Genomic DNA, 116277 nt, shown 5'->3' on the forward strand with positions numbered 1-116277 from the left:
TCTCCTGACCTCATGATCTGCCCACCTCGGCCTCCCAAAGTGCTGGGATTACGGGCGTGAGCCACCATGCCTGGCCTCACAGAGTGACAAGGTCTCACTCTGTTCCTGAGGCTTGAGTGCAATGGGACAATCATAGCTCACTGTAACCTTGAACTCCTGGGTTTAAGCATTCCTCCTACCTCAGCCTCTTAAGTAGCGAAGACGACAGGTGCAAGCCACCACACCTGGCTCATTTTTTATTTTTTGTAGAGAAGGCGTCTCACTATGTTGCCTAGGCTGGTCTTGAACTCCTGATCTCTAGTGATCCCCCTGCCTCTCATCCCCCTTCAGCCTCCCAAAGTACTGGGATTACAGGGATTTTTTTTTTAAGAAGTCAAAACATGTTTATCCCCAAAGATGCCTGGAATTTTCCATATGAACAGCATAGGCATCATTAACGAAGATGAAAACTTGTTAGAAAAGAGTGAGTTTTTCTGTTTAGCAACTTTGGAATGTGACATTTTGCAAGTTCTACATATTCCCTTCTAGGATTAATTAGCCATTATTTAAAGTTTTCTTGCTGTCCACAGTATTCCTTGGTAATGCCAAAAAACTTTTATGTCTTTTCTTGAGCGGTGACAAAACTTAGACTTGAACCTAAATTCAGAAATCAAGCCTTTTAAGTTTAAGCTCAGTTACAATTATGTTGCATTGTTTTCTTTCATTAGCCATTTTTTTAAAGAGTAGTGTTGGGTAATAACCATAAACGATAGTGCTTTTTTGAATAAGCATACTGGGACTTTAAAGATCTAAATTAAATCTTGTCTTTCTAAGTTATTTTAGGAGGCTATATGCTAATTTCACTTATGAGGTCATTCCAAAATTTCTGGAACCTTCTTTTCATGGAGTTGTCTTCAAAATCAGTATGCCATCCACACAGGAAAATCTTGGTATTTATAGTCGCAGTACTTGCCTTTTTTCAGCTCAGGAGTTTTCTGTCATTTCCTACATGAAGCCCTCACCTTCAGCCTATGTAGTGCTTACCATTTCCATTCTATCTCTCCTTCCCCTGCCTGTAACCCTCATCTGAGAAACTCCAAACTACACAGATAAACGAAGAGAGAGAGGGGGCAGGAGGCTCCACTGCTGCTGCATGGTATGAGATGCCCCTGAAAGAGCAGCTATGTAGGTCAAGGTGGCAAGAAGTGTGCAATAGTCTGCTCCAGCTCACTGGAAATAAAATATAGCCTGGACATTTAAATTGTAATATATCAGGATGTATCTGGTTTCATAATTTTGTTTGCTCCCGGACAAATGAATTCTACCTAGAAATCAAGTGGGATAATTTTCTGCAAATATGCCTTAGCTGTAGTTTGGATGGAGTCAGAGGCTGAGGCTATGAGAAGGTGCCTATAATAAGAGGGAGTTAGTGGCTGACAATTTGCTTGGTGGTTGTGTGCAAGATGAGCAAGAGGGGAAAGACCAGTGTATGAAGGAGACTAAAGAAAATCCTAACGGGACAATTTAATATTTGGAAATTGTGAACCTTGACTCTGGTCGAACTCCAAACCAATCCACCTCCTCTCATTTCCCCATCATGCCTTTATCTCCTTGTTCTGATTACCCTTCTCATTCATTCTTCTGAGATGGCTTACCCGATTCTCAGAGTTCACCCTGCATCCTTGTTAAAAATCTTTTAAAAATTCTTTTGTCATCATTATAACTTTGTATCTATTTCACCATCTCTCACAGGTTGGAAAGTATTGTTTCTAACCTTAAAAAAGCTATGTGATGGGGCATAATAGTTCACGCCTGTGATAGCAGTACTTAGGGAGGCCGAGGTGGGAGGATCACTTGAGCCCAGGAGTTTGAGACAACCCTGGGCAACATAGTGAGACCCCCATCTCTATAAAAGGGAAAAAAATGAGCCAGCTTTGTGCACACCTCTAGTGCCCCCACGAGGACAGGGGGCGACTGAGGTGAGAGGATTGCTTGAGCCTGGGAGGTCGAGGCTGCCGTGAGCCATATTTGCGCCACTGCACTCCAGCCTGGGTGACAGAGCAAGATTGTCTAAAAAAAAAAAGCTACTGGTTTTCATTATTGTCAGTTTTCCAGACCCCTATTTTAGCAGTATTTTCTTAAAGTTCAGGGGCAAGGCAAATGCAGTATTCTGTTTTGTTTTGTTGTCCAGAATGGGAATGAAAATTATCATCTATAGGGTAGGTGGTAATGAGATGGAAGAGATATTTTGATCTTTTGTTTTGTTGTCCAGACCTGAAACCAGAAACTGTGTGTGTGTGTGTTAAAAAAAAAGAAGTGTACCCTATCAAAATTTTAAATGTACAGTACACTATTGTTTATTAGCTACACTTCATTGTAGAGCAGATCTCTAGAACTTTTTCATCTTATATGACTGAAACTGAGTACCCATTGAACAATGCCCCATTTCTAACCCCTCCAGCCCCTGGCAACCACCATTTAACTGTAAAGTTAAGTTTACATTTTACAAACTGTAAGTTTGACTACTTTAGATAATTCATATAAGTGGAATCATGCAGTATTTGTCCTTTCATGACTGGTTTGGTTTATTTCACTTGGCCTTTTTTTTTTTTTTTTTTTTTTTTTTGAGACGAGGTCTCACTGTGTCACCCAGGTTGGAGTGCTGTGGCAAGGTCATAGCTCACTGCAGCTTGAACTCCTGGGCTCAAGTAATCCTCCCTCCTCAGCTTCTTGAGTAGCTGGAATCATAGCTGCATGTCTCTATGCCTGGCTTAAAAAAGTTTTGTTTTGTTTTGGTTTTGGTACAGACTGGGTCTTGTTTTGTTGCCCAGGCTGGTCTCAAACTCCTGGCTTCAAGTGATCCTCCTGCCTTGGCCTCCTGAGGTTCTGGGGTTATAAGTGTGAGCCACCCTGTCTAGCTGACTTACCCTAATTCTTAAGGATCATTCACATTGTAGCCTATGACAGAATTTCCTTCTTTTTTAAGGCCGCATTGTTCCATTGTATTTATATCCCACATTGTCTTTATTCAACCATTGATGGACATTTAGGTTGTTTGCAATTCTTGGCTATTGTGAATAATGCTACTATGAACATGGGAGAGCAAATATCCCTTTGGGATCCTGTTTTCAATTCTTTTGGATAAATACCCAGAAGTGGGGATTGCTGCATCATATGGTAGCTCTATTTTTTTTTTTTTTTTTTTTTTTTTTTTTTTTTTTTTTTTTTTGTTTTGGGTCTCACTCTGTCGCCCAGGCTGGAGTGCAGTGGCGCAATCTCGGCTCACTGCAAGCTCCGCCTCCCGGGTTCACGCCATTCTCCTGCCTCAGCCTCTCCGAGTAGCTGGGACTACAGGCACCCGCCACCATGCCTGGCTAATTTTTTGTATTTTCAGTAGAGACGGGGTTTCACCGTGGTCTCGATCTCCTGACCTCGTGATCCTCCCGCCTTGGCCTCCCAAAGTGCTGGGATTACAAGCGTGAGCTACCGCGCCCGGCCTGGTAGCTCTATTTTCAATTCTTTGAGGAGCCTTCATATTGTTTTCCGCAGCTGCTTGACCATTTTACATTCCCACCTTTAGCATTCAAGGGTTCCAGTTTCTCCACATCCTTGCCAACACTCGTTATTTCTTGTTTTTGTAACTGATATTACTGATTTTATTGAAAAGATTACAGAAAATTTTGAGTTATAAGTAGATGATTTTAAAGTAGAGTATAAAGCTTAGAAAATTGTGAGGAATTGAATGTGAGGCTTCAGATGGACTATAATTACATGTATGCACTGCCCCAATTTTTTTTATACAAATTATAGAAATATCTGCATTGCTTCAAAATTTATATAACTATAGGTTTGAAATATGTCATGCACTTTATACAAAATTTTATCTATTATGATAATGGTTGTACAACATCATGACTGTACTTAGTGCCAGTGAATGATACACTTAAAAATGGTTAAAATCTTAAATCTTATTTACATTTTACCACAATTTTTAAAAATGCTCCCAAAATTGTGTCTATTAAAAGTCTCTGGCCAGGCGTGGTGGCTCACCTGAGGTCAGGAGTTTGAGACCAGCCTGGCCAACATGGTGAAACCCCGTCTCTACTAAAAATACAAAAATTAGCCGGGCGTGGTGGTGGGTGCCTGTAGTCCCAGCTACTCAGGAGGCTGAGACAGGAGAATTGCTTGAACCTGGAAGGTGGAGGTTGCAGTGAGCCGAGATCATGCCACTGCACTCCAGCCTGGGGGACAGAGTGAGACTGCATCTCCAAAAAAAAAAAAGTCTCTGGTAAACACCTTGTCCCTTCAAATCCTAAAAACCACCATTTGCATAATTGCTGAGTGTAAGTGAAAGAATAGGATTTATTATGTAGTATGAAGTTCATCTCTATGAACTTCATTTCTGACCATTTCCTGGTGCCAGTCAATAGACGTGGCAGTTGTTACTGAGCATTCTTGAACCTCCTTTTAGATAACGGAAGTCAGGGACAGTCACGTAGTCTTCTACTGCCTCTGCTCAGCTGAGAACATTGTAATATGTTTTCTTCCCCATGCAAACCACCAAACGGTGTGTGTGTGTATGTACAAGTGCATATACATATATTTAATCCTGATTAACAAGACACTGAAGAAAGCAAGCAGCTGTGTTCTGTATTACTTTAAGCATTTAGTACAGGAAAAGAGGCATTTCTGCAGGTAAATAGTTTTATAAATATAACTCATCCTGTTTCACTGCTGTAGCTACATATGTAGGAGTAAACCTACAGGAGGTCAAGCAGCATGTAACTAGGAAACTCCTATATTTAGTTTAGAAAAATTAGTCATGATACTTCGCAGAGACTTCTGGAAGAAAATGAATTAGCATTATATTCGAAAGGAATTTAGGATGGGGGAATGAATAGGTCTTCGCATCAACATATGTGCTGTGATTGAAAGGCAAATAAAAACTAGTCAGGGCTTGGTGACTCTTCTTCCCTAATAAGGGCAATGTTCATGATATTTTAATTGAAAAATGTTAAGAAAAAAGTTACAAAGAATATCCCAATTTTAAAAAGTTGTATATACATATGTGTTCCAAAATGTAAACAGTAGTAACTTTTGGGTGATGTGATTATATATTTTGTACTTTTTCTACATCTTCTCTAATTACATATAATATTTAGCTTTTTTTTTTTTTTTTTTTTTTTTTTTTGAGACAGGGTCTCACTCTGTTGTCTAGGCTGGAGAGCAGAGGTGCAAATAGGGCTCACTGCAGGCCAGACCTCCCTGGGCTCAGGTGATCCTCCCACTTCACCCTGCTGAGTAGCTGGGACTACAGGCACACATCACCATGCCTAGTTAATTTTTGTATTTTTTGGTAGAGAGGGAGTTTCACCATGTTGCCCAGGCTGGTCTTGAACTCCTGGGCTCAAGGGATCTGCCCACCTCAGCCTTCCAAAATGCGGGGATTGCAAGTTTGAAACACTGTGCCTGGCCTTAGCACTTTTCTTATAAGAAAATAAAAATTTTATATATATATATATATATATAGCAAATGAAATGTTATTCCCTTTGCAGGGGTGGGAGGTGTACTTGAAATGTTTTCTTTTTTTTTTTTGAGACAAAGTTTCACTCTTGTCACCCAGGTTTGAGTGCAATGTTGCCATCTCAACTCATTGCAACCTCTGCCTCCCAGGTTCAAGTAAGTCTCCTCCCTCAGCCTCCCAAGTAGCTGGGATTACAGGTGCCTGCCACCATGCCTGGCTAATTTTTGTATTTTTAGTAGAGACGGGGTTTCCCCATGTTGGCCAGGCTGGTCTCGAACTCCTGACCTCAGGTGACCCAACCGCCTCAGCCTTCCAAAGTGTTGGGATTACAGGTGTGAGCCACTGCACCTGGCCAAAATGTTTGTTGTTTACATCAAATTTTCTTTTCTTTTTCTTTTTTTTGAGATGTAGTTTTACTCTCGTTGCCCAGGCTGGAGTGCAATGGCGTGGTCTTGGCTCACTGCAACCTCCGTCTCTTGAGTTCAAGAGATTCTCCTGCCTCAGTCTCCTGAGTAGCTGGGATTACAGGGGCCCGCCACCACACCCGACTAGTCTTTGTATTTTTAGTAGAGATGGGGTTTTATCATGTTGGCAAGGCTGGTCTCAAACTCCTGACCTCAGGTGATCTGCCTGCCTTGGCATCCCAAAGTGCTGGGATTACAGGTGTGAGCCACTGCGCCCGGCCCAAATTTCCTTCCCATGGATGAATGGTGATGATAACAACCATCCACAGCCTAGGAAAAAAGTCATAATTTAAGTATTCTAGCCTAGAAATACAAGCTGTCAAACTAGTGGGCAAGCTAAGAGGCTTAGAGTTACTGATGCAATTATTATATAAAAAGAATATGCAGCAGTCAGAGAAAATCTTTAGCCAAGTGAATAGATAGTACAACTATACTGCACACACATTCTAGAAGAGAAGAACATGGAGAAGAACCAGAGATCATACTTTCTATATGTAAAATCAAGTAGATCGTAGGCTTAGAAGTTTCATTTATATCAGCAACTAATTTATGTGTGTCTGTATTATTCAACGTAGGATCATTATAGATATGAGGCATTTTAACACTGCAGATGATTTTTCAGTATGATCTGAGGTGGTATAGTCATATATGCACTTGATCTTGCTTCTTTTCTCATAGCTAAAATAAACTCTAGGGTTGGGCATTAAAAACTATGGTTTTAAGCATTTAAGCAGTAAGAAGTTTCTATTATATTTAGAAATAAATTTCACAAAATAACAATGTAACTGGTGTGGTTATTAATTATTAACTAAGAACAAAGCCAATTTTATGTGTGTACCTGAGTAAATTTATAAAGCAAACTCCTTAGCAAAATATTGTCAAGCTCCCTGTATTCAAACTAAGTCAAAATACTAAAAGTCTCTGTATCTTGGAGACCAACTGAAATATGTTCATTTTTACAACCAGCTCCCAAAAACGTGTCATAATTAAGAATTGAAAATGATTGCTACTGTGTGAACATATCTAATTACTGGGAATTTACTCTGATCAGCTTTGGTTCTGAAGTTGCTATGTCTCTGGATTTAGTAATTTTGCATTAATTCACTGTACTACAATGAATGGGTCTGCGATGATTCAGGTACAAGATTGAGACAGTGGATAGGTAGGTATTCAGAATTTTTTTTTTTTTTGGAGACAGAGTCTTGCTCTGTCGCCCAGGTTGGAGTGCAGTGGTGCAATCTTGGCTCACTGCACCTCCGCCTCCCAGATTCCAGTGATTCTCCTGCCTCAGCCTCCTGAGTAGCTGGGATTACAGGTGTGCACCACCACACCTGGCTAATTTCTGTATTTTTAGTAGAGACAGGGTTTCATCATGTTGGCCAGGCTGGTCTCAAACTCCTGACCTTGTGATCCGCCCACTTTAGCCTCCCAAGTTGCTGGGATTACAGGCATGAGGCACCGTGCCCAGACCAGAATACATGTTTTAAATGTGCCTTTAAGTAACATATAATATAGTTTTAAAAAACAAGGGTGACAATTATTATGGACTAAACAGTCATTATGCTGATGTATAAATTTCAAGACTGAAAAACCACTAGTAAATTATTTCAAAGCTTTACAAAAGACAGTGAATTTTATTCTGTGTCATCTCACAATGCAACTTAATCTTTCTTCTTAGAACCATAATAAATACAAATAACCATACTCAAAGATCTAGCACATCCTTATTCATATGTTTTATAGCGTAGTAACCGGAAAGGAAAGTACTGGCTTTTAAGTAATCCTATAAAACAATTTCAGTTGATAAAACACCTGCCTACTTATTGGCAAAACTACCAGTTCTTATGAAGGGTATTTTAATGCTCAGCTGCACTATTGAGGTGTGAATGCAGCTAAGTTTGCACTTGTTAGTCTATAAGATGGTCCAAGCATCTACAAATTGCCTTGAAAATAGGAATGGTATCTTCTGGATCAAATGAAAACTTTACATTTTGTGAAAATGAGGATCAAAAGGCTGTCAGTATGATTTATTAGAAGGGTTTTGGGCCAGGCGCGGTGGTTCATGCCTGTAATCTCAGCATTTTGGGAGGCTGAGGCTGGAGGACCGCCTGAGCCCAGTTCGAAACCAGCCTGGGCAACATAGGGAGACCCTGTCTCTACAAAACAAAAAATTAGCTGGGCATGGTGGTATGCACCTGTGGTCCCAGCTACTCAGGAGGTTGAGGTAGGATTGCTTGAGCCCAGGAGGTTGAGACTACAGTGAGCCATGATCACACCACTGCACTCCAGTCTGGGCGACAAAGCGTGAGACCCTGCCTCAAAAAAACAAAACAAAACAAAACAACAACAACAACAACAACAAAAACAGATTCCGAACTCCTAAGCAACACATATGGTTATTGTCTTTAAAAATTAATGCATGTGGCCGGGTGTAGTGGCTCACGCCTGTAATCCCAGCACTTTGGGAGGTGGAGGCAGGTGGATCACCTGAGATCGGGAGTTCAAGACCAGCCTGACCAACATGGAGAAAGCCTGTCTCTACTAAAAATAGAAACTTAGCCGGGCATGGTGGCACATGCCTATAATCCCAGCTACTCAGGAGGCTGAGGCAGGAGAATTGCTTGAACCTAGGAGGTGGAGATTGCAGTGAGCTGAGATCGCGCTATTGCACTCCAGCTGTGTCCACAATTGGTGGGTTCTTGGTCTCACTGACTTCAAGAATGAAGCCGCAGACCCTCGCGATGAGTGTTACAGTTCTTAAAGATGGTTTGTCCAGAGTTTGTTCCTTCTGATGTTCGGACGTGTTCAGAGTTTCTTCCTTCTGTTGGGTTCATGGTCTCGCAGGCTTCAAGAGTAAAGCTGCAGACCTTCCGCAGACCTTCATGGTGAGTGTTACACAGCTCTCAAGGCGGTGCCTCTGGAGCTGTTAATTCCTCCTGGTGAGGTCGTGGTCTCACTAGCCTCAGGAGAGAACTGCAGACCTTTGTGGTGAGTGTTACAGCTCATAAAGGCAGTGTGGACCCAAGGAGTGCGCAGCAGCAAGATTTATTGCAAAGAGCAAAAGAACAAAGCTTCCACAGCCTGGAAGAGAACCTCAGCGGGTTGCCACTGCTGGCTCTGGCAGCCTGCTTTTATTCCCTTATCTGGCCCCACCCACATCCTGATTGGTCCATTTTATAGAGAGCTGATTGGTCCATTTTGACAGGGTCTGTTTTGATTGGTCTGTTTTACAGAGAGCTGATTGATGCATTTACAATCCCTGAGCTAGACACAAAAGTTCTCCAAGTTCCCACTAGATTAGCTAGACACAGAGCACTGATTGGTGTGTTTACAAACCTTGAGCTAGACACAGGGTGCTGATTGGTGTGTTTACAAACCTTGAGCTAGGGTCAGAGTGCTGATTGGTGTATTTACAATTCCTTAGCTAGACATAAAGGTTCTCCAAGTCCCCACCAGATTAGCTAGACACAAAGCACTGATTGGTGCATTTACAAACCTTGAGCTAGCCACAGAATGCTGATTGGTATATTTACAATCCTTTAGCTAGACATAAAGGTTCTTCAAGTCCCCACTAGATTAGCTAGACACAAAGCACTGATTGGTGCATTTACAAACCTTAAGCTAGACACAGGGGGCTGATTGGTGTGTATACAATCCTCCAGCTAGACATAAAAGTTTTCCAAGTACCCACTAGACTCAGGAGCCCAGCTGCCTTCACCTAGTGGATCTGCCTGCCAGTCCCACGCCCTGTGCCTGCACTCCTCAGCTCCTGGGTAGTGGATGGACCAGGCGCCGCGGAGCAGGGGGCAGTGCTCGTCGGGGTTGCTCGGGCCTCGCAGCAGCCCACTGCGTTGGGGGAGGCTCGGGCATGGCAGGCTACAGGTCTCGAGCTCTGCCCCGCGGGGAGGCAGCTGAGGCCCAGCGGGAATTCGAGCTCAGTATTGGCGGTCAGCACTGCTGGGGGACCTCCGCAGCTGCTGGTCTGGGTGCCAAGCCCCTCACTGCCTGGGCCCAGCGGCGCCCAGCCGGCCGCTTGGAGTGTGGGGCCCGCGGAGCCCGCGCCCACCCGGAACTCGCGCTGGCCCGCGAGCGCCGCACGCAGCCCCGGTTCCTGCCTGCTACTCTCGGTCCACACCTCCCCGCAAGCTGAGGGAGGTGGCTCCAGCCTCAGCCAGCCCAGAGAGGGGCTCCCACAGTGCAGCTGTGGGCTCACTCTGTCACCCAGGCTGGAGTGCAGTGGTACGATCTCGGCTCACTGTAACCTCTGCCTCCTGGGTTCAAGCGATTCTCCTGCCTCAGCCTCCTGAGTAGCTGAGATTACAGGCACGTGCCACCACACCCAGCTAATATTTATATTTTTAATAGAGACGGGGTTTCACCATGCTGGCCAGGCTGGTCTCAATCTCCTGACCTCAGGTAATCTGCCCGCCTTGGCCTCCCAAAGTGCTGGGATTACAGGTGTGAGCCACTGTGCCCGGCTTATTTTTCTTTATGTTTTTGCTTCGTAAGAGGTTCTGTTAAGCAGTGATTCCCAACTCTCACTGACATTAGAATTGCTGGCGAAGCTTTAAAAATAAAATGCCCCACAGAGATTCTGATTTAATTGGCTTGGAGTAGAATTCAGGCACTGATATCTTTAAAAACTCCCCAGTGTTGAGAAACAAATTTAGAGAGTTGAGAAGTAGGTATGTTAAATTACAGAATCTTACTGAGTTTTGGTAGTCTGATAATACAATTTGCTTTGCTTTTCTTAAATTTGCATTGAGATGGGATTTGAAGCATATTGTGCTCTTTTGAATGCTGAAGTTGCATTGTAGAAGTTTAGAAGCTCTGGCTATGGGTTACCTAAGTTGATGTTTTGAGGAGGCATACTAATGTTATATACTTGGCTGACTTTTTTTTTTTTGAGACAGAATCTCGCTCTTTTGCCCAGGCTGGAGTGCAGTGGCACTATCTCGGCTCACTGCAAGCTCCGCCTCCCGGGTTCACGCCATTTTCCTGCCTCAGCCTCCCCGGTAGCTGAGACTACAGGCGCCCGCCACCGTGCCCGGCTAATTTTTTGTATTTTTAGTAGAGACGGGGTTTCACCGTGTTAGCCAGGATGGTCTCGATCTCCTGACCTCGTGATCCGCCCACCTCGGCCTCCCAAAGTGCTGGGATTACAGGCGTGAGCCACCGCGCCCGGCCACTTGGCTGACTTTTAAGGTTGTGTTGTAGCATGAGGAACACAAATAAAACAATTCTAAATTAAAAAAAAAAGTTTGAAGTGCCTGTGGGACATCCAGTTAAAGAAGTCTAGATGGTAGGTAGTAGATATCAAGATCTGAGAGAGATCCAGGGTAAAGATACAAATTTATGAGTTGTCACCATAGATTGGTCATTAAAGCCATGGGCTTGGTTGATATGTGAGAAGAAAAAGAAACAGAGAAGAACCTTGAGGAACACAAATATTTAAGAAATGGGCATAAAAAGAGGAGATTATATTGCAGGAAGGCAACATGGTATAGACCAACTAGGAGGAGAGGTGAGAAATCACAGTGGCTCAGGAAAAAGTGGCGGCAGCAGATATTTATTTATTTATTTATTTAGAGACAAGATCTCTCTCTGTCACCCAGGCTGGAACACAATGTCTCAATCATGGCTCACTGCAGCCTCGTCCTCCTGGGCTAAGTGATCTTCCCACCTCAGCCTCTTGAGTAGTTGGGACTACAGGTGCATGCCACCACACCCAGCTATTTTTTTTTTTTTTTTTTTGAGATGGATTTTTCACTCTTGTTGCCCAGGCTGGAGTGCAATGGTGCAATCTCAGCTCACTGCAACCTCCGCCTCCCGGGTTCAAGTGATCCTCCTGCCTCAGCCTCCCAAGTAGCTGGCATGCACCACCACACCCGGATAATTTTGTATTTCTAGTAGAGATGGAGTTTCTCCATGTTGGTCAGGCTGGTCTCGAACTCCCGTCCTCAGGTGATCCGCTTGCCTTGGCCTCCCAAAGTGCTGGGATTACAGGCATGAGCCACCACGCCTGGCCTTATTTTTTTTCTTTTTGATAGCGATGGAGTCTCCCTATATTGCCCAGGCTGGTCTTGAACTCCTGGGCTCAAATGGTCTTCCCACTTGGGCCTCTCATGGTGTTGGGATTACAGGCGTGAGCCACCACACCCAGCAAAGAGATATTTAGATTTAGTGATGGAGCAGATGTGAGGGAGGAGGGAGAAAAAGAAATCAAGGATGACTCATGTTTTTCTGACCTAAACATTTTGGTGGTTGGAGGTATGATTTCCTGAACTCAATTTCCTGATCATTTCCTAAACATGAAAGAAAAGCAGGAGATAAAGTTGGAATTTAGCATGTTAATTTAGATGCCTTTGAGACATCCAAGTAGGTATTTGTTTCATTGGGTAGATATTTATTGATTACCTATTCTAAGTCAGGCACTGTGTTTCAAACTGGATATTCATCTGGCAGGTACTTGGGTCTGTAACTGTCTGGCTTGAGGTCTCAGCTGCAAGTGTACATTTGAGTTGTCAGCATTCAAATAGCATTTGAAGCTATACGAATAGATGACATCACATAGGAAGAGTGAGTAGAGTAAGAAGAGGGCTTAGGATCCAACCTGGGGAACCCCAACATTGATGAGTAAAGGAGATTGAGAGTGATCAGAGGTAGGAGGAAACCAGGTTACTATGGTATCCAGACCATGAGAGGAGAGAATTTTGAGGAAGACTGTGTAGTCAACAGGGCCAAATAATGTCAAGAAATCAAGTATAAAAAGGATTGAAAACTTTCCATTGGATTTAGTGGCAAGGAAGTCATTAGTTATCTCAATGAAGATGAATTTCTGAAATTGGAATTGCTGGGTCAAAAGATGTTTAACAAATATTGCCAAATTGCTCTCCAAAAAAAGTTTATAACAATTTATACTCCTTCCAACGGCATATGAGGGTATGTGTTTCCTCATACCCTCACTAATGAATATTATAAGTCTTAATCTTTGCCCAACGGATTGAGAGAAATAATGTCTCATTGTTATCTGAATGTATGTTTCTTTTTTTCTTTTTTTTTTTTTTGAGATGGGGTTTTGCTCTTGTCGCCCAGGCTGGAGTGCAATGGCGCACTCTTGGCTCACTACAACCTCTGCCTCCCGCCTTCAAGCAATTCTCCTGCCTCAGCCTCCCAATTGTGCCCGGCTAATTTTGTATTTTTAGTAGAGGCGGGGTTTCTCCATGTTGATCAGGCTGGTCTCAAACTCCTGACCTCACGTGATCCACCTGCCTCGACCTCCCAAACTGCTGGGATTACAGGCATGAGCCACGGCGCCCAGCCTGAATGTCCATTTCCTTGATGATTTGTGAGGCAGCATATATTTTTGTCTGTTTATTGGCCATTTGTTTTTCTTCTAGGAATTATCAGGTCATTTTCCATTTGTCCATTTTTTAACCAGAGCATTTTATCTTTTTCTGACTGATGTTTAAGAGCTCTTCAGATTATTAAGGTTAGTGAGCCTCTGCATATGACACATGTATCTTTCTACATTTTTAAAATTGTTCTTTTAATTATTCTTATGGCTTGAGGCGAACTCTGAGGTTATCTACCTCCCGCAGTGTTGCCAGGTGGACCCTGTGTACCGCATGCATTGCTGTAGATGCTTGCTCACTGAAGAGGAATTCCTGTTCATTGGTGTTTTAGGAACCTGTTACATTCAAGGATGTGGCCATGGACTTCACCAGGGAGGAAGGGGGCAACTAGACTATGCACAAAGGGCCTTGTACAGAGAAGTGATGCTGGAGATCCATGGCAACCTGGTCGTAGTGGGTGAGGACAACTACTCTTTGGAGAATTCTGTTTTCCTTGGTTGTAAAAAGCTGTGGACTCTTAAAGTGTTTAACAAAGCTAGGGCTTGAGATTCAAATATCAGAATTTCCAAATCGTGACTGAAGAAATAAAATGCTTCTATCTAAGTAAAAACTCAAGTTTCAGGGCCAGACGTGGTGGCTCACTCCTGTAATCCCAGCACTTTAGGAGGCCAGGGCAGAAGGATTTCTTGAGCCTAGAAGCCTAGACGCTGTCTCTACAAAAAAATTAAAAATTAGCTGAGCGTGTTGGCACATACCTGTAGTCTCAGCTACTTGGGAAGCTGTGGAGGGAGGATTGCTTGAGCCCAGGAGTTTGAGGTTTCAGTAAGCTATGATTGTGCCACTGCACTGGACCTGGGTGACAGAGCAAGACCCCCACCACCCCCTGAAAAAAAACCCTCCAAGTTTCTATATCCCTATTTGTTTTCTTTTCTTCTTTTTCTTTCCTTCCTTTCTTTCTTTTTCTCTTTCTTCTTTCTGTTCTTTCTTCCTTCTTTCCTGAAATAAATATCCTTGTACTTTTATTTTTGAGTATTTGTTCCAGTATCTCTATAGGATAAATCTCTAGAAGAGGAATTGATGGATCAGAGATTTATATATTTACTCTACTATAAATTTGCCCCCTGAGAAGTTTGAATTAATTTCTATTCTTGTCATGGGAGTTCCCGTTCTCCACACTCTCACAACTCCTAATCTTTTTACTCTTCACCTACCTGAAGAGTGGGGAAAATACTATCTTACTATCTTTTGATTTGCCCCCTTTCTCTCCCAACTTGTTCTCCCTCATCTTCTCTTTCTCACAATAAAGTGGAAACTGCATCCTTCAAGTTGCCTAGGCCAAAAACCTTGGAGCCACCCCATTTTTCTTTCTCTCTCACCCCCAGATCAATCCATCAGCAAATCTGTCAGCTCTACTATCAAAGTATATTCAGAATCCAACCACTCGTCACCACTTCCACTCGTTACCCTAATTAACCCACCGTGCCTGTCTTCCCCTCCCTTTCTCTCATTTTGAAGAGCCTCCTACGTGGCCTTCCTTACTCTCCACATCCCAGCCTGTTTTACATGTGGCAGTCACTGTGATTGTGTAAAACACTCAGTCAAATCAAAACCTTCTCAAATCAATGTTCTTCAGTTGGCGAATACAAACTAGAGCATATCCATGCCTTGGAATTCTACACAGCATAAAAAGAACGAACTATTGATTCACACAACAATTTGGGTAGATTTGAAGGGAATTATGCTAAGTAAAGAAAGGTAATCTCAAAAAGTTACATACTGTGTGATTTCATTTTTATAACATTCCTGAAATGACAAAATTATCAAGATGCAGAACAGATTATTGGTTGCCAGGGACTGGAGAGAGGAAGTGGGAAGTGAGATGGGTCTGGCTATAAAAAGGGTAGCACAAAGAATCCTTACAATAGAATAGTTCTTTATTTTGTTACACAGTTCTGCACAGGTAATAAAATTGAACAGAACTAGATACACACACAAATTAGTGCATATAAAACTGGAGACATTTATAAAGACACACGCACACGTATGTTTATTGCGGCACTATTCACAATAGCAAAGACTTGGAACCAACCGAAATGTCCAACAATGATAGACCGGATTAAGAAAATGTGGCACATATACACCATGGAATACTATGCAGCCATAAAAAAGGATGAGTTCATGTCCTTTGTAGGGACATGGATGAAGCTGGAAACCATCATCCTCAGCAAACTATCGCAAGGACAAAAAACCAAACACCACATGTTCTCACTCATAGGTGGGAATTGAACAATGAGAACACATGGACACAGGAAGGGGAACATCACACACCGGGGCCTGTTGTGGAATGGGGGGAGGGATAGCATTAGGAGATGTACCTAATGTTAAATGACGAGTTAATGGGTGCAGCATACCAACATGGCACATGTATACATATGTAAGTAACCTGCACGTTGTGCACATGTACCCTAAAACTTAAAGTATATATAAAAAAAAAAAAAACTGGCGATATTTGAATGAGGTCTGAATTGGTAACATCATCTTACATGTAAACCAAATTATAAAAATTAGATTTAAAAATATATTTATTCTATAGAAATCTTAGAAAATACAGATGCTTAAAAATAAAATGTAGGATGGAATTTCACTAAATGTATTCTCTTAAAAAATGAAATATTGGCTGGGCGTGGTGGCTTATGCCGGTAATCCCAGCACTTTGTGAGGCCAAGGCGGGCAGATCACCTGAGGTCAGAAGTTTGAGGCCAGCCTGGCCAGCATGGTGAAACCCCGTCTCTACTACAAATACAAAAATTATCCGGGCATGGTGGTGCATTCCTGTAGTCCCAGCTACTCGGGAGGCTGAGGCAGGAGAATTGCTTGAACCCAGGAGGCAGAGGTTGCAGTGAGCAGAGATCATGCCAATGCACTCCAGCCTGGGCAACAAGAGTGAAACTCCATCTCAAAAAAAAGGAATATTATTCAGCCCTAAAAAGAAATGAGCTATCAAGCCATGAAAAGACATGGAGGAACTTTAAATGCATATTACTAAGTGAAAGAAGCCAAACTAAAAGGCTACATGTACCGTATGATTCCAGGTATATGACAGTCTGGAAAAGGCAAAACTATGGAGAAAGTAAAAATATCAGTGGTTTCCAGTGTTCAGTGGGGAGGGAGGATGAGTAAGCAAAGCACAGAAGATTGTTAGGGCAGGAAAATATTCTTTATGATACTAAGATGGTGGAGACATGTCATTCATTATATATTTGTCAAAGCCCACAGAATGTGCAACACCAAGAATGAAGCTTAGTGTTAACTATGGATGTTGAGTGATGTGTGGGTGTAGGTTCAGCAGTTGTAACAAATGTACCATTCTGGTACAGGAAGTTGACAGTGAGGGAGGTATGCATGTATGGGGGCAGCGTGTATATGGGAACCCTACTTTCTTTTTTGAGATGCAGTTTCGCTCTTGTCACCTAGACTGGAGTGCAATGGTGTGATCTTGGCTCACTGCAACCACCACCTCCCAGGTTCAAGCGATTCTCCTGCCTCAGCCTCCCAAGTAGCTGGGATTACAGGCACGCGCCACCACGCCCAGCTAACTGTTTTGTATTTTTAGTAGAGACGGGGTTTCACCATGTTGGCCAGACTGGTTTTGAACTCCTGACCTCAAGTGATCCGCCTGCCTCAGCCTCCCAAAGTGCTGGGATTATAGGTGTGAGCCACCGCGCCCAGCCAAGATTACCTCTTTATCTTTAAAGAGGTTTTGCAAAATCCTCAGAGGCAGAAAAATGTCCTGCCATTTCACTAAATGTATCTAAGCATGAGTTTTTTATGGTTTTCCTAATCAGGACACATTATGCTTCTTTCTTGGTGCTATTTTCTATTTTATTAATTTTTAAAATCTTTACTAAATCCTTCTACTTATTTTAGGGTGTTTTTGTTTGTTTTGGGGTATTTTTGTTTGTTTAGTTTTTAGAGAGACAGGCTCTTTCCCTGTCACCCAGGCAGGACTGCGGTGGCATGATCATAGCTCACTGTAACCTTGAACTACTGGGCTCAAGGGATCCTCCCATCTCAGCCTACCAAGTGGCTAGGACTGCAGGCACACAGCACCACTCCTGGCTAATTTTTAAATTTTTTTGTTGGGGATAGGGTCTTGCTATGTTGTCTAGGCTGGTCTTGATCTCCTGGCCTCAAGTGATCCTCACATCTTCGCCTCCCAGAGCTCTGGGATTACAGGTGTAAGTCACTGCACCTGGCCTTCTTCTATAAACTTCTTTTAAGTTTATAATTATTTTTCTAGTTTCTTGAGTTAGAGCTTATTTATTCTTATTTTCTAATAAATGCATTTCACTGAATTAAATTTTCCCTGAATACTTTGGCAGCGTCCTGTCTGGAACACAGTTTGGCAACATGTATCAAAAGCCTTTAAAATGTTTCTGCCATTTGACTTCGAAATTTTACATCTAAGAACTACATTAAGGAAATAATCAGATGAATTATGTATAAAAGCTATATATTACCATGTTATTTTTGGTATTTTTTTAAAAAGGAAAAATTTTACATTACAATAACAGAAATGTTTTTCTGTAAATTATAATATTTATATATGATTCATTGTTCTCCAGCAAGAAAAATTATATTTTTGGATTATTTTTAATGACTTAGGTAAATGTACATAAGTTATAGCAGGATGTTAAAGATACATATATATAAGAAGAAACTGGAAAGACACTAATATATTAATAGTATCAATGAGTGGTTTTTATTTTCTACTTTATGCTTTTCAGGATTTTGCAAGCCATCTCGAATGTTTCCCAATACTATTGCTTGGCAAATAGCAAAAGTAAGTGTAACTGGTTTATTGTGGAGTGTCACCTCAATGGGGCATATAAGATTATGAAATGGTTTTTTTTTTTTTCCCAATCACTGCTTTCAACCATATTCTATTGAATTCCTCAAATAAATTAATGTATGAATATTGAATGGGAAAGAAAAACCTAGAAGGAGGGCTTTAAAAAAGAGAAGTTTTCCCCTTCACCAGCTCCCAGAGGAAGAATACAAACAGAGTAAAAGATTACAAACTGTTGAAAATATTTGCAATTCATATTACAGACAAAGGGATCCATTGCCTTATTTATTGAGAGCTCTTAGAAATCAAGAAGAAAAAGCATGGAAAATATGAAGAGACTTGTCAGAGAGAAATAAAAATGACCCTTAAATTTTTGGAAAGGTGTTCTACCTTTCTCATTATATGAGAAATGAAAATCAAAACCATACTGAGACGCCATTTCCTACCTATCAGGTTAGCAAAAAATTGAAAAGTTTTTTTTTTGTCTGTTTGTTTTGTTTGTTTGTTTTTCGAGATGGAGTCTCGCTGTTACCCAGGCTTGAGTGCAGTGGCACGATTTCGGCTCATTGCAACCTCAGCCTCCTGGGTTCAAGCGATTCTCCTGCCTCGGCCTCCTGAGTAGCTGGGACTACAGGTGCATGCCACCATACCTGGCAAATTTTTTGTATTTTTAATAGAGACAGTGTTTCACTATGTTAGCCAGGATGCTCTCCATCTCCTGATCATGATCCGCCTGCCTCAGCCTCCCAAAGTGCTGGGATTACAGAAATTGAAAAGTTTTAAAACCCATTGTTAGTGAGGCTCTGGAAAAACAGGCATTCTCAGACTGCTGTGGGCAGGCACAAATAATTCCTTTGGAGAGCAATTTGACGGAATCTACCAAAACTGTAGATACACTTGCCTTCCAAGCCAAATACCCCATTTCTGAGAGTTTATCCCACGGATGCACTTGCACGTGTGCTTTGAAAACATTCGTCGGCATTGTCTCCATTAGTAAAAACTGGAAAATAACACAAATGTATGTCAATAGAGGACTGGCTTAGTAAACTAGATATCCACATAGTGGAATAGTATGCAGCTCCAATGAAGAGTAAGCAAAATTTCCTCATTGAAATGGAAATATCTCCAAGATATGTTATTCAATGAAAAATGCAAGATAAAGAACAATGTATGTATGTATGTATATGTATATAAATATATTAAGTATGTACACAGAGTATTTTGTGTAAGGGAGAATGAAAATTATATCCGTATTTGCTTATATTTGCATAATGTCACACTGGAAGCCTAAACAGGAACTAATAAAGTCATTTAATAATCAAAACTATATTTAAAAGTTGTCTGGGGAAGGAAGGGTAAGAGTGAGGCTTTTCTGTACTTTTTTCTTTTTCACTTTTAAATACAGTTTTTGTTGTTGAATAACTGGAACACATTACCCATTTTTTAAATATAAACAACAGGAATGTATTTCTCACAGTTCCGGAGGCTAGAAGGTAGGGATCAGAATCTTGCCAGAGTCAGGTTCTGCTGAGGGCTCTCTTCTGGTCACAGATTGTAGCCTCCCATAGCAGAGAAGGCTACAAGGACCCTGGTTTTTGTTGTTGTTGTTGTTGTTTGTTTTTTGAGACGGAGTCTTACTCTGTCGCCCAGGCTGGAGTGCAGTGGCGTGATCTTGGCTCACTGCAACCTCCACCTCCCAGGCTCAAGTTACTGTCCGGCCTCAGCCTCCCAAGTAGCTGGGATTACAGGTGTGCGCCACCATGCCCAGCTAATTTTTGTATTCTTAGTAGAGACAAGCTTTCACCGTGTTGGCCAGGCTGGTCTTGAACTCCTGACCTCAGGTGATCCACCCACCTTGGCTTCCCAAAGTGCTGGGATTATAGATGTGAGCCACCATGGCTGGACCCTGTTTTTTAAATTGTGCTAAATGAGAGCCAGTGGGTTTTCGTATTTATTGATATTAAAATATTGTTTTTCCATATTAACTTTTTTTTTTCTGAGATGGAGTCTTGCTCTGTCGCCCAGGCTGGAGTGCAGTGGCACTGATCTCGGCTCACTGCAACCTCCGCCTCCCGGGTTCAATGATTCTCCTGCCTCAGGCTCCCAAGTTACTGGGACTACAGGCACGTGCTACCATGCCTGGCTAATGTTTTGTATTTTTAGTAGAGATGGGGTTTCGCTGTGTTAGCTAGGATGGTCTCGGTCTTCTGACCTCATGATCCGCCTGCCTCGGCCTCCCAAAATGCGTTATTAACTATTTATTTGATTATTTTTAATAAAATACTTTATTTGTAAGTTTTACACCTATAGATTTGTCTGTTTTTGTTTTTTCTTTCTTAAATTTGTGTTTGCTATTTTAGTCAGGATTTGGTATTATGGTTATTTGGTCTCCAAAATGGAGTATAATCCACCTAAATCAACTAGAAAAAGAAAAGCAAAAATAAAGTAAGCAGAATGAAAGACATAATAAAGTTTAGCCAGGTACAGTGGCTCACACCTGTAATCCCAGCACTTTGGGAGGCCGAGGTGGGCAGATCACCTGAGGTCAGGAGTTCCAGACCAGCCTGGCCAACATGGTGAAACCCCATCTCTACCGAAAATACAAAAATTAGCCAGGTGTGGTGACACATGCCTGTAATCCCAGCTACTAGGGAGGCTGAGGCAAGAGAATCACTTGAACCCCAGAGGCAGAGGTTGCAGTGAGCCGAGATCGTGCCACTGCACTCCAGGTTGGGTGACAGAACGAGACTCCATCTCAAAAAAAAAAAAAAAAACAAAAACAAAAAAACAAAAAAACACCAGAGACCTGAATGTAAAACATAAAATTATTATAAAACTCTTAGAAAAAAATAGAAAATCTTTAAGAGCTTTAATTAAGCAAAGAACTTTTTTTTTTTTTTTTGAGAGCATCTCACTATGTTGCCCAAGCTCCCTTCAAACTCCTGGGTTCATGCAATCCTCCCACCTCAGCCTCCTGAGAAGCTGGGACTACAAGTGTGTGCCAAAGAGCTGTAACATACAATACCAAAAGCACAATCTGTGAAACAAAAAATTGATAAATTGGATTTCATCAAAATTTAAAGCATTTTATCAGTGAAGGACATTGTTAAGAGAATAAAAAGACAATTGAGAGGAAAACATTTGTATGACACATCATACAAAGCCATATGATATGGTTTGGATTTCTGTCTCTGCCCAAATCTCATGTCAAATTGTAATCCCCGGTGTTGGAGGAGGGGCTTGGTGGGAGGTGATTGGATCATAGGGGCAGATTTCCCCTTGCTGTTCTCATGATAGTAAGTGAATTATCACAAGATCTGGTTGTTGAAAAGTGTATAGCACCTCCCCTTTCACTCTCTTCCTCCTGCTCATAAGAGGTGCCTGCTTCCCCTTTGCCTTCTGCCATGATTGTAAATTTCCTGAGGCCTCCCCAGTCTTGCTTCCTGTACAGCCTGTGGAACGTGAGCCAATTAAACCTCTTTTCTTTCTTCCTTTTTTTTTTTTGAGATGGAATCTCACTCTGTCGCCCAGGCTGGAGTGCAGTGGCGTGATCTCGGCTCACTGAAACCTCCACCTCCCAGGTTCAAGCGATTCTCCTGCCTCAACCTCCTGAGTAGCTGGGATTACAGGCATGCACAACCACGCCTAGCTCATTTTTGTATTTTTAGTAGAGACGGGGTTTCACCATGTTGGTCAGGCTGGTCTTGAACTCCTGATCTTGTGATCCGCCCGCCCAGCCTCCCTTTCTTTATAAATTACCCAATTTACGGTATTTCTTTACAGCAGTGCAAGAACAGATTAATATACCGTATATTTAGAATATATCTTTTTAAAAACCCTGTCAGGCTGGGCTTAGTGACTCATGACTATAATCCCAGTGCCTTAGGAGAACACAGGGAGAGGATTGCTTGAGACCAGGAGTTTGAGGCTGCAGTGAGCTATGATCATGCCACTGCACTCCAGCTTGGGAGACAGTGCCAGTATCTGTTTTCTGAAAAATTAATAAATAACCTTGCAAAACTTGACAATAAGGAAACACATGATCCAATTTTTAAAAGAAAGAAACAATATGAATGGATGTTCACCAGAGAATATATACAGATAGCAAATAAACATCTCAAAAGATGCTCAACATCATTAGTTATTAGAGAAATGCAAATTTAAAACAAAATGAAACATTATTGCACATGTACTTGATATTTATTGCTGTGTAACAAATTACCCCAAAACTTAGTGGCTAAAACAACATGATGTTTATCTCAGTTTCTGTGGGTCAGGGATCCAGGAAGAGCTTAATTGGGTCCTCTGCCCAAGAGTCCCTCACAAGGCTTCAATCAAGTTATTGGTTGGGGCTGTGAACGCCAACGAAGGCTGGGAGGTTGGAGGGAAAGGATCTTCTTCCAAGCGTGATTATTCACAGGATTCGGTTACTTGAGGGCTGTTGGACTGAGGGCCTCAGTTCCTTACTGAGGAACAGTGGAGTTCCTCCACTGTTGGCTGGAGATGGCCTTCAGTCCCTTGCCAGGGGTGACCCTTCCCATCAGATCAAGCACGCGAGAAGAGCCAGAAAGAGAAGTCCAGCAAGACAGAAGCCACAGTCTTTTGTAATGTGATGCCAGAAGCAACACCTCATCACTGTTGCCATATTAATTTCCATTTGAGAAAGTGAAAGGGAAATTAATATTGTTAGTATTTCTTATTCTGTTCATTAGAACCAAGGCATTAGGTTCGGCCCAAACTCAAGACGAGGAAATTATCCAAGAGTACAATTACCTGGAGGCATGAATACCATGGGAGCCATGTCAGAAGCCTCCTACCATGTGCCCTTTTGAGATTAGCTAAAATTTGAAAATACTGACAATACTAAGTGTTAGCAAGGGTTCAAAGCAACAGGAATTCTCATACATTGCTGGTGGGAATGCAAAATGTCACAGCCACTCTAGAAAACAGTTTGGCACTTTCTTAAAAAATTGAACATATATCATGTTACCCAGCAATCTTACTTCTAGGTATTCATTCTAGAGAATGGAAAATGAGAACACATGGACACAGGGTCACACATCATTGGGGCCTGTCAAGGGGTGGGGGGCAAGGGGAGAGAGAGCATTAAGACAAATAACTAATGCATGCCGAGCTTAAAACCTAGATGATGGGTTGATAGGTGCAGCAAACCACCATGGCAAATGTATACCTATGTAACAAACCTGCATGTTCTGCACATGTATCCCAGAACTTACAGTAAAATAAAATAAAAATAAAAATAAGAACTTACATCCAACAAAAAACTGTATACAAATATTTCTAGCAGCATTATTCATAACCATCCAATGCTGGAACCAACTCAAATGTCCTTCAGTGAGTGAATGAATAAAAAAATTGTGGTATATCCATTAAAGTTACTACCCAGCAGTGAAAAGGACTTAATTATTAATAAATGCAACAACATGGATAAATCTAAAATGCTAAGTGAAAGAACCCAATCTCCAAACTCATCTCACACATATAATGTGTGATTCCATTTATATTGTTACTGGCAGAGGGTGTCCAAGTTGTTGGTGTCTTTAACAAAGAATTGGACAAAACACACAAACAAAGCAAGGAAAGAATGAAGCAACAAAAGCAGAAATGTATTGAAAATGAAAGGACACTCCACAGTGTGGGAATGGCCCGAGCATAGGGGCTCAAGGGCCCCATTAAGAATTTGGGGGAGTTTACCCATTTACAATTGCTACAAAGAGAATAAAATACCTAGGAATCCAACTTACAAGGGAAGTGAAGGACCTCTTCAAGGAGAACTACAAACCACTGCTCAACGAAATAAAAGAGGACACAAACAAATGGAAGAACATTCCATGCTCATGGATAGGAAGAATCAATATTGTGAAAATGGCCATACTGTCCAAGGTAATTTATAGATTCAATGCCATCCCCATCAAGCTACCAATCACTTTCCTCGCAGAATTGGAAAAAAAACTACTTTAAAATTCATATGGAACCAAAAAAAGAGCCTGCATAGCCAAGACAATCCTAAGCAAAAAGAACAAAGCTGGAAGCATCATGCTACCTGACTTCAGACTATACAACAAGGCTACAGTAACCAAAACATCATGGTACCGGTACCAAAAAAACAGATATATAGACCAATAGAACAGAACAGAGGCCTCAAAAATAACACCACACATCTACAACCATCTGATCTTTGACAAACCTGACAAAAACAAGAAATAGGGAAAGGATTCCCTATTCGACAAATGGTGCTTGGAAAACTGGCTAGCCATATGTAGAAAGATGAAACTGGATCCCTTCCTTACACTTCATACAAAAATTAATTCAAGATGGATTAAAGAGTTAAATGTAACACCTAAAACCATAAAAACCCTAGAAGAAAACACAGGCAATACCATTCAGGACATAGGCATGGGCAAAGACTTCATGACTAAAACACCAAAAGCAATGGCAACAAAAGCCAAAATAGACAAATGGGATCTAATTAAACTAAAGAGCTTTTGCACAGCAAAAGAAACCTACCATCAGAGTGAACATGCCACCTACAGAATGGGAGAAAATTTTTGCAATCTACCCATCTGACAAAGGGCTAATATCCAGAATCTAAAAAGAACTTAAATTTACAAGAAAAAAACAACCCCATCAAAAAGTGGGCAAAGGATATGAACAGATACTTCTCAAAAGAAGACATTTATGCAGCCAACATACACATGAAAAAATGCTCATCATCACTGGTCATCAGAGAAATGCAAATCAAAACCACAATGAGATACCATCTCATGCCAGTTAGAATGGCGATCCACTAAAAAGTCAGGAAACAACAGATGCTGGAGAGGATGTGGAGAAATAGGAACGCTTTTACACTGTTGGTGGGAGCGTAAACTAGTTCAACCATTGTGGAAGACAGTGTGGTGATTCCTCAAAGATCTAGAACTAGAAATACCATTTGACTCAGTGATCTCATTTCTGGGTATATACCCAAAGGATTATAAATAATGCTACTATAAAGACACAGGCACATGTATGTTTATTGCGATACTATTCACAATAGCAAAGACTTGGAACCAACCCAAATGTCCATCGATGATAGACTGGATTAAGAAAATGTGGCACACATACACCATAGATTACTGTGCAGCCATAAAAAAGGATGAGTTCATGTCCTTTGCAGGCACATGGATGAAGCTGGAAACCATCATTCTGAGCAAACTATCACAAGGACAGAAAACGAAACACCGCATGTTCTCACTCATAGGTGGGAATTGAACAATGAGATCACTTGGACACAGGGCAGGGAACATCACACACCGGGGCCTGTTTGGGTGTGGGGGGCTGGGGGAGGGATAGCATTAGGAGAAATATCTAATGTAAACGACAAGTTGATGGGTGCAGCAAACCAACATGGCACATGTATACATATGTAACAAACCTGCATGTTGTATACATGTACCCTAGAACTTAAAGTATAATAATTTAAAAAAAAACAATTTTAGGGAGTTTAGATACCCTCTAGAGGATTCCATTGGTTACTTGGTGTATGTTTGTAAGGAATCAAGGAAGGGAATTGAAGACACTGATCTCATGGCTGGGCAGGGTGGCTCACACCTATAATTCCAGCACTTTGGGAGGCCGAGGCGGACGGATCACCTGAGGTCAGTTCAAGACCAGCCTGGCCAACATGGTGAAACCCTGTCTCTACTAAAAATACAAAAAATTACCCGGGCATGGTGGCAGGCGCCTGTAATCCCAACTACTCGGAGGCCGAGGCAGGAGAATTGCTTGAACCCGGGAGGCTGCAGTGAGCCGAGATCGTGTCATTGCACTCCAGCCTGGGTGACAGAGTGAGACTCTGTTTCAAAAAAAAAAAAAAAAAAAAAAGAAGAGAAAAGAAAGGAAAAGAATGATCTCTTATAAAACATCCTGGAGCCATAATGAGACCAAACAAAAACAAAATCAAAACCTCAGGGAGAGTTGGTTTCATAACATGACTCACCCAGTGGTAGGAGATTTTGCCAAGAATGCAAGTGACCATGGAGATAAGGCCATAGTGCTACTTTTCCTGGGTAATGATGTTCTGTGCAATTGTGTGAAATCTTGTCTTATTTGAGATGTGTGAAACTTTCCACTTTAACATCTTTTACAAGGTATATTCGTTTCTCAAATTGTGGTTTACAGACCACCTGTATCAGAAGTACTCAAAGTGTGTACTAAAGTGTAAATAGGTCTTCTTTAGTATTTCGTACATAAAAACTTTAGTGTACGTAATTATCTGGGGGTACTTGAAAAATGCAGATTCCTGAGCCTCATCCCATATCTGCTTAATCAGTCAGTGGGTATAGAGACCAAGGGTTTGCGTTTCTAAAAGCTCCTCCCCCAGAGCCGGGCGCGGTGGCTCATACTTATAATCTCAGCAATTTGGGAGGCTGTGACGGGAGGATTGCTTAAGGCCAGGAGTTTGAGACAAGCCTGAGCAACAGAGTGTGACCCCTGTGTTAGTCCGTTCTCACGCTGCTATAACGAACTGCCCGAGACTGGGTAATTTAGAAATGAAAGAGGTTTAATTGACTCACAGTTCCGCATTGCTGGGTAGTCCTCACGAAACTTACAACCATGGTGAAAGGCAAAGGAGAAGCAGACACCTTCTTCACAGCGTGGCAGAACGGAGTGAATGCAAACAGGAGAAATGCCAGACACTTATAAAGCCATCATATCTCGTGAGACTCACTCACTATCACGAGAATAGCATGAGGGAAACCGCCCCCATGATCCAATTACCGCCATCTGGTCCTGCCCTTGACACATGGAGATTATAGGGATTACAATTCAAGGTGAGATTTGGGTGCGGACACAGAGCCACGCCATATCAACCCCTGTCCAAAGAAAAAAAAAAAGGTTTTTAAGCTCTTTTTCCCATTGCAGGTGATTTTTATGCATGCAAAAGCTGGAGAATTATTCTATGAGATGTTTGGATGAGGTCAAGAAAAACAAAATCTTAGGTGGCACTTTTGCTAGTGTCCTGAATCTACTGGATATTGAAATTTTTACCAATAAATTGATAGAAATCAGGAAGTAAAATTCAGGAGGCTTGAACTGCACAACTAGCCCAAGGGAATATTAACAAATGGCTGACAGCACCCAGGATGAGATAGGTGATGGCCACAAATGAAAACTAATGGAGTCAAGCAGCCACAATTCAGCTTCAAATAGCATCAACTTAATAAGGAGAATCTGGTATGAGTCTATTATATCTGAAAAATAAGAAATGGATTGAGAAGTTCAAATATTAGAGTGGGTGACAGAGCGAGACTCCGTCTCAAAAAATAAAATAAAATAAAATAAAATAAATAAATAAAAATAAAAAAATAGAGTGGGATAATAGTTAAATTATCCTTAGTGCAATGATGATTATATTAGAAACACCAGGATAGGCCAGGTGTGGTGGCTGACGCCTGTAATCCCAGCACTTTAGGAGGCCAAGGTGTGCGGATTACCTGAGGTCAGGAGTTTGAGACCAGCCTGGCCAAGACAGCTAAAAATACAAAAATTAGCCGGGTGTGGTGGTGCGCGCATCCAGCTACTCAGGAGTCTGAGGCGGGAGAATTGCTTGAACCTGGGAGGCAGAGGTTTCAGTGAGCCAAGATCACGCCACTGCACTCACTCCAGGCTGTGACAGAGTGAGACTCCATTTGGGGAAAAAAAAAAAAAAAAGAAAGAAAGAAACACCAGAATACATTCAACCTGTCACTGAAATAATTCACACTGACTCTGGCATCAGCCTTTTTACTGCAAATCGTCCTATTGAATGGCATAAACATGCAATTTATACCTTAATCTGAATCTATGTCAGTGGTTCCCAAATGCAGCTGGGCTTCAGAATCCACTCTACAGCTTGTTAACAATATAGTTATCTTGGGTTCCACCCGAGGAGGCTGTGATTCAGCATTTCTGAGGAGGCCTGAGTAAGCATGTAAGTTCCTGGTTTGGGAACTGCTGCTTTATACACCTTACTAAATAGACCTTGCTTCCTAGAGGCTGGCTTGTTCAGAATCTTGGTCAGGGAGGTAAAGATGGGGCCTCAAACATCTCGTGAAATTACTGATGCTTAACAGTTTCCTGGGTAGTCATTAAGAGAAGTAAAGGAACCAGATAAGAAAGGGGGCTTCCACTTGTGCTAATGGCCAGGCAATGACAAGCTGAGCTGTTAAAGCAGCCTCTCATCACCCTGCCTTGGGGTGATGAAAGGTTCCACAAGTCCTGTTTAAAGAATATAAAAATAATTTTGCACCTGTCAGCAATTCCTCACTGAAAAATGTTTCTGGTATTGGAACATTTTGCTCTATTAAGTAAGAAGCTGTTGGTCCTGGAATAATAAGCCCCTGGCCGGGCGTGGTGGCTCATGCCTGTAATACCAGCACTTTGGGAGGCCAAGGCGGGTGGATCACCTGAGGTCAGGAGTTCGAGATCAGCCTGGCCAACATGGTGAAACCCCGTCTCTACTAAAAATACAAAAATTAGCCAGGCGTGGTGGTGGGTACCTGTAACTCCAGCTACTCGGGAGGCTGAGGCAGGAGAATCGCTTGAACCCAGGAGGGGGAGGTTGCAGTGAGCTGAGAAGGCATCATTGCACTCCAGCCTGGGTGACAGAGGGAAACTCCATCTCAAAATATAAATAAATATATAAGCCCCTAATTTCTGACATGGTACCATAGGAATGAATGAACTAGTAGCATCAAGCACCCACTCCCAGCTTCTGTATGGAAACCTTAAGGTGGGACTCTGATACTTTTGCAAAGACATTCAGTAAAGTTCAATAAGGAGCAGGTGTCTGCTTCTGAAAACAGGTTGGGGAGCAACAAAGAGACCAAAAAGATTGAGCAGTTGTCAGGAGCAGGGCTACACTGTGTCTATCTGTTTTGATAACACTTTAAGACATTCTATGCCTTGGCTTCCCTTAAACTAGCAAACAACTAAGAGGTGGGAGCCCTTCAGCGAACAAGCCATGGTCAGGAGCAGTCTTCTCATCAAGTGTTTTGCTAGCACACTTGCCTAGGACTAAGGGAGGGAAATTTAGAGGTGGATATAGAGGGGTCACTTTTTTGGAGGGTCTGCTGCATCCCAACAAATAAGCCTTCATTTAAAGAATGTACTATTGAGCAACTATTGATCAGTCCATATGGGTAGGTAGAAGAGATAAACACTTTTTCTTCTCTTACACAGCCAACACAACAACACTCCTGACACAAGATGTGGAGGGATTTTCCTCCATTGGACACTCTCCACTGGAAAACTTCCCATTGAACACTCACTGGGTGTCTTACAATTTAACTCAATTCTAATACTATCTACCTGGAGTTAGCATCAGATCCCACAGGTTAAGGGCTCAGTCCAACACTGCCCCCAACTTCAGGTACCAGTTGAAGGCAGTAGGTCGTACCTGTGCTTCTGACCAACTGGCTATACATCAGGATCCCACGATCCCCACCTCTGGTTTGATTAATTTGCTAGAGTGGCTCACAGAACTCAGGGAAACACTTTACTTATATTTATCCATTTATTCTGAAGGATTTCACAAAGGATACAGATGAACAGCTAGATGGAAGAGAGGCATAGGGCAAGATGCACATGAAGGTGATGGGAGGGTGGCACATCTGAGAGGGCATGGAAGCTCCACACTTCCTGAGTATGTGGAAGGGGCACGGAGCTTCCAAGCCCTCTCCAGGTGTCCGCCCTCCCATCACCTCCACGTGTTCAGCAATCCAGAAACTCCATGAACCTTGTCCTTTGGGTTTTTATGGAGGCTTTATTATGTAGGCATGACCATTGGTCCATCACTGGCCATGGGTGATCAACTCAGCCTTCAACCTGTCTCCCCTTTTTGGAGGTCCAGGGGTGGGACTGAAAGTTCCAACCTTCATGGTTAATTCCCTAACAACTAGCCCCCATCCCAAGGCTGTCCAGGAGCCCACTAAGAGGCACCTCATTAGAACAAAAGATGCTCCTACCACCCAGGAAATTCCAAGGGATTTAAGACCTCTGGGTCAGACACTAAGATTCTCCTAGTCCCTCAATCTACAATAGCATTAGGAGCTCATCTCAGAACTGGAGGCAGAGACCAAATATATAGTTTTTGTTATATCACAATATCACAGTAGGTTATGCAGGATTCGAATGAACCATTCTCTTTTCCTTCCTCTGATTCCTCCAGCTGACCAGGGCCATCTGGAACACCAAAATATACTTGGCAAATTCACCCAGAAGCAGCTCAAGCAATGTCTTTATGAAGCCTTTCTCCCAACTTAAAATGTCCTCTTAAATAGGAAATCATCACTTTTGTTATTTTTAAAAAATCTTGGGTATGTTAAACTATGTAAAATTAATGCCTAAGCCCTGGAGGGCTAAGCTTCACTTAAGGATTTGTTTCTCTCCCCTCCCACGGTCCCTGTTCCCTGAATCTTAGAAATGTCATCCTTAAGTGACTAAGATTTTACTTTTGATCTATTTCTCATCTGCCCTTTGCCTGCACACTGATCTTCAGCATTGGAAATGAACAACATCTCTCAGGCTGGGGTCATCCGCTTCCAAAACACTTTAAGGGTGTAGCTCCCGGTAATCCTTACTGAGCTTTTTGTATTTTAGTCCCTTCACCATCCAGAATTTTGATTTCAAGTTCCTTCATCCAAACATGAAGAAGTACCCTGGTTTATTTCAAAGACTCTCAGTGGACACAATAATAAATAAGCACTAAATACATTTTTATAGTATAAGTAGAGGAAAATGGTACATAGAAGATAGTTGTGGTGGTACCAGATAGCTGGTACTCTCTCCCAGTCTCTAGTTCACGCTTTCCACCAGTTCTGAATATAATTTTTTTAGCACCTCTATACATGTGTGATGCAGAACCAAGCTTCGGTTGATTTATTCATATTGTTCTAGTTAAATGAATTGTAACCTTCCAAACTGAAAGTCCTTGGAGTCAATTACTCACTTGCTCTTAACATTTCCAGAGCTACTCAATAAATTACATACAATTTTATCTGTCAACTAAAAAAATTTCCAGAGCTTCACTTACCAATTCAAATTGACCTAAAACCAACCATGAATTGTCCTCAACAATCTAATTGGATGGATATATTTAGTAAATATTCCTTCATTGAAAGCCATTCGCACATTTAAGAAACACTCACTGAGTGCCCATCCTGTGCCAGGCAATCTGTTGCATAAAGCATAAAGCCTGGCCTGTTGGTTCCTTCGCCATGTGCTCGTCTGTGTGGACCGGAAATGCCTGTCCTCTGTGTGATTTAGCCAAGGTTGGCAAGTACCACATCTGCCACTCAGAACATTCTGAAATTTTAATAAGAATTTTTGAGACCCTGTCTCAAAAACCAACAAATAAATAAATAAAACTCATGTTTATTGTTTCTGTGCTATTCAGAACTCTTGGAATAAAGCTGGCCTTTTCATCTTGGTAACATTCTCTCCTAAAACCTATGGTGTCCACTTAAATGAATACTATATTTTCTTTTTTTTTTTTTTTGAGACGGAGTCTTGCTCTGTCGCCAGGCCAGAGTGTGGTGGCACGATTTCGGCTCCTTGCAACCTCTGCCTCCTGGATTCAAGCGATTCTCTTGCCTCAGCCTCCCAAGTACTGGGACTACAGGCATGCACCACCACACCCAGCTAATTTTTGTATTTTTAGTACAGACAGGGTTTCATCATGTTAGTCAGGATGGTCTCGATCTCTTGACCTGCCCACCTCGGCCTCCCAAAGTGCTGGGATTACAGGCATGAGCCACCACACCTGGCCTATTTTGTTTATTCTATACCTGGTATAAACCTTAAGTGTCTCCTTATTCACCACTTTAAGTCGTAAGCCTCTGCCTAATTTTCTAGGCCATTCATACTTGATCCTGTTACTGAATGCCCTTCCATTAACTCTGAGCTCCAATTTCTCATAGAAGATGAATGGAGGGAATTATGGTCTAAGTGATTTCACCAATATCCTCAATCATAATAATTCTTTTTTTCTTTTTCTTTTTTTTTGAGACAAGGTCTTGCTCTGTCACGCAGCCTGAAATGCAGTGGCGTGATCACAGCTCACTGCAGCCTCTGATTCCTGGGCTCAAGCAATCCTCCCGCCTCAGCCTCCTGAATATCTGGGACTACGGACAAGTGCCACCATGCCCAGCTACTTTAAAAATTATTTTGTAGAGACAAGATCTCACTATGTTGCCTCGGCTGGTCTCAAACTCCCAGCCTCAAGCAATCCTCTCACCTTGGCCTCCCAAAGTGCTGGTGTTACAGGCATGAGTCACTGAGCCTGGCCTCTCACCTTAGAGAGTACTCAAACCACCCAAGAATTCCACATTTCATTAATTAGCCTGCTGCCTGCTTTCCAAGACAATTTGAAAGGCCAGGCCTTGGTATCTGACGTTTCAGAGTCTAGATTCAAGTCATCTCTCTGCCCGCTTAGTAGCTGGATAACCTCAGACAAGTTATTTAACTTCTCTCTGCCTCACTTCTTTTCTTTCTTTCTCTTTTTTTTTTTTGAGATGGAGTCTTGCTCTGTTGCCCAGGCTGGAGTGCAGTGGCGTGATCTCGGCTCACTGCAACCTCTGCCTCCCAGGTTCAAGTGATTCTCCTGCCTCAGCCTCCTGAGTAGCTGGGATTACAGGTGCACACCACCACACCGGCTAATTTTTTTGTTTTAGTAGAGACGGGGTTTCACCATGTTGGCCAGGCTGATCACAAACTCCTGACCCACCCATGTTGGCCTCCCAAAGTGCTGGAATTATGGGCATGAGCCACCGCGCCCGGCCCCCTCACTTCTTTATCTGAAGAATGAGCTCAAAATGTTTAATTTACATGTTGTGAGGATCAAATGAGTTGACACCAACACAGGTCTTAGAATGTTACCTGATGCCTAAGAAGCACTCAATCAGGCCAGGCGCAGTGGCTCGTGCCTGTAATCCCACCACTTCGGGAGGCGGAGGTGGGCAGATCACCTAAGGTCAGGAGTTCCAGACCAGCCTAGCCAACATGGTGAAACCTCATCTATACTAAAAATACAAAAATTAGCCGGGTGTGGTGGGTGCCTGTAATCCCAGCTACTTGGGAGGCTGAGGCAGGAGAATTGCTTGAACCTGGGAGGCGGAGGTTGCAGTGAGCCGATATCATGCCACTGCACTCCAGCCTGGGTGACAGAGGGAGACTCCATCTCAAAAAAGAAAAAAGAAAGCACTCAATCAGTCGTTGTTAGCAACTATGACTATTTTCTCCCCCTTTCTGTAAACCAGCTGCAGCTTACCCCACTCTTTTCATAACTTTGCCTCATATTTTATTGAGAGAATAAGAAAACCACAAAGGAAAGCCAGGAAGCTCCCTTCTTCCTCCCACCACATCTACCTGTGTGCCTGCATCTGGACTAATATTGTTTCTTTCCTCTGCCCATTAAAAATGTCCTTGCAGGCCAGGTGCGGTGGCTCACACCTGTAATCCCAGCACTTTGGGAGGTCGAGGTGGGCAGATCACTTGAGGTCAGGAGTTCGAGACTAGCCTGGCCAACATGGGGAAACCCCGTCTCTACTAAAAATACAAAAATTAGCTGGGTGTGGTGGCATGTGTCTGTAGTCCCAGTTACTTGGGAGGCTGAGGCAGGAGAATTGCTTGAACCCGGGAGGCAGAGGTTTCAGTGAGCCAAGATTGCACCACTGCACTCCAGCCTGGGCGACACAGCGAGACTCCGTCTCAGAAAAAAAAAAAGAAAAATAAGCCCTTGCTGACTCAACCTGTGCTCGGGATCCCACCCTGTTTACCTTGAAGGATTTCTTCAACTTCACCTTCTTTCCAGTATTGTTGATATCCCCCTCTGACAGCATGCAGACATCTTTTAAAACAAGAGGGAAAAACCAGACCCTTCCTCAACCCTGTACCCCTCGGCAGCCTTTGAAAGATGGGATGGGGCCGGGCACAGTGGCTCACGTCTATAATCCCAGCACTTTGGGAGGCCTAGGAGGGCGGATCATGAGGTCAGGAAATGGAGACCATCCTGGCTAACACGGTGAAACCCCATCTCTACTAAAAATACAAAAAATTAGCCGGGTGTGGTGGTGGGCACCTGTATCCCAGCTGCTCAGGAGGCTGAGGTAGGAGAACGGTGTGAACCTGGGAGGCAGAGCTTGCAGTGAGCCGAGATCGCGCCACTGCACTCCAGCCTGGGTGACAGAGCAAGACTCCGTCACAAAAAAAAAAAAAAAAAAAAGAAACAAAAAAAGAAAGATGGGATGGGAGAGCAGAATAGAGTCTCCACATTTCCCTCATGGGGCTGCTAAAAGGAATATTATCTGATAAACGATGTCAAGTCCCAAACATAGCACCTACCTTGGAGCAAGCACATAAATATTAGCCATCCTTCTCGTCGCTGTTGCTATTATTATTGTAAGTGTTCATTTCAGTGCTTGCTGCCACAGAGTGGAATCTCTTACAAAGATATTTTAGGCACCAATTAGGGTTCCAAATTTAAGAGACAATTCACAGAACTCACTTGAAGTAAGGAAGGGATTGTGAATATTGCCTGTTCCCACTTGATCAGCCAGACGCTGTCCTCCTCTGCCTGCCAGCTGGCAAGTTTTAATTTTCTTGCTCTTTTAGTTTTTTTTTTCATTAATATGTCTGCATATAAAAGTGAGGCAAGAGACTGGCAGGACTTGTTTTCTGGTCACAACCCTGCTGACCAAAACAGGATCTGGCTGACAGGATAAAGTGAAGACACCACTGCAACCAGCAGATGGAGACAAAAGCCATCCCTAGCTGTCATCGTTACTCATTAGCATAAGACATTCCCACCAGTGCCATGACAGTTTACAAATGCTATGGCAATGACCCAAAAGTTACTACCCATTTCCTAGAAAGTTCTAAATAACCCACCCCTCAATTTGCATTAACCCACCCCTGAATTTGTATGTGATTGAAAGTAGGTATAAGTAGGTACAAATAGAATTGCCAGAAGTCCACAGGTTGCTGGTTCTGGGTGCACTGCTTGTGAGTTAGCCTTGCTCCCTGTGATGGTTAATATTAAGTGTCAGCTTGATTGGATTGAAGGATGCAAAGTATTGTTTCTGGGTGTATCTGGGTGTTTCTAGTGTTGCAGTAGAGATTAACATTTGAGTCAGTGGACTGGCAGAGGAAGACCCACCCTCAGGAAGACCCACCCACATTGGGGGTCTTGGCACCATCCAATCGGCTGCCAGTGAGGCTAGAAAAGAGCAGGCAGAAGAAAATGGAAGAAGCTGACTTGCTGAGTTTTCTGGCCTTCATCTTTCTCCCATGCTGGATGCTTCCTGCCCTCGAACATCAGACTCCAAGTTCTTCAGCTTTTGGACTCCTGGACTTACACCAGTGGTTTGCCAGGGGCATTTAGGCCTTCAGCCACAGACCGAAGGCTGCACTGTCGGCTTCCCTACTTTTGAGGTTTTGGGACTTGGACTGAGCCACTACTGGCTTCCTTGCTCCTCAACTTGCAGATGGCCTATTGTGGGACTTCATTTTGTGGGACTTCACTTTGTGATCATGTGAGGCAATTGTCCTTAATAAAGTCCCTTTCATATATACATCTACGCTATTAGTTCTGTCCCTCTAGAGAACCCTGACTAATACACTCCTTGAGGAGCAGAACTGTTCAATAAAGGATTGCTGTGTAACACCACCCGCTGGCCCTTGAATTCTTTCCTAGGCAAAGTCAAGAACTCACCTGGGCTAAGTCCCAATTTTGGGGCCCCTCTGTCCTGCACGAAAGGGCCACATGTTTCAAACATTTCAAAAACACATTATTCTTCGATTGTTTTAGAATGTGTGGTGTGGTCAAAGACAGGCAGTTATCAGAAAATATGTTCTCATTTTATATCTCTTTTATTTCCCTGTTTCATAATGTAAAAGTGAATACTTAAAAAAGGATATGTAGTCCTGTAACTCCTACCCCTTACCAAAAATAGCCCAGCCTCACATAAGTTTAGTGTCAGCAGATGACTATGCTCCTGCTATCTCCTGCTGCATGACCAAGCGTCCTCTTGCTCACTCTTGGCTGCTGCTGGATAATGTCAGTCTCTGCCTTCAGTTCCATGTGCTTTTGTGGGGCCCACTAACGTTTCAAACACCCGTCTCATTCAAGATTTCCTCAAGGCACACACAGGTTGCATTGTGATGCCAACCACGTCCTTTGTGTTGTAATACTGGTGTTTCTCGAAGGCAGCAAATAGCAAGCATAAAACGTGGTCTTTATCAGCCTGCACCCTCTTTCCCTCTTCTTTCTTTTTCTTCTCATATGCAATATTATACTGATGGTTAGCAACAGGTTTATAACCAGCTGTGACAACCTTGTCCGGTTTCTGTAGGGTTTTGGCAGGTTTGGCAGATTCCTGTGTTTGCATTCTCTTCATTCTCATGTAGTTTTAATTTGCAGCTGGTTGGCATTCCCCTCGCTCTACCACTGTTCCTTCCGGTGAGAGCTGACTCGGTGCACGCTTAGTCAACACTGTGAGCATCTGCCCTCTGAGCCCGTGCACAAGAAACTGAGGCACCCTGTGTGCTGATGGGTGGGTTATCCACCAATATTGTGAATGTTTTTAAGTTCCTCATTCAAAGTAAATGACAGCTCAGACTTTCTCTGATTCTTGGCAGTCTGCAGCTTCCCTACTTCACTACTTCCAGAAGCTTCGGACCACTCTTATGACAGGTATTTGGGAAACTCCACTAGCCACAACAGCTGTTCTGTTGGATTGCTTCCAAGTTGAGTTGCATGCTCTGGGTCTTGGGTCCGCTGCCTCCAGGCGCCATGTACGCCTGAGCTGAAGGTGCAAAGGGTAGTTGAGTTAGGGTTGAAGCAGAAGCAAGACACAAAAACCCGCGTGTTTCAGCTGCCATGAAAGTGTAAACCACATGCTGACTTCAGAAATGTTAAAAACTAGAGTCTTAGAATCTAGAGGATACTGTACAACAATCGTCAGTTAATTCATGAGGAAAAATTGGAAGCATGTTTAAAAATGGGGAGGTTAATAAAGAAGTATGGTACCTCTTTAAAATGAAGCACTGCACGAATTAAAAAGGATACAGTAGCTCGTATCTAAGAACATGAACAATTCTCTAAGACATAGACATCTCTTTCAGGCTTTTACTCAATTGTGCCTTTTGCAGAGTGGCCGCCCTGGACCACCCTGTTTCTCCCTATCCTTCCCCGGTGTTTTCTCCTGAGTACCAGTCAACACAAATATACTAGATACCCCACTGGGTGACTCACGCCTGTAACCCCAGGCTTTGGAAGGCCAAGTAGGGAGGATTACTGGAGCCCTGAGTTCAAGACTGCAGTGAGCCACGATTGGGCCACTGCACTCCAGCCTGGGTGACAGAGCTAGACCTGTCTAAAAAATAATAATAAAATAATTTTAAATCTATATACATATTTGCACACACACACTAGATACTATTCATATTTATTTATTCATTTATTATTCTGTCTTTCCCACTAGTAAGCAGCATGAGGGTAGTTTGTGGCAGTTATTCACAAGGTGTTTAATAATTTTGTTTTTTGAATGCGCAAAAGGTCTTATTTTATGGATTTGTTTGCTGTGAATAAATCTAGCAGAGGAGGTGCTCCTGGGGAAGGAGGATTGGGCCAGGGGCCTCCTGGGCCCTGCAAGGTCCTCCTGCTACTTCGTCTGGCCTGGTACCCCACTCCTCTGGTGCTCCATGCCCTAATGACATGGTGAGAATGGCCTCACACAAAGTGAGAGGCGCAGAGGTCCTGGGGACAGGGATTCATCCTCCCACCTGGCCTGGGCCGTCATCAGACCGGGCGTTAAGGGGAGGTGGACAGTTGCCGAGCCCTGGGTACCTTGGCTTGACCCCAACTGTGGGCAGGGACCCAGGAGAAGATGAGAAATTTCTTTCTTTTTTATTCTTTTTTTTTTTTTTTTTTTTAAGAGACAGGGTCTTGCTTTGTTGCCCAGGCTGGCCTTGAACTCCTGGACTCAAGTGATCCTCCTGCCTCGACCTCTGGAATGGCTGAGACTACAGTCAAGAGCCATCATGCTCAGCAGAAATTATGTGCTAAAATAACCTCTCAGGTGCCCTCTCATGCCTCAGGCAAAGAGAGCAAACCCTGTGCAGGATGAGCATAATCTGACGAGATGAAGCTGGGGAGGGGAGGCCCTCCCATCAGGCTGGGGCTCCCCAGAGCAGGCCGGAAGCTGTGCAGGACGAGGGCTCTCAGTGAGAGAGGTCACCGCCAAGCAAAGCCTCTCCTTGAAAGTCAGAACAGACCTTGTGCTGCCACCTTGAGGGACTGTCTTGATTGGGTTACATTAGAGCCATCCTGAGAATTCAGACACCTTGATTTGATCATGGGGGTTTCCCAACCCTCTTAAAGCAGGGGTCACCAACCCCAGGGCAGCAGACCGGTACTGAACCATGGCCCGTTAGGAAACAGCCCCGCGGCAGGAGGTGAGCTGTGGGCGAGCATTACCGCTTGAGCTCCGCCTCCTGTCAGATTACCCGTGGCATTAGATTCTCATAGGAGTAGAAACCCTATTGTGAACTGCACGTGGGAGGGATCTATGTTGCTCGCTCCTTATGAGAATCTAATGCCCGATGATCTGAGGTGGAACAGTTTCATCCCAAAACTATCCCTCCTGCCATCCGTGGAAAAATTGTCTTCCACGAAACTGATCCCTGCTGCCAAAAAGGTTGGGGACCACTGTCTTAAAGCATGCCCATAAGGGTGGGTAGCTCAATGGACTATTTCATCTGATGAACGATTTTTCCTTAATTCTCCAGTTTAGAGTAGGTTAGGGTGAAAAACAGCTTGCTTCAACTCCCCTAGAAAAACTTCAAGATGCAGGTTAGGCCTTCTGAGGAGTTACTAGACATGTTAATCCTAGCACCTGACCAACCACTTCCACCATGCACTGAAATTGCTCTCACCACCCTGTGGCTAAATGCAAAAAAAAAAGAAAAAAAAAAAAAGTCCTTATTTTACTTCTCTGATTGCTCCCTTTATCATCTTTTTCTTTCTTTCTTTTTATACAGATGGGGACTTGCTCTGTCACCCGGGCTGGAGTGCAGTGCCATGATCATAGCTCAGTGTAACCTCGAACTCCTGGGCTCAAACAATCCTCCCACCTCAGCTTCCCTAGTCACTAGGATTACAGGAGACTCCACCAAGCCCCAATAATTTAAAAAAAATGTTTTTATTTTTAGAAATGGGGATCTCACCATGTTGCCCAGGCTGGTCTTGAACTCCTGGCTTAAAGTGATCCTCCAGCCTCTGCATCCCAAGTAGCTGGGATGACAGGTATGAGCCACCATGCCCACCTTGCTCCCTTTTTTCCCCCAATTTTTATTTTATTGTGGCAAATAAAACATAAAATTAGAGAGGCACAGTGGCTCATGCCTGCAATTCCAGAATTTTGGGAGGCCAAATGAGGCGAATCGCTTGAGCCCAGGAGTTTGAGGCCAGCTGGGAGGCCAAGTCAGGCAGATCTCTTGAGCCCAGGAGTTCGAGGCCAGCCTAGGCAGCATGGTGAAACTCTTGTTTCTACAAAAAATACAAAAACTGGCTGGGTGTGGTGGCTCACACCTGTAATCCTAGCTCTTTGGGAGGCCAAGACAGGTGGATCACTTGAGGCCAGGAATTTGAGACTAGCTTGGCCAACATGGCGAAACCCCCTCTCTACTGAAAATACAAAAAAATTAGCTGGGTATGGTGGCTCACGCCTGTAATCCCAGCTACTTGAGAAGCTGAGGTGGAAGAATTGCTTGAACCCTGGCGGTGGAGATTGCAGTGAGTGGATATTGCACCACTGCACTCCAGCCTGGGTGATACAGCAAGATCCTATCTCAAAAAAAAAAAAAAAAAAAAATTAGCCACGCATGGTGGCACACGCCTATAATCCCAGCTATTCAGGAGGCTGAGGTGGGAGATCTCGTGAGCCTGGGAAGTTGAGGCTACAGTGAGCTGTGATCACGCCACTGCACTCCAGCCTGGGCAACAGAGTGAGACCCTGTCTCAGAAAAAAAAAATGCTTACAGTCTTCATTATTTTTAACAGTCCAGTTCAGTGCTATTAAATACATTCGTAATGTGCAACCATCACTATCATTCATCTCTTCATCTGGTAAAACCGAGGCTCTCTACAGAACCCCATTATCCCTGGTTTCACTCTCTGAGGTTTCAGTTACTCCCATCAACTGGGGCCTTAAAATAGGTGAGTACAGTACGATAAGATTTTTTGAAGAGAGAGACCACAATAACACAACTTTCATTACAATATATTATTATAATTGTTCTATTTTATTACTAATTAGTTATTAGTCTGTTATGATGACTAATTTATGTTCTTTTTTTTCTTCAACTTTTATTTTAAGTTAAGGGATACAGGTGCAGCATGTGCAGGTTTGCTACATAGTTAAACGTGTGCCATGGTGGTTTTCTGCACAGATCATCTCATCACCTAGGTATTAAGCTTAGCATCCATTAGCTTTTCTTCCTGATGCTCTCTCTCCCCCAAATCCCCACCAACACTGCCCAACAGGCTCCAGTGTGCGTTGTTCCCTTCCCTGTGTCCATGTGTTCTCATCATTCAGCTCCCACTTGTAAGTGAGAACATTCGGTATTTGGTTTTCTGTTCCTGAGTTAGTCTGCTGAAGATAATGGCTTCCAACTCCATCCATGTCCCTGCAAAGGATATGATCTCGTTCCTTTTTATGGCTGCATAGTATTTCATGGTGTATATGTAACATATTTTCTTTATCCAATCTATCATTGATGGGCATTTTGGTTGATTCCATGTCTTCACTATTGTGAATAGTGCTGCAGTGAACATATGTGTGCATGTATCTTTATAATAGAATGATTTATGTTCCTTCGAGTATATACTCAGTATATATAAGGGAGAATATCTTCTCCCATTCTGTGGGCCACCTTTTTATTGTGTTTATATAGTCCTTTAATGCACATAATTTTTAAATTTTCATGAAGTGCAATTTGTCTATTTTTTCTTTTGTTGCCTGCCAAATCCAATGTCATGAAGCTTTTGCTCTATTTTTTCTTCTGAGAGTTTTACAGTTTTTAGGTCTTAAATTTAGGTGTTTGATCCATTTCGAGTTAATTTTTATGTATAGTTTTAGATATGGGTTTTACTTCATTTTTTTTTTTTTTTTTTTTGCATTTGGATATCCACTTTCCCCTACACCACACACAAGAGTTTGCATTTACTCTATTTTTTTTTTTTTTTTTTTTTGAGACGGAGTCTCGCTCTGTCACCCAGGCTGGAGTGCAGTGGCGCGATCTCGGCTCACTGCAAGCTCCGCCTCCCGGGTTCACGCCATTCTCCTGCCTCAGCCTCTCCGAGTAGCTGGGACTACAGGCGCCCGCCACCACGCCCGGCTAATTTTTTGTATTTTTAGTAGAGACGGGGTTTCACCGTGGTCTCGATCTCCTGACCTCGTGATCCGCCAGCCTCGACCTCCCAAAGTGCTGGGATTACAAGCGTGAGCCACCGCGCCAGGCCTAAGAGTTTGCATTTACTCAAGTCACTTACCTAGTGAATAAAGGAGCCAGGATTCAAACTCAAATAGTCTGTTTCAGCATGCTGGTTCTTGACCTCTATCTGTATAGCCTTAATGAGCCAAGGGTAAAAATATTCAGAGGACTAGGGGACAACTTTTTTTAATCTAGTAGTTGGAAAGTTTTCCAAAGGAAAGCACAAAAGTCATGAAGCAAAACTTGGGCAAACTTAATTACATAAAAAATGAAAATGTCAGCATTACTGAAGACTCTATAAACCAAGCTAAAAGACAAATGACAGCCTGCAATTATTTTCAATTGCAATATCTAAAACAGAGAAGGAGTCAATATCTAGATGATATATAAAGATTGTGACAGTAACAAAAGAAGAAAATTACATTTTAAATGAGCAAAGATAACGAATAGGCAATTCAGAGACTACTTGATCAATAAGCATGAAAAGGTGTCTAGGGAAATTAAATCAAAACAAGAAAAGCAAATTAAAATGAAATTTTTTTTCACCCATCAAATTATTGAAATTGACAAAGTTTGTTACTATTCAATGTCTATGTGATGGTTAGCTTTTTTTGTTTGTTCGTTTTTCGTTTTTTTTTTTTTCCTTGAGACGGAATCTTGCTCTGTCTCCTAGGCTGGAGTGCAGTGGCATGATCTTGGCTCACTGCAGCCTCTGCCTGCTGGGTTCCAGCGATTCTCCTGCCTCACTCTCCTGGGTAGCTGAGATTACAGGCACATGCCATCATGCCTGGCTAATTGTTGTAGTTTTAGTAGAGACAGGGTTTCACCATGTAGGCCAGGCTGGTCTCGAACTCCTGACCTCAGGTGATCTGCCCACCTCGGCCTCCCAAAGTGCTGGGATTACAGGCGTGAGCCACCGTGCCCAGCCAGGACTGAATTATTAATAAACTATATTATTCAGCATTCTGCAGAGAAACATAACCAATAGGCGATTGTATCTATGTATCTTGACATAACTCTGTTGATAAATAAGAAATTACTATCAGGAACTTATTATACATATATAATTGCTTGGGTCATGGGATTATGGAGGCTGGCAAAGTCCCAGATCTGCAGGGTGAGCCACCAGTCTGGAGAAACGGAAGAGCTGATGTTCCAGTTCCAGTTCATGGTCACTCATCACTCTGCTGGAGAATTCTCTTTTACTACATGGGGATGGGGTGCAGTTGGCATCTTTTGTTCTATTCAGGCCTTCAACTAATTGAATGAGGCCCACCCACATTATGAAAGGCAATCTGCTTTATTCCAAGTCTACCAACTTAAATGTTAATCTCATCGAAAAATACCCTCACAGAAACACCATGAATAATGTTGGACCAACTATCTGGGCACCCCATGACCCAGTCAAGTTGACACATAAAACTAACCATCATGGCCGGGCACAGTGGCTCATGCCTGCAATCCCAGGTCGAGGCAGGCAGATCACGAGGTCAGGAGTTCGAGACCATCCTGGCTAACACGGTGAAACCCCGTCTCTACTAAAAATACAAAAAATTAGCCAAGTGTGGTGGCAGGCACCTGTAGTCCCAGCTACTCGGGAGGCTGAGGCAGGAGAATGGCGTGAACCCGGGAGGCGGAGGCTGCAGTGAGCCAAGATCATGCCACTGCACTCCAGCCTAGGAGACAGAGCAAGACTCCATCTCAAAAAAAAAAAAATCAGTCCTGGAAGAAGTGGCAAATGTTAAAAATAAAAATATTTCAAGAAAGGGGGCACAGCCACACATACATACAGCAGAGTAATGCTTGGCTGCGCGCAGTGACTCATGCCTCTAATCCCAGCACTTTGGGAGGCCAAGGCGGACGGATGGCTTGAGCCCAGGAGTTCAAGACCAGCTTGGGCAATACGGTGAAACCCTGTCTTTATAAAAAATATAAAAATTAGCTGGGTGTGGTGGTGCACACGTGAAATCCCAGCTACTCAGGAGGCTGAGGTTGGAGGATGACTTGAGCCTGGGAGGTCGAGGCTGCGGTGAGCCATCATCATACCACTAGACCCCAGCCTGGGCAACAGAGCAAGACTTGTCTCAAAAACAAACAAACAAAAACAAACACCAAAAAGCATAATAATACTCAGTATAGGATACACTGATGAAGTAGAGGCTGTGGTCCAAGGTGAGAGGCTTAGTAATGCTATAGCCTTTCTCTTCTGCCCTAAATCATACAAATGAAAGAAAAATATGTTTATAAACCCTTTATTTTGGTGGGAACCAAAGAATGGCTTTCCTCAGTAGGCCAGAAACTAGTAGGACACCCCGAAAGCCAGAACTAGATTGGCTAACAGGATATGTCAGTCCAAAGATGAGTATACAAGAATCCCAAACATTTGAGGAGTTCTAAAATCATGAAAAAGAGAGGCACAATGGAGACAAAAGAAGCCCCAACAAAACAGAGTAAACAGAGCAATCAGAATAGGACTATAGGATGGTATGGTGGCTCACACCTGTCATCTCAGCATGAGGCAGGAGGATCTCTTGAGCCCAGGAGTTTGAGACCAGCCTGGGCAACATAGTGAGACCCCATCTCTATAAAATAAAATACAATTTAAAAAGAATAAGACTTTAGAAACATTAGCATCCCCAGAGATGAAAGACGATATCACATCATAGACAATAGTTAGCTAAAGAGCTTGGGAGTTAAAAACAGTCTGAAATAGGCCGGGCACGGTGGCTTAAGCCTGTAATCCCAGCATTTTGGGAGGCCAGGGCGGATGAATCACTTGAGATCAGGAGTTCAAGACCAGCCTGGCTTAAAATGGTGAAACCTCATCTCTACTAAAAATACAAAAAATTAGCTGGGCATGGTAGCAGGCACCTGTAATCCCAGCTACTTGAGAGGCTGAGGCAGGAGAATCACTTGAACCTGGGAGGCAGAAGTTTCAGTGAGTCGAGATCTCGCCATTGCACTCCAGCATGGGTGACAGAGTGAGGCTCCATGTTGAAAAAAAAAAAGAACACACACAAAAAAAACTTAGTCTGAAATAAAATCTTCAAGAACCACACAGCAGCAGAGAGGCAGGTTAAGTCTACAACTTGGTGGTCTTCCCCTTCTAGGAGGTCACCAGGTAGATGCTGAACTTAGTGTGGACGCCCAGTTAGCACAGTGCACTACAGCCTAGAACTCCTGGGCTCAAGCAACGCTCCCACCTCAGCCTCCTGAGTAGCTGGGACCACAGGCATGTGCCACAGTGCCTGGCCTTTGTTTCTGAATTTATAAGATGAAGAAAGTTGTAGTCAAGGATATCAAAGGTCTCTTCCAACTCAAAATGTCCTAGAATTTTAGACTCGCTTTTAGTGGACTCTGAGTCACAAGGCAATCAAGCAAAGAAGGAAAGCAGAACACTGAACCCATCAAACAACCCTCACTTCTCAATGGAGAGCCACGCAAAGGAAATTGCCCTGCCTCATTCCTGCCCGAGTTCTACTTCATCTCACTTCTTCGCCTTCCATGGCTCGGCCTCCAGCTCCCTCCCTTCCCTCTGTCCTGTCTCTTGTCCCTGTGACTTCTCTGTCTCTTCTCCTGTGCCTGCCTCAGCCACCAGCCACTCAAACCCTCTTCCTACTTCATGCCCAGACCATCTTCCTCCTCTGGCCAGTTTCTCTCCTTCCCAACTCTCTGCCTGGACCACCTCTACCCTCGCCTATCCCCTGCTCCTCCCACCACCTGCTTTCCTCCACTCCCTCTCTCTTCCATTTGCTGCCCCTTCCAACTTGCTCCCCTCTCCTCCCACACCCCTCCCTTTACCCCTGCCCCACTTCCTCACCCTACTTCTTCCACCTGCTGCATGAGCCTTGGGCCCAGATAGACCTCCTCTGCTCCTGCTAGGACATCTGCCCCAACCAGCCCTCACCAGGCCTGATGATTCCCACACTCCACTGGGTAGGCCCTGTGTCCCTACCAGTGAGAACCTGGCTTGTCCCAGAGCTCCTGGGAATGTGATACCCAGTATCCTGGTGACCCAGTGAACATGGAGGACACTGGATGATGACCTGCAGACATACAGCGTGGAGGGGCATCTTCCTCAGATAAGGGCCTCTTTTCCAAGACTAGGTTCTCAGCCACCACCACGTCTTGGTTATCTTGCTGCCTGAGGTTAGCATGTGCCTCCATTCCCATTCCTTACATCAAATTTAAGTGGAGATCTTATTATTTGTACATTAGAGATTCTATAGGGATTAAAGTGCAGGGAAAATTGCAAGTGGACTCTGAATTCTGATTATTCCTATTGATTTCAACACTTAGGTCATGGGTACTCTGATAACACACACAGACACAGACCATCTTGCACAAATGGTTCACTGTTGCTGTCAGTGAAACAACCAAGTTTCCGTCTAGGTCCTGGGGCTTGCTTCACAGAAAGCCAATGACTAAGACAATGAGTACTGACAGGAAAGAAAGCTTTAGGCTTTAACTGGGTGCTGCAGCCAAGAAGATGGGAGCTCAATCTCCAATCCATCTCCTTGACTGGTTAAAATTAGGGGTTTATATAGCAGGGAAGAAATACAACAATTTGTTGGAAAACAGGAACTAGAGAGGGGTAAGGAAACAAAACCAGGGGTCTGGCATCTCATTATTTGGATGAGGCAATCTGGTGAGTTTCAGTTCTTTGATACTTTCCAAGAGGCCTGAGGGGCCTTTCTGGAGGAAGGAACTCAGATAAAACAAATACAAATTTCAAGCTTTCAGACCAGAAGGGTCAATTTCTATGTTTATCCAAGGTCAATTTCTATGGTTTTGTTTGTTTGTTTTTTTGTTTTGTTTTGTTTTGAGGCAGAGTCTTGCTCTGTTGCCCAGGTTGGAGTGCAGTGGTGCGATCTTGGCTCACTGTAACCTCCACTTCCCGGGTTCAAGCGATTCTCCTGCCTTGGCCTCCCAAGTAGCTGGGACTACAGGTGCATGCCACCATGCCCAGCTAGTTTTTTGTATTTTTGGTAGAGATGGGGTTTCACTGTGTTAGCCAGGATGGCCTCGATCTCCTAACCTTGTGATCCGCCTGCCTTGGCCTCCCAAAGTGCTGGGATTACAAGCATGAGCCACTGCACCTGGCACAATTTCTATGTTTATCTCAAAGAATTGTCTATAGGACTGTGGGATTGGTTTCATTACCATTACCCAATACAGAGGGACCAGCCTGGAAATATCAGGCAGCTGTAGCCTGATGGTGTGAATGGAATACTCCTAAGAAGTTCTGTTTTCCCTGCCCTTTTATATAATCCAGACAACTTGATTTGGATCGCTTGATTTACTTCTATGTCATATTTATCCAATGAAGTCCATTTGGCCATAGAACACATTTAATCTTGGGATGAGGAAAGTTTTTTATTTTAACCCTTAGGAGCAGAGGACTGAGCTTATATTCCCCAATTCACGACCTACTTTTATCGTTGGGCTGGGTAAGGCCCCTCTTTTGTTTTATTTATTTACTCACTTTCATACCCATTCCTCAATTCTACCACCTTCATTTAAAAAAACTCTCAAAATATTTTGATATGAATTTGTATCTATTCTTGTAAAATGTGTGGTGTTATTTTGTGGCTATATCTTTAGTTTTTGCACATATTATGCTCTAGATTTCATTTTTTCTATCTTGTCACCCAGCACTCTATTTTTAAGATCTGTTGATGTGTGCATATGTCATCTGTGCTTCTAACTTCTGCACTGCATCCTTAGGGTGTCTCCTCCACATTGTCCTCGTTCATCTCCCCAGTGGTGGACACAACCTGGGTTGCCGCCAACTCTGACCATGATGGACAGTTCTGAACTGTATACATGCCCACTTTTGATACATGTGAGATTTCTCTGGGGTAGGTACCCAGCACTGGGACCACTGGATTGGAGGGCTGAGTTAGAGAAGAAGGCAGGGGCCTACCCTTAGAAAGACCATCACTTGACTTTCTTGAGTAATATCCAGGTACTGATAGGGACAGGAAGCAGAGAAATTCTAGGCAGAAAAGGGTCCCTAGAGAAAACCCTATCCTCAAACTGAGAAGCCTAAACCACGGCCCAAAGTGAGAACTTATATCCTAGTTTTCCAGCTCAAAAGTTGCCTTTTCCTAAACCACCATGGCCCCGCCCTGCTCCATCCTGTGCACATAAAAACTCCAGACTCAGCCAGTATATGGGACTATGGCTGGATGTTAGAGAGAAGCAGTTTGACTTCAGAGGGACAGCTTGATGGTATAATTTCATAGAAGATTCTGGCTGGAGACAGCTGGACTCCAGGGGAAGATTACCAATCCCCCATCCCCTTTTCAGCTTCTGTTCCCACTGAGAGCCACTTTCATTGGCAATAAAATCCCCCACATTGACCATCCTTCAATTCCTTCATGAGACCTTATTTTTCCTGGACACTGGACAAGAGCTTGGGAGCCACAAATGCAGATACAAAAGGCTGCCATACTGGCCCTTTGCTCTCACTGGTGGAGGGCAGGGCAGCCACCCCATGTGACAAGGCAAAGGGCCCGCTGAGCTGTTAACACTTAAGCCATCCACCGACAGCAGAGCTAAAAGAGCACTATAACACACCCTCTGGGGCTTCAGGGGTCACAGGCAGCCCCACCTGGATGCTGCCATGGGGCCTGAATGGAGTTTGCTCCTGCCAGTGCCAGAGTGGCCGGCCAGTTTCAGCCACTCTAGTCCACTCATGCACTCCAGTTCCCACCTGGTTCACTTCTACACTCCCTCCTGTGAGGAGTTGAGAGTGGCAGGCTGAGTAAACAAGGCATCCCTGTCACGAGTCCCACAAAGGGGACAGGGAAATATCCTGCTTCTGTACCATCTCATTTGTATCCCAGGAATAATCCAAGAAAATCTATTCTGCCCACCAAGGCTTTCCCACTTTGAGAATCCACCTCTTGCAGGAAGAGGGAATGTTTCCAGTGTTTCCATCCAGGCTATGATCAATTGACCCCTGCCCTGGAATTTATAAGGTAACGGGGTTTGGAAGGTGATGGTGGTCTAGATCCTACACAACTGTAGACATCTGATTTTCAGGTGATATATGTTGTAGGTGATTAGCGACTATCCGGGCTGGTGGCACAGATGGTAAGAAGAATTTACCAAGCAGTTGTAGGTAAAGAAGGGCAGATTTATTAGAGAAAGTATGAAAATATGTTGCAAGGGTACAATGGGCAGGTCAGCCAGAAAGGAGCTGACTGCAAAGAGACAAAGGCTTAGTGGGGATTTTATAGGATGGTGCTGTGTGCTGAAGAAGGCTTTGTAGAGTATTGATAATGCCCTGGTTACAGAAAGCTCACATGCAGGTGTCTGGTGATAAGTTGGGTGCAGGAAGATTGTGAGTTATTTGCGCTGGACCGTGAAGAAAGGCAGATGTATAGCTATCTGCTTTTTATTTTCGCCTTCCCTCTGTCCTGCCAGCCTGATTCATTTTCCCTAATTAGGAATCCACAATATATTTTTAAATTTTTTTGTAGAGATAGGATCTCACTGTGTCACCCAGGTTCATCTTGAACTCCTATCCTCAAGCAATCCTCCTGCCTCAGCCTCCCAAATTGCTGGGATTACAGATGTGAGCCACCATGCCCAGCCTCAGATGACATTTTAAAAACAGACACAACTGAAGTATAATTTACATGAAATAGAATGCACCCATTTAAAGGGTACAGTTTGATATATTTTGATAAATGTATACACTTAATGGAGCCACCATTCAGATACAGAACATTTTCATCATCCCCCCAAACTTCTTTGTGATCCTTTGTAGTCAATATCTCCACCCACCCCAAATCCTCAGGCAACACTAATTATATTTTGCCCTTGTAGATTAGTCTTGTGTGTTCTAGAATGTCATTTAACAGTATTTACCTTTTGTGCTTGATATCTTTCATTCAGTATTGTTTTTGCAATACATTTATTTTGTTGCCTGCAGTGCAGTGGATTGGTTCCCGGACAGCCACAGATAACAAAATGCTTGGATGCTCAAGTCCTTTAAATAAAATGACATAGTATTACATGTAACCTACACACATCCTCCTGTATACTTTAAATCATCACTTGATTATTTATAATACCTAACATAATGTAAATTCTATGTAAATAGTTGTTATACTGTATTATTTTTGTCTTCTTTTGTTTTTTTTTTTTGAGACTGAGTCTCCTCTGTTACCCAGGCTGGAGTGCAGTGGCGCGATCTCGTCTCACTGCAACCTCTGCCTCCCAGGTTCAAGAGATTCTCCTGCCTCAGCCTCCCGATTCCAGGAATGGACCACCATGCCCAGCTAATTTTTGTATTTTTAGTAGAGACAGGGTTTCGCCATATTGGCCAGGCTGGTCTTGAACTGCTGACCTCAAGTGATCTGCCCACCTGGGCCTCCCAAAGTGCTGGGATTACAGGCATGAGCCAACCCACCTACACTTATTTGTATTATATTTATTGTACTTTTATTTTTTAAAACATTTTTGATCCGTGGTTGATTGAATCTGCAGATGCAGAACCTGTGGGTATGGAGGACTGACTGTATTATCAGCAATTCATTCTCCCTAGTGCTGAGTATTATCGCATTATTGTAATACACCACAGATTGTTTTTTCACTGCACCTATTGCTAGACGTGACAGTTTTCAAAATGTGGCTTCTCAACTCCAAATCTACCCTTCATTGCCTGTTCTGCATAGCGGCATAGCCCCATTAACCATGTCTCCTTTGCAGTGAGAACAGTGTTGAGTTTTGTCAGTAGATGGCGCTGGTAGGACAGTGCTGGAGGGAGAAACTTCTGGAGCCAGTGTGCTCCTGTTTTGCTTCTCTTTCTCCTCTAGTGCGCTGCTGCGAGGGGCAAATGCATGGGGACATCCATTAAGGTTCTGCTCTGGCTGTGCGTCCCCAGCACGTTCATGCCTCTGAGCTCACAGCCCCAGGCCTAGCCCCAGGCCCACCTCCCATAGCCCTCCCCACATGGACCCTACCCATCTCAGGCCTTGTACGGAGGTGAGCGGCCCTGGCCCTCTGACTCCCTGTGTGCCAGCTGCCAGCATGGCCTACCTGCTCCCTGCAGGATTTCCATGCCTCCCAGGACTTGGATGACTCTGCCTGCGAGTGGGTTCCTGACTCTGACTCTCCCTGTGCATACGCCTGCCAACCTTGCCTGCGTGTACCTGGGGGTGTTGCCTTGCTTACCTGAGACTCTAGACCAGGTTTGGGCTGGGAAACCCAGCACACTTCTTCACATCACATTCATTACACGTTTTCCAACAAGGTTCGAATCCCAGCTTTAAGGAGAGGGCCCTCTTCCAATTTGTTCCTTTCTTGGGCACTCTCCTTCAGCCTTAGGATAGTCTTTAGAGTTCCGTTTACACCTTCAGAATTACTCCTCTGCTAGAATTAATCTTTTTTTAAAAAAAATAAATTTTATTATATATATTTAAGGTACACAACATGATCTTATATAAGATGCATATATATAGTAACATGGTTACTATAGTGGAACAAATTAACATATCCATCATCTCACATAGTTACTCATTTTCTCCCCTGTGGCAAGAACAGCTATAATCTACTCATTTAGCAAAAATCCTGAATAAAATACACTATTATTAACTGGAGTCCTTATGTTGTACATTAGGTCTTTCCATTTGTTCATCCTACCTATCTGCTGCGTTGTATCCTTTGACCTACATTCCCCATTTCCTTCCCCACCACACCGACCTTGGTAACCACGGTTTTATTCTCTATCTCTGTATATTTGACTTTTTTTTAGATCCCACATATAAGTAAGATCATATATTTTTCTTTCCGTGTCTGGCTTATTTAGCATAATGTCCTTCAACTTCTTTCACGTTGTGGCAAATAGCAGGATCTCCTCCTTTTTAAAGGCTGAATAATATTCCATTATACATATATATAACTTATATATGTTTATCCATTCATCATTGTTTCTATATCTTACCTGTAAGATATAGAACATTATCTTATAGGTAAAATAATGTGAATAATGCTGAAATAAACATGGGAGTGCAGATACCTTTATGAGGTGGTGATTTTACTTCCTTTGGGTTTATATGCAGAAGAGGGATTGCTGGGTCATATGGTTTTTTTGTTTGTTTGTTTGTTTTGTTTTGTTTTTGAGACGGAGTCTCGCTCTGTCGCCCAGGCTGGAGTGCACCCGGCCATCTGTCTTTTTTTAAATCTTAGCCACCCTACTGGATGTGAAGTAATATCTCACTATGGCTTTGATTTGCGTTTAAAGTGCAACAATGAATATCATTTCATGTACTTATTAGCCATATGTATACCTGCTTTGGAAAAATGTCAGTTCAGGTCCTTTGCCCATTTTTAACTTTTCTGTATATTTATGATTGAGATGTCAGAGTTCTTTATGGCAATGAGGGGGAATCCATTTCTTTGACTTTGGCTTCTGGAGACTGTTCACATTCTTTGGCTCATTCTCCCCTTCATTCATCTTCAAAGTCCCTAACACCACATCTCTCTGACTATTGTGCAATCAGAATGGTCTGACTCCCTCTGACCGCAGACGAGAAAGATTTCCTTTTTAAAAAAAAAAAAATTTTTTTTGAGACAGAGTCTCACTCTGTCCACCCAGGCGGTAGTGCAGTGGCACCATCATAGCTCACTGCAGCCTCAAACTCCTGGGCTCCAGTGGCTCACTTCAGCCTCCTGAGTAGCTGGGATTACAGGCGCTCACCAGCACACCCAGCTAATTTTTAAACTTTTTTAGAGACAGGGTCTTGCTATGTTGCCCAGGCTGGTCTCAAACTCTTGGCCTCAAGCGATGCTCTCACCTTGGCCTCCCAAAGTATTGGGATTACAGGTATGAGTGACCGTGCCTGGCCCAGACTTCCCACTGGTAAGGACCCATGTGATTAGACTGGGCCCAGATAATTATCCCAGATAATCCAGGATAATCTCCCTATCTCCAAGTCCTCAAAATACTCATATCTGCAAAGTCCCTTTTGCCATGTCAATTAACATCATCACAGATTTGAGGATTATAGTGTATCTTCACAGGGCCATTATTCTGCCTACCATACCACCACCACCACAGATGATGCTTCAATGCAAATTCTTATATGTATCTCTTTAATGGATCTATATACAAATGTACTGATCATAAGGTCTGCATAATAATTGGACCAGGTAGTGTCAGATTGTTCCCCAAAATGGCTACACCACCCTTATTCCAACATTAGAATCTGAAATTGCTGTATCTTCATGTCCTTGCCATCATTTGGTATTATCCAGCTTTCTCATTTTTGCCGGTCTCTTGTAGGTATAAATTGATCTCGTTGTTGCCTTAATTTGCATATTAATTATTAATATTAAAAGTTCTTCCTTGCTCTTAATTCACGAAATTACTTATCTTACTTTTTTAAATTAACTTTACATTTTACCTTTCAATTTTGAATCTGTCAAGCCATTTAGGGCTTCTGTTTATATCTTGGTTTAGGTAGGGATACTTTCTTTGTCCAGATAGTGACACAGTTTTTTTCCAGTTGTAGTTATGGGATCTTGCTATGTTCCGCAAACTAATTTGGAACTACTGGTCTCAAAGGATCTTTTTGCCTCAGCCTCCCAAAGTGTTGGGATTACAGGTGTCAGCCACTGTGCCCAGCCAAATTTTCCTAACATATTTATACAATCCATTTCCCCCTGTTGTTTTAATGTGCTCCCTTTATCATATATTAATTTTCCAGATATTCATGTTTCAATCTTTGGGCACCCTTTTTTACACAGAAGTTAATATAGCCATTCATGGGCTTGTATTACTGCACATAAATTGTAAGGTAAGTTTACTTCTTAAAATACCAACTGAAGGCCAGGTGCGGTGGCTCACGCCTGTAATCGCAGCAGGTTGGGAGGCCAAAGCAGGTGGATCACCTGCGGTCAGGAGTTCAAGACCAGCCTGGCCAATATGGTGAAATCCCATTTCTACTAAAAATACAAAAATTAGCAGAGCGTGGTGGCGTGCACCTGTAGTCCCAGCTACTCAGGAGGCTGAGGCAGAAGAATTGCTTGAACCCAGGAGGTGGAGGCTGCAGTGAGCTGAGATCGCGCCACTGCACTCCAGCCTGGGCAACAGAGTGAGACTCCATCTCAAAACGAATAAACAAAAACCAACTGAAATTTTGATTCAGATCACATCGAATGAGCTGGGCGCAGTAGCTCATGCCTGTAATCCCAGCTACTCGAAAGGCTGAGGTGGGAGGATCACTTGAGCCAAGGAGTTCAAAGCTGCAGTGAGCAATGACTGTGCCTCTGTACTCCATCTCAGGTGACACAGTGAGACCCTGTCTCCTAAATAATAATATATATGTATATATATAGAATTTATGGATTTGTGGAGAGCTACTATCTTTAAACTATCTCATCGAAGAACGATGAATTCCATTTATTCAGATTATCTTTTTTTTTTTTTTTGAGACAGAGTCTTGCTCTGTCAGAGTGCAGTGGCGTGATCTCGGCTCACTGCAACCTCTGCCTCCCAGGTTCAAGCAATTCTCTGCCTCAGCCTCCAAAGTAGTTGGGATTATAGGTGCCTGGTACCACGCAAGGCTAATTTTTGTATTTTTAGTAGAGACAGGTTTCACCATCTTGGCCAGGCTAGTCTTGAACTCTTGACCTCATGATCCACCCACCTCGGCCTCCCAAAGTGCTGGGATTACAGGCATGAGCCACCATGCCTGGCCGAGATTATCTAACTCTATTATAATTTGAAAGTTATCTCCATAGAGGCATTACATATTCTTAAATAGTCCCTAGATGTTTAATGACTTTTATTGCTATTGTGGATAATAACTCATACTTATTTTTCATTGGTTTTGGCTGTTATAGAAGAATGCAATTGATTTTTGTAGGGTTATCTCATATCCAGCAACCTTGCTGAATGCTCTTATTAGTCCTAATAATTGATACTGGGGTTTTTTGGTAGCTTAACAATCAGATGTTATTGCTTTATTCATGTGTTTTTGCAAGGCACCGTGGTATGGACTAGAAAAGTTGGAATGACACATGAAAGACAATAGGAAAGTCATTGTGAGGCAGGATGCTTTACTACATTTTTTAAAGAGACAACAAATGACTTGCTCTGTCACTCAGCTGGAGTGCAGTGGCACAATCATAGCTCACTGAACCCTTGAACTCCTGGGCTCAAGCAATCCTCCTGCCTCAGCCTCCCAAGTAGCTAAGACTACTGGCATGTGCCACCATGTCTGGCCAATTTTTAAATTTTTGGTAGAGATGAGTTCTCACTACGTTGCCCTTGCCAATTTTGAACTACTGGCCTCAAGTGATCCTCTTGCCTCAGCCTCCCAAAGTGCTGGGATTACATATGTAAGCCACAGTACCTGGCCTATATTTTACTAATATTTTAAAACCTATTACTTTGCTCACTTTTCCTTCTTGCATTTCAGCCTTTCCATCCAGGATCATTTCCCTTAATAACAAACATGTAGGATTGATTGCGTTCCAGGTGTTGTTCTTAGATATGTTTGTTCTATCTGAAGAACATCCTTTAGAATTTCTTTGGATCTCAGTTTTTGTTGTCTGCTTTTTGTTTTTTAGGGGGTGGGTGGGGGAGGGTGGAGTTGTTATTGGAAGGAATTGCTGGATAGAAGCATAGAAGTTCTTAAACTCATGAGAGTATAAGCCATGTCTCAGGGAGAGAGCAGCAGTGGGAAAGAGGGAAAAGACAGAATCCTGGGAGGCCCCAGAGCTCACATATTGATCTTATGATCCTTCCTTCAAGAGACGGTGCTCACGGAAACTGCCAGGCCAAGGGCCAGAGCCAATGCAGTGGAGGTAACCTGGAGGGCTCTTGGGAGGAGGGTGCCAGCCTTGTGCCAGCAAGCACATGCCATGACGATGCTACACTTCTTCTATCCATCTTCTGTACCCCCCAAACCCAACCCTAGGAGGACAATGGATCTGCCCAGAAATGACTAAATATTAACATACCGTTCTGCTCCACCATGAGACAGGGAAAGGAATGGGTGCTCCAGGCATCCAGGACTGATGGAGGGTGCAGCACATAGAAGTCAACCGCTATGTTTACTGCTGGTATCAGGTGTGGCTGCAATAAGCAAAGCCAAATGCCTGAGCAGAGCTGCTGGACCCAAAAGCTCAGAAAGAAAGGAAGAGTGGGTCGACAGCTGTGGCCTTAGCTCCATCTTACCTTCCTCTGTCATTGGCTATCCCTTGTGGAGTCTGTGGAAATAGAAGGCTTTGAGGGCCTGGAAGCAGAGGGCCTGGGAGACAGAGCCAGGAAGCTGCCTGGACCTGTCAGATTTCATGGCTCAAGAACATTGCTGTGACCATAGAGTTCCCAAACAGGAGTCAAGGGCCCAGGCCATATCTTTCATGCTTTTTTCTGAAATGTACTGCTCTCTCCTGCCTCTTAACCAAGGCATCCTCCTCCTCCTCCTCCTCTTTTTAGCCACCTGGAACCCTGTTTTCTTCCTCCTAGAATGAAGAACCATCTATAGAAAGCAACACATGAAACCATTTTCAAACTGACTTTAATCATGTTTTGCTGCCCAAATACTGTACATGCAGAAGCCATGTGAAGAATTTTCTCCTCAAGGGAATTGGCAAGAACGTACGAAACAGCCGGCAGTCCCTCCCAGCTGTGCACCTGCCACCCGGGAACCACAACAAGTTAGGAAAGATGCTGCACATAGAAAATGTATAGAGCACAGATATAAAAGGCTAATTGCTTCTTATCTAAACAGTGTGCTTGTCAGTCCCTATCAGCTGTCTCTCTCTTTGCAGGATGCATTTGGAAAGTCTAAAAAAAGGGGTTCTTGCCTTCTGTGAGTTTACATGCTAAAGGAGTTGGTTGAGTTATCAGGCCCACTCTTCCTAAGGAAGCAGCTGCCCCACCTTCTGAGATGATGTCTGGTTAAAGACATTCTGGAGGGAGGAGTGGTCTTAAGAAGCAAACTACTTTGAAGGGAGATAAGTTCCCTCTCTCCTCCATCAGAGAACATTTCCTTTAGAATTCTCAGATCTTCAACTCTCCCACTGATGTCATCCCAGAAGCAGAAATGAGGAAAGACCCAGCCTCATCTGCTGGTGGGGACACTGACCTACTCAGGATGTAGCTGAGGTTGTGACATCACATCAGCACCTTGAAAATTGTCCATTGTAGACGACCCTTAATTATGTCTCATCATTACACAAGAATAAAAGAGGGAGGACAAACCACGAAGAGAGGAAAGCAGAGTCTGTTAGGATTCCCAGAGTTCTTGTCTGAGGCAGCATCGGGGCGTGGACCAGATGAGGGCCTGCACCCAGCCTGGGCATCAGAGGCTGGAGGAAACCAGCCCTCGGAGACAGGAACCAGGTGCACCAGGCTCGCAACCCTCATGTGCTCCGGATCAGAGACTTTTAATCAAAACCGGGAGGGAACCATGGGGAGAGCAACTAATGCTCCGATTTTGCAGATGAGGAAGTTGAGGCCCAGAAAAGTGAGGAGCCCAAGGTCACAGTTTCTGGCAAAACTGCACAGAACAGCCTTTGATTCCCTGTAGCCAGCTGTCCCTGTCCAGATCACTGGCTAATGGGGTGGATGCTCAGTTGCCCCCGGAATTCCCAAGCCCCATTCTGTTAGCCAAGCTGACTGGAACCCAGGCTCAGGGACCCTTCCTGGCATCATTGTGAACTCCTTGGGAGGCCCAAGGCCCTGTCCTTACTGGCCAAGTTTCCAGCCAGAGCCCTGGAAGGGTTTCCCAAAGCAGAAACACTCATGCTTTTCAACAAGCACCTGCCCCAAGCCAGTCTAGGCCCCTGAGAGAATGCAACTTTCTCTCACTGATGTGGCTTCCCTCACAGGCACAGCCATGCTGGGCCCACACAAGCCCAAGCTCAGGGTTCAGGGGGAGGGGAGGGAGGGAAAGTTGCTTTGCTACATGGAAAGATTAAGCCCTTTATCAGAGAACAAGGTCCCACCATCGGGCATGCCAACATCTGAGCCACGTTTGTGCAACTCAGCTATCAGAGTTGGTGCCCAAGGAGGCCAAGTTGCTCTCTTTGGCATCACTGACATTGCTCTGAGATGCTCAGGCACGCTTTTAAAAGAACCCTTTCCCAGCCAGACCAGGCCAGTCCAGCCCCCATCAGGCCTCACCTGATTGTGTGGGCTTCCCCTGCTCTTCAATCATGCTTGTTTTGTTTTGCCCCAACCTCTTCTGACATGAATGAAAAGGTTGAGGGAGAAGGCAGGGGGGATGTGTCCACATTTTCATCTCCTCCCTGACTACTCAGTGAAAGACAGTCCGGTAGAAGCAGCAGCATTTTAAAGAATCTCTTTACGTGTCAGGATACTGGAGAAGAAAACTCTGAGGAGTGGAAGAGAAAGGTAGGAGGAGGCAGGGAAGCAGGGCTCTTCTTTTCCATCTCCCTGCAGCCACTGCAGAAGCACTGCCGGACAACCTTCTGGCCCTGAATGATGTGCCATCTCTCCAGCCAGGTGGAGGGCAACTCATCTACAACATCAAGCAAAGGCAGCAATTTCTTGCAGAGTTTGCACAGTGCTAGAGGCAACCAGAGAGACACAAAAGAGGAGCATCACTAAAGCCCCATTGCTTTCTGGGCTGAGGAAGATGGGGAATATGAGGTATTAGGAGGGCTGGAACCCCAGGGGAAGAGGAGCTCAGCATCTCCTGGGCAGCAGGGCATGGAAGAGGGGCCCTGGTTGCATGTCAGGGCTCCTGGTAACGTAGGCTAAGATTGTGCTACATTTCATTTCCAAAGAAGTCCCCTTGGAGGTCTTTATTGTCTTTAAAAATGGAGGCTTCTGCTCTCCTCAAGGCTGGCAGTAACGAAGAGACCAGGCATGCTTCCTTGGTGGGTGACATGACCATGGGAGGACTGGCTTGACCTCAGTGTTCTAACCGGCAGTGATTCCACAGGGGATGAGCTCTATGGGTGACCTTTCTTGGAGCTCCTGGGTTCTGCCTCAGCCCCCATGAAATGCTGGCATTGCCTGGGACTTGCTGCATCCCAAGAGCCTCCTAAGTGTTCCTTTCCTAGTAGAATTGGGTGGTAGAAGAAACCAGATGGGGAGTCATTTTGGAGATGGTTCTTCCCTGAAGGATCAAGTTCCCCTTGTCAAACCAAGACTTGGCTCCATTTACTGGAGTCTTTTTCATACCAAAGACCCATTGCAGGGAAAAGGAGTCTACGAAGAAAGTGGGACAGAATGAACAGAGCAGAAATACAAAGACAGACGCTCTGAGTCATCCATCACTGTCCCTGCCCACAACCCAACATCACTGCAGGGCCACTCCTGTCTCTGCCATATGCACGGTGAACCTCGCCTGACCAGAGGAGGTGGAATGACAAAGAGCTCCATTCCTATAACCACTGCAGGGTTTCATCTGGGGGAGGGGGCATTTGGAGCCAGGACACTGAACATGGCAGTGAGTTGGCCCCAGGGTGGGAGACTTCTGGAGGGATCATGTTCCTTCCTTCCCCACCACTCCTCCTCAAACAGCAGATGCTCCCCCACCCCAGCAAACAACCAGGAGTTACACTTGTGCATCCCCCTCTTCTGGGACAGGCTAGCTCCAGAGTGGCTTTTCAGACAAGCCCCTGTATGCAGGATGCTGAGAAACAGACCCTTAAGTGCAGCCATACTGCATCACACAGATGTGTCAGCCTCATACAACTTTACCCTCATGGGGTAAAATCCAGGTGGGGATGAGTAACTTATTTGGTGCAAAGGGTTAAAAGAATAATTCCCCAAGGTCAATTTGGGGAGGAAATTACCTTCTTTTAGAGAGATGGAATAGTGGAGCTGGCAGCCGGGGATTGTAGATAGGTCAGTCCAAGTTACCAGCACATCAGACCCCTCCTCCAGCTAGAACCTCCCCCGTGCTAACCCTTCCCCAGAGGCAAGGGGCACCAGGGCCTGGAACCCCCCAGTGGCAGGCCTCTCTGCAGGCAGCTCCCCACCAGAGGAATGAGGGTATGGGTAGCCCCCATTTCCTGGGGTGACTGCTGGTCTGGGTATCACCACTCAGTGCTACATCTGCAAACATCTGTACTATCCTGTGGGTCACTAACAACCTTATCATCCCAAAGGTGTAGAGTATTTTCACACCACCCCGACAGTGACTGCTCTAGGGGTGAATATATCAAAAACAGGAGATTAAAATACCCTTTTGCAAGGGAGTTTCCTTCTTGATCCCCCACTAGGGTCGAGGAGGACAGAGCCCTTTGTCCATTTCTAAGAACTTGACGAATGCAATGGGCCTGGGGAGAGCATTTCCGCCTAAAGAGAAAACTCAGCCCAGTGGCCTCCTCCCCATCTCTATGCACCCAATGGTCCCTTTCTCTGATAATATAAGAATAGAGGCTCAGGCAGAGACAGGAGCCTGGGAGCTAACTCCGTTCATTTCCTTCCTGCCCTTACCCACTTCTTGTCCTGTGGGCAGGCCAGGTGGGGTTCTGGCTTCTTCCCCTATCTTTCTTGGGAGGTGTTATAGGACTCTGGCTTCAACGTAACGCAGAACCATGCCAGCCAAGGAGGCCCTTTGGGCTGAGATGACCTATCCTCAAGGCACCACTGCCTCCATGCCCCTCCGGCTTTGGTTATGAATGGAGGCCCCAAGTCATTCAGACCCCAAGACCTTTCTACTGCTACCCCAGGTAGCGCACCCCTGCCTCAGGTGCTGGGGCCACAGCCATTTCAGCACCCAGGCATCATGCCTGGGGAGAGGTGGAAAGAGCGCCTTCCCCGCACCTCCACTGTCCTGCTGCTTGCTTCCCTACCAGATACAAACCCAAGGGCTGCTCTGTCCATCTCCTGAGCAACCTCTTGCCTTTCACCCTAGAGCTGAGGAGGGACAGGGACAGGTCTGGGCATTCCTGAGTCAGACTTCAGGATTCCCACGGGGCAGATTTCACAGGGTCTAGTTCAGGAACTGGTCCCCACCAACAGGGCCCAGTTGTCAAATCAAGTCAGGGTTTGAGTGGCTGTGAGAAGCTCCAACCAGACACGGGTGAGAAAGCAAGCAGAGGCAGGTGGGTGCCTGGAGCAGATGGCTCTGCAGAGGGCAGCAGTGGGGCACAGGAAAGCAGGAAAGCCCGGGGAGGGGGGGGGTAAGTATTGCTTAGACAGAGCTGGTGATGGTGGCAGACGAGAGTCCGGAGCCAGGCTGCTGGAGCCCAGCTAAGTCTGAGCTCCCAGACAGGGACCCTGGTCTGGAAATGCACAAAAACTGGAGCCCCAAATGAACAACTTCATGCAGCGAATCCCCAAATGTCAGATGGGATCCTCAACAGTGGCAGGGAACAAGTCAGCCTCAGCCCTCCTTATTCCAGCAAACAGCCCTACCCACAGCACTTCCTTACCCACCACCAGGTGGTAAGTCATGCCCACCAGGAATGAGCCCCGAGGGGGTCAGGGCCACCCTCAGGGCCTCAGGAGGACTGTCTGCTTTAGCAGATAACATGCCCTCTGTGGCTGCCTGCCCAGGCCCACTGGCAGAGCTCCTTCGGCATGGCGGAGTGGGGAGGCTTGAGACAGGAGATGAAGAAAAAATGCTAAGGGGGCACCTGGCCAGGAACCCTGGAATCAAGACCTCGTGCTTCACTGGAAGAAGGAGGAGGTTCCAGCCTCACAGAGAAAGTCATTTCTAAGCCCTCAGCCCCCTGGGTACCCTCTGCCTCCCCGGGGCCCTGGTCAGGGAGCTAGGTGGGCATGCGACATGCTGCAGAACGCATTCAGTGGCAAGAAGAGCTGCCGGAGCAGCTCCGGTGGGGTGGGGTTCCCAGAGGGCCCTCAGTGTGGCCAGCTGCAGCAGATGCTACATTTCTCAGAAAACAGCGGCAGAGCCAGGAGAGTCAAGAGTGGAACAAAAGACAAGACAGAAAACAAAGCAGAGACCACCAGGAGCAGGCACAGGTGAAGAACACACAGGCTCTGCCCCAGGCCAGGACCAGGAGCCGGCACAGGTGAAGAACACACAGGCTCTGCCCCAGGCCAGGACCAGGAGCCGGCACAGGTGAAGAACACACAGGCTCTGCCCCAGGCCAGGACCAGGCAGCACCGACCAGTGGCCGCGTGCCCCACATCCACCCCTGGAGACTCCTCAGGATGAGTCGTGTCCACACAACACTCCTTTGGGTTTCTTTTCAACAAGATACAAAGAGACATGGAGACATTTCAGCCCATATCATCACCAGGAGTGACTATACCCAGACAAATGAACAGATAGAACGTGGTCACGTACACACACACACACACGCACACACGCACGCACATACACACACACACACACTACAGTCTCCACTGCCAGCTGGGATGAGCCCAGTAGCCAACAGGCATGCAGCAAGACAAGGGGTCCAGAAAGACACGAAGACTATGTACAGGGGAGGACATGGGGCCAGCAGGCACCCCTCCCCCCACCACCATCCTGGCCTCTTCCTGACATCCTTAAGAGCATGAGGGGCTGGTGGCACTCTCCAGGGAAGACTGGGACAGGCGCCTGGTGAGGGATCCGAGTGTGGAGTCTGCCACTGAGGAGGTGGGGAAGAGTTTGTACCAGCCGGTGACCGTGGCGCTGAGGTCCAGCTCGTCCAGCATGATCTGGGCCATGCCCATGAAGCACTTGTGGTCCATGCGGCCATAGTCTCCCCAGACGATCACCTGCCAGGAAGAAGAGAGGGAGGGAGTGAGCCACCTCCCTGACTCCAGGACTGTGCAGCAGGCCCAGGAACCTACAAGTTTCAGCAGGGCACAGATGGAGCAGAGGGAGCCAGAACTCAGACTGATTTCACACAATAATTTACTGAGCACTTGAGGTGTGTTAGATACGATCCTATGGATTTTACCTAGATTCTTTCTTTCAATTGTTATAACAAGCCACACAGGTAGGGGCACTCTGCATCATTATTTCCACGGAGGAAACTGTAGCTCAGGAAGGTTAATCAGCTAACCTAAAGTTGCACAGTAACTTGTGGCAGAGCTTGGATTAGGACCTGGGTGTGTGACTCCAGAGCCTCCCAGCACTTCAGATAACAGCCTTCCCCAGGAAGGGGCAAACTGAGAGTTCAGTACTTGACCATAGCTCTAGCTGTGCTGCTGGCTTGCCATGGGACTTGTGTAAGCTCCGTGCCCTCACTGGACCTCAGTGTTTCCAGCCACACCACTGGGAGATTTTTTGAGATGGAGTCTCACTCTGTTGCCCAGGCTGGAGTGCAGTGGTGCAATCTCAGCTCACTGCAAGCTCCACCTCCCGGGTTCACGCCATTCTCCTGCCTCAGCCTCCCGAGTAGCTGGGACTACAGGTGCCTGCCACCACGCCCGGCTAATTTTTTGTACTTTTAGTAGAGATGCGGTTTCACCATGTTAGCCAGGATGGTCTCGATCTCCTGACCTCGTGATCCACCCACCTTGGCCTCCCAAAGTGCTGGGATTACAGGCATGAGCCACCGCGCCCGGCCGTTTTTCCTTTTCTAAGCAAACACCAAAGATTATTCTTCCCACTCCCCAAAGCCTAGGGTTCCGCAGTTCTTTTTTTATTTTTAATTTTTAAGAGACAGGATCTTGCTCTGTCACCCAGGATGGAGTGCATCGGCATAATCATAGCTCACTGCAGCCTTGACCTCCCGGGCTCAAACAATCCTCCTGCCTCAGCACCTCGAGTAGCTGGGATTACTGGCATGTGCCACCATGACCAGCTAATTTTTTTTTTTCATTTTTTAGAGATGGGATCTTGCTATGTTGCCAGGCTGGTCTCAAACTCTTGGACTCAAGTGATCCTCCTGCCTCAGCCTCCCGAGTCTCTGGGATTATGGGTGTGAGCCACCATGTCTGGCTCTGCAGTTTAAATTTGCAACTCCAAGGCCCCTTGCCACAGAACCATCTCAGCCCAGAGGAACAGCCCTAGATGAGAAGTTGGATGGCCCAGACAGCCCCTGGCTCTAGCCTCTTCTCTCTCACCTTCATGGCCTCAGGCAAGATCAACAGCCACCACCATGACTGTTAATACTTAGTGAGTATCTGTTTATGTGGCAGGCCCTATGTAAGGCTCCCTACATGCAATCCTCTGTTTAATCGTCACATCTACCCGTGGCTAATGAGTGCCGAGCTGGAATCTGAACCTAGGACTGAGCCCAGAGACTGATCCACCACTGTGCTTTATCCCCACATGACCTCAGGTTCTTCATCTATGAAATGAGTGTGAAGATCCCTCCCTCCCAGGACTGTTGAGAAGGGCTAACAATACCAAGTGTGCAGAAGGCCTTTGTTGCTCTCAAGTAACTGGGATGACAGTCACCTGGTCTGGGCTCACCCCAAGCAAGTGACTTCATCTGTAAGAGACTCTGTTTCCGTAAAGTGAAGAGAATCACACCTACTCCACAGGATCATCTGCAGGATGAAATGAGGCCGTGTTTGGAAAGCACCTAACACAAGCCTTGGCACTGAACTGATGTGCAATGAACATTAGCACTAGGGGAAGGAGGAGGCAGTGGTCACATGTGTCCTGGTTCTACCTACCAGCTGTGCAACCTGGGGAGCAATTTGGTTACGCCCAAAACCTTGGTTTCCTTATGAATCAACTGGGGACAATAATACCTCACAGGGTTGTGAAAGTAAATGAGTAACGCAAATTAATGCACCTACCACAGCACCTGGCACAGGATGAATCATAAATGAAAAACTTTAAATTACAACTTCCAGTCTGTGAGTCCACCCTGCCCTACTCGCCCTGTGACACCCACCTGCAGCACCTTGCCCTGCGGTCCCTCGTCAAAGAGCAGAGCCTGCTGGTACAGGGGATCACAGGTCTTCTTGGTCATCTTTGTCTTCTTCTTGGCCAAGCAGGCCCCATTCTCCAGCAGGTAAACCTTGATATAGGTGGCTAAGGGAGGAGAGAATGTATGACAGGGAGGGGTCCAGGACAGACAGCTACGGCCTGCCCATCCCCTAACTGCCAGGTGATCTTGGAGGTGAGCAGGATGTGTGGAATAAGCCAGCCAGTGGACAGCAGGCCGAAGAGGTGACTCAAGTACTGACTCCTCCATCCTCCCTTACTCCCCGCCTTAGTCACTGGCCTTCCAGGCAAGCTGTGACTCCACTGTAAGGAATCCCGATTTAGGCCATCGGGAGCTGAGGACCTGCTAGACCCAGAGCTCGGCTCTATGCCCCTCCCTGTCAGGACCCCATTTCCAAAATCCCTCACCTGGGAGGGATTTGGAGCCTGGTTTGGGGGTCAGGCCCCGAGCTTCAATCACTTCCACCTCCAGCTGGCCGCTCCGGTCCATGATGGCAATGTGCACGTCTCCTGAAAGGGAGAAGAGGGTGAGTCCAGGCAGCGCCGGACCAAGGGGCAGGCCAGCCAGCTGCTGTACTGAATGCCAGCCTGTGGAGGAGGCTACATCTTCGCTAGAAAGGGAACAAGACGGCACCAACCACATGGGCCAAAACCGCTCTCAGAAGACCACTTTGAAGCAGCTGAGGGACCCTTTGATAGGTCCTTTGGGGTGGGTTGGGGTAGGGGCATGACCTTTAGGGGCATGACTGGGTAACAACAGATGGCTGCCAAACCCCCATTTGTGTCTGGCTAAGTGGGAGGCTTCTGTTTTACTGAGCAGAATAGCAAACTTGAGGACAGAGCTTCCTGTGTCAGGAAGACAGGGGAGGCTGTGGGCTCAGTGGCTGTTCTTCACCTCCCCATACATCTGTGTCAAAAGAACATCCGTTTGAGGCCGGGCGCAGTGGCTCCCACCTGTAATCCCAACATTTTGGGAGGCAGAGGCGGGCGGATCATGAGGTCAGGAGATCAAGACCATTCTGGCTAACACAGTGAAACTCCATCTCTACTAAAAATACAAAAAATTAGCCAGGCATGGTGGTGTGCACCTGTAGCCCCAGCTACTTGGGAGGCTGAGGCAGGATAATCACTTGAACCCAGCAGGTGGAGGTTGTAGTGGGCCAAGATTGCACCACTGCACTCGGGTCTGGGTGACGAGGAAGACTCCGTCTCAAAAAAGAAAAGAAAAGAAAAGAAAAGAAAAGAAACGAAACATCTGTTTGAAAAGGCGCTGAGCTAAAAACCTGCCCAGGACACGAGGCACTACCAGACAACAAGGGCCTGCTACTGCATTACCAGTGGAGGGAGGGAAGGCCAGCAGACTTTCTGGGTGTGGATGGCTGAGAAATCTTCACTGTACTCCTATAGAATGGATTATCCAGCCGGGGCAAGGTCTGTGTGTGGAGTTATGTCAGTTACCTGATTTTTAGGAACTCTTAGCTTTGTTCAACATTGGTTGGCAGAATTTGGAATTATGTAGTACTCAGTCACTCAGAACAAAGTGAAGTCCTTTACAGGGGTGCAGAATCATAAGCCTGGTCCACAAGAATCAAATGGGCCAGACTTTGAATTCAGTCACCCATTTTGAGATTATCTGAGCCATCATGCAATTGTTTGTATTTGTGTACTACGGAAGATGGGGATTTACTAATTTCAAGAGACCTCCTGGAATTCGTCCACCTCCATCCAGCTATTCCTGACCTCCTTGTGAGGAAGGGAGAAGGGAAGGTCTTGGGAATTAATCTCCATTAACATCACTAACGAGGTGAACAAGGCAAACCTGTCCTTCCCTGGTCTGACACCAGGGGGTACCACACACGAATGGTCCTGGCTGCCATGGCACATTAGCCTTGTGGAAGTTGCTGGCTCCTCTCACTGCTGCCCAGCCTGTGGCTGGGTCTAGGGCTGGGAAAAGCAGGCTCCCCAGACCCTTAAGAGACTGAAAACAAGGGTCCAGCCCTAGAATTGGATTTGGCTAATTCCCAGCCCTTGCTTTCAGCTGACCCTCGCCCTCTGAGGGTCCCCATCGACTTCTGTTCCAGCAGGAAGGAGCTCCTGGGCAGGAGCTTTTGAGGGCATTGCAGTGGAAGGAGTCCTGGCCTGGAGCTCCACTGCATGACTCACAGCAGGACACTGCACTCGGCTTCCTCATTTGCTGGGAGGGTCAAAGGTTGAGCACTGTCCTGATGGGGGCTGAGTGGGGACCTGTGGGTCAGGTGCTGCTCAGGTCAGACTGATGGGAAAGGTGTGGAGGTGTAGAGGCACCTCTGGAGGAGCTATCCTGGGGAGGAGCTGCTGGAAGCCAACACAGCCAACACCTAAGAGAGGGAGGGGGCAGGGAGGTTCTGTCTGAGAGCTCATGAAATGGGCCAGACTGAAGCTAACAGGACCAAGCGTAGGCTTCAGGAAGTACCGTCATCCCTCGGTATTCATGGAGGATTGGCTCCAGAACCCTACCCCACCCCCACCCAGGGATACCAAAATCCTTGGATGCTCCAGTAGCCAATATAAAATGGCAGCTGGGAGGCCAAGGCAGTCCGATTGCCTGAGCTCAGGAGTTCAAGACCAGCCTGGGCAACATGGTGAAACCCTGTCTCTACTAAAACACAAAGAAAAAAATAAGCCAGGTGTGGCAGTGTGTGCCTGTAGTCCCAGCTACTTGGGAGGCTGAGGCAGAAGAATTGCTTGGACCTGGGAGGCAGAAGTTGCAGTGAGCTGAGACTGTGCCACTGCACTCCAGCCTGGTGACAGAGCGAGGCTCCGTCTCTAAATAAATAAATAAATAAATGGCAGCCAGGCACAGTGGCTTATGCCTGTAATCCCGGTACTTTGGGAGGCTGAGGTGGATGAGGTCAGGAGTTTGAGACTAGCCTGGCCAAAGGCTAGTAGTAGAGAAACCCCGTCTCTACTACGAATACAAAAATTAGCCAGACATGGTGGCACATGCCTGTAATCTCAGCTACTCAGGAGGCTGAGGCAGGAGAATCACTTGAACCTGGGAGGTGGAGGTAGGTTATGGTGAACCAAGATCACGCCAGTGCACTCCAGCCTGGGCAACAGAGTGAGACTCCATCTCGAAAATAAAATAAAATAAAAGAATAAAAATAGCATAGTGTTTGCATATAACTCCCATATGCTTTATTTTATTTAGTTTTTGAGATAGGGTCTCACTATGTTGCCTAGGCTAGCCTCAAACTCCTGGGCTCAAGCAATCCTCCAGCCTCAGCCTCCTGAGTAGCTGGGACTACAGGCACAGGCCACCTCAACCAGCTTCTTCCATATACTTTCAATCATCTCTAGATTACACTGGTGTGCCGCATAATGACATTTCAGTCAACAATGCATCATATACATGACAGTGGGCCTGTAAGATTATAATGGAGAATATATAGAAACTTGATATATGGTACTTGATATTGGCATTGCAGATCAAATAGGGGAAATGATTGATATTCAGTAATGGTGCTAGGATATATGGTTTTCCATATGAAAAAATACATATAAATTTAAACATATATATATACACACACACACATACACACCATCTAGGGTTGTGTAAGTACACTCTATGATGTTCACACACTGAAAATGACTGTACTTATAATACCTAACACAATGCCTACATATCACTTCATTTGCATGGATTCAGGGTAGTACTCGGCATACAGCAAATCAAGTTTTGCTTTTTGCAACTTTGTGGAATTTTTTTTCCCCGAATATTTTCTATCCAAGGTTGGTTGAATCCACAAACACAGAACCCATGGATACAGAGGGCCAACTATACTTCCTAGCTGCAAGGAAAAGCGATAAGAAAATTACTAAAGAGCCTCTAGGTGCCAGGCGCTGTTGGGTGTAACAAGTCAAATAAGCCACAGTTCCTACGCATTAAATTGAAATACCTCATGCAAAGCATCTAATAGGAGCTCAGTAAAGTATTGTTAGAGCATAGAACGCAAGTGGGTATTATTATTCCCATTTTAAAGATGAGGAGACTGAGGTTCAAAGAAGGGAAGTGATTTGCTTAAGATCACAGAATTGGTGATAGAATAAACTCTATGATGGCCAATGCAGGGCCCCCACTGAGCTCACCCTTCCTGTCGCATGGTCACAATTACCCCACTCAACCTGCCCTTAATAAGACTCACCCATGGGTGGTGTTGCCAGTGTCTGTCGCCCCACAATCTGAGCTGGTCCCAGACCATCCAGGAAATCGCTGAACTGGCTTTCAGCCCCCAGCCGGGTAGTGGGGAAGATGAATCTGCAGAAGGAGGCAGAGGGACGCGTGAGGGGGTCAGGGCAACCTGAGGATGAAAGTATAGCTGGTAGGCTGCCATGCTCTGCCCCTGGGGCCCTGGGCACTTCCCTCTGTGCCTCAGCTTCTCCTCTAGACAGTATGATTGCACTACTCTGGGAAAGGACAAACAGAACTGTTCATTTCTGCATACTGAAGAAAAATATTTTGATGTCACTTGATAAAATAAACTAATAACAATACATAATGATGCTATTTAATCCTTAAGGTCCAGGGACTTCTGAAGTGACCCTTACAAGGCAGGGCTTGCTGGACACCTGTGTCCTCACCAGGGCATGTCAATGCTAAGAACCAGAGCCATAGGTCAGAAATTTCAATGACCGGAACAAGTTACAAGAACTGAGGTTTGAGTTGACTGCAAGTTTGAAATCCAAGTCAAACATGAGGTGGTGCCCAGAACAGCAGCTAAGACCAAAACAACACAATTACAGGGTTGAGGTGAATGGCAAGTGATGGTGGTTGGTGGCTGTTCCATGACTGTGTGGGGGTCTAGAAACAGTAACAAGAAAAGCTGACAGTGATTGACAACTGGCCAGGTGCCAATGGTACATTAAAAATTCCACATGTGTTATATCATTTAATCCTTACAACCACTCTGTGTGGTAGGAGCTATTATCCAATCTTACAGATGAGAAAACAGAGGCTCCAAAAGGTAAAATTGCCTTGCCTGCAAAACAAAACTCATGGGGTTTTATATGTTGAGGATTAGGGCAGGTGAAAAGTTCCAGACAAACAGAAAACACTAAATGATAGTTCCAGTTGCTGCTGTTGTTATCATCAAGGGAAAAGTGCTACTTCTCTCTTGTGCTCCAGTCTAGATGTTCTAGGTGTGGCCAGCTGAGAAAGGACAGATGAGGGAGGGTTGGCCCTGCCAACCCTCAGGGGCTATGATAGAACAAAGTTCTAAGATCTCCTAGAAAGGCCCAGGCTCCTGGCTGCAGAGACAAAAGGCTGTCCAAGGAAGAATCTCCTACTAGATAGTTTGGCTTGAGTCCCCCTTGGCTAGCGGCCGGCAGGGAGGAAAAAGTAGGCTGTGTATACTTGTCAGAGAGAGCCTGTGTCTCTCCCTGACTAGGCCCAGCCTCCACCCCACAGGGAGGGGCTTCAAGGCCCCACTTTTATTGGCCATGGTCAACAACAGCCTAGTATCACATTCTTAGGACAATGATATCTGAGAAGGTTAAATAAAGAAACTCAGACTCTCAAGGTCACAGAATTTTAGGAGCTGGATATAGTGTGGAGACTGTGAACAAAGGTCATGGAATCAAATGGCCTTAATTCCAATTCTGATTCCATCACCACTTAATAGCTGTGACCTTGGGTAAGGTGCCCCACCCTCTTCCTCTCCCTGTTTCTCCACTTGTAAAATGGAGGTAATGGTAATACCCACAACCCTCAGGGTTGCTCTAAGTGTTAAATGATCCCTGTTAGTTCGGGCGTGGTGGCTCATGCCTGTAATCCCAGCACTTTGGGAGGCTGAGGTGGGCGAATCACCTGAGATTGGGAGTTCGAGACCAGCCTGACCAACATGGAGAAACCCCATCTCTACTAAAAATCCAAAATTAGCCGGGCGTGGTGGTGCATGCCTGTAATCACAACTAGTCAGGAGGCTGAGGCAGGAGAATCGCTTGAACCCGGGAGGTGGAGGTTGCGGTGAGCTGAGATTGCGCCACTGCACTCCAGTGTGGGCAACAAGAGCAAAACTCCATCTCAAAAAAACAAAAAACAAAACAAAAAAACCCAATGATCACTGTTCCTGGTCTGATCACAGCTGGCAGATCCCAGTGTAAGAATCACCTATCTGAGATGCCCAGGCATGCTCTGCACCTGGGAAGATGTAATAAATGCTTGAGAGTACTCGCATTCATGGAAGTAGGTGCAGCAGTGAGACACACGATCACTGAATCTCAAACGAGGGAGCCACAGAATCCTAAGCCTGGAAGTCACTAGGCCTTGAAGCAGAAGCAGAAAATCTTAGTCATACAACTATAATTTCACAGACTTAGAAGAGATCTGTGGGAATATCTAACCCAGTGACTTTCAGATTTTTTAATGCAACCTACATGTAAGAAAGGAGATTTAACATCATGACCCAGGACAGACCTGTGTGCATCTATACATAAAAAATGGAAACAAAAGTTCACGAGGCAATTTATCCTTACTTCATAAGATATGCCTATTTCTTTTTCTAATGCTGGTTTTGACCTACTAAACCTATTTTATTTCCTGTCTATGAATCACCATCCATGGTTTGAAAAACACTGATCTAGTCCAATCTCCTTCCCTCAGCTCTAAGCAAGCCTCCTTGAGAATCCACTCATCTGGGCCACAACAATGGTTTTAGATTTAAAAGGATTTTAGGGCCACATTTTCCTTTCCACTCTTTCCTCTGGAGCAGGGCAGTGTGTGCATGGTGGGAGGTGGGAGGTAAGGGTCCCTTCCTGAAACATACAGAAGGAACTGATAGCTCCTGGGTATCTGGATATTCCAATGGGAGCAATGGAAGACCTGAGGTCCAGGCACAGAGTGTTGAGGGGAGGGGTATGAAGGAAGGCAGAGACACAGAGGACCCAGACATTTTAGCTGGAAACAAAACAGGGAGGCTTTCCCACCCTGCCCAGTGGCTCTGTGACTGGAGGACCGAGGAGGAGGGAGGGGACCACAGTGCGGGGCTGCACGCACGTGCCGTCGGAGCTGTTGCTGTTGGTGCTCCCATCGGTGGACTCCCGGCTGCCCTGGCGTGTGACCCGGCTCCGCATCTCCACCGCGATGCCCGTCTCCGTGCTCCGGCGGATGTTGCTGCGCAGCTTCTTGGTGGCCCCTTCTGTGACCCCCCCCACCCCAAGCACAGAGAGGGAACAAGGTCAGATTATGAATGGGGCTTCTCTAAGAGTCCTGCCAAAGTCACTCTCTTGGCATGGGGGGTTGATGGGGAAGATGAGCAGGGCTCTGACTGGAGGCAGGGGCATGGCTGAGCTGACCTCAGAGCTGGTCTGCAGCCTGACACCTGGCCCTGCTCAGGGCAGTGACACTGACAGAGCAGACTAGAAAGATGGCTGCAGGCAGAGTCATGATGGCGCCACCAGGCAGAGCCGCAGATCCGCAGCTGGGGCCCTCGCCTCACCCTCATCAGGCTCCCCTGACGCCCAGCTTTCCACTCGATTTCAGCCCTTGCCCCCTGCCCCAAAGGTTAAGTGTGCCTCCTCCCACTCTCTTCTGGAAAGTTCATCTTCTCTGTGATTCTCAGACTGACTTTCCCTCTCTCAGGCACCCTCAGACCCTATCACACCCAGACCCCACAACCCACCTCTGATACCTCTGGAGGCTCTATAGGAAAGTCCCCATGGGAAGCCTGGCCACTCTCAAACAAACCCGCCTTCTCTAGGTGGGGCTGGACATGGAGAGGACATGTGTGGAGAGCTGGAGAGGCCATTAGGAAGATGAGACAGAGAGGGACTGCTGGGTTGACCCAAATTGCCTTTGGCTTTGAGAAAAGGTCTGCAGAAGAACCCCCGAAGCTGGCCTGCGAGAACTTACCCCTGTGTCTCTGTGCCTCCTGTTCAGAGGACCTTGACCCCCATATCCTAGCCTCCCCCTCAGCCTTGCAGGGAACATGGGACACTTTCCCTCTCTCAGCAGCACACCATCCTGCCTGGGTTTCCATGGCAACCTCTTCGGCATTGCAGTGTGGTCCCTCTAGACACCCTCTCCTCCTGGGGGGGCGGATGGGGGAGACGGCCTGAGGGTTTGCAGGGACTTCCCTCACTGAAGCTTGGCAGCTGGAGGAGCTTGATGGGGAGAGAACTGGCCCTCAGATAGGAGCTGCACCAAAGGAACCATTTGCTGTCACTGGTTAGAGGCCAAGTGAATTAACAGTGGAGTTGCCTACAGGGAGGGAGAGAGGCCAGGGCAGGACAGGCAGCACAGCCCCTGAAAGCAGTGGGGAGCAGAGAGCTGGTTACCTTGGCAATTCTCTCCTACCACACCCAATGGTGGGCTGGGGAGGGGATGCTCAAGGCCCCAGCCTGGGAAAAGGAAGACTTTATTCCTCCTGCTTTGTCTGCTTATCTTTCAGAAAGTCCCCAGTGGAGGAGGGCAGGCAGAGAAGTCTAGGATCACTAGTGGATGGAAGGGTGGGTGGCGGGACAGGCTGAGAACAGGGTGCAGGGTGAGGAGGAATGTCTTCTCTGAAATCATCCCAGCTTCTGGGATATTGGAATAGCATATTCAGGAATCCATGACACCATCAACATGTCTGTCTGTCTCTCTCATACACACACACATACACACACACACACACACACACACACACAGAGTCACATTAGCTCATACATATTTTTTTCACAAAGAGAGGCATAGGCAGACATGCATGAGTGGCAGCAATCACATATATGAATACAGTAATCTCATACACAAGGCTACATGCAGGTTTATATCATAGTCACACAGTCACAAATGGTCCTACCAGGTCTTGGTCACATGTACACATGATGTACTCTGCCACCTTCAGTCAAGTCACGGACACATGATCTTCACATGTAACACTTGGAGTTGAACCCTCCCATTCAATCACATATGTTGATGAAAACCCACAAATGGTGTCTGACTCAGCTCACACACAGAGGCCTGGGTAATAATGCTGGTGTGTGGGGCCTCTCCCTGTCCGGGGCTCCTAACTCTACATCCTCTCTAACACAATTAGAAAACAGATGGGTCTGTGGGGGCTCCCTCGCCTTCATATCTCTACCCCACAACACACAGCCTGAGTTGGGGTCACCTTCTCATGACCCCAACCCTCCTCTTTCAGAGTTTAGGGAAACTTTGACCCATTTGGGAGCAAATTTGCCTTTTTGATAAGACTTGTCCAACCGAATGTGAGACTGTGAGTCGGGGAGTCACAGAATCCTGAAATCTTAGAGATACTTTGGCTACCCCTCCCCCAAATTTCACAGATGGGAAGCCTGAGGTCCAGGTGCCGAGAGAGCTGGGACTAGATCAGGCCCACAGACTCCCAGTCTGCTGTCATGCTCTTTTCACTCCCCTCCCAATCCCCCATCTAGCTGAGAGGTGATTCAGCAGAGATTAAGTTCCATGACTTCAGAGGAAGGAGAAAGCTCTTGCAATCTCAGAGACGATCCCTCCACTGGCTTCATACCTGTCCATACGATCCCTCCACTGGCTTCATACATGTATAGTCTCAACCCCTCTGATTTAAGGAATAACTTTATATAATCTCTCTCTCTAGAGAAACAGGCCAAGTTGCTTGCAATGATTCTATGGGCTCCAGAGACCAAAAGACTCCAGGAACCATCCCATCTGTCCCATCACAAACAAAGGAGGGGCACTCACAGCCTGTACCACCACTCCCTATGGCATCTTCTGGAATAGTCCTGAGCCCTCTCTCTACCCTGACCCAGATCCCAGAGTCCAGAAGGGGAAAGCCGCTGTCCCTGGTACTGAAAATACTAGCTCCGTTTGGGCAGGGGCTGGGACAGCCCAGGATGGTCCTGTGTAGACCCAGCCAATTGCCAGACCAGAACCCACCTGTGTCCTGGACCCAAAGCTCTGACCCCACCCTCCTCACTGCTCCCACGACTTAGTGAATGTCAAATCCAGAAGGAAACTGGGAGAGAGCATTTTAGCTGCATTTTACAGAAGAGGAAACTGAGGCCCAGTGGAAAAGTAAATTTCCCGAGGTCCCATGGTGAGTTACAGAGCCAGGACTAGCCCTCTAAAGTGAGTTTTTGTAAGTCCACTCTAGGGTAACATGAGGAATAAACTGGAAGAAGGCAGGCAGGAGGCAGGAGGCAGGAGAACTAGAGAGGAGGGTGGTGCAATCGTCCAGGCTAGATATTATGGGTCCTGTACTAGGGCAGGGGCTTTGAAACAAAGAAGGATGGGCAGGGGTCTAGCCAATGCAGAGTACGGACACATTAGGAGGAAAGAGGCCCTGGGAAGGGCAGACCTGAGCCCAGAAGACAGAGTCCAGGAGAGGAATTCCTCCCCACTTCACACAGCCCAGCACTGCAGGGAATGGAGCCATCCCATCTGTCAGGAGTGGGGGCACCCTTCTAGGTCTTTCCCAGAACAGTTTCTAGAGCCAATGCCCATGAGTCTGCCTCATATATTCCTCTGGCACCAGATGCTTCCACCCACGAGGTGGGTCTGAGCTGGGATACTGGCATCCTCAAGGCATGGGGGCAAAAAATGGAGAAGGAATTTTAGATGGAGAGGAGTGTGCTACAGGGAAGGAGCAGAGGTGTGGAGGCTGAGAACTCACTTCTCTTTTGGCTTTATGGTACAATGGCAGGTAATAATAATAGCATCAACACTTCGCTGAGTGCCTATACTATGTGCCAGGCATGACGCTGGGTGCCTTTGCATACCCTATCTCATTTAATTCCCTGGATAACTCTGCAAGGCATGTATCATTGCCCTCATTCTACAAATAAGGCAGCAGGCTCAAAGAGGTGAAGTAACTTGCCTTAGTCACCCGGCTAGTAAATGACAGGGCATGGATCTGAACTTGAGGTCATTCTCCAGGAACATGCTTTCTCCCCAGGCTCTGGATGCCTCATCAATAAAATAAGTACGGCGTACTAGATGATCTCAAGGGACTCTCTCCACTCTGACATTCAGCAATTAGCTGATTCACAGAGACCTTCAGTTAGAAGGGCATCTGGGCAGTTCCCCTAGCTCCAGTCCTTTAGCCATGCCCTTGCATACCAAGGAGACAAGGGATCCAGAAGCCCCATCATCATTCATCTCTTCTCAAGATGAAAGGTCTTCCTGGTATCTGCTCCAATCCCTCCCTGCAGCCTGTAAAGTCGAGGCAGACCACTAGAAGTTTCTCCCAGTGACTCAGGTCCCTATCCTGGCCTTGGAAGATTGTCCCTCCAAATCACTTTGGGCATGAAGAAGCCTTTGGGTCTGAAGCTGAATCAGCTGGATTCCTGGGCTTGGTCCCCTGGAGCCAGACTCTTGGGGTCCAACACCTCCATGACCTCCTAATCTTAATCTCACTCCTTAGTCCTATCTCAGCCCCCTCCTTGTCCCAGCCCAACTTCTAGATCCCCAAGTCCCCATCTCCCTGACTCTCTAGTACCAGGCCTAAACTGCATATTCACAGCGGCCATGCCCACTCTAGGGCTCTGATAACGTCAAGCCCCTTCCCCATCTGTAATAGCTTTCCCCAGCCAGAAACCACATCACAGTTTGATTGCTGGAAAAGACCAGCCCACGTGCTACTGTCGAGGGCTTTGTATAAATCTATTTTAAGGCCTGGAGAAGTCCCCCACCGCCAGCCCCAACTGGGAGCCTTGATGAGCATTCTCCCTGGATCCTCCGGAGCCCCCGCCCCCTCACCATCCCATCCAGCTGCCTATTTGAAGGTTTCTGGGGAAGTTGTTACTCTGAACAAAATAAGCCGGAAGAGATTTTCAAACAAAACCAGCTGGTGTCTGGGCTGATACCACAAAATGAGGAGGTCTTGGTGGGGAGGGCTGTCTCCTCTGTGATGTGGGGTCTATGTATTTCACAAGGTGGTCACCCACCAGGCTGAACATAACTGAGATTCTGCAGCTAGGTGTCTGAAAAAGGATACTGTATTGATGAGGATGGAGCTGTTAAGGTGTGTGTGAATGTGGCTTTGTGATGTACACCTGCACACATGTGACATGTTTCTGTGATCTGGGTCTGCGCATGTGTAATCAGAGGGCCACGTCTGTGTGGTTTGCATGACTGGTTTTATCTGTGACCATGCGCAGTGTGAATTACTCTATTGTGCTTCCCTGGAAATATGGGCAGCTTACCAGAGCCACTGAGCGTTCTATTTATGTAACTGCACAAGTCACACATCTTTGTGTGTGTCTCCCTTGTGCTTTGTAACATATACATGGGACTACAGAACTGCATTTGTGTGGCTATTTGTATTTACGAGACTAGGAGATTACAGGCAAGACTGAATCTTTTTTGTTTTTTAAACCAGGGGGTCTTACTATGTTGCCTAGGCTGGTCTCAAACTCCTGGGCTCAAGTGACCCTCCCGCTTCTCCCTCCCAAAGTGCTGGGATTATAGGTGTGAGCCCTGCACCCAGCACTTGAGAATAAATCTTGTGGATGTGTATGTCTGTCTGTAAAATTGTGGTGTCACTTACACAGTGCCAGGATCATAAGGCTGTTTAATAAGTAATTACTGGTTAATGTCTAAGTCTGTGTGTGGAGACAGTGGAGTGTAAAGGTTAAGAGCATCAGCTAGAAAGCCCAACTGCTAGTGTTTGAGTCCAGGCTCCACCACCTACTAGTTGTGTAGTTTGAAGCATCTGACCTCCCTTTTCTGTTCTTTGGTACCTGCCTCATAGAGCTCCATGGAGATGTAATCAGTCCATACACCTACTGGACCTAGAACAGCACCTGGTGTATGGGAAGGGCCATAGTATAAGTGTTTGTGGGCATGGAAGTGCAGACCCATCAGGGCAGTCCCTAGGTAGTCTGTCTTTGCAAAGTGTCCCCCACCCCCACCCTGTGATGTCCCATGCCCCCTCACCAGGCTGTGGAAGCTGGAGTGTGCTCTTGCTCCACTGAGTCAGACCCACGATGGCCACCATCTTGGCACCCAGGCTGCTCCGCCGCTTCTTGGCGGTGGTGGTCCCAGCCCCGCCCCCGGCTTGCTGGGATCCGCAGATTTCACCGCTAATGCTGGAGCTCCGCACCACATTCCTGGAGGCCCCAGATGAGGCAGGACCTGGCTCCCCGTTAAACATGGTCCCCGGGGCTGCAGGGCCTCAGGCAGCTCTGAAGGTGGGCAGGAAACAAAAGGATCCCACGTCAGACCTGGATGAATCTACTGCAGTCCCACCACTTCCTAGCTGCATGACCTTGGGCTAGTCACTTGACCTCTCTGAGGCTATAAGGTTAAATGCACAAACAAATGTCAAGAGCATGCACAGGTTCTGGCTCAATAAAAGAGACTATTCCTATTAGCACATGGCTATGAAGAACCTTGCAGGTGACCGGTTTGATGGAGAGGACCGAGGCTGTGGAGTCACATGGCCCAGGCTTGAATTCCAAAGGCCTCTACACACTAGCTGCGTGGACTTGTGACCAAACAAACATCCTGAGGTTTCAGTGAACACCTCAGCAAGATGTGAAATAAAAGCCCTTAGCTCATAGGATTGTTCTAAGGATTAAATTAAATAATGCATGGGAAGTGCCTGTCAGGCTTAGAGGAAATATTCAGTAAGTATTGGTGGTTATTATTTTCATAGCAAATAATAACAGGGAGAACAGAACTGGCTCCAGCCTGTGCAGACTCTGGTGGGGTCCTTCTATGTGAAGGGGATACTGCAGAAAAGTCCAAAGCAGCAAGAAAGTCACCCTTTATCGTACTCTTGAGAGGCATTTTAGCCTATTCCCTTCCAGCCATCCTTCCATGCATTTTTTAAAATAATTGAACTCATACTACAAATATCATTTTATATCCTACTATTTTTTCATTTAACATTATATCATGGCCGGGCACGGTGGCTCATGCCTGTAATCCCAGCACTTTGGGAGGCCAAGGCGGGAGGATCACCTGAGGTCAGGAGTTCGAGACCAGCCTGACCAACATGGTAAAACCCCATCTCTACTAAAAATACAAAAATTAGCTGGGTGTGGTGGTGGGCACCTGTAATCCCAACTACTCAGGAGGCTGAGGCAGGAGAATCAGTTAAACCGGGGAGGTGGAGGTTGCAGTGAGCTGAGATCGCACCGTTGCACTCCAGCCTGGGTGACAGACCGAGACTCTGTCTCAAAAAAAAAAAAAATTACATCATAAGCATTTCCCAATGTCATTAACACTATGTATGCTACCGTGATATTCCATTGTATAGAAGTAGCATAATTGATTTAAGTATTTCAGTACAGTTACCGCTTAGATCAGGCCCAAGTTTCTCTCCTCTTTGTCTCTTTCCTCTCTTTTACTTTTATTTATTTATTTTTTTGAGATGGAGCCTCACTCTGTCACCCAGGCAGTGGCGCAATCTCGGCTCACTGCAACCTTTGCCTCCTGGGTTCTAGCAATTCTCCTGCCTCAGCCTCCCGAGTAGCTGGGATTACAGGCGCCCGCCACCAAGCCTGGCTAACGTTTTGTATTTTTAGTAGAGATGGGGTTTCACCATGTTGGCAAGGCTGGTCTCAAACTCCTGACCCCAGGTAATCTGCCTGCCTCAGCCTTTCAAAGTGCTGGGATTATAGACATGAGCCACCGGGCCTGGCTTCTTTCCTCTCTTTTAAATAAACATGGCAATAAACATCTTCCTTTTTTTTTTTTTTTAAGATGGAGTCTTGCTCCGTCACTCAGGCTGGAGTGCAGTGGCACGATCTCGACTCACTGCAACCTCTGCCACTTAGGTTTAAGAGAATCTGGTGCCTCAGCCTCCCAAGAAGCTTGGATTACAGGCGTGCGCCACCATGCTCAGCTAATTTTTTTGTATTTTTAGTAGAGACAGGGTTTCACCCTGTTGACCAGGCTGGTCTCAAACTCCTAATCTCAAGTGATACACCCACCTCAGCCTCCCAAAGTGCTGGGATTACAGGTGTGAGCCACCATGCCCAGCCTAAACATCTTTCTACATGGATTTTGTCTGCTTATTTCTTTAGGACTGATTCCTCAAAATGGAATGACTGGATCAGGGGTACAATTACTGCTAGGAGCTTCCCTAGCATCCACTCCCTCTTTCTGCATCCTGACAGAGGGCTGGTTTTGTCCAGGTACCACCCGCCCCTTGTTTTAGAGGCAGATGTTGATTAAGGCAATCTGTGAATGGCATTCACCTTAGCAACTCTTACTTGTCCAAGTGGGGGAAGATTTCGATCCCATGCTTACAAGAGAGGTGGGGGGCTCTCTCTCTTTCTCCCTCTGTCCTTCTCTTTCCTACACCCTAGAGAGGGCTAAGCCCTAGGACGAAGCCAGTGCTACTGTGAACAGACAGCACTCAGACAGAAAGTACCTCAGGCCACACCTAGGGCCTGCCCTGCGCTGGCCTTCCAATGATGTGAGACAATACATTTTCCATTGCTTAAGCCAATTTGAATCAGAGTTCTCTGTTACCTCCAAAAGCACCCTACCTGATGCCAGGGTCATAAATGTCTTTTGGATTCTTGGGATCTATTGTCAAATTCCTTTTTAAAATATAGACATTTACTCTCCCTGTTAGCTGCATTCAACAAATATTGTTTGTTGAATTGCCCCTAAAATTCCCAGGCCCATGCTGAATGCCAAGGATACAGCAGTGAGCCAGGCCAACTTGGTCCTGCCATCCCAAAGCCTCCAGAACGAGAGGGAGACAGACAGTAAATAACTAATTCTACAGTTAAAGATTTAATGATGGTTATGCTAAGTGCTAGGGAAGAGGACAGAGGGCCCTGAGAACCACTCTGGGGGAGGGGGCTGCAGGAGTCTATGGCTCTGTTTTGAACAGAGCTGGGATCTCCAGCTGTCGGCCTCCACAGTTTGGCTGCAAAGTCCCAAGCTGAAGTCAGTCTCCTCTGCTCAGGAAGAACCCAACAAGGCCAGCCGCTCCAGCATGCTCTGCACCCAGCACCCTACTGGCTCCGTCCTAGCCCACAGTGGTTTTCCTGGGGCAGCTGACCATCCCAGGGTTCAGGGCACTTCACTTGACCCTGGGCCCTCAGGCCTGGAACACTGAGGGAGTCCACCTTTTCAAAAGGACACAGAAAGGGGAGGGAGAATGGGTGAAAGAGGAAAAGCACCATTGTGGCAGATAAAGGAAGACAGTCCCCAGACAGCTAAGAATGGTCACCTGGTCAGCATGGCTCCTGCCAGCCTGGTAAAGTATAGCTGACAGAGGGGATGAGTTAACGCCTCATTTTGCCTTCTCTGTGGCTGCCTGAACCGATCTCATTCACCCTGTGACGTGTGCAGAGTCCTGGATTGTATTTCTCCATCCTCCATCAACCCTGCAGCTAATGGAAAGTCCCCCTGGACTGGGGCCTATGATGATCTCTTGAGTTTCCAATTCTAGTGCCAGTTTGTGTGTTTTTGGGGTATCTGCATGGTCTTTTGGTGGAAGGTGGGAGAAGGCTTATCTGATCCTGTGACTCTGCCATGGTGTAGGTCTAATTTACTCCTTACAGTAGTTCTGGAAGGCATGTGGTTATCTCTGTATTGTAGATAAGAAAACTGAGTCTCAGAGAAGTAAAGGACTTGTTCATCCTAGCCAGCTAAGAAGAGGCAAGGCCTGGACTTGAACCCAGGTCTCCTGTTTCCACAAAGAGACAGAATGCTTAGCATCCCGGCCCTTAAGCTCAGACTCTGCCTTGGGTCTCTGGGCCCTTTGAGAAAACTACAAGGAAAGTGTCTATGTGAGAAAAGCCCCTCTGGCCCACGTTCCCACAGCTGTCATGAGCATCTAAGTTAGGGCAGTAGAAATCCCAACCGGACCATAGCTGGAGAAGCAAAGTGCTTCCCTAGCACAGCCTCTAGGAAGCAGGAGAGTACCACCCCCAGGGGGCGAAAAGGGAAGGGCGTAGGGACAAAATTCCTGACGCTGCCAACCCAGGGGCTCATGTTTCCTCACGAATAATAAATGGAATTGACAAGCAGTTGGTTTGGCATCAAGGTCCCTGCACCATCCAGAGCTATTTTCTCATCTTTAACCATCTAGGGGTCAACCAGGGGGGCTGGAGAACTGAAAAATGCTTGGGAGGGCCCAGCCTGCAGGCCACTCCCCAAGGGGCAGGAGGAGCCAGACCCAAAGCACTGGACCCAAGGTCCTAGGACTGACCTTGTGGGTCAGAAGTCCTGGGTAGGGCAGCTTAGGGGGATTAGGAATAAAGACGTGGGATTCAAATGTGAACAGATTCCTTATGTGAACTCCTCTGGGCCTCGGCTGTCTCATCTGGGTATAAAATGAAGGGGTCAGGTTAAATAATCTCTAAAAGTCCTTTTGACTGTGAGAGTTGAGTCTATGAACGCACATTGCAGCGGAGGTCTCGGAATTAGAGATCTAGTTTCTTCTCTGGCAGCAGGTCTAGCTCAGGAAAGACATGCCAAAGTTACAGATAGGGAACCTAAAAGAAGGGCCATCCACTGCATAGCAACCCCTGAGCCATCAGACCACAGGGATGGAAAAGGGAAGGTGGTGGAGACCGTGGCAGAGTGGTTAGGAGCAGGCAGGACACAGAGCACACCATGTCACATGTTGGTGATTCCAAACGATTGCTAAATAAACTGTACCCTTCCCACCCAAGTCCCTTCACCAATTCCCTGCTTCTGAGCAGACTGTCCCTTTCTCAGCCCAGGTCATGGCACCTCAGGGAAGGAGACCGTCCTGTGATCTCAGTGAGTCACACAGACCTCGCTCTGAAGTTCTTCCTGCTGACTCCCAGCTATTGCCACAGCAGCAGAGAAACTTTGATTTATCCTCCAGGGAGACAGCTACTGCCCCCACTCCTGCCAAAACTCCATGCCAAAAGACCTGCCCAGCTCCCCAGGAATAAGCTTTGTGTTTTCTTTTTAGCCCTTGGATGTTTGGCCTCTACCCTGGGGTCTCAGTATCCTAAAAGGGCCCTCCAAACTCTCTCTTGAATTGTGACAACAGCAGGTCTCAGGGCCCTACCAGGCTACCCCGGGCACCTCAGTCCCTTTAACCGTGGGTCTAACCAGATGATTTTTTTTTGTTTTTTTGAGACGGAGTCTTGCTCTGTCACCCAGGCTAGAGTGCAGTGGTGCGATCTCGACTCACTGCAACCTCCGCCTCCCGGGTTCAAGCAATTCTCCTGCCTCAGCCTCCCAAGTAGCTGGGACTACAGGCGCCCATGACCACGCCCAGCTAATTTTTGTATTTTTAGTAGAGATGGGGTTTTGCCATATTGGCCAGGCTGGTCTCGAACTCCTGACCTCGTGATCTGCCCGCCTCGGCCTCCCAAAGTGCTGGGATTACAGGTGTGAGCTACCGCACCCAGCCCGGATGAGAATTTTTGGTAGTTCAAGGCCACACAAAAGCTCAAGATGAACCTAGCCACCCACCTTTCCAACAGTAAAGACCAAGGAATGCATCACAGGGTGATGGAGTGTTAGGCTGGAAGGGACTGCAAATAACTGAGGCTCCCACCACCCCTCCCCATCCTCTACTCACAGTGGTCATCATTAACCTCTCTCTTTCCCATCAAGGTCAGACTTAGCTTCAGAGTCCCTCTCCACACAGGGCTCCAGCACCAGCTGATGACAAACAGCTTATGAGCTAAAACTAACTTGCTGTCTCTATTCTAGCCTGAGCCTTTTATTTTGCAGAACAAGAAATCAAGGCCCAGAATGGGGGAAAGACGCACCAGGGTAATACAAAAAATTGGTGGCAAAATCACTGCTTCAACCCTAAGTCCCCCAACTCTCAGGTCTCACATCACCTATCGGGTGCTCCCTCCCCACGCTTCACCTGGAAGAAAACCCAACTCACCGAACTGATGAATCTGAGCCTGGTGTTCCGCATCACAGGGGGCTGCCTCCCAACAGCACACCCCTAGGGCATTTGCACAAGGCTTCAATCGACTTCTGCCAAAACACCAATTTTCAAGAAATGAGGTGAAGGCAATCAGGGCAGGCTCCCAGGAGGAGGCGATGTGATAAAAGGGTCTGGAAGGGAAGAGAGGAGCTTAGAGGAAGGGCTAGGTAAGGCATCTACCCTCAAGGGCTTCCAGTAGATTGTGGCATAAAAAGATAGACTTTGAAGAAGCTGTGTGACCTTGAGCAAATCATTTAAACTCTTCAATTCTCCGTTTCCCCTTGTAAAATGTTCACAACTCCTGGGCCCCCTAATGTTCCTTTAGGTACTTGGATGCCAAGCTGCTGAAGACCCACAACTTTGAGATTTTTAAATACATGTACAGAGACTCGGCCAGGACCAACTGCTAAGGAGCTCTAGACCCTATCCTTCCTTCCTCCAACCTCCCTCTGATTAATGGGGTCTGTGTCCCTCCCCAGACACTCTGTGACATGCCCAGCAGCTGCGGGACACACTCCTGGCTCTACCCCCAGCCATGTGATCCGGAGCAGCTCCTTCAGCTTCTCTGAACCATTCCCTCCTCTACAAAACGAGTCTCATCACCACCTGGGCCCTCCCTGACTCTCCCAGCTAGACTGGGGGTCAGATGAGACAAAGAGGAGCAGAAAGGCAGAGTGAATGAAACACATGCTCTAGAGGCAGACAGACTTAAGTGCAAAACCTAGATCTGCCACTTACAAGCTGTATGATACAGGGCTTCCTTAACAAATCCCCTGAGCCTAATGCTCCTCATCTCTAAAGTGGAGACGATAATGCCTGCTTTAGGATTCTTATATAAAACATTACAAAACAAGGATTGGGATGTGGTAAATGATCATCAGTTGGGCAATTACATTATTATTACTAATAAGATTCCTTTATAAAGCGTAAAGCATTGTCCAGGTGTTAGTTCTTATTGGTCTGGAGTCCACACCAGGTGCAACCACTGCAGGGGAAGGCCCAGAGACTAGGAGCATCGCTTCCCACCACAGCCCTGAGTGCTCCCGAAGTCTGGGATCAGGGTCCCTGCACTTTTCAGTTGAGGTGAGAGGTGGCACATGAAGCTGTGCCAGCATCTCAGCTCCTGACCCCCTGCTGGATGCTGGGTCTGGCATCTGAGACCCCTGGCCCAAACCTAATCCAGCACCAGGACGGCCCATCGCATCACCTGTGCCAATCTGTGCCCCTGTCAGAGGCTAGTGCCTGCATTCACAGAAGGGGGAGAGGGGCTCCTTCGGCTCTAGTCTCTCCTGTCCCCACTCAGGGAGAGGTGGGCGGGTGATGGGTTGGTAGGTGGTTGTGGTGGGGAAGGCAGTCTGTGCCAAGGAAGCACACCCAGCCAGAGTGGGCAGCACACAGCGGCAGCTCCTCTCCTAGTTGTGCAGACCTTTGTCTCCCCGAAGCCAGGCTGGCACGTGAATGCGCAGACACACACACACACACACGTGCACACACACATGCAAGAAGAGACATGGGGTACAGAATTCCAAATGTGTGATCACACAGACTCGTATCAATGATACACACTTAAAGACGCAATCACATGTGCACACAGATATGCACACCACCCCCCATCAAGACACTCATACACACAGAGACACACAGAAGCAGCCACGATGACAGCCATAGGCGTTCACAGACTCACAAGTGTACACACCTGCAAACACCCACACACACCCTCCCCATTGGGCCCCTGCCCAGTCCAGAGAGGCAGGAAGAGCCCCATGGCTCCATTGGCAGGGAAGCATGAAGCGTCTTACCCTGAGCCGTGGGCTCCCTTGGCTAAGGCACACACCCCACCTCTGAGCAGGTGTGTGCGAGCTTGAACACATGCACGCTCATACACACCACAGCCCCAAATCTCACTTGCCTGGCCCCCATCCCTGCCAGACCGGACAAAGGAGCTCATCGGTGAGGTTTGTAGTGAGGAAAGGAGAAGGCTGGCAGGGAGCAGCTGCTGTCACCATGGCTACCAGGCTGACCCACTTCTCCTCCACCCAGCCTGGCCCACCCAGCCCGGGCAAGGCAGGGACAGGCAGCTTTGGGCAGGGTGGGCCCTCTCCCATCAGACACAGGAAAGGGGTGGCCCTCTGAGGGCGTGGCAAGGGATGGGTTGAGGACCCCAGAGAGGCTGGATACTGTGTAGGAAGGCAATACAGACTCCAGACATGCCTTGAGGGGAGTGGAGTGCTGAAGGCATGGTCCCTGCAAGACCTACAAGACTGAGCTCCTGACATTCTCTAGGGCCTCAGGGCACCATATTGGCCCTAGATACATTCTCAGTCACAGTCCTCATGGCAGTGCAGGGGATGGGGTGGTCAGACTCAAACCACAACTCTAAGGACTCAGAACACACAAGGGTAAGGCAGACCCAGGGCTGGGTGAGCCGTGTCTCCCATTCAGAACAAGGTTCCTGAAGGCTCCACTAGGGGCTGCTGGGGTCACAGCCATACCCCCTTCCCAGGACAGGGTCACCATGGGCCTTCACTGGGCTGGGGTCTCCTGAGGACAGGGCTGTGTGTTCTTCCTCAGAAGCAGGGACTTGGAGGAACAATACAGCCTGAGTCAGTTTTGGGAGGAGCCAGCCTACAAAGCAGAATGAATCTCTCCTGCTTGACAACCTCCCTTAGCTTCCCATTTCCTGCAGGACAAAGGAGAAGGCCCTTGCCAAGGCCCACAAGCCCATGTGACCTGGGGACTGTCTTCGTCTCCTATCTCCCAGTCCGTCCCATGCCTCTTGCCCCTACTCTGTATTGCAGCCACACTTGCTTCTTTTCAGTCCTCAAAAGTACCACCTTGGGCCGGGCGTGGGGCTCATGCTTGTAATCCCAGCACTTAGGGAGGCCAAGGCAGGTGAATCACATGAGCCCAGGAATTTGAGACCAGCCTGAGCAACATGGTAAAACCTCGTCTCTAAAAAAAATACAAAAATTAGCCTGATGTGATGGCACACACCTGTAGCCCCAGCTACTCGGGAGGCTGAGGTGGGAGGATGGCTTGAGCCTAGGAGGCGGAAGTTGTAGTGAGCCGAGATCACAACACTGCACTCCAGCCTGGATGACAGAGCCAGACTCTGTCAAAAAAAAAAAAAAAAAAAAAAAGAGCCACTTAGCCACTTTGTCTCTTGTCTGCCTGGCATACCCTTCTCTGCCCCCACCCCTATGATCTGGTGGCCCCATACTTGTCTGTCCTGCCACCTTTGCCTGGCTAAACACTATTCTTGGCTCAATCCAAGTTTGAAGGTCATTTCCTAGGAAAGTCTTCCCAGATAAGGTTAATCCCCATAACTCCCTTTGTACTGTCCCTGTGTGTTATAAGTTGAGTTGTGTCCCCCCAAAAACTGTTGAGGTTCTAACCTCCAGTGCCTCAGAATGTGACTTGGTTTGGAAACATGGTCATTGCAGATGTGACAAGTTAAGATGAGGTCATGCTGGAGAAGGGTGGGTCCCTCATCCAATATAACCAGTGTCCTTATAGGAAGGCGGCCACGTGAAGACAGACACGGGGAGAGCGCCATGTGCCGATGGAGGCAGAAATGGGAGTGACGCGTCAATGCGCCAAGGAACGCCAAGGATTGCCACCTGTCACCAGAAGCCAGGGGAGAGGCATGGAACAGATTTTCCCTCACAGCACACAGAAGGAAGCAACCCTGCCAACACCTGATTTTAGACTTGTAGCTTTCAGAACTGCGAGAGTCTACATTTCTGTTGTTTTTAAGCCACCCTGTTTGTGGCACTTTATTGCAGCTTCCCTAGGAAATGAACACACTGCTGTTCCTAACTTGTTCCGTGCTTGTCTCCCACACCCCGCCCCCTGGCTGTGAGCTGGTTAAAAATAGGAACCTTGTCATCATCTTCACCCTGAATCCCTAGTACCTGGCACAGGTCTGGCATATAGCAGGACTCAGTAAATATTTGTAGAATGAATGAATGGCAACCTAAAACATTAAATTAGCAGTATTTATAGCATTGTGAGTCACTTTTATTTTCTCCATGTGACATATTGTGTTTTCTAAAGTTACTACTTAAGAAACTGTATTAATGTTATAATAAAGAAAAAAACCAAAACCACATATTTTTCTTTTCAAAACATACATTAAAGTAACAGGCATTTCCACCAATGTGTGTTTTGTGAAGAGGGAAAAGTTCTTCTGTCTGCTTGATAACTGCTCTTTTATTGATTAATTGATTCCTCCTTGTGTCACTAAAGTGCTTTCTGGAGTCAGATTTACAGAGCTTGAGCTCTGGGGCCCTGCAGGGTACAGGTTATGGGTGGGAAAGGGCCAGCCAGGGTACACATTCTTCTCAGCCATCTCCACCATTCGCCCCTCCCTTGGTTTGTAGGATCTGGCTAGATGTGGCACCTGTCTCCTTACAGGGGCTGCTAAACTTGGCACTGGAGAATACCACTACTCCTGGCCAAAGGTGACTCCCCAAACAGAAGAAAGATCCCGTCCTCAATGACCACATCATCCAATGCTTATCAAACTGCAATGTGCAGGTGAATCACCTGGGGAGCTTGCTCTGATCCATGGGTCATAGGTGGAGCCTGAGACTCTGCATTTCTAAGAAACTTCCAAGTGATGCCCATGATGCTGGTCCATGGACCACCCAAGGCACTGAAAGGTGAAGAGACATTGCTCTGGTTGTTCTGCAGAAACAGTGAACACTTCAGGGTGGGGGAGACCAGAGAAGGCATTACCCCAGTAGTTGCACCTCAAAAGATAGGTGAGGTTTTGGAGAGGAAAGGCAGAGGTGGCTCTAAAAGAGAAAGAGGTGGCAACTACTGGGAAGGCCCAGGGAGAAAACGTTGTGTTCAGAGGCTGGTGAACAGAGCAGTGCAGTTGGAGAGGAGGTAGGTACAACTGCGGAACAGAGGGCTGGAAAGATAGGCTGGAAGCAGCCAGTGCAGGGCTCTGAATGTGGGGCTAAGAAGCTTGGCTTTCATCCTGTAGGAGTGAAATCTGACATGATTTAGATGTAATGCTTTACAGAGATCAATCTGACACTGAGTGCAGAATCAGAAAGAAGCCTGACAGCAGGGAGAGCAGCCAGGAGGCTGCTACATCCATGCAGGAAGAAGGGCTGCACTGCTTCAGAAAGTGAGGTGCGAAGAGGAAATGGGGCTGGGAGTCGTGGGTGGGGTTAGGGGATTGCCTAGAGTGAGTGAGGGGACAAAGTAGGGAAAAGGGAAAAAATGAAATCCAAGGTGATTTACGGGAAGGATGGGGGTGAGAGATGCCATCAGCAGAGCCTGAGGTCCTAGCAGAAAAAGCCTGGCTTAAGGAGAAGATGAATCCCCATTTTAGTCCCGATGGGTCTGAGATAATGCTGCAACTCCCACATTCAGGTGTTGGCCAGGTAAGCCGATTCACTAGTGCTCAGGAGAGCAAGGTGAGTGGGCAGGATTTGGGTGTGTTCTCCAAAGAAAAAATGGGGCGTGGAAAGGAAGGAGAATGCCCAGAAGAGAGCAGAGAGTGAGGAATGATTGAGAGGTAATACCCACAGTTAGAGGTAGGAGGAAGATGGAGCCAACTGAAGGAGGGAGAGTCCATGGTGAAAAGTAGGAGAGGAACTCACAGAAGATGCCATGAATATACAGATGGCCAAGCTGGAAGCCCTACAAGACCCTGATATTGAGACCGAGAAGAGGCCTGCCCAGCTCAGGACGCAGGAGGGAGGCTAGGGGGGCACCCTGATTCCCTCCCTAAGGCAAGGGGAAGCCCAGGCCTGAAAGGAGCACAGCTGGAATGGAAAGCAGAATTTGGACTGAAAGAAAAGGGGGCTGGATGCATTGGGGAGGGTTTGCGCTGTGGCAGGAGCCCGGGGCTCTGAAGCACTTATTCCAGCTCAGTCCTAGCACAGGAAGGACAATTTCCACACATGCAACTACATACACACTTACATGTCCACATGGCTGGAGAACTCCCAGGGCAGAGCAGAGGCGACTGGGAAAAGGTCTTTCGATCAAAGCCTTATTACCGGTGAGCACATAATTTACCATCCACCTGGGACCCTTGTGAGAATGAGCAGGGACAATACTCACAATCACACCGGACCGCAGGTGAAAATGAGGACTGTGCCAGGCAAACCCAACCATATAGTCACCCTAGCTGGTGGATACTGGATCCCAATAAGATACACATTTGGTTCCTCTGCTCCCCCTTCCTAGATGGGGGATAGCAGAAGGGACAGGCAGGCTCATCCTGAGAGGCAGGGGCCCCACCTAAGGGTGTTGGTGGATGGGACAATCTCTCCCCCTCCCAGGCCCACTCTCGCCTGAGCAACTACACCCTCGCTGGGGGAGACGCGGCAGCACCACGGACAGCGGCTGGCGGCTCGCTCCCAGTCCCTCCCCCGCTGCCCTCCCCTCTCCTCCCCGCTCCTCCCCGCCCCTCCCCCCTCCCCGCCCCTCCCCCGCGCCGCTGACGAGGCCGGATCAATATTTCATGGGGGGAAGGGGCTCCAGTTACCAGCCCCGCGCCAAGCCGGAAGGCGCCGCCCGCGCCTGCTGCCCACCCTGGGGACCCTCCTCAGAAACCCAGCACAGGCTCGGCCCCAGGCCAGACAGACACCGTCCAAAGAGGTGCACGCATTCCCTGCAACCTCTCCACCCCCGGACCCTTTCAGGGCACAAAGACCCGCGCGCAAGCCATACACCTCCGGTTGGCCACTCCAACGCGCCACAGAGCGAGATGCACGCTGTACAAAGAAGATGACGTACACAAAACAACAGGCACACACCACACCCAGCAGGCAATCCACCTAGACAGGCACTCAGACACAGAGCACATACATGCACACAAACACACACCTTGTGCACCACATACTCACATGGCATGGAGATGCAGCAACCACAGACAAACACATCACACAGACCCAAAACACACCCTGCCACACACACACAAACTTGCACGCTGCACAAAAACTCCCTCACAGAGAACTGCAGACATATCGCATGAAGATACGTTCACCACAGACACACACACACACAGTGCACACACAATATGCCCTCAGAGACCCTCAGACATATCTGTGAGCTACCTAGCTACATTCACCAGGGACACACACACACACACTTAAACTCTCTCATACACACACACACACATTATGCCTTCACAGAGATCCTCAAACATTCACCATGGACACACAAGCACACACCCCACACTCTACCCAGGCCCTCCATCCTCCTGGTGCCCAGGCCACCCTTCCCACTGTGAACATGGGACCAGGGAGGGGGCAGACAGGACTACCCTCCCTCTTTGCCATCTGCCTTCTTTACTTTGGCCCTGCTCGTGGGCCCTGAGGGTAAATCCACTGTGTTCTCCGAGGCCCCCTGGGGTCTGCTGCGAGTTCCCGGGGACAAGCAGTCGGCACAAAGCAGTGGGCAAAGCGGGGAGTAGGGGAAGAGGGACCTATGAGACTCCGAAGCCTTCTGCTTCACTGTCCCTGAGCCCCAAGCTCTGGGACATGAAGCCCCAGGGGCAGCCTTGCCCTTACCTGTGGCACCCAAAGCTTCACTGCTCCCTAGGCCTCCCTGAGGCCTGTGTTATACATAGAAAGCAGGAGAACTGTAGGGTATGCAGCCCCTACTCCCCCCAGGAGGTCTCAAGTCCTGGCCTCAGAGATGAGGGGGCATCCTACCACATCCAGACACCTCATCTCCATGAGCCCCCCTCCCAAGCAGGTTGTGAAAACAATGGCACAGATTCTCCTGTCTGCAGGGAAATCATGGCAGGATCCTCCAAAAGAAGCCCAAGCCAGGGTTCAAGGTGAGCAGAGGAGAGCAGGCCAGCGCAGCAGGGGGAGACCCCTAGATTTGTTGGGCAGGTGGAAGGGACCTTCAAAATTATCTAGGTCAACAGTGCACATTTCTGACATCCCCATACCACTTCCCAATTTTGCATTAAGTGCATAACACTATGTGCCACCTCAATGATTTCTGCCAAATCTACAGACTCCTAGCCTGGGCACGGTGGCTCACGCCTGTAATCCCAACACTTTGGGAGACTCAGGCAGGCAGATCACTTGAGGTCAGGAGTTCAAGACCAGCCTGGCCGATATGGTCAAACCCCGTCTGGATGGTCAAACTAAAAATACAAAAATTAGCTGGGCATGGTGGCACGCACTTGTAATCCCAGCTACTTGGGAGGCTGAGACAGGAGAATCGCTTGAACCCGGGAGGCAGAAGCTGCAGTGAACTGAGATCGTGCCACTGCACTCCGGCCTGGGCGACAGAGACTCTGTCTCAACGAACAAACAAACAAAACAAATCTATAGACTCCTGTACTGTTTATTACTTATTTTCTTTAAATTGACACTTTGGCTAGGGGCAGTGGCTCACACCTGTAGTCCTAGCTATTTGGGAGGCTGAGGTGGGAGGATCACTTGAGTCCAGGAGGTCAAGGCTGAGGTGAGCCAAGAACAGGCCTCTATACTCCAGCCTGAGCGACAGAGTGAGATCTAGTCTCAATAAATAAACAAACAGATAAAAATAAATTGACACTTTTAACTTTAATGCAACTATTTTCAATAGAAACCATGTTATTACTATAAATGGAAAGCCAATATCACTTTTAATAAATAGAAAATGACAAAACAAACACAGTAAAAACAGTTATGTTATTATGTTTTAGCTACATGGAATTACCAGGCAATGTTCTGAGCCTAGCCTGAGAGCTCTCTCTTAAAAAAGGGAGGGCAACCAGTGCTGGAAAGTTGTTAAAGACACATTAGAGGCCGGGTGCGGTGGCTCACGCCTGTAATCCCAGCACTTTGGGAGGCCAAGGCAGTCGGATCAACTGAGGTCGGGAGTTCATGAACAGCCTGACCAACATGGAGAAACTCTATCTCCATTAAATATACAAAATTAGCTGGGTGTGGTGGTGCATGTCTGTAATCCCAGTTACTTGGGAGGCTGTGGTAGGAGAATCTCTTGAACCCAGGAGGCAGAGGTTGTGGTGAGCTGAGATTGTGCCATTACACTCCAGCCTGGGCAACAAGAGCGAAACTCCATCTCAAAAAAAAAAGAAAGACACACTAGAAACTACACTGACACGTTCTCCCTTGGACAATCTTGGACTTGATAACGTTGAAAGGGAACCAACTTTCTCACTATGTGAGCCAATGTTAAGAAATGGCACTGAAAGTCATCCCCGGTCCCACTCCACACACTGGGAAGCTCTAGGCTTGTCCACCTCTTGCAGGAGTTCGGGCCCAGTGGCCCGCTAGTGCCCTGTTGCTACAGCCTATTCTGGTAATAACAATCTTTTAGAAATTCCTTGGTCCTTTCCTATTCACAAATTGTCATAACGGGCACCATCTAATACGAGCCTCAGAGCAGGAATTATCATCCCCGTTTCTGAATGAGAAATGTGAGGCTCAGAAAGGATGAGACACGTCCATAGTCACAGAGCTAGCTACACGGGAGATCCACACGTCAGAGACTTGACGTCCACCCAGACACCTTTTCTACTCTACCTGCATCCATCTATCCCACAGTTGGCAGCCCTTGCTGGGCAGTGGGGAAAGAGGCAGGATGGTAACCTGCTATCTGCCCGTGAGACCCTCACAATCCCAAACAGCAAGCAGACAAGTCAGCAAATCACCGAGATTAAGAGAGGTGAAGAGCTTTAAAATCTAGCCTGCAAATGCCTAAACTGCAGTTTCCTTGTCTGTAAAATGAGATGACAGACTGGGTGTGGTGAATCACACCTGTAATCCCAGCACTTTCAGAGGCCAAGATGGGAGGATTGCTTGAGCCCAGGAGTTGAAAACCAATCTGGGCAACAGGGTGAAACCCTGGCTCTACAAAAAAATACAAAACTGAGCTGGGCATGGTGGCATGAGCCTGTGGTCCTAGCTACCAGGGAGGCTGAGGTGGGAGGATTACCTGAGCCCAGGAGTTCAAAGCTGCAGTGAGCCGTGACCATGCCATTGCACTCCAGCCTGGGTGACAGAATGTGACAATGTCTCAAAAAAAAAAAAAAAAAAATTAACCAGGCATGGTGGTGTGCACCTGTGGTCCCAACTTCTTGGGAGGATCATTTGAGCCTAGGAAGTTGAGACTGCAGTGAGCCATGTTCAAGCCACTGCACTCCAGCCTGGGCAACAAGGTGAGACCTTGTCTCTAAAATAAAATAAAATTTATATGTTTTAAAAAATAAAATAAAATGGGAATAATAATAGTACCCATCTTATAGGGAGTGAAGATTATATGAAATGTGTGAACCAATGTCTGGCACAGAGTAAGTGCTTAAAAAAATGTTTATTGCCAGGGCAGTACAAAGAACAGAATCAATACAGGTCAAGAATGAGTGACAGGGGGAAGGTTAGGTAGACATGGTTTGGTTTTTCACTGATGAAAAGAAAGAGTTACATCTTGGAGGATGAAGATTTTCATGGGGAAAAACTCTTCTGCCTGTTCCTGCCTTCCTCTTCCCTCTCTCCTCACTCCAAAGCAAGGTGAGGAAATTCAGGCTTTCTTCTCCCTCTCTCTCCTCAGGCCTCTGAATGACATTTGACAGGTTCTTCAGAGCCTGTCCTGGGCACTGCTGCCCAAGAAAAGACCCCCCTTTAAGTTACAATTCCAGGCCTTTTTTCTCCAGCTGCTGTCCAGATGGAAGTTTGGGGCCCAGGCCCAACTGCCTGCACCCACATCGGCACTCTAAGAATTCCAGGAGATGTCTTTGGAAGCTAACGAAGATCCCCCTTCTCTGAGGGGGGCACTGAGAGCCATGTTTTCATGTCTCTTTGACCCTTCCCAGTAGGCTACAGATGACTGGACCAGGGTGGGCACCTGCCTCACTCTGAGCCAATCAGATCCTCTCCTGGGAGTTTGGGATTGGATCTGCCAAGCCCCAAGTTCTCTCTCTCCATGTGGCTGAAACGGAGGGACACAATACAGGAATTATAGGTGGCTTGGTGCCTGAAAAGGCAGAGATATCCAGTCTGTGGAGACAGAAAGGCAGGGTGCAGAGAATGGCTGCTTCAAGTTCCCTTGGCCCTCCAGGTCCCGCCTTCCTGAAGCTAATGGTTTTCCTTCCCCTTAGTTCCAGGGAATCCCTTCTGTCCTTGTAATAAGCCCTTCTTTATTACTGAAGCTGGTTTGAGTGGGTTTCTGTATATAAGCAAAGACCTAATTAAGACAAGAGAGAAGCTGGGAGCCGGAGGTACGCAGATGAACAACCCTGAAAAAATAATCACTGTGCCTACGTCGGAGAAGCCCAGTGCAGTGGGAGACAGCGAGTAAGAGATGTAGACTTTGCACAGATGTGGTGGAGGGAGGGTGGGCTAACTGCCTGGGGAGGAGCGGAAGGGCTCCACAGGCTTCACAGCGAAGGTAGCAGCTGAGCCGATTTTGAAGAATTAAGGACGTTCTCCACAGAGACAAAGTAGGGGCGGGGAGGCATTACAAGCAAAGGGAACAGCAAGTGCAGATGCACAGAGACCCAAAACAGCCTGGTGTGTTAGAGGGACTGGAGTTCAAAGTGTGGCGGGGAAGCAGAGAAGACAGGCAGTCAGGCGCACATCATAAAGGGCTTTGAATACCATGATAAGAAGCTGAGGCCTTTTCCTGTCAGTGACGGGGAGCTATTGAAGTATTTTAAGTAGCAGGGGGTGACAGGGTCAGTTCTGTGTTTTAGAAAGATTGTTCTGGGGCTGCTTGGAGAAAGGGCTGGAAAAGGCCGGCCTGGAGGCAGGGACCAGTTAGGAGGCTGCAGCACTCCTCATCTAGTCCCTTCATTCATCCAACAGCTCACTGTGTACCTACTATGTGCCGGGGTGAGGCAAAACGGATTCCTGCGCCCATAGAGTTCACAGCCTAGCATGAAATAGACATGACGGAAAAGTGATTTGAGTGTGCTGAATGTTATGAAGAAGTACAAGGTCTTCTGGAGCAGGGTGCTGTTTACTGTCTGGTTTTTAGGCTTCCCTGCGGAAATGACGTTCGAGCTGGTATCTATCTGAAGGATAAGTAGGAGTTAGCAGGGCCCCAAGAGGGGGCGTGCATTCCAGGATTGGGGACAACACGTGTGGAAGTCCTGCAGCTGAGGGAGAGTGGCAGAAGAAGACACAAAAAGGTAGGCAAGGACCAGATCCCACAGGGCCTCGGAGACTGCGTCAGTGTGTCTGGCTTTCATTCCAAGAAGGCTTGGAAGGGTCCTAAGCAGGGAAATGACACAATCCAACGTTTATCCTAAGAAGACCATGAAAGAAAGCGGGGCAAGAACAAATGTCAGGAGACCAGGTAGGAAGCTGTCACAGTGGCCCAGGTGAGAGCCAATGGTGGCCTGGAGGGGGTGGTGGGCAGCGAGAGGGTCCACGGACTCAAGGCAGAGATTCAGGAGGACTAACAGGGCTTGCTGAGGACTGGTTATAGGGGTGTGGGATGGGAAGAGGGGCATACCCAGGAGAACTTCCAGCTTTCTAGCTTGACCAGGTGGGAGGATGGCGATGCCAGAGATGAACCGGGGACCCTAAAGGCAGAGCAGGTGCAGGTGGGAGAGTCGGGAGCTGGGTCTGGACCTGAACTGAAGCTGATTGTGAGATATCTAAGTGTGGGCCAGGAAGCAGTCACACCTGCAGATTGTTGGGGCTTTTTTTTTTTTTTTTTTTGAGACAGGGTCTCGCTTTGTCACCCAAGCTAGAGTGCAGTGGCATGAACATGGCTCACTATAGCTTCAACTTCCCAGGCTCAAGCGATCCTTCCACCTCAGCCCCCCAAGCAGCTGGGAATACAGGCACGCGCCACCATGCCCAGCTAATTTTTGTATTTTTTTGTAGAGATGGGGTTTCACCACGTTGCCCAGGCTGGTCTTGAACTCCTGGGCTCAAGTGATCCGTCTGCCTCAGCCTCTCAAAATGCTGGGATTACCAGCACTTTGAGGAGGTGTGAGCCACGGCACCCAGCTAGACCTGCAGATCTTCAACCCAGAAGAGATCATTAAAATCAAGAGAAGTAAACGAGATTACCCAGGAGGTAGGGAGGGAGGGGGCAAAACAGTGGGAAGAGGGGTTGGGGCAACTTGAGGAGCCATGGTAGCAGCAGGACCTAGGGGCAGAGTGACAAGGGGCTCTGAGCTTGGCAAATCAGGACCATGAAATGCAAAGGTTACCTTCTCTCAACCCCAGAAGGCACCAGGCTTTGGCTCCCCCTCTCCTGGCCAAGCATCATGCCCTTAGTCTGGACATTTCCCAGCTGAGAGAGTCCTCCCTTCCCCACTGCACTTCTTCCTCTTGGGTAAACTCGAAGTTATCCTCCAAACCCAGGGGAGGTGGTCGCTCCTCCTAGGTGGAGACTTCCCTGGTGTACGCATTGCTCTGCAGTTGGACAACTTGGTTTTGAATCCCAGCTCTGCCACTTGATAGCTGTGTGACTTTGGCTAGGTCACCTCAGTTTCCTCATCTATACCACAGAGATGATAATAGTACCTACCTCATAAGACTATTTAAAGATGAGCATGTAAAGTGACGGGCAGAGAACTAGCACACAGTAAGCACTAAATAAGTGTTATTCTTATTAACATCCCACCCACCTTGGGACAGTTAGTAATGCCCTCCACCTCATCCTTGGGAACCGTTTGCAGGTCCATGTCGCTCCCTGCCTCTTCCTACCCCTACCCGATTTGTGGGGCTATATAATACGCAGAGCCCAGTGCTAAATGAAAATGCAGGACCCCTTGTTCAAAGTTACTATGAATTTTAAGATGGTGTCAGCAGAACATTAAGTGTAGGGTCCTTCTAGGTGCAGGGCCCTGCATGACCACTGACTCTTGAAACCAGCCCTGCTCCCACCCGCAGCCAGCCCTGGGTCCGGCCCAGAGTTGATGTCAGCCCCCACACAACAGAGTAAAAATGCCAGCTGACATCGAGGTAGGGTTTATGATTTCCACGTGGAATTTCACTTTATTCTTTTCCTAGAGATATCATCAACTCCATTTTATAGTTGAGGACACAGAAGTTCAGAGACAGGTATGCCTTCCCAGAGATTACCCAGCTCAGGAACTGCAGAGCTGGGATGTGAGCACAGAGCAGCCTGGTGCAAAACCTTGCCTCTTGCCCTCTGGCTCCCCAGGGAGGTTGGGAGAACCTGGCCCCAAGGGCTGAGCTTCGTCAACAAGGCCACGATACAGCTTAGACCAGAGAGAGCGAGCTGGAGGGACTGGGACTGGCCGCCCTCCCTCCTGGGGCCAGCCACATAAACAACCGGTTCCCTGGGACCGAGGCTGCTGCACAGGGAAAAGGGTAGGAGAGGGCAAAAAGTCACTCCCAAGAAGGCTCTGCCTGAGGGCCATAGACCCTAACATTCTGGGGAAATCTGATCTTGCCTTTTCTGTTTAAAACCCTTTAAGGGTTGCCATTGGCCTCAGGATAAATTCCCAAGTCTTTAGTATCCTGCTAGTCTAGGAAATTGGGCCAGGCTGTCCTGGGCCTGCACACACTGCCCTCCCTCTACCACGCCAAGCCTGTTCTCACCATCACCAGGGCTTCAGACACACAGTTCCCCTTCCTCATCCCTTCTTCTTTGCCTCTACAATTCCTTGGCACCCTTCATGACTCAGCTAAGATGTCACCACCTCCAGGAACCTTTCCCAGATTACAGAGGGCAGGAGAGCAACTTCAGTGATAGGTTTCAGAGCTCCCCTGAGTCCCTCCTTTCTACACACATGCCATGTGTAATTACCTGCTCTGTGTCATGTCCCCACTAGAATATCAGCTCCGTGAGGGCAGGGGCCGCCTGGCTCATAGAGCCTGATACATCAGAGGTACCTAGTGAACTGAATGTATCCTTCTGCCACAGACGCAAGAGGGCCAGGCATTCTTTCTCCGTTTTTCTTCACTCCTCCCGGACTCTCCTTTTCTTGTCCAGGCTTCTTGAGCTCAAGCTATGAAGAGCCCAAACTTGCAAAGGGAAGAGAACCATCATACAGTATGCACCCTCCCCCTGCCAGCCCTGGACTAGGTACTATAATCTAGTTACTACATTTAATTCCCCAACCACATTCCAGATGGGGTGGAGCAGTATGGGTATAAATTATTCCTATTTTCCAGAGGAGACTGAGACTTGGGAGTTGAGGCCACCTGCCTGAAGTGGTAACAGGTTGGAAGCGGAAGGCATTAGATTTGAATCCTGTCTGTCTGATGCCCAAATGCCTGGTCTCTTCTCTGCCCCAAACCACAAAACCCCTGTGACTCACCATTCCCAGCAAGCTCACCTCCAACCAGAGAGCACTTGTTTCTAACCTCCGCCTTCAGTTCACACACACCCCAGCTGGTAAAGCTCTTCTGTGAGGTCAGCGATATACCAGTGTAGGAGACAGCCCCACTGTCAGTGAGAGGACAGTGTAGAAGTCACTCCTCCCCTGGGTCAACAAAATGCCAGTGTGGGAGAAACACCCCCATCGTCAGCAAAATGCCAGTACAGGAGATGCACCCTGCACCCCAAGTCAGCAGATTACTAACAGGAGAGACAGTGCCACAGTCAGCAAAAGGCCAGTGTGAGAGACACTTCCCTCCTCTTCTGGGGCCCATGACATTGACTGGGGGGTACACACAGAGAGCTCTCCAAGGTGGTGCCCCTGGAGTGGGAGGAGGCACCAAGGCAGCTGTTGCCTGGGGGAGAAGGTTGTGGCTGGGGAGTGGGGCAGGTGAGAGTTATCACATGGCACTAATGAAATCAACCACCAGCCTGCTCCCCCCTCCCCAGGGACCCTCCAGGCTCCAGCTGATGCAATGCCCAGGCCAGATAATTGTTTTCTTCCCTCCTTAAAGGGCCAGCTGCTACTGCAGCTGCAGACATCACCCAGACCCCTGACAGACCCCACAGAGCTCAGCACCTGGGCAGGAAGTTGGGAAGCCCAGAGAGTAGCAGCTTTAGGCCTGGGCTCTGCGCAGTAAAATCCAATTAAAGTCCAGAGACCAGAAGCGTCGTTGAGCAAGGAGGGAGGGAGAGAGAATAGTTAAGACAGTGACACAGACCACATGCCCTGGGAGAAGAGACCGTGGTCCCTGCTGGGTCCTCAGCACCTGGCTCCTGCATGCCTGCCCCAGCAAGTACTTGGCACAGGGGTTGCTCATGAGTTCAGCAGTTAGCTGCTGAGCCCTCCTGAGTGCCAGGCACTGTGCTGCGCAGCTCAAATCCACCATTTCACTCCCTCCTTCCTGCTACCCACATAGCAGCTGGGTTTGTTTTACTGAAAGAGTCTCAGAGAGGGGAAGTGATTTCCTCAATATCACACAGCCAGAAAGTGGCAGAGCTTGGGTTCGAAGCCAAGTTTAACCAACTCTGGGCTTCATACCCTGCAAAGGGTTGGATAAGTGTAGAAACCCAGGGCTGGAAGTCCCTAAGCAAGGCAGTCAGGAACAGAAGGCAGGGAAGGGGTCTGTGGGCCTTAAACAAACAACAAAGGGCATGGTGCTTGGTTTAAGCACAGGGTGCATGGGTCACCTCCCCAGCACATCCCTGCCAACCCACCCACCCCGCCCCCCAACCAAGAATGCCCCATTAGGCTACCCACATGCCCCCAGGGACAGTTGGCAGCTGCCTGATTACAGACTAATTGGTGGCTGGCAGCAACTATGGTGAGGTGGGGGAGATGGCTCATTAACCCCTTGTTGACCAGGCCCAATCCTCCTCCCATGACTTCAGGCCCCAAACCCAAGGAACCCAGACTTAAGAAGTCATCATGGATAGAGGACAGGGCCAAAGGAGCAGCAGCCTTCTTCCCTACATCCTGATAACACCCCTGGGGCTAGGGTTGGACACTGATATTCACCCAGGTGTCCAAGCCCTGAAGGGCCACATTGAAACAGGCCCCAAGTGGCAGTGCCAGCCAATGCCCCCTGCTCTCCAGCCTTGATATGCCATTGCCCACCCCATTCCAGGATCCTTCCTGAGCCTTCAGGACCAGGACATTGAAGAAACCCACTCCTCAGGGCTGAGTTGTCCAGAGGTGATGGGGACATGGGGTCCAGGTGCCCAGGCGGCCAGTCAGGGAAGAGCTCCTCCCTATGAATGACAGCATGCCCAAGTTGCCCATTAAGGGTCCTGCCAAGCCTCCCTGAACCCTGGGCTCTGCACCATGCTGCTGACCAACTGCTTTCCCAGCTTCCCAAAGCCCCCTCTTCCCACCCCAGGGCTGGAGTAAGCAGCACTCCTTTTCTTTTATGGGGCGGAGGGGGTCCTCTGGACACCACAACGGTGTCATGTTGTGAGGAAAAAGTGGCTGCTTCTCAACCAGGGCACAGGCAGAAGGGAGAAAAGCAGGCTGCCTTCCAGCTCCCTTTCCAGGAGGGATTTTAAGCACTTTCCAAAAATGCCATGCCAGGCAATGCTGTTGAAGACCAGGGCCCCAGGAGCTCTGAGCATCAGCAAAGAACTCAAGACTCTGGGCCCCCTTCCCCATTTTCCAGGCTTCCCCAAACACCCCACGTCCCTCTCTCATCCCTTAGTCCCCTCCCCAGAGCCCTCTCACACCCTGTGTTCATCACCCCACCCCCGCCCCTGCACACTCACATCCCTACGTTGCGCTTCATGGCCAGGGCCCCCCTCCCCCCGTGGTCCTCCAGACCTCTGCAGCCCCCTCCCCACGTCCACTCCCAGGAGAGCAAGGCCTACTGACTTACCCGGAGGCGGGGCCGGGGTCCAGACAGGGAGGGGGCCTCCACAGGCCGAGGCAGCTCCGCAAGGCGGGGCAGGTGCTGCCCCGGGACCCCGCCCCGCGGACCCGGCAGTAGGCGCGGCCCGGCCCCAGGCGGGCGCGGACTCCGAGTGGATAGGCACGCGGGGCGGGGAGGGGCGGCGAGGGAGGCTCACGGGGGCATCGCCCGCCACCACGGGGGCAGCTCCGCTCCGCCCGCCTGCGCTGCCGGCTCCGCAGCAGCCACCGTTTTCAGTCGCCGCCGGGTGCAAAGCCCAAGCTTGGGCTGGCGGGAGGCGAAGGGGAGGCGGGGCCTGCTGGGGGCGGGGCCGCATGGATGGGCGGGGCCGGTGGGGCCGGGCCTCGGTGGTGGGCGGGGCCTAGGGGAATCCGGGGAGTTTGGCTCGCCGGGTTGGGGTTGGGGGAGACCTACATTAATGAGGCCTCCAAGAAGCGGGGTCTGGGGAAGCCTCATTCCTCTCCGTGTCCCTAGGACTCTCTTGCCTCCTGCCTGGCCTCCCCTCTCCACCAGCAACCCTATCTGTTCTTTCTCATCCTTCCTTTTCTTTGGGGCACCTCCCAGGACCTCACAGGCACCGCGGCGCCCCCTGCCCTACCCTGAACCAGTTCCAGGAACGTCAGATGGTAAGAGAAGAAGAAACGACTTACAAACGTCAAGTCCATTTCCAGATGGAAAAACTGAAGCTCAGATAGGAGAAAAGACTTGCCCAAATGCGTGGTATGAAGAGAAAGACTTTATAATGTCCCTTTCAGACAGAAGGAAGTAGAGTGGCCGGCCCTGAAGCCCAAGTTAACCTGCTTCCCCTGCGCTCTCTACTTCTAGAGCAATGGTTTTAAACTTGGGGAGATTTTGCCCCCCAGGGAACATTCGACCATGTCTGGAAACATTTTTGGTTTTCCCAACGAGGAGGTTGCTACTGGCGTCTCATGAGAAGAGACCAGGGATGCTGCTACACGCCTTCAATGCACAGGACAACCCCCGCTCCAGAGAATTGTCAGGCCCGAAATGTCAGGTTTTTGAGGTTGAGAAACTGTTCTAGGGCTTGGCATCTGCCTATATAAACTTCCAAATAGACTCCTGGAGTCCTGGGTTCTTCTGCAGCCCGGGAGGATACTGTATAAAGTCTTTCCTAGGGTCGTGCCTGCCCCAACTTGTCTATTTAACCTTGCTTAGGACTGGTCAGTTCCACTCTTGGGCTCCAGTGTTTTGAATTCCACCCATTGACAGAGAGGACAGAATAACTAATATTTGCTGGAGGCATGTAAAACCAGTAGTCTCCCTGCTGAGGGCATGAATTAAAATGTAAATGGGAGCGGGGTGCGGTGGCTCATGCCTGTACCAGTGTTTTGGGAGGCCAAGGTGGGCGGATCACTTGAGGCCAGGAGTTCGATCAGCCTGGCCAACATGGTGAAACCCCATCTCTACTAAAAATACAAAAATTAGCCAGGTATGGTGACACACACCTATAGTCCCAGCTACTCGGGAGGCTGAGGTACGAGAATCACTTGAACCCAGGAGGCGGAGGTTGCAGTGAGCCGAGGTCGCACCACTGCACTCCAGCCTGAGTGACAGGGGGAACTCTGCCTCAAAAAAAAAAAAAAAAAAAAAGTGAGTGGGAAGGTGGGGAGAAAAAGGAAAATTATTGGGATTAAAGAATCCTCCTGGGGATTGCTAGGAGGCATACTCATCTTATGCCTTCCCTTCTCACCTGGTCTGTGAGAAGCATAAACTGAGGCCCTACAATGTGAAAAGCCTCAAAGTGGGTTCCATAGCTGGTCAGAGGTGGAGCTGGGGCTCCTAATTATATTTACACATTAATTAAAGCTTTTTCATCAGCTATTCTACCTCAGGCCTAGGCCTGGAACTAGGGCCTGGGTGGTAGAATGTTTGCTCTGGAGCAGCAAGGGGGACTAGATTAGGGAAGGTAGGATGGAGGCCAGGGCAGGACCTGGAACAAGGGTGGAGGTGAGGGGTGGGAGCACAGAGAGGAATCAGGCTTCCTGTGTGCTCCTCCCTGGCCCCTTTCACAGAGACAGGTAAACCAGAGGCTCCCTTTGCACATCTGATGAAAACTTTGCACTATCTCTCTGGAGATGTGCAATGTACATTTTGCATATAATTTCAGTATCTTCAAAGTTCTATATTGGTTACCAGAAGGATTGGATGGGAGGTGGGTGGAGAGGGGGTTGATTCTTAAGTGTATATAGAAGAATAAACATACAGGAATAAAAAGTCCAGGAAGAAAAGTAATGAAAAGGGATTTGTCTTACCCGATACTAAGACATACTATAAAGTCAATGTATTTAAAGCAGTACGGTATTGAAGCAGGACTAGACCGATCTGTGGAACAAAATGGAGTATGGAAATGGATCCAGCCCCACAAGGGAATTCAATGTATGATAAAGATAGCACTTCAGGCCCGGCACAGTGGCTCATGCCAGTAATCCCAAAACTTTGGGAGGTTGAGGCAGGTGGATCCCTTGAGACTAGCCTGGGCAACATGGCAAAACTTTGTCTCTATAAAAAATACAAAACTTTTGGCCAGGGGCGGTGGCTCACACCTGTAATCCCAGCACTTTGAGAGGCCGAGGCAGGCAGATCACAAGGTCAAGAGATTGAGACCATCCTAGCCAACATGGTGAAACCCCGTCTCAACTAAAAATACAAAAATTAGCTGGGCGTGGTGGCGTGCACCTGTAGTCCCAGCTACTTGGGAGACTGAGGCAGGAGAATCGCTTGAACCCAGGAGGCGGAGGTTGTGGTGAGCTGAGATCGCGCCACTGCACTCCAGCCTGGTGACAGAGCAAGACTCTGTCTCAAAAAAAAAAAAAATTATCTGGGCATGATTGCACACACCTGTAGTCCCAGCTACCAAGGAGGCTGAACTGGGAGGATTACCTGAGCCTGGGAGGTCAAGGCTGCAGTGAGCTGTGATCATGCCACTGCACTCCAGCCTGGGCAACAGAGCAAGACCTTGTCTCTAAATGAATGAATGAATAAAAGACAGCACTTCAGACAAATGGGGGGCGGGTGTTGGTAGGGGGTTGTGGGGAGGAGATCAAATGGGTGGAATAACCAGCAAGTCTTTTGGGGAAATTACAAAAAACTGTGCCCTTATTCTACACTGAAATAAATTCCAGGTGGAGCACATATTTAACACCATAATGTATCAGAAAAAAGACATGAGTGAATATTTTAATAATCTTGTGATGGAAGAGATTTTCTAAGCATGATGAAACCTAGAAGCCATAAGAGAAAATATGGAAATGTTTGACTACAAGACTTCTATACAGAGGAAATGGCCATAAGCCAGTTTGAAAGACAAATGACAAAACGGAGGGAATATATCCTGGTTGCCCCCTACTCTGTCCCCTCCTGCCCGCCAGCCGCTCCAAGCCGAGACGGGGACGAGCAGGAGCGATGGCTGGGGCTGTGAGAGTCGAGACCAAGCACCTGGCAGAGGCTTCTCCCGCGGCGCTCTGGCCAGCGCCCACATGTTTAGGGGCCGGGAAGTCCCGGAAACCCCAGGCGGGCCATCTGGGTCCTCAGCAGGTGCCTTGGCACAGCGGAGCCGAAGTCCTCCTGGAGGCTGCTCACCACTTCCCTCGCGTGGCCATCCTAAGAACTGCAATCCTCTATTCCTGCTCAGCCCCTTCTGAGTATCAAGGCGAGAATTTAAAAATAAATAAATAACAGCTAATTTTTTGAGGGAACTAACCATGTTCCAGGCATTGTGTTAAACACTTAAGCTAGCATATTTCATTTTCCCCTCAAAACAGCTCTTCGAGGTAGGTGCACTGTATTCTTATCTCCATTTGATGGACGGAAACTGAGGCTTGAAAAAAGTGACTTGTCTAATCTCTAAGTGGTGGCACCAGAATTTACTGCCACATTCCTGGCCTCAGCTCTTAATGTAATAAAGCCAAGTCTCTGGGAAAATTCAATAAAACAAACTTTTTTGAGGCTTACCTTGATCCAGGCCTTTTGCAGGTGCTGGGGATTCTGAACTGAGGAAAATAGTCATCAGAGGTGACAGCAGAGGAACACTCCTGATACAGCGAATCCTGATGGCTACAGAGGACTCATTCACCCCGGGAAGCGGTGGGGGCAGTGGGGAGGGATCCCAGAGGAGACGTCTTCCAAGCTGCATCTTGTGGAGAGAGCGTAGTGGGGTGGCACTTAACTAAGTGGGCTGGATGACAAGTGGGGCTTGGGTGAGAAGCAGTGATCTATATGCTCAGTTTGGGGGTAGACCACAGATGGGGCTGAATAAAGTACACCAGAACCAAGCTAAGGAGTTTGGGTGCAAAGATTTTTTTGAGAGCTTTTCCATGTTTCAGTTGCTTGGGTCTAGGGACCCAACCCAACCTGCCTCTTTTGCAGATGCTTCCCCACCCCAGTTCAAGGTGCTCTCAGAAACTCAAAGTCCCTCCTGATTCCTTCCTCTTCCTCACTTCTATCCACTTAATTATCAGGGCCGTCCAGTCTGCTTCCTAAATACTTTCTAGGTTCACCCACTTCTCTCCATCCCTCTTGCCTCTCCTCTAGTCCAGCCTGCCTTCCTGTCACTCCTGAATTCAGCTGCTGTTGGTGACTTGGTCTCACCACCTTCAAATTTTACACAAGAGAAATCCTTCTAAAACATATCTGACCACATCCCCTCTCCTACTGAAAATGCTTTTCATTGAATCATTCAACAAATATCAAGTATTTATTATATGTTGAATATTCAAGATATGATTATGAGCAAAACATGGAATTTAAAGCCTACGGGGGTGACAGACATGAACCAAATCACCCCCTAAATAATTGTATAATAAAAACTGCGCTAGATGCTATGGGAGACACTGGCCTAGAGAGGGAGATCTTTGAATGCTCCCCAAGGCATCCCATCTGAAGTTTGAATAGCAGTCAGCCAGATCAACAAGCCAAGGATGAGTAAGAGCTTACACAAAGGCACTGAAGTTGCTTCTCTGAGTTTCTGTTTCCTTGTCTGTATAATGGGAATGTTTAGAGTTATGAGGATTAAATGAGTTAATATGTGTAAAGTTCTTAGAACAGGCCTTAGGACATAAGTTTTCCATAAATGTTAGTTATTATATATATATATATATATATATATTTGAGACGGAGTCTCACTCTGCTACCCAGGAGGCAGTGGCATGATCTCTGCTCACTGCAACCTCCACCTCCCAGGTTGAAGCAATTCTTCTGCCTCAGCCTCCTGGGTAGCTGGGATTACAGGCATGTGCCACTATGCCTGGCTAATTTTTGTATTTTTTGTAGAGATGGGGTTTCACCATATTGGCCAGGCTAGTCTTGAATCCTGATCTGTCCGCCTCAGCCTCCCAAAGTGCGGGGATTACAGGAGTGAGCCACTGCGCCTGGCCAATAACTTAATAATATATATTTTTTAAGTGGAGAGATATTGGAAATCTTTCAGCAAAGGAGTTAAAGGAGAAAGTAGCATTTTTAAAATGTCACTCCAGCTGCAATGAGGAGCATGGATTAGCACAAAGAAAGAGCAGATTTGGGGAAACTAATGAGACTTTTGCGGGGTCCATTGAGAGCTATGGGGATTTGGGCTAGGGAGGCAGAGGGAAGTTGGAGAGATTTTGTGGTTTAGGTAGTAGACACTGCTGGGCTTGCTGTTTTATTGGTAGTGGGAGACTGTAGGAGGTAGGTGGTCCCTACAACTGGTTGGGTGGTGATGTTCTTCACCAAGACAGGGAAGCCTGAACGATGCCTAGGCCTTGGCGGGGGGATGCTGATTCTGGATGTGTTTAGATGCACATCCTGTGGGACATCCCAGATGAGGGCTGCATAGGCAGCTGATTCACTGTGGAGTTCAGAGGAGAAACTGTGGCTGGAGATACAAAACTAAGATTATTGGTGATATGGTTTGGATTTGTGTTCCCACCTAAATCTCATGTCAAATTTGTAATCCCCAGTGTTGGAGGTGGGGCCTGGTGGGAGATGATTATACTAGGGGTGTTTTCTCATGAATGTTTTAGCACCATCCCCTTGGTGCTCTTCTCGTTATAGTGAGTGAGTTCTCATGAGATCCAGTTGTTTAAAAGTGTGTGGCACCGGCCAGGCGCAGTGACTCACGCCTGTAATCCCAGCACTTTGGGAGGCTGAGGTGGGCGGATCACAAGGTTGGAGATCGAGACCATCCTGGCTAACACGGTGAAACCCCGTCTCTGCTAAAAATACAAAAAATTAGCCAGGCTTGGTGGCAGGCACCTGTAGTCCCAGCTACTCGGAAGGCTGAGGCAGAATGGCGTGAACCCGGGAGGCGGAGCTTGCAGTGAGCCGAGATCACGCCACTGCACTCCAGCCTGGGTGACAGAGAAAGACTCCATCTCAAAAAAAAAAAAAAAGTGTGTGGCACCACCCGACCACTCTGTCTTCCTCCTGCTCCTGCCATGTAAGACGCGCTGGCTCCCCCTTTGCCTTCAGTCATGACTGGAAGCTTCCTGAGGCTTCCCCAGAAAGCAAGCAGATGCCAGTATCATGCTTCCTGTACAGCCTGTGGAACTGTGAGCCAATTAAACCCCTTTCCTTTCCTTTTCTTTTCTTTTTTCTTTTCTTTTTCTTTTTTTTTTTTTTTTTGAGATGGAGTCTCACTCTGTCACCTAGGCTTAGACTGGAGTGCAGTGGCATGATCTCAGCTCACTGCAACCTCCACCTCCCAGGTTCAAGGGATTCTCCTACCTCAGCCTCCCAAGTAGCTGGGACTACAGTCATGTACCACCATGCCCAGCTAATTTTTTTATTTTTGGTAGAGACAGGGTTTTACCATGTTGCCCAGGCTGTTCTCGAACTCCTGATCTCAAGTGATCTGCCCACCTCGGCCTCACAAAGTGCTGAGATTACAGGCATGAGCCACCACGCCCAGCCTCCCTTTTCTTTATAAATTACCCAGTCTCAGGTATTTCCTTATAGCAATGCAAGAACAGACTAAAACAGTTGGCAAATAAGTGATCACCTCAATCACCCCATCTTTGAGATGGTAGAGGTAGGAGATAGATAGATGATTTTTTTTTTTTTTTTTTTGAGACGGAGTCTCGCTCTTTCACCCAGGCGGGACTGCAGTGGTGCTATCTTGGCTCACTGCAAGCTCCGCCTCCTGGGTTCACGCCATTCTCCTGCCTCAGCCTCCTGAGTAGCTGGGACTACAGGCGCCCACCACTGCGCCCGGCTAATTTTTTGTATTTTCAGTAGAGACAGGGTTTCACCGTGTTAGCCAAGATGGTCTCGATCTCCTGACCTCGTGATCCACCCGCCTGGGCCTCCCAAAGTGCTGGGATTACAGGGGTGAGCCACCGCGCCCAGCTGCCAGATGATTTTTAAGGTTTCTTCTGGTTCAAACACGCATAGGATTCCAAGTGTTGAGGTCAGTAGGACTCCAGAGACAGAGAGAAAATCGATGTGGTCTGAAAGACTTGGCAGAAGCTCCTTGGAGGCTATTCGTTATTCATTCATCAGTCTTTTACTGAGCAACTACTCTGAGCCACATACTCTATTGGGGGTGGAAGGGTAAATAAGACCTAGCCGCCAAACCAGTGTGGTGGCTCACATCTGTAATTTCAGCTCCTCAGGAGGCCGAGGCAGAAGATTGCTTGAGTCCAGGAGTTCAAGGCTACATTAAACTGATTGTATCACTGCACTCCAGCCTAGGTAACAGGGTAAGACCCCATCTCTGGAAAAAAAAAAAAAAAAAGGCCGGGCATGGTGGATTACAGGCTGTGATTATGCCTGTAATCCCGGCACTTTGGGAGGCCAAGGCAGGTGGATTGCTTGAGGTCAGGAGTTCATGACCAATCTGACCATCATGGTGAAAACCTGTCTCTACTAAAAATACAAAAATTAGCGGAGCGTGGTGGCAGATGCCTGTGATCCCAGCCACTTGGGAGGCTGAGGCAAGATAATTGCTTGAAACTGGGAGGCGGAGGTTGCAGTGAGCCAAGAATGCACCACTGCACTCCAGCCTGGTGACACAGCAAGGCTCCGTCTCAAAAAAAAAAAAAAAAAAAAAAAAAGCATCTCAGAGTCTCAGGCTTGGTAGACCAAGGAATGTTTCCTAAAGGAAGTAACAACTAAGATAGGAACCAAAAGTCAGGTAAAACAAAGCTCCCTCCTCTTGAATTTTTCACTTTAGACTTTACCATGCACTCTCAGAGTCCATTCCAGGAACAAAGGCCCAGGCAATAGCAGTTGCATTTCCCAGGTTCTGTTGAATTTTCCTTCTTCTCAATGTTCCCTCTGGCCTCATCTTCACATTCGCCACCAGGGCTAGGAATAGGGTCAGGGCAAAGGGACTGAGGGTACAGAAGTAGGGAGGCACTCTCTCATGGGTCATGCAATGTGCTCCTGGCCCTCTTCCCAGTCACACCCCCACTCTAGCTTTTCCCTGTACTCTGCTGGCATCTTGCTATTCCCACATGTGGCTTCCTCTGTTTATGGTGAGCCTTGCCAACACTTGACTGAGGAAAGCTTGCTCATGATGAGCTCAGATGTCACCTCCTCCTGGAAGCCTACTGCTTTCTCCAGTCATCCCTGTCCTTCTCCCTAGGCCAAGATGGTCCCCTGTGCTCTAACAGCATGGTGAAGACTGCACAGTGGTTAACAGAACAGGCTTTAGCATCAGAGCCCTGCTGTGCTGTTTATTATCTGTGAATCACTCTCTGAGCCTGTTTCCTTCCACATGTGTGAAATGTGGTGCTGGTATCACAGGGGAGTTGTAAAGATTAAATGAGAAAACATATGTAAAGTGATCAGCAGTGACTGGTATATGTACCAGTCAGATACATGATATAATAAAGATAAAGATAGGAAAATAATGAGAATAAATGAGCACTTTAGAAGACGCATAAACAATAACAATAACTACCACTTACAGTAAGTGGTTATTGTTTATACTTCTTCTAAAGTGCTCATGTTTTCTAATTATTTTCCTGCCTTTATCTTCATTATATCCTAAGCTTCTGGGGGGCAAGAAGGAAGAAGAGGAGGAGGAAGAAGATATTAATAAATGACGTTTAACAAGAATACGACATGTCTGCTGACTAAAGAAATGACAGTTTCATGGGAAAGGTTCTGGGCAGGAAATCTGGAATCCGGAGCTCCAATCGCATGGTCCTAGTGATGGTACAGTTTCTGCCTCACTCACATTCACTTTAAGGAAAAGCTGCCCAGACCACGAACCCTGCTGGGGCCACACTTTGGCCCCTCCAGCCTCTAGACTTGAGCAGATAGGGCCAGCACCGGAGTCAAGGGTCACCATTTAATATATTAGCTGCTGTCCTCTGACCAATGGTGTATACTATGGTGTGAATGTGTTCCCCAAGGTTCATGTGCTGGAAACTGAATCCCCAAGGCAACAGTGTTGAGAGGAGGGACCTTCAGGAGGTGATTAGGTCATGGGGATTCTGCCATCATGAATACATTAATGACGATATTGAGGGAGTGGGTTCCTGATAAAAGGATGCATTCAACTCCACTTCTTCTTCTCTCTTTCTCCCCTTCTCTCTGTCCCTGTCATGCTGTCTTGCTCTCTTGCCCTTCACCTGCTGCCATGGAATACACAGCAAGAAGGCCCTTGACAGATGTGTACCCCTAAACCTTAGACTTACCAGGCTTTAGAGCTGTAAGAAATATATCTCTATACTTTATAAATTACCTAGTTTCAGATATTCTGATATAGCAGCACAAAATGAACTAAGACAACCTAGCACAACAATCTAAGATGGGCCGATTTGAGGCTTTATTGAACCAAGGAACAGAAAGACATTGTTGGCCAGGCCTGGTGCCTCACACACGAAACCCCAGAACTTCGAGGGGTCAAGGTGGGAGGATCAGTTAAGCCCAGGAGCTCAAGAACAGCCTGGGCAACACAGTGAGACTTCGTCTCTACAAAAGGAAAAAAAAAATTTTTAATTAGCCAAGCATGGTGGTGCATGCCTATATTCTCAGCCACTTTGGAGGCTGAGGTGGGAGGATCATTTGAGCCTGGGAGGCAGAGGTTGCAGTGAGCCGAGATCGTGCCATGCCACTGCACTACAGCCTGGGTGATAGAGTGAGACCCTGTCTCAGGAAAAACAAACAAACAAACAAAAAAAAGTTAAGAAATTGTCAGGTGGCAGAGGGAGTTGAAGTGGAGAAGTCAGAGACAGCCAGGTATGGTGGCTCACGCCTGTAATTCCAACCATTTGGGAGGCTGAGGCAAGTGGATTGCTTGAGTCCAGGAATTCATGACCAGCCTAGGCAACATGGTAAAGCCCTGTCTCTACAAAAAATAGAAAAATTAGGCTGGGTGCAGTGGCTCATGCCTGTAACCCCAGCACTTTGGGAGGTTGAGACAGGAGGATCACCTAAGGTCAGGAGTTCGAGACCAGCCTGGCCAACGTGGTGAAACCCTGTCTCTATTGAAAATACAAAAATTAGTCGGTCGTAGTGGTACACGCCTGTAATCTCAGCTACTCAGGAGGCTGAGGCAGGAGAATCGCTTGAACCTGGGAGGCGGAGGTTGCGGTGAGCTGAGCTCGCGCCATTGCACTCCAGCCTGAGAAACAAGAGTGAAACTCCATCTCAAAAACAAACAAAAAAATTAGCCAGGCATAGTGACACATGCCTGTAGTCCCAGCCACTTGGGAGGCTGAGGCAGGAAGATCGTTTGAGCCCAGGATGTGGAGGTTGCAGTGAGTGATGATCGTGGCATTGTACTCCAGCCTGGGTGACAGAGCAAGACCCTGTCAAAAAAAAAAAAAAAGTCATAGACAAGTAGGTCTTGGCCAGGAAAGCCATGTGCAGGTCCAGAGAATTAGGAGCAGAGACCAAGAGAAGGCAGAAGCCTGACTGTAGGTAGAGGGGGAAGGAGCAATTCTATCCAGCGATGAGGAGTGGTGAGGAGACAGAGAATGAATAGACCAGTGAGTCCTAGACCTCTATCCTTCCTCCTGCCTTTCAGTTCCAGTCCTTACAAGAAACTCCTTTGTACTTGAGCTAAATTGGGTGGGCTTCTGTGGCCCAATGAGCCTGACTCTACTGTGTTATCTTGGCAAGTCCCTGCCCCTCTCTGAGCCTCGGTCTGACTAGATTATCTCTAAAGTCGTCTCCAGATCAGTGTTCTTTCTGAACACTGTGTAGAGGGGATGGTTTTTAGGTTGTTGGCACCTGAGTTCAGTATTAGTTACAGAGTGCCCCTGACATCCTGGCTCCCAAAATAGTGTGGTGGCTGGTTAAAGAGCCTGTTAGAGGATCCAACACCCACCTGGCTTTGAACCTGAGACCAGCTGATACAATTCCACTCCTCCTTCGATTGTATCTTTTGTTGGATCACAAAAGAACTGAGGAACCAGGGCTGGTGCTTCTCCAGTGTCTTTTGGCTGCTGAATGCCCTACCTGCCCCCTTAATACTTTTCTGGACCCACTTCAGCATTTCAGAGGATTTCAGTGCCAAGTCTGCTCTAAAAAAAAGTGCCACTCCAGGAAGAATTTGAACAAAAAAAGTTTCCTTCTTTGGTATTAAGATTTCCTGCCTTCCAGCTGTTTGGCTCTGAGCCTGTGCCCTGCCTTCATCCTCCTAAGCTAACAGCTATGTTGATAATAATACTGCCTTGCTTTTGTATGGTGTTTTGCACTTTTCAGAGCATTTTAACACTTACCTTATTTGATTTAAAAAACTCAGGCAGGATGGACAAGAAGGAGAGGCAGAGGATAATACCTGGATAATATCTATCACTTCTCCCATTCCCTCTACCCCCTTAAGACAATTTATTTTAAAAGAATGTAAAAAAAAATTATTCCTACGCCTTTTTTAAAAACAGGTGGAATTTTTTTTTTTTTTTGAGACAGAGTCTCTGTCACCCAGGCTGGAGTGCAGTGGCACAATCTCAGCTCACTACAACCTCCGCCTCCCAGGTTCAAACGATTTTCCTGCCTCAATCACCTGAGTAGCTGGGATCACAGGTGTGCACCACCATGCCCAGCTAATTTTTTAAAAATTATTTTTAGTAGAAATGGGGTTTCACCATGTTGGCCAGGCTGGTCTCAAACTCCTGACCTCAGGTGATCTGCCCGCCTCAGCCTCCCAGGGTGCTGGGATTACAGGTGTGAGCCACTGTGCCGGCCTAATATAAGGTGGAAATATTGAGATTAAACTTGATTAAGTGACTTGCCCAAGGTCAAAGAGCAGGTTGATGGCTGAGTAGGATCTATAAGGCTTACAATCAAGGATCATGCTTGGCCGGGTGCGGTGGCTCATGCCTGTAATCCCAGCACTTTCGGAGGCCGAGGCAGGCGGATCACGAGGTCAGGAGATTGAGACCATCCTGGCTAACACGGTGAAACCTCGTCTTCACTAAAAATACAAAAAATTAGCCAGGCATGGTGGCGGGCGCCTGTAGTCCCAGCTACTTGGGAGGCTGAGGCAGGAGAATGGCGTGAACCCAGGAGGCGGAGCTTGCAGTGAGCTGAGATCACACCACCGCACTCCAGCCTGGGTGACAGAGCGAGATTCCATCTCAAAAAAGAACAATAAATAAATAATTTTTTAAAAAAAGGATCACACTTAATGTTTATAGTCATTTTCTCAAGACCTGCCTAACCCTATTTTGCACACTGCTAGTCAAGGCAAGGGACCTTGAAGAAAATTCGTGTTCTTGACATGTATGCCCCTTTGGTACTGCAGGGATCATTCATAATCTTAACCTGTACCCTCTGCAGAGACTTAGCTGTCCCATAGTGGCTTGTGAAGCACCAGGAGGTCACAGAAGTAAGCTAGGTTGGATGTAAGACTTTCATTACTGTTCCTTGGGTACTAGCAAGAATAAATTCTGTTGGAAAACACTGTTTTCTTGTTTTTGTTACAGAACACTTGGCAGAAGACAGAAAAGGTTGAGAACCATCAGTCTATCCCTCTCTCGGTATCTCTAAAAAAAAGGAAGCAGGGCCAGGTGCGGTGGCTCACGCCTGTAATCCCAGCACTTTGGGAGGCCAAGGTGGGTGGATCACTTGAAGTCAGGAGTTCAAGACTGGCCTGGCCCACATGGTGAAACCCTGTCTTTACTAAAAATACAAAAATTAGCTGAGTGTGGTGGTGCATGCCTGTAATCCCAGCTATTCGGGAGGCTGAGGCAGGAAAATTGCTTGAACCCGCTAGGTGGAGGTTGCGGTGAGCTGAGATTGCACCACTGTGCTCCATCCTGGGTGACAGAGCGAGACTCCATCTCAAACAAACAAACAAAAAAAGGAAGCAGAGGTAATAGTCTCTTTCTCTCCTCCCTCCCTAAACTCTACTCTGCAGCAAGGACATCCTTCCCTGGCCCCTCTGTTTTGGGCCTCCTTGCCAACTGCGCTTATCGCTGCATTCCCACCTGGTCATTCCAGAGCCTATCCCTCTCAGCTACAACATGGAGTCAAGTTATCTTGGGAGGCAAGCAGTAAGCTCTCCATAACACAGTTCTAATAGCTGGGGACAGGTGAGGAAGCAGAAGGGAGTAGCAGCTCTCCCTGTGCTTGCTCCAGAGTCGGCACTCACCCCTTGCTCAGTGCCCCAGCTGAAAGCTTAGTGGGCAGCTCTTATGGTATCACCCAGCACAACAACTGTAGATGCACAGCTGTGAAGTTAGTAATTGCAGTTAGCTCATCTGATGGCCAGGGCAACACTGTGTCAGTCCGGGTGAAGACAAGAAAACAGAAGTGATTGGAATTTCAAACAGAGGGAATTGGTGTCAGAGAACTGGTTAGAAATCTGTTAGAAAGCCTGAAGGAGCAAAACTGGTAAAGTTGGGTAGACTAGAGATTAATAGATGCAAGAAGTTCTAACACTCCAAGGCCTGGAGAATCAAAAGGGAAAGTGTCGCTAGACCCCAAAGTGCACTTGTTGCTAACACTACTGAAGCACTGCTTTTGCAATTATGCTAACAGAATTGCCAGAGGTCACTGGGGCCTCCAGCTACCCACTGCTGCCCCTCCATACCACCAACACTGCTGGAGCCTGGCAAGGAACCCACCACCACCACTGCTGGAAAGGCTGAAGGTCTCCAAGCCCATAACCACCAGCTGCTGCCAGAGTCTCCAGCAGAAGCAAAGAGAACAATGGCTTCACCTTTCCTCCCAGCATCCCCTCCCTAGGCACACAATTTCCCACCTGTACTTCCCATTGACCAAATATGACAGGAAGCCAGCTGGCAAGAAGTGTTTGGGGAATGTAGTTTTCAGGGTCCAGCATGGGAAAGATAGAGTGGAACTCAAAGCAAATAGGCAAATGACTAGTGCAAATACTATTGAAACTTTCAGCTGATGTGGGTACCTTAAAGGCCATATGTATTGGACATTAGTTGAAACATTCAATAGTATTTGCACTCGTCATTTGCTTTATTTCCCCATTTTTCCCTTTCTATTTAACAGTAGGCCCTCGTTTCCTTTCCAGGATTCATGTATTTCCAGGAAGGTAACTCCCTTGGGTAGAGCAGGGCTGAGCCAAATCAGGGGACTCGATCCACTGGCCAGAATGATGGGTCAGAGTGGTCACGTGAACTCAGCCGGTCCACTCAGAATGAATCTCAGGATTTATGCTGGGAAGGCGGGCACATGGACTCCCTCTTACTTACTAATCACAAATAAGAAAACATGCAGGCCCTGGGAGCTGTTGACAATCCTATTGGGACAATAAGGGGAATGAAAACCAAGAAGAAAGAGTAGCCTGGATGACTAGAAGTTTTTTTTTTTTGTTTTTGTTTTGGCACATATGTAACTTACATGCTGTAGCCACTGCTTAGAGCTCCAGTACAGTTGATTGGGCTCATACTCCTCTGGGTATCCATTATCTATCAGAAAGCAAAACTGGAGCCAGGAGTAGTGCTCAGGCCTGTAATCCCAGCACTTTGGAAGGCTGAGGGTGGAGGATCACTTGAGCCCAGGAGTTTTGAGACTCGCCTGGGCAACATAGTGAGACCCTGTCTCATAAAACAAACAAAAACAAAACAAAACAAAAAACCAACAACAAAAAAAAACAAGAACAACAACAAAAAAGCAAAACCAAGCAAGACCAATTTACAAGCATCATGGAAAACTCTGGAAGAGAAGGAAAGTTCTTTCCCATTGTCACATCCTAGATAGTGGCTTTTAAATATTTTTTACTGTACTCTCAAGAGTAAATCGATTTTTTTTTTTTTTTAAAGACAGTCTCACTCTGT

The 116277-nt window shown here is 47.0% G+C and overlaps 1 protein-coding gene across 1 annotated transcript; it reads right to left on the reverse strand.

The window, feature by feature from the left end:
• Positions 1 to 56232: 56232 nt before the first annotated feature.
• On the reverse strand, positions 56233 to 101335 carry RIMS3 (regulating synaptic membrane exocytosis 3). Its single transcript, XM_032160431.2, has 8 exons — positions 101039 to 101335; positions 83328 to 83503; positions 77414 to 77661; positions 71552 to 71693; positions 68703 to 68815; positions 64927 to 65028; positions 64466 to 64605; positions 56233 to 62387 (listed from the first exon to the last, which is right to left on the reverse strand). The coding sequence occupies exons 3-8, from the start codon at positions 77628 to 77630 to the stop codon at positions 62175 to 62177; spliced, it is 927 nt and encodes a 308-aa protein (XP_032016322.1). The 5' UTR covers positions 77631 to 77661; positions 83328 to 83503; positions 101039 to 101335; the 3' UTR covers positions 56233 to 62174.
• Positions 101336 to 116277: the final 14942 nt, after the last annotated feature.

The sequence above is a fragment of the Hylobates moloch genome, unplaced genomic scaffold (genome assembly GCF_009828535.3).
Source record: "Hylobates moloch isolate HMO894 unplaced genomic scaffold, HMol_V3 SCAFFOLD_8, whole genome shotgun sequence".
NCBI classification, from domain to species: Eukaryota; Metazoa; Chordata; class Mammalia; order Primates; family Hylobatidae; genus Hylobates; species Hylobates moloch.

Bases quoted from the DNA above. Each gene is read 5' to 3' on its own strand.
- RIMS3 (XM_032160431.2), bottom strand. From the start codon at position 77,630: ATGTTTAACGGGGAGCCAGGTCCTGCCTCATCTGGGGCCTCCAGGAAT. The intron at 71,694-77,413 runs GTGAGGGGGCAT...GGGGGGTCACAG, and splicing joins ACTCCAGCTTCCACAGCCTG to AAGGGGCCACCAAGAAGCTG. The intron at 64,606-64,926 runs GTGAGGGATTTT...CTCCTCCCTTAG, and splicing joins AGGCTCCAAATCCCTCCCAG to CCACCTATATCAAGGTTTAC.